Source organism: Eretmochelys imbricata, chromosome 15 (genome assembly GCF_965152235.1).
Source record: "Eretmochelys imbricata isolate rEreImb1 chromosome 15, rEreImb1.hap1, whole genome shotgun sequence".
NCBI lineage: Eukaryota > Metazoa > Chordata > Testudines > Cheloniidae > Eretmochelys > Eretmochelys imbricata.
Genome location: NC_135586.1, coordinates 4,932,410 through 5,075,674, shown reverse-complemented (window position 1 = coordinate 5,075,674; position 143,265 = coordinate 4,932,410). Strand labels below are relative to the sequence as shown.

The following is a 143,265-nucleotide window of genomic DNA, read 5'->3' as shown; positions in this document are numbered from 1 at the left end:
GGCTCTGCGCACACTCCTGGCACTGATCCGGTGGTAACCTGTGGGTTTTCTGCCTGCCATTATATTGCAGGGAGCTGTCAGTGCACCGGGTGTGCTGTGCCCCAGTTACAGAGAGCACCACAGAGAGGTGGGGGCAGCAGAAGAACCCGAGTAGAACGCTTTCTCTCTCGTGGCAGTAGGCAGGGTTGCACAGGGCATGCTCACTGCACTGTGGCCCCCCACGAGTGCCCAACAGTCATCAGCATCACGTGAAAAGCCAGGACATTCAATACAGGAAAGGTGCTACAGGATCTCTCTTCATACAGCATGGCAGGTGCACAGGGACTTTTAAAGGAGAGCCCTGGCCTGCTCCAGTGGGGTGCTGAATACCCTCAGATGCTGGTCCTAAATGTGAGTGGGGAAGATGACTGTGAAATGCCATGTGTACTTAAAGGACGTGCTCCCCAGGATCAGGCCCTGAGCGAGTGAACTGTGGGGCTCTGGCTGCCCCCACTGAGCCCAGACTGCCTTTCCCAGAGTTCACACCAGGGTTCCCAGGTACCTTCTAGGCTGGAAATACACTGCAGGGGCAGTTGGGTCAGTGAAGCTTTTCCTCTGCTGCCTTAGCTCACAGCAAGCCTTTGTTAACACCCCTTCCGTTTACAGCTCAGAGGGTCTGTCTGCCTATGAAATCCCCATTCGTCTCCAGGATTCCTCAGTGGGAAAACAGCTGTTTTAAAACCTTTATTCCCCCAAGAAACTAAGCCTGGAGAATACGTATTCATTGATGGAGGAGATGAGCAGCATTTTATTGCTCTGACCAGGAGGTAACATTCGTCAGCTCTTTATTTGACCCTTTATTGCTTTCAGGACAGTTTTTGTTACATAATTTATCAGGGAGATGGCATTTCAAAAGCCCCCCTCTTGGAACCTGTATCGTTTGGGCCATACTGGGATGGGATACCTAGACGTACAGAAGTTGTGATCGTAGGGTTCTGTGAGCCCCAGTGCTTTGGTGCTGCTCTCTGCCACGCTGGATTGTATCAGCACAGATGGTGTTGTGCCCCCGCTTGGTTTGGTGATGTTTTCTCACTCGGAGCGCTGGAAAAGGCTGTGCTAGAAAATGATTTAATTAGATCTGGTGAGACAAAGAGCTGCTGTGACCCTCGTGAGCTCTCTAGCTCGTGAGCAGTGTGTTCCAGGGCTGCTTACCAATAAGATGTGACACGCCAGCCCCGTCTTCAAACTCTGCCACGTCCTCCGTTAATTACCTCCATGCCGCTCTCTGCTGCTCTGAGCTGGCATCAACTTGGAGCCTCACGGGACCCTATGCAGGAGAAGATTGTAGGCCCAAGTGTGTGGGAGGCTGGGACAGAGGGACAGGGCAGCTTGCAATGGAACTGAGATCCCTTCCCCTTTTAGAACGTGACACGCGTCCTGCTCAGCAGGACCAGCCAGGATCTGCAGACAAGTTAGAGTGGAGACGGCTGTCTGGCATTCATCCTTTGCATGTGTTCCTCCAGCTGAAATAAGGGCCAGGTTCCTGTGCAATCCTGGTGTAACTGCATTGACTTCATGGATTTACACCAGGGATGACTTTGGCTTCTAGGCAAAAACTGCCCCTCCAGTAGCATCTAGTTACTGTGAACCCCACAAAAGCCATGGGCTGGAGCTACTGGCAGTGAAGGGATGAATGGGAAGTTGGAGCTCTGGGGAGCAGGGCCCAAGGAACGCTCTGGTCGGGTGTGCATTCCTCGCCGTGTTGCTGCTGCTATTTGCTGTACTTGTGTATGTGGTGGCAGCACCCGGTCTGAGTGGCAAAGCACAGGCAATCGCCCCTGCAAGCTGCCCCTGGCCGCATGTACGTGTGCTCCCGAGGGAGCCTGGGCAGACTCCCGCCGCCTGCATCGGTGTGTGCTGCTTCCCGAAGAGCCACTTCTCGCTTGCAGAAAGTGCTGAGATGGAAGCACGGTGCTTGGAGCCTAGGTGAAGGTGTGGGCTGTTGCTGGCTGGACTGGAGGAGGCTTGGGAGCGTGGATGGAGCCAGCATCCCTAATGAAGAGACTAGAGCTCGGAGCCAGCATGAACACAATGTGCCTGGCTCCTGTGCCAGCTCCTCATTCTGCCGTACAGTGGCTTCTTTTCAAGAGGTTGTGAGTACAGCACAAGCACGCTATCCACACTGCACAGCAGACCAAAGGGGGGAGGGGGAAGGAGTAGGCTTAATTAGGTGTGTACTCGCTTCCCCCTGGATTTGAAATGCTTTCTGCTGCTGTTGCTTTCACTAAGACATATCTCTGAGAGCCAGGAGCCAAACTCCTCCTTTGCTGTTTCTAAAGGAGTTGATTTATCCGGGAGGCACACCCTGCAGCAGGAATAGCCTGTGCCTCTCAGAGACGGTGCTGTAAGAAGCTGTGCGACCATACAGGGGCCTGTGAACGCTGGGAATTGCACGAAGGGCTTGAATGCACTTGAGATGCTGCAGCAGTGCTGGAGCATTTAGTGTAGACACAATCTCCATCGACAGGAGGGGTTCCCCGGTCTCCACCTTCCTGAGAGGCAGTAGCTATGTGGACAGAAGAATTCCCATTCCATCTACCTAGCGCTGCCTGCACCAGGGGTTAGCTCGGGGGTGGATTTTTTTTCCATGTCTGCATGAAAGGCTTTGAGTGTGGGTGTTTGGAGCTGCATTCTGGGGCCGCTGCTGTCTGGTGGGGTTTGAGTGTATGGGGTTCTGGGGCTTCTCCAGGACAGACACCAGTGAGTGTGGGGCAAAGTGGCCTGCATTCTGCCCTCTGCAAATCCCAGTCTCCCCCCTTCAATATTCACTGTTCCAGCTTTGGGAGGTACCAGCGGCCAAGGAGAGCCATGAAATGTTGGTCTGAAAAAATAAACAGTGTAAAGCAGGAAATGGCGAGTCTCAGAACATGTGTGTAAAAAAGTTGAGACTTAATACAGGCTCCCTCGCCACCCAGCTATGTCTGCAGTTGGGTCTTCTTATGTTTGCCTGAGTCCCCTGCACAAATTATATACCCCGAGCCCCTGGCTGACTGCTGCTCAACTCCAGTTCTGTGCTGGCCAGTGGAATGCCATAGATTTCAGTACGTTTACCCTGGCCTAAAGCTGGAATAGCAGTGGATGAATGGAATCCAGTGTGTACAACGGCCATGTTGTGTGTGCAGTCTGCTGTGATGATGGGCACTCTGTGTCTACCTTAGCCAGACACAGTGTACGTGGGCATTCTTCACATGCTCAGACTGTTCATATCTGCTCCATTGTTAGAAGGGCACCAAGAGCTGGGCCTCCTACATCCTATTCTTAGCTTTGCCATTGACTCGTTGTGACTGTGTCCTTCCCCCCCCCCCCCCTCCCGTGCCTTAGTTTTTCCATCTTTAATTTGGGGATAATGGTGCTGACCTGTCTCCCCAAAGGCTCTCTGATGGGTTTGGAAGTCATAGGGCGAAGGGGGTGGAGATGACAAAGTAGCCTCTACTACTTATTCATATCTTAGTATTGGTTATTCCAAAGGAGAAGCAGGCGTGTCTGTGCCTGGGGGCGGGAGGGTCCCTTCTTTAGCAGTGACATTCTAGTCCCAGGATTGGTGCTGTTTCAGCATCAGCTGTGTTCTGTTGCCTATGGTCTGTCCTTCTCAGAGCCCCAGGGCCTTACATTTCAGCTCTTGGGCTAAGCAAAAGTGTCACCAACTCTTGTGATATGGGATGGATTTCTTAAAGCCTGGGATGGATTTCTTAAAGCCTGAGCTCCTGGAGTCAGGGGATTTAGGTGGAAATCTCAGCTTCTATTAGAAAAAAAAATCAGTTTCTAGCCCTTGTGTTTTCTGAGAAAAGTGGGAAACGTGAGCCGAGTGTGAGTGAGAGGCTCAAGAACCAGAAGACAAATAGGGTGCCCTCAGATTTGATTTTTAAGTAGGTCTCATGGTGTTTTGGGGGCCTGGCTTGTGATTTTTGACAGTGTGGGGTTGGCTAAGCCAAAACCAGTGCTGGCCTTGTGCCAGGGAAATTAAATGGGATTTGGGTGGGGCGGGTGCTGAGCCAAAGCCCACTGGAACCAAAGGGGGGGTCTCCATCAGCTTCAGCGAGCGCTGTCTCAGGCCCCAAGGAGGATCTGGTAGGTGGCTTATTGCGGGGGTCACAGTGGAAGTACCTGCATGGGCCTGCTATAGGCCCCACTGGCCCTTGGGAGTTATGGTCTTGTTCACTCCAGCGAGGCTCGGATGGGATCTGGGGCCGTGCCAGAGATGGGGGCAGCGGCTCAGTAGCCTCCCTGCTTGGGGTGTCACGGAGACTCTCCATCTCTTGTGGTCCTGCTGCGCATGAGGCACATTTGTTGCCAGGTAGGTCACTGCCCCAGCCAGCATGTTCCTCCATTTCACTGTTAATTGAAGCAGAATTGCTTGGCAAACAGCCCAGAGTGGAAAAACCTGAGAAATGCCACAAACTTTGCTAATATTCCAACTGATCAGATACACTCACAAAACTCTGCTCCATTTTCTTTAATTCACATATTTCAGTGCAAGTTCACGACATTTCCTGGAATTTTCATCCCCCAGCTGCTCCTCCATCTAGTCCCCCCACCATCCCTCCGTCCCCGCCTGATGAAAGCTCAATAGTTTTTCCTTTCCTGAGACTAGCCTAGATGGATGTTTTAACCTCATTGCATCTTAACAATCACACTTTCCCTTTTACTCACATGCTGCTTCTCAAACTGGAAGCAAATGACTGTTTACACTTAATATTTAAAACTCATGTTTCCCTTGCTTCGCTGCATGGAAATTGCATTGAGAACACAGCAAGAATGTGGCCTTGAAGTAACTGATCAGTTATTATTGCTATTTATTACTTATATTGTGCCCTAGGTGTGTGTAGTGCTCTTACAGAAAGAAATCGGCCCTTTAAATTTGCACTTGAAAATCACTTTCCTGGCTCGTGGAATTGTCCCTTGTATTCTGCTCTGTGGGGGAAATTGGTTAGCTCCTTTTTTGGTAAGAACAAAGGTTTTTTTGAGAACCATCTGGCTGCTGATTTCTTCTCCTGAAGCTGTGCAGTTTGCTGGGAGTTCATTTGCGTCTTTAGCTACTAAAGAGAAAGTAAAAGTGACTGATTAGTCTGAGACTGGGAGCATTCACATCAAAGTGGCAGATTTTGTGAGCCCTGTTTGGGAAAGTGTTTAAAACTGGTGTGTTTTCATTAGATTTTGAAGACTGGGTAGATTTGGGCTCTCAGCACTGCTGCACAGCCCTGGACTCCGCAGCCTGGGTGTTATTGTCGGAGTGAATTGTGTAGCTGTTCACGGTGGTGTGTGCTTACTTGATTATTTTAAATATTGATTTTAATTGTGTGTCTTTCTCAGGGCTGGGAGAAATGATGAGACCTGCATACAACGCACCCTGTGCATAATTCAGCAATGTGTGTGTGGATCAGATGTGAGCTCAGCCTGATTTCAATGTGGCAGGGGATCTCTGGAGACCCTGAATTCAGCTCCCCACCCTTCTGTGCATCTAGGGGCCACTGCCAGGCTGCGGAGCAAGGTGTGAATTCAGCAGTCCAGTTTATGTGCCTCCTCAGACAAAAGGCAGCGCTGGAGACTGTAATAGGAAATATTGAGTTTAACGGGCTCTTTCTCTCTGCACATGTAAGTGATAGTCGAAAAGCTGCGGGGAACTTTATGCCTGGGATGTTTCCGTAGGCACCCAGCAGCTGAGAGGTTGCCTAGGGGTCTAGGAAGTTATAGTTTGGCTGTGGAGCACAAGTTGTGTCTCTCTGTAAGCGTCTCCTTCCCCATGCAAGCGCAGTTCGGTGACTAGTGTTTTCCATGCCAATACACATGCTGTTAGCTTTGGCTTTACACTAGAGGGCTGTCTGTGCCTTTCCCTTTGGAGGGAACACGTTAGTCTGTGCACTCCGGATGGGTATGTCTGCAGTCTCCAAACAATTTAATAGCAGCCATTTGGTCAGGTGGGGAATGGTCAGAAAGCTTTTATTTCCCACTCGTGGAGTCTACTTGTGCTGCATACAAACAGCTCATCGCATTGGAGCTGTTTGTATGAAACCCCAGGGAGACCTTCATTTCTGTCCATTGGATCCCATTCTCTCCTGACCCACTGAGAAGGGATGGCTGCAGCCCGCACCCCATTCAGAGGAGCCAGGGGGCCTCTGGGTCAGTTTGGCCTCCGTCTCTTGTGTTCCCTGGAGCTTGGTGCCAATCCTGGGAACTGGGGAGCTGCAGGGCCCTCTTCTGAGCTGGGCTGCTGCTTGCCTGTTGCTGGGCTGCATGTCCCTACCTGCTGTGGAATGGGGATCAGAGCACGGGAAGGTGGAGGGGCCTGTGTTCTGCCAATGGGCAGAGCCCTGGGGCACCAAGCCATGGAGAGCAGGGTGAGACGGAAGCTGCGGCTGGATAGCGGAGAGGAGAGGCTCCCTGCAGGGAGAACAGGCCTATCAAAAATCAGGGTGGGTGGTAGTGTCCTGTGTGGACTTGGGGCCTTCGCAAGCACAGGGGCTTACTCCTGAGACTGTGGGCACCGGGGAAGAATGGCCCTTGCTGGGGATGGGGTCTTTGTTTGAATAAGAGAGTGATGGGGCCTCAGAGAAGATAACAAACCTGCTATTGCTGCTCGCTAAGGGAGCTCTCCTGTAGCTGGCAGGGCAGAGGCTGGTGGCTTTGGAGCAGAAGGACACATGCTAGAGTCCGTGCGTGATTTATACTCATCATGTCTCTTGTCTGTCACACATAGCCCTACTACACAGGGATTATTCCCAGAGACAGTCCCCAGCCCGCCCCCCCTACAGCTGGCACGTCAGCTCTGCCTGCCCAGCCCCAGGCTGGAATTCATTTGCAAAATGCATTTGACAAATCCCAAATCGTGACTGGCTTGTCTGCGGGGCGTGTGCGCCCAGCAGCAAACCTGGCTGGGTATCGCTCTCTGAGTCCAGTCAGGGTGGTATCCTCTGCAGAGCATTACGCGGCACTAGATCCCCTATGCTCAGCAAGAAAGAAATGAGCATGTAGGACCTACACAAATAAGAAAGCAGCCTTTACCTGCACAGCCAGTACAAAGATGTGGCCACATCCCATGCAGCTGCTTAGCGGCTTTCCTCACTACTGTGCTCTGCAGGGAGGGATGGGCAGGAAAATGGGCTTTGGTGGCTCTGGGGCCCCTCCCCGGGGATGCTGTGGGTCAGCACCATGTTGCCTCAAATGTGCTGCCGGCCCAAGGAGCCTCTGCCTGGGATGTCTGGGGCTTTAATCATAGAATCATAGAATCTCAGGGCTGGAAGGGACCTCAGGAGGTCATCTAGTCCCACTCCCTGCTCAAAGCAGGACCAACCCCCAACTAAATCATCCCAGCCAGGGCTTTGTCAAGCCTGACCTTAAAAATATCTAAGGAAGGAGATATTCCAGTGTTTCACCACCCTCCTAGTGAAAAAGTTTTTCCTAATATCCAATACCTTGTACCACTGAAAATCCTGGGCAAGCCATAAAAGAACCAAAGAATTTCTCCTAGACTCCAGTCCAGGTTTAGAGTCTCTAGGCTGCAGAGGGCCACAAACCCGAATGAGGAGGGTAACGATTGATCGAGGCAGAGGGCCTTCCGAAGTCCCAGAGGTGTTTCCTCAATCTATTAACCGATTAACTGTCACTGTCTGGGAGAGGGCAGGTTTCCTGCAGCCCCAGGCTTTGAGATGCCAGGAAATGTGGAAGCATTATTGGAGGGCACACCCTTCCCTCCACCCAGGTGTGTAGCCCCGCAACACATGGCTCCAGCCACTTCTGGCACACTTGGAAGTGCACCTGTCAGTTCCTTGTCAGAGCCTGATTTAGCGAGAGCGATAACGTCTCCCCCTCCCCCTCTCTCAATTTGCAGCGAACATCTCCTGATGGGAGGGAGGAATTAATAACAGTAATTGCAGCACCTCGCAGTGCGGCGCACTCGTGCTAACCACACGAGCAATGATGGATTGTGGGAAACCGCTTGCAGGAACTGCTCTGGCACAAGGAAGTTGATGCGGAGATGGCCTATTAGCAGCCTCTCTCCATCCATCACTGCGGGTGGGCGCTTCGGGGAACACGGCACCTCTTTCTGCGGGGAGTCTTGGAAAGCCGCTTCGGCAGGCGGGTGTCCCTGGTAGCCTGCCAAGGCAGGGGGCAGCAGAAAGGTGCGCAGGGCAAGGAAGGGGAGCTGAGTGGGACCTATCCATGCTGTGAACCACCAGGCCGGGTGTTCTGCAGGAGCTTGGCTGTCTCCCAGCAGTGACTGGCACTGCCCTCCCGCTTCCCAGGGTGGGCTCTGCCCAGGCACTGGGCTTCTGAGGATTTGCTTCCAAAGAGCCCTGGAGAGTGTGTGTGTGTGTGGGGGGAGGGGCGGTGTTAGGTTCCCCTTCCCGCCCGCAGGCCAGAGGGAAGCTGGAGCTCTTGAGGGGCATTTCTGGGACTTGGGGAGTCTGTGGCCCTGCTATAGTATGGTGCTGCTCAGGCATTGCCTTGATCATTCAGCAACCCACCTGCAGGTGCCCAGGTGTTGCTCAGTTGCTGGGTCCTGGGTATTGACCTAGCTTCCTTCCCCATGCTCCGCCCAGCTGGGGAGCCCTGGCTCTGCGCCCCCTCCACCCCACCTGCCAATTGGTGGGAGCTGTGAATTGGAAGGTCTGTGGAGGATGCCATTTGCTGCAGGTTGATAATTTGTCACTCCCTGATTTCACATCTCGAACACGATCTACACTAAACCCTGTCACGATGGGTGATCTGGGAGCAGCCTGGACTCGCCTCTGTACTGACTCCCCACCCCGTCCCTCTGCCTCCCCATCTCTGCTGGGCCCCTTGCTCCCGTCTGGCCCTGTCACCAAATCCAGTGGCACTGAGGCCAATTCTGGCATAGGGCGGTGTTGTACTTAAAGCCCCAGCTCCTGGAGTCCTGAGGTTCTGGGAAGATCTCCACTTGCATTTCAAAATGCAAAGTACATTTCTGCCCTCCCAGCTGTGGAGAAGAGCTGGAAAATGTGGCCCCTGAAGGCTTAAAACCCAGAACGCAAATAAACAATATTGTCTTCTCTGTGTAAAGGTGTTTTAAAAAAATTTCACACTCATGATTTTTGACGCATTGGGGTTGATGCTGCTGCCATGTCCTTGACTGACTGAAACGCAAGGCCTGGAAATTAGGCAGAAATTATCTGAGCAGCGTCCCCAGCCCCACTTTGGTCCCCATCGTCCAGGGAATGCTGGCCCTGACAGAGCTCCTGTCCTGTATGGAGTGGAGCCGCTCCCCAAAACCTGGCCGCATGGGCTCTGGGTGGGTCACAGCTGACTGCCTGTGTGTGGTGGGAATGTGGCTGTCTGGGCTCTGGTGTCCCTGCTGGAGGAGTGGGGTTGTCTCTGAATGCAGCTTGTGCCTTTTGGATTTAACCCAGGGATCAGCATGGCCGGAGAGAGATATCTGCACCAGCTGCTGAATAAATGACGCCAATCCTGCCCCTTGGTAGCCACCCAGGAGCGACTGGCTTTGCATGGACAGGTTCTTCCAGGGTGAAATGCTTTTCTTCGGCTAGGATTTATTTTTGGCTTTCCCAGTGCTTGGCTAGTCTTATAGTTAATGCGGGGATTCTAGCCCGTCAGCTGGGAGCTCCTGCCATGCTGCTGGGAGGTGGCCATCTCCCAGAGCATTTGCTAGGTCGTGGCCCATGGATTTGTTTGCCATAATCGTCTGGGTGTGTGTAACCCATGTGTGCCTGGAGAGAGGCAGTGCCCTGCTGGTAGAAAGAGATGTCTGTGTCTGCTTTGTGAGGGGGAGGAGGAGAGAGCTCTTTGCACCACACACACCACAAAGATGGGGAATTTGCTCTCTCTTTGGAGACGGATCCAGCCAGATCTGCAGGAGAACAAGCTCTGTAGCGATTCAGGAGCAAATGCTGGGATAAGGACCAGCTAGGTGTCGTGCTGTGTGCGCGCAGCTTGGCCCGGTGCTCACTGCATGAGTGTGAGGCATGGAATGCAGCCAGAGTAGAGGCTCTCTCCTCTCCTAGGCCAATGCCATGTCCCTGGGAGGTGGTGTGTTTCCGATGTAAATGCCCTGGGATGGTGTCTGGGCAGCTCCCCCGCTGCATTCTCGTTGCTCGCGCCACTGGGCATCTCTGTGGGGAACGTTGTTGTTGTTCTGATGAATTTGGATCTCAGGGCTGGTCATAGGTGCAGCCTTGAGGCCACAGATCCAGAAATCTCTGGGAACATTCGGGATGGAGCTGTGCAAATTTCCCCACAGTGCAGCCCCAGTGCGCCTCCCCCCTGAGCATGAGGGAGCACATACCCTGTGGCAAGCAGCCCCAAGGGCCGTGTGGCCATGCACTGGCCTCCACTCCATGCCTGTGGGTGAGAGATGGAGTTTTGAAGCACATGCTGCTGTTTCAACACTAGCAGGTGGTGTGGTCTAGTGGGTAGAGCATGGGGGCTGGATGGCCTGGGTTCCAGGCCCAGCTCTGTCACTGACTTGCTGTCAGGCAGGTCATTTAGAGTCTGACAGGCAGAGGTTCTGAGAGCCTGCAGCTACCACTGAGTGGTGAGTGCTGAGCATCCCTGAAAAGGCAGGCCTGCAACCTCTGTTTCCCTGCTCTCTGTCTGTCAATGAGCTCATGTTACTCACCTGTCCATCTTCTGATTTAATGTGCATCAGGCCTCACCAGAGAGAGTGTGGGGGGCTGCTTACCCTAAACCTGCTATCTCCAGGTAGTAAAGATGAGACCTTACCAGAGACTGAGCATTGCAAAAACAGGAGCTGGAACAAATGGATTAATCAAAGACCCACAGGTCACCAGGCCCAGCTGGTCCAACTGAGCAGGCTGATGGGCCTTGAGAATGAGCAGCTAGAAAAAATATGCCATCTCTCCTTAAAATCAGCTGCTGTGCCAGAGGGCTGGAAGGCAGCGTGTGTTTGCCTGTCCTTTAAATGACAGGAACTAAGAGCAGCCCTGGGAATTAGGGCAGTGAGCTGGCTCTCTGCACTAGAGACACTGGGAAGCAATAATTAAAGACGGGTATACAAATACTGGAATGATCCTGCTGTGATGGGAGTTAATGGTTTCTGTAAAGGAAAACCAGGCATCTCCAGTCTGCAGAATTCTTTGAGTATGTCATCAAAAGCAGGGCCAGAGGAGGAGCGGGTGATGTTTGGACTTTCTGAAGGCTTTTGCCAAGGTCCCCAACAAGGGGTTGTTAAGGTCATAGTTTCTGATCCATGACAAAATGTTACCTCTCACTCTATCTGAGAGACAGAAAGCAGAGAGTAGGAATACCGAATTGTATATTCAATATGGCAGAACGTTAACATCGGGAGGCCTCAAGGATCTGTCCTGGGATTGGGGTTGATAATGGATTGATCGCTGATCTAGAAAGGGGTGTGAACTCTGAGGTGGCAAAACCCTGGTACACAGAACTCTGAGGTGGCAAAAAGCCTTTAGGTTAATCGAGAAGAGAGGAGGACTGTCAGAGGGAACTAAGCAAGGTTGGTAAATGGGCAACATAATGGCAGAGGAATTTCAGAGCTGATTGATGCAAAGCAGTGCGCACTGGATGGATTATTTTCATCTCTTTGTTCATATTGCTGGGTTTTAGATGGACTGTAACTCTGTGCCCTCCAAAGAAACCTCTGCTCATTGTGCACCAGCAGGCAGCATGTTAGTGGATCCAGAAAAGAACCCCGAGAAACCAGAATGCCTTCTTGTTCATTAATGGTACGCCATCCTTTGGGGGTATTTTGTGTACTTTTGGTCACCTGATCTCAAAATAGACACATCGCCCATCTTTGCTAAAATTATTCGAGTGAGGAAGAGAGTTCTCTGTGGAGAGACATCAGAAAACCTGGGACTGTTTGCTGCAGTAAGGCGATGAACAAGAGGGGACAGGAGGGCAGAGAATGCAATAATGAATGGCACAGAGAGGGTAGATCAGCCGCTTCCCCCAGTCAACACGGGGCATTCAGTGAAATCAAAAGGCAACACATTTAAAGCTGATAAAAAGTGATTACTTTAGGCGACACACAGCTAGCTTATGGAACTCATTGCCACAAGGTATCACTGAGGTCAAGAGCTCAGGGAGAATTGGAGGACTGAACACTTATATGACATGAGAACATCAACAGGTACCTTAGGTAGGAATAAAAATACCAAGGCTATAAACCCTGTGGCTTCAGGCATAGACCAGCCTATGGGCGAAGGGGTTAGGAGGGAATATCCTGCAAGGGCAGGTTGTTCCACAACGGGCCCCAGTGGCGTTTCTTGCCCCTTCCCCTGATGCATCCAGCCCTGGCCACTGTGAGAGATGGATACTGGACTAGAAGGTTACCAGTCTGGTCTGGCCTGGCACAGCCTGTGTTGGTCTCTGGCAGGCAGGGATGCTGGGGGGATGAATGGTTAGTATTTGCCCTGTTGTGCTCAGTAACCTTCGCTACCTTGGGGGCAATAGTTTATTCCCCTCCAAACTAGGGGCCACTGTGGAGATTCTGACAGGTGCCGCTGGACAGCGTGTGCTGCACGGGTGCTGCTCTCTCGAGCCATGGTGTAGCTTGTCAGGACGCTACATGGAAACATGCATGTTTAGCGTTGGGATTCGTTAGCGGCTTTGTTTGTGAGAAATGGGACTCGTGGGTGGGCACTGGAGGCCGTTAGCCAGGGTGCACAGTGGCTTTGGAGGAGGCGTCAGCCTAGCACACAGCCAAGTAGTGCCAGGTGGCGGTATGAATCCATGGTGCCTCCATGCAGTGTGGGACAGCATGGTCCCTGGCAAATGGGCACTGCCCACCAGTCTGGGAGCCAAGTGCTGGCCTGGCCCCGTGCTGCCTAGGCTCGCTGGCAGCAGTGGCCGGCGACAGACGTGAGGTGACGTGTGGAGTATGTTTCTCCAGCTGGGGTTGGCTCCGGAGTGATGCTGCCATTAGATAACTGGGGGGAGGGGAGCCATTGCCCGTAGTGGCACATTTCACAGCAGCGAGAGCTGCTCACAGTGCCTGGACTGGATGCAAGAAGCCTCTTTCTTTCCCTTTACAACAGCACCCTTCTTACAGGGCTTGATCCACCATCAGCTGGAGTCAGCGGGAGCCTTTCCTCTGGCTTTAATGGGCTTCGGGCCTGGCCTTTAAAGAGTTAACAGCAATAGTAGATTCGTAGGTATAAGGCCAGAAGGGACCACCATGACCCTCTCGACTGATCCCCTAGCTAGCCCAGCCCAGAAAGTAGCATGGGGGTTGGGTTCCGCCAGCTGCTCTCGTGTGTGCCACTCAGCGCTCAAGAGAGACCGTCCCATAACAAACCAGCATGTTCAGGACAGTGCTAATGACAGACCCTCCCATAACAAGCCAGAGTGCAGCTTGCCTTTATGAACATCCCTAAAAATAGCACACCTGGATGCCCATGTGATGCGCTTTAGTAGGAAAATAGATTCATTTCCCAGCTCCGTGGGGAGCGTTGTATACAGCAGAGAGTAAATAGTGGTGTTTTTTCAAGTGATAACTACTTTGGAGGTGCCCTTTCCAGTCATTTTCTTACACCCCCGTCTCCAGTAGGGCTGCGGAGGGCAGCACCCAGCCCTGATGATCTCTGGAGATGATCTCACCACATTGTATTTGCTTGGCTGCTAATTAAGAGACTGTTCAATCCCTGCTCTGTCCCCTGCAACTTCCTGTAAATGCAGATAAGAGCCATTACTAATCCATCACAAGGTGCATTAAAATCCCCTTAATTAATAAGTAGGAGACACTGAAATCTACAAGAGAGTGAGCAGCCGAGGGGAACGTGACATGGCTGGGCACTGAGATGCTCAAGCAACTGGCTGTGCTCCCTGCTGGGCCCAGGCACACCACAGAGGCGGCAGCGCCGCGAAGGGAACCTCGGCTTGACTCTGCTGGGGAAGCAGCTTGTCAAGGTTCCTTCCCCACTCTGAACTCTAGGGTACAGATGTGGGGACCTGCATGAAACCCCCTAAGCTTATTTTTACCAGCTTAGGTTAAAACTTCCCCAAGGTACAAACTATTTTACCTTTTGCCCTTGGACTTTACTGCTGCCACCACCAAGCGCCTAACAAATATATAACAGGGAAAGAGCCAGCTTGGAAACGTCTTTCCCCCCCAAATCCTCCCCAAACCCTTCACCCCCTTTCCTGGGGAAGGCTTGATAAAAATCCTCACCAATTTGCATAGGTGAACACAGACCCAAATTCTTGGATCTTAAGAACAATGAAAAAGCAATCGGGTTCTTAGAAGAAGAATTTTAATTGAAGAAAAAGTAAAGGAATCGCCTCTGTAAAATCAGGATGGTAAATACCTTACAGGGTAATCCGATTCAAAACATAGAGAGTCCCTCTAAGCAAAACCTTAAGTTACAAAAAGACACAAAAACAGGAATATACATTCCATTCAGCACAGCTTATTTTATCAGCCATTTAAAGAAAACAGAATCTAACAAATATCTAGCTAGATTACTTACTAAGTTCTAAGACTCCATTCCTGTTCTGTTCCTGGCAAAAGCATCACACAGACAGAGAGAACCTTTGTTTCTCCCCCACTCCAGCTTTGAAAGTATCTTGTCTCCTCATTGGTCATTTTGGTCAGGTGCCAGCGAGGTTATCCTAGCTTCTTAACCCTTTACAGGTGAAAGGGTTTTTCCTCTGGCCAGGAGGGATTTTAAAGGTGTTTACCCTTCCCTTTATATTTATGACACAGCTGCTCACGCAGCATGATATAAATGGCGAGTGTCAATGCCAGAGCCCTCTGATGTGCCCAGGGACCCTCTCCCCCTGGCTACCAGTCTGAGCCTAGCTGAGATGGCTGGAAGGATATGGGGGTTTTGAGCAGCTGCAAACCTGGCTAATGCATGGGGGTGGGAGGGGAGAGGTGGGATCTTCCAGGGAGGGGGCTTAGGGTATGCTCCTGGGGAAGGGAGTGGGAGGGGCTGCTGGGTTCCCGGGACAGGGCGTGAGAAGCACTTCCTTTTGATTCCTCAGCATTCATCCCAAATTGCCGGGAAATCACTGACCAAAGCTTGAGCTGCCTCTGGCTGCAAGGTCCCTGGATTGCAGCAGGTGTGTCCCTTCCCTGCATGCTGTACTGGCGATTCCCTGCCATCTTGGTGCTTCCACCAGTGTGAACCATTGTGACTGTGTCTAACCTGCACCCCCTGTGGAGGCAAACGTTGCTTCCATGCCGCCGCCGCCCCCCCGCCCGGTGCTCTCTGCAGGGCAGGCTGGGCTAGACGTGCCCATTTCCAAGGCACCCATGCAATAGCAGGCGCTGGGGACCTCTGCCAATGAAATAAAGTGACCCCATTTTACTGAGGCTGCCTCTCTTCATCTCTTGGTGACCTTGGGTCTCATGTCTCCTCAAGCCCCGTCTCCCAGGCACCACAGGGAGCTGTAGGACTGGCCAGCATGTGCCTTTGTGATGCCTCGAAGTCCCCTGCCCTCGGGGGCGGGTCTGGAAGTGGCTGACATGGTTTATAATTCTGCTTTTCTTGCAATGTGACACTGTGGCCCATTGTAAAACATGTCTTGTCCAGGCTGCCTCTCCTTCCCCTGCTTCCCTCCCAAATTTATGTCAGCTAATGGCCGAGAAGGGGATGTGCATGGCAAGCGGCCGGGTGCTCGACTCACAAATTGGCCCGGCTAAAGGAAAGCTCCACACAAACAGGCAAAATCTGCATACTCCTCAGATGTTATCTTAAAGACCTGTCAGGCCCAGACAGATGGTTTCTATAATAGACTCCATTCTTCACCTGCCTAGTGGCAGAAATACTGATCTGCCTGACGTGGGCTGTGCCAGCCAACAGTGCACAGTTGTCTGTAATAAATCCAAGTCCCTTGGTGTCCTTATCTTGGCTGTCACATCCTCCTCCCCTTCCTCCACCTCCCAGGTGCTGATCCCATTCCAAATCCCATTGTCAAGCTGTCCTGCAGTGGCTCAAGAGCACGGGTACCAACCTCAGGACAGAGTGTTAGGAACCAGTGCGCAGAACCCACATTGACTGTGAGTTCTGTACTTTGATTTCACCAACAAGTTATCAAGTGTGAACTCCTTGGGCCCCATAACAACCTAACCATGGAGTCACAGGCGGTCCTCCTTGGGCACTCCAGTCTCTTGTGCTACCTAGGGGAGCCTACCTTTGTGATAGCAGGTCCCTTCCACCAAGAATCACAACAATATTCAGGTTACTCCCAGTCCCAAAGACCAGTCACTTACCCTGGTCAATTGCACCTCAGCTCTCACACCAAAGACAATGCTTGTAGCCAATCCTGTAATAAAGTAGCTAAAGCTTTATTAATAGGAAAAGGAAACAAGAGAGTTATTTACAAGGTTAAAGCAGATAAACCTACACACACACGAGTTACAATCTTAAGTTTAAAAGCCTCTGTAATAAGTAAGCTCTGTATGTCCTTTAGGGCTAACCCAGGCCAAGCAGTGCGGATCTTTTGCTTATGCTTAGCAATCCTTGCCCCTTAGAGTCCAAACAGCATAAAAGAGACAGTTCCTCCTTGATAGGGCTTTTTATTCATTTCCCCCTTGTACTTGGAGTTGCAAATTCAGCTGTTGGGTGGAATTCCATTGCATGTCTCCTTTTTGTCGGGGGGCGGGAAGCAATCAACAGTCTTTTGTCCATTGATGTTCCACAATGGTTTGTCTGGTGTTTATGGGCCTTCTTTTGTTGGGCAGGGGATAACACCTCCAGCTGGAAACTAGTATTTCACCGTTGCTAATGCTTTTTCCCTGTCTGGTGATTTACAGTTAGAACAAACTTAAATATCACTGTATAACATGGGATACAGAGACTAATGCATGCAGCAATTTACAAGGCTTTCATAAAGTTTAAACATGAAACACGTGTTTATAACTCGAACCCCTATGTTAACAGCACTAACACCCAGGTGAGCCAGACTGGCTCCAGCTATCTATTTGTCCTTGTTCATTGGAGACCTAGGGGCCTTGGCATGAGCTGTCACCTGGTCCACCAGCATCACAGGCGCCACCCAGCCCCATCAGACAGAAGCCACAGGCTGAGTCCCGACAGCCTGGTGCTGTTACTCAGGACTCCATCTCTGTGGGAGTCAGTGGAGTTTTGCCTCAATCAGGACTTCACAGTTCGGCCTGATAATCTTTTGATCCTTCTCTCGCACCTCCCCCCCCCCCCCCCCCCAAGCCTGTGATTGAAAATCACGAATGAGCTGACAGCACCCGCCCCAGTACAGTAGATCATTCTGCAGACGGATGGTTGAGCAGTTTGCTGAAGGCCAAAGTTTTCCAGTTGGGCCCCACTTTCAGGTGACTCCATTTCTGGATGCCTGAGGGTCGCTAGCTGAGTCCCTAAAACTGGAGTCACCCAGATTTAGGATGGAATTGAAAATGTCAGCCTAAGCGACTTGCACAAGGTCCCAGAGAGAATCAGTGGCAGTGCTAGGAGATGAACCCAGGAGTCCTGGCCCTGGCTGTTTTGGGTGTGCTGCAGCCTGATTCTTTCTAAACTGAAACACAAGATGAAATGGATGGGAAGCTTTGGGAGGGGCTGGCTGGTTTCTACTTGTACCCTCCAGAAAGGAGACGAGCGACACCAGAGCAGTCTGTTTTGGGATCGGCATGGGCTGTTTTGCATCACAGCCATTGGCAGGGTCTGGATTGTTAAGCCTGTTTATTTAGATAGCTCTGCTGACCCTCAGCCCCTGAACCCTTGCTAAGGTGACTGTGCCTTGTGCTAATTGTGAGCATCCCCGCCCTAGCAGGAGCCCTCTAACTTTGGGCCCACAGATTCAGAGGCCCCAGAAGGCTCTTAAGAAGGCCCCCAACCCCCTGCCATGCACACAACTTACCTGAGCAGTGAGGCAGTGCAATGTATCCTGAAGCTGAGATCTGGGACTGAGGCTCAGCCAAATCACCCTGGTGCAGTCGTCTGTGATTTCCTCTTGTTTAGCTGATGACGGGGCTTGTCTCACAGTTAGTTACCTCTCACTTGATTGCTGCCTTGCAGCATGTCTCCTGGGGCCATCGCTCCTTGTTATGCATGCTGCGCCCCTTGCTGCGCACCTGGACAGCTGCTCTGCACAGCGGAGGCTGAATTACACTTCGAATTCCCTATTTGGAAAAGGCTGTGAAGTTCTTCATTCGCACCTGGCAGGGCATGGTGGGCAGACAGTGAGATGTGGAGTTGGCCTGTCATGGCCCCCTACTCAAAGGGCTAGAATGCACTGCATGTGTGTCTCCCTGGATCTGCAGAAAAAGACCTGGGGATGACAGTGGACGAGAAGCTGGATATGAGTCAGCAGTGTGCCCTTGTTGCCAAGAAGGCTAATGGCGTATTGAGCTGTATTAGTAGGAGCATTGCCAGCAGATCGAGGGAAGTGATTGTTCCCCTTTATTCAGCACTGGTGAGGACACATCTGGAGTATTGCATCCAGTTTTGGTCCCCCCACGACAGTGAGGATGTGAACAAATTGGAGAGAGTCCAGCGGAGGGCAACAAAAATGATTAGGGGGCTGGGGCACGTGACTTATGAGGAGAGGCTGAGGGAACTGGGGTTATTTAGTCTGCAGAAGAGACGAGTGAGGGGGGATTTGATAGCTGCTTTCAACTACCTAAAGGGGGTTCCAAAGAGGATGGAGCTTGGCTGTTCTCAGTGGTGGCAGATGACAGAACAAGGAGCAAAGGGGGAGGTCTAGGTTGGATATGAGGAAACACTCTTTCACTAGGAGGGTGGTGAAGCACTGGAATGGATCACCTAGGGAAGTGGTGGAATCTCCATCCTTAGAGGTTTTTAAGGCCCGGCTTGACAAAGCCTTGGCTGGGATGATTTACTTGGTGTCGGTCCTGCTTTTGAGCAGGGGATTGGACTAGATGACCTCCTGAGGTCTCTTCTAACCCTGATCTATGATTCTATGATCTCATGTAACTCCTCTCCAGGTGCTCTGAGCACAGCAGCCTCTCCACCCCCCCACCCCAAAGAGCATGCTGGCACTTCCGCAGGTCTTGATCCGTAACTGTGCACCCGAATCAGAGGGTGATTCCAGGGGCCGGGGCGATCTGCCTGCAAACCACCAGGGAAGGAAACCACGGTGATCAGCTTTCTCTGGCCCAGGTGTGTGCACAGGGTGAAGAGGGCTGGGCTTCTCTCCACTCTCCCTGGGACTGCTCCCAGGGGGCTGGGATCCTATGGATGGTGATAGTCAGCTGTGAAAACTTTCTCTCTGCTCCCAGCAATGGAACATCTCCCCAACAGGATGCCCTGCCATAGCTATGGGCATCCCCTGTGCATCGCATCCCTGTCCTTTGCAGATCCTGTGCTGGGAGTTCCTGCCAGGACTTGCTCCCGCGAGTTCTGGTCCAGCGCCGAAGTACTTGCTCTGACTTGGCTCAGCCCGGGCTCCCTCAGTGCCTTCGGTTTCCCCCATAGTGGATGATTTGCTAAGCGCTGGCAGGGGATCCGTGCTGTGTGACGTGGGAGGGAGCACAGGGTTGCAGGCTCTGCTTGGAGGTGCTGAGGCACCCTCCAGTCTTGGTGAGGTCTCAGGGAGTTGTCTCACTCCCCTGCTAAGTGTTGTTTGTTCCCAAAGCAGCTGACTGAGTGCATGTCAGCCATGAGAGCTTATTTTCTATCCCTGCACCTCCTCAGCATTGGCACCCCTCAGCTCCCAGTGCATGTGCTGCTGGGGACACCTCTCACCTGAGGGCTGCTCTGCTCTTCCCCTCCACCCCCGTGTCTGCATGGAAAGCAACAGCTGCCGGTGGTGAGGGGCTGGGGACCCGGGTGTGGTGCGAGGCAGGAACAGAGTTGCCTTCCTGACTGTGCTGCTACGCGGCAGTTTGGAGCAGAGGTTGATTGGCGTGAAAGGGGCTGTCCAGGCTCAGGGACAGGCTGCCACTGGCTGCAGCCTGCCCCTATTTGCAGCATCCCAGGGTGCTGGATGTGCATTAGTGATGCATTAATAGACCCATCACCCAGCTGGGTAAAGCCATGAACAGGTCCATGTGGGCTGGAAACCCAGTAGCAGTGAGCCCTGCCATCAGTGGCTGGTGGCACCCTGCAGGGGAGCGGTGCTGTCCGATAGCTGGGGCAGACGAGGTGCCAGAGGCAAAGGCACAGAACCCCTACAAGGACAGCCTTGCCCTCCCCTGGCTCCCCCAGAGTTGGCCGGGCAGGGAATGGGCCCTCCAGCCTACTCTGCAGAGGGACGCACCCTGGCATGATGCTGGAGGAAGGGGGTGTTTCCCCAAGGACATTCCACACAAAGGAATTGAAACAAGCAGGCTCCTGCAGAGCCCCTGGGCACCATGCCAGAGGGCACCATGCCCACCCAGGGGTGGCAGAGCGACACTGTCAGCCCTTGCCCAGCACCCCCTCAGTGCAGGAGGGAAACCTGCTCACTCACTGAAAGGAGGGTGGGGCTCTCCTCTGTGTGTGGGAGGAGCTGGATCTATGCAGGGCCAGAAGCTTTGCTCTGAATCACAGTGTACTCAAGCCTGCCCACTAGACACAATGCCTCAGCCCTCAGACTCCGGGGCCAGTCCAAGCAGCAGCCAAGGGATGGGCTCCCCTGAGCATGGCCAGGAATGGGTTAATACCTTCAGCTCTGGGTCCACTCCCCCAGGACAGTGCCTCCGCGAATCCCTGCCTAGTTACAAACATACCCAAAAGCCTTGGGTTTTTTTTTGTTTTTTTTACAAAAGTGTGTCCGGTTTTGGAAGCTGTCGAGCTCTGTCTCCCTTCCACCTGCCAGTCTCTTTATCATGCTGTATCATCTGGCTCTGTGAATGGTTTAGCTTTCAAGTGTTTGCATGATGAGGGTTAGTTCTATTTAAAATTTGCAGGCCCCATGCTATCCAGAAAGAGTTGGGGCTGCTTTCTGAGCAGCACCAGTGTTCACTATGAAAACTGACTGCAAAGAGTTACAAAGGGATCTCACAAACATGGGTGACTGGGCAACAAAATGGCAGATGACAGTGTTGATAAGTGCAAAGTAATGCACGTTGGAACACATAATCCCAACTATACGTACAAAATGATGAGGTCTAAACTAGCTGTTACCACTTAAGAAAGGGTCATTGTGGATAGTTCCCTGAAAATATCCGCTCAATGTGCAGTGGCAGTCAAAAAAGCGAACAGAATGTTAGGAACTATTAGGAAAGGGATAGATAATAAGACCGAAAATGCCACTGCATAAATCCATGGGACGCCCACACCTTGATTATTGCATGCAGTTCTGGTCACCCCATCTCAAAAAAGATATATTCTAACTGGAAAAGATACAGAGAAGGGCAATGCAAATGATGAGGGGGCTGGAACAGCTTCCATCCAAGGAGAGATTAAAAAGACTGGGACTGTTCATCTTAGAAGAGAGATGACGAGGGGGGGAAATGATTTAGGTCTATAAAACCATGACTGGGGTGGAGAAAGGAAATAGGGAAGTGTTGTTTACCCCTTCACATAACACAGGAACTAGGGGTCACCCAATGAAATTAGTAGGCAGCAGGTTTAAAACAAACATAAGGTAATACTTCTTCACACACTGCACAATCAGGCTGTGGAACTCATTGCCAGGGGTTGTTGGGAAGGCCAAAAGTATAACTGGGTTAAAAAAAGAACTAGACCAGTTCGTGGAGGATAGGTCCACCAATGGCTATTAGCCAAGATGGTCCGGGACACAACCCCATGCTCTGGGTGCCCCTAAACCTCTGATTGCCAGAAGTTGGGACTGGATGAAGGGATGGTCATTTGATAATTGCCCTGTTCTGTTCAATCACTCTGAAGTATCTGGCTTCAGCTGCTGTCGGAAGACAGGATACTGGGCTAGATGGACCATTGGTCTGACCCAGTATGGCCGTTCCTATGTTCTTATTATTCTCCTAATTCCACTACTGATTGTTGTTACTTATTGATTACACTTGGTTGAGTCTCCCCTGCCTTCTCCCAGCACCTCTGGAGGGCAGGCTAGTCTGTGCATGGGATTTGAATTTGCCAACTGAGTGGCTCTTAGCTGACCTCAGGTCCATATGACAGTCAGAACCAGTAAGGAGACCCAGGAAAACTTTGATGCAGATGGATGGCTGAAGCTGTTTGTGTAGATGCTGCTGTTGGGTCTGAGTGTGGCTGTCAGATTCCCTACCTACCCCCAACCCTGGGGACTGGGTCAGCTTAGGAACAAGAGCAACCTATGCAGCTGGGCCTGCCACACCAGTCAGGACAGCAAGAATAGTTAAGGAGAAACTCCTCCAGCACTAACCCTCCGAGATGCATAGATTTCTGAGGCTAGAAGGGACCATTGTGATTATCTAGTCTGACCTCGTGTATAACACAGGGCAGAGAACAGCCCCACAGTAATTCCTACCACCGAGCTTTTAGAAAAAACAACCAACTTGATTTAGAAACTGTCAGTGATGGAGAAGCCACCACAACCCTTGGTAAATTGTTCCAATGGTTAATTACTCTCATAGTTAAAAATTTATGTCTTATATCCTATCTGATTTTGTCTAGCTTCAACTTCCAGTCATTGGATCATGTTACACCTTTCTCAACTAGACTGAAATTAACAAATTAAATATTTGTTCCCCATGAAGGTACTTACAGACTCTGATCAAGTCACCCCTGAGCCTTCTCTTTGTTAAGCTAAATAGATTGAGCTCTTTGAGTTTATCACTAAAGGCAGGTTTTCTAATCCTTTAATCATTCTCCTGGCTCTTCTCTGAGCCCTCTCCAATATATCAACATCCTTCTTGAACTGTGGGCACTGGAACTGTATTCAAGCAATGGTCTCACCAGTGTAAATACAGAGGTAAAATAACCTCTTTACTCTGACTCAAGATTTCCCAGTTTATGCATCTCAGGATCACATTAGCTCTTTTGGTCAGAGTTACACGGAAAGCTCATGTTCAGCTTTCTACAATGGCCCCAGATCTTTTTCAGAGTCCACGCTTTCCGAGATTGAGTCCCCCATCCTGTAACTACAGCCTGCATTCTTTGCTCCTGGATGTATACATTTATCTGTATTAAACCACATATTGTTTGCTTGCACCCAGTTTATAATGCTATCTAGATCGCTCTGTATCAGTGACCTGTCCTCTTCACTGTTTACCACTGCCCCAATTTTTGCGTCATCTGCAAACTTTATTAAGGATAATTTTTCTGCTTTCCTCCAGGTCATTGATAAATATGTTAAATAGTATAGGGCCAAGAACCAATCCCTGCAGGACTCCAGTGGAAACAGACCCACTTGATGATGATTCCCTGTTTACAGTTCCATTTTGGGACCCATCTGTTAACCAGTTTTTAATCCACTTATTTGTGCCATGTTAATTTTATATCATTCTAGTTTTTTAATCAAAATGTCATGCAGCACCAAGTCAAATGCCTTACGGACGTCCAAGTATGTTAGGTCAATACTATTACCTTTATCGTCCGAACTTGTAATATCATCAAAATAAGACGTCATTAGTTTGACAGGATCTATTTTCCATAAACCCACATTGATTTTCATTAATTACATTACCCTCCTATAGTTCGTTATTTATCGAGTCTTGTATCATCTGCTCCTTATCCTGCCCTGGATCAATGTCAGGCTGACAGACCTATAATTACCCAGGTCATCTCATTTACTCTTTTTAAAAATTGGCACATTAGCTTTCATCCAGTCTTCTGGAACTTCCCCAGTGCTCCAAGTCTTATTGAAAATCAACATTAATGATCCAGCGAGTTCCTCACCCATCTCTTTTAAAACTCTTGGATGCAAAGTTATCAGAACCTGTTCATTTAAAAATTTTCTGTCTTTAGTAGCTTCTTTTAACATCCTCCAGAGATACTAATGGAATGGAAAGAATGTTATTGTCACCTTATTATGAGACTACATCATCTGTTTTTCCCCCAAATACAGTACGGAAATATTTTTTGAACACCTCTGCCTTTTCTGCATTATTATCCATAATTCTACCATTTCCATCTAGTAATGGACCAATACCATCATCAGGATTATTTTTGTTCCCAATATATTACAAAAATATTCTTCTTATTGTCCGTAACTCTACTGGATATAGATTTCTCCTTGTGTTCCTTGGCTTCCCTTATCAGTTTTCTACAATTCCTAACTTCTGATTTATATTCATTACTATCAACTTCCCTTTTCTTCCATTTGTTATATATTGTTTGCTTTTAGTTTTTTACAGTTGCCTTCACTTCCACTCTGAAGCAGTTTTTTTTTAAAAAAACCTTGCATTGTCTTCTTCCTCAGTTGTGGGATTGTGGCTTTTTGCACATCTAGTAAGGTGTTCTTAAATAATTCCCAGTTATCATTTTTTCTGATTATATTTTTTGTCCCAGCTGAGTTGGTTCATAATCTTTTTCAGCTTTGTGAAATTGGCCTTGTGTGTGTGTGTGTGTGTGTGTATATATGTATATAATGTTACTGGTCTGGACAGTATTCTGCTTGCACATTATAAGTGTGATCAAGTCATGATCCCTTGTACCTAAGCTACCATTCTCTTTTAATTCTCTGATCAGTTCCTTTTTACCTGTTAGGACAAGGTCTAATACAGAATTCCACAGTGTTGGCTGAACACTTTTTGAATTAAGAAATTGCCACCTGTAACGTTTAGAAATTCCAAGGTCATTTTAGTACTGGCAACCTTTGTGAGATGATGCACAAGCAAAGCACCAAGCAGCTAAGTCAAAAGGCTGCTTTGCAGTCTCTGGACCTGGAGACTGCAACATTTCTCGCATCCTACTGTGCGGATCTCCCAGTGCTTACTGGCTTATAGCACAATTGCAATGTGATTTGGGTGTAAGAGTGAATACATTAACCCTTTGGCCTCTTCTACCACTCAGGCATAAGTGAGGCAGGAATGACACATGCTTCCCGTATTTGATCGGGACGCATACAGACCCGGAGCTGGAGGGAATTACAAGGATGCGTAGAACTGAAACAGAATTTCCTTTCCTCCTAAGTGGAGGCATTCCTTTGAAAAGAGCTTCCCCCATGCTGTGCTTTGGTGCCTAACACCTGACCTACTATTTCCCGTTTCTGGTGCCAGCTGCATAGCAAAGTGCAAGAGCAAGATTTCAAATATTACAATTTGAGGACAAAATGGGCCTTTTCATAATTGCCTTGCTTGTCTGGAGAACCCCCCAGTGTAGTTACTAGGAATTCAATATTGAAATTACTAGTTCCTACCCTCGGTGGACTAATTTTGCGGGCAGCAGAAGAATGAGGGAGTTAATGCACACTCTAATGAACGTCAATCTTGTCTCATAATGAATAGGAATCACAGTTTGCTGCACATTGTAGGGAAATGAAAAGCAACCAAAGTTCAATTCACTTTTTTTTTCCGTTTGCAAGATAATACAGTGCCTGGCAGATGGGTACATTCATTTGTCAACGCTAAGGATTTTTATCTCGCACTGTACAAGTCAAAGTTTTCCTTCAGCTGAGCTTTGTTACGTTTTCTATACAAGCCAAGCGACAATGCAGTTTACAGAGCTGAATCCTTCTGACAGTAGTGTGCTTTCTCCCTCTTAGCAAACATCCAGACAATGCCAAGCAGAGATGACCAGTCCCTGCATGGTGTGTGGCTGCTGCTCACAGGCATGACTTTGCTTGCTGGATTTAGAGAGGTGTGTGTGTGTGTGTGTGGGGGGGGGGCTCTTTTGTGCAATAAAATTCCTCTGAGGAAACACAACCCCCCATCCTACCCCTACACACGAAGGTGGTGTCCTTGTCCATTTGACCTGCTATCTTCATTGTCGGCAAGGGTCCCCCACCACCATGTGATGCCAAAGTGTTTGTTTGCAGTGCGAACTTTACATCTGACTGAGGCTGGGCTACTGTTATCTTTCTCTGGGCACTAGCAAAAGAGGCTGGGTGGCTGCATGGAGGGACAAGGGGGTGGATCAGAGGAGGCCAGGCTGTCCCATTGCAAGGGAGGGACATCAGTAAGGAGTGGGAGGAGACACAGAGCTGACCTGCTTGTGTACTGGGCACTAGGGAAAGTAGGATGTTTAGACCCCCATCCAGATCTCCCTTCACCTATACTGGTTCCCCTCACCACATTCCTCTGCTTCCATCACTGAACTTCTCCATCCCTAAGTATGCATGATGTCCTCCTTCCATCTTCCCCCGGCCTGCCAGCAACCTCGATGTCAGGACTATGGTATTGAATGCCGGTCTGCTGGGTCCCTGAATGGCATCCCTAGTCTCTGCACCATGCCGTACGCTGAACCAGCACCCTGACCATCAGCCTCAGCGCTCACAGCCTAGGCTCTGACAGGCTGGATGGACAGAATTCTCATGGGACACGTGGGCTATATAAAGACCCCGACAGGAAGAGGAAGCTGTCTGAGCAACAGGACATTGCCTCTGGTTGCTGCCTAGCCCACCTTGCCTAGCCACCCTGGTGTAAACCTTACATTGCCCCCCTGCTGTGTCGCCTGACACTATGTCACTTGGACTTGCTTTGCTGACCTTGGCGCCCCATCTGCGCTCACCTCTCACACCCACCGACCTGACCCCTTGCATTGGGACTGTTGGCTTCTGACCCCTGTTCAAACTCTGATCATTGTTCTGGGCTGCATCTGATAGTGACTGACTTCCTGGATACCCACCGCCTCGCATGCTTGACCACTGCCCTGCCCCCACCTGCCTCAGCCATCAGACATGATGCACCTGCTGTTGGGGCAACTCCTCTTCCTCCTCACCAGCTGGAGGCTATTGCAGCCCGGGGACAGGATGCTGGGAGGTGAAGCCAAAGCCCAGCTGGCCAGGGCCTGCTGGTATCTGGCAGGCGCTGGGAGGGGCACGAGGGCACTGCAGGGTCCCAGGAGCAGCATGACTCAGAGGCTGTGCCAGTCTCTGACATGTTGGGCATGTGCACCATTCAGTGATGGGGGTGCTGGGTACAGCTGCCAGGACCTGTCACCGCATTTGTGCCCCTAGGAATCCAGCACTGCCCTGCTGACTGCTTCCAGGCAGCTTCAGCACCAGGGACAGCTCCAGCCCCTCATCTTGACCTTTTCCTGCAGTCTAATGAAGGGCACAGCAGCCCCTTGCCCGGGGCGCCAGGTGAGCCAGGCAGGGCTGTGGAGATTCTTGGGCTCCAGGGGCATGTGCCTCCTTGGGATTCCCACAACAAACCCCTGAATCGTGGCCCCACCCAGCTGAGGCACCACTGAACAGACCCTTAATGTGGAGGAGGGAGGGTGGGCCCATTTCTGTCTCCGAGCTCTGTGGGTCAGGAGTTGGCAGGATTGGCTGGGCCCGGAGCCCCGCGGAGAGTCTCTGGGGTGTTCAGAGTGTCTGCAGCATGTTCTCCACAGGGCTCGTCCTGGCTCTGTTCTCCTCAGAGCCTGCTCTTTGCTTGCTGTGCCTGGCAGCCCTACCAACTTCCTGCAGCTCTGGCACAGGCAGAACCTCCCTGGCCTTGGTCGGGTGGGCGGTGAACTCAGAGAGGGCCACAGGGTCAGGCCGTTTGGCGTCATGGCGGCTCTGGCTGCACGGGGTGAGAGCAGCCCCTGTGGGCCGTGCTTCTGCCCACTGCACGTGTTGGCACATCCGGCACTGCCTGTTCCTCTGGGCTCTGCCTTCCTGCTGTAGTGACAGGCTGCCTATGCCTGCCCAGCTGTGTGTGATGCAGTGCCCAAGCTCCACTGTGGGGTGAGGTGAGCACTTCTGCAAGAGAAGGCAGAGCTGAGGCCTTGGACCCAGGCCCCACTTATGAGCCCCCGAATGCACTTCTCTCCCACTGGCTGTGCTGGGAAACAAGGGATCTCAGCAGCTCCTGCTGCACCTCACAGAGCTTAGTCCTTCCCATGGGCCCTAGGGGTCAAACCCTGGGACCCACCTGCCCCTTCGTGTGGGCAAGTGTTATCCACTGAGTACAGGGGTCAGTGTCAAGCCCTTGCGCCGGCAGGGGTAAATGCCTGACGTTGCCTTTCAAAGAAAGATCCCCGGACCACTGCAGCCACTTGCTTCCTGCTGCCTGGGGGCCAGGGCCACTCCCCGACTACAGGGCAGCCCCTGACTTCTCCCAGTCCTTTCCTTGGAGGCTCTGCAAGTGAGGGGCAGGGGCATGGGGCACCCAAGGAAAGATTTTCAGTACAGTTTCTCTCCAGCGCAAATGAAAACTCCAGTCGAGCTGCAGCCGGCTTTCTGCCAGGGGAGTTTAAAGTTCCACTGTTTTTAAATATTTATTAACATGAAGATGTAGTTAGCACTTCAGCTGAGGGTAATACAGGAGAGGTCTCTTTGTTGGAATGGAAGTTAGTGATGCTGAAAAGCCATTAAGCCTTAAATATAAACTATATTTAGTGCTCAGTAGCAACCTTAAATGTCCCTTTGTTGGCTGCTTTGCTTCTGGAAGGCCGCACGTCTGGTTGGGGATTAGTCACTGCTATCACTTCCCTGCACGCGCTGGGCTACTTGCTAGCTTGGAGGTGGTGGTGAGCGGTTCCGAGGGAGGGGAAGCACAGTTCAATGATTGCATCTCCAGGGCTGATTATCCCCTCGCGCTGTGCGAGCGGCACGGCAGCTCTCAAACAGCTCTGCTGGGGGTGGCAGGGCCTGCACTGTGCTGGTCACATTGGAGGTGCCACTCGGATCAATCCCCAAATGGCCGGATGCTCCTGCATCTCCCTTCTGGCTGCTTCCTGGACCTTTCCCAGCTCACAGTCCTCCCCATTCTTCATTCCCAGGCTTGTGCACGTTAGGCTGCCCCAATCGTAGTCTCCAGGATCCAGGGCCTCTGGCACCCAGGATGGGCTGCGAAGCTGCTGGAGGTACTGAGATCCTGGGCTAAGGCAGGAGGATGCTAGTGAGGAGGGAAATCAAGGAAGGGACTTGACCCAATCACAGCCTGGCTTGGGTCAAGGTGTGGATCAAGATGCAGAAGATCCTTATGTTGTTTTCTGTGCTGGCTCCGCATTGCCTGGTTAGCTCGTGAGCCATCAGGGTGCCTAGTAGTGCGGCTCTGTCTGGAGCAGCTCCCTGCCCTGTCTCTCATGGGGTGGGAGCAGCACACACTGAATTCCTCAACGATTCCCCAAGCTGCCGGCTCGCCCTCAGGCCAGGCCGGGACAGCTCTGCCCCTCAGGCCCCATGGCTCCTGGGGAGCGGGGGCTTGGTCTCCTTGCTCTGTTTGATCCCTGACCTCTGCCAGGCTCCAGAGCCGGGGAGGCGGTGCTACCGGCCATGGCATAGTTTGTGCTATGAGACTGAGACCTAGTGATATGCTGCAGGCCCGTTGGTTTCTGGACCGGGTCATCCTGAATCTGAGATAGGACCTGGTATATGAATCTGAATCCCCCACCCCTGATCCTGGGCGGGACAGGAACCAATGCTGTGCCCACTCTAAGCTCCATATCCTGTGCCCCAGCCCACTGTTCCCATGTCTGTTTGAACCATTTGCCAAGGCCAACCTGGAATGCTGGGTAATAGTCACAGGGCCTGGGCCTGATCCTATTCTCCTGGCTCATCTGGCTCACACAGCAGCTGTGGGTGCATGGTGGGCATTGTTGGCTCAGCTCTTTGGCCTGTTCTGGATGGTCATAGCAACCCCCTGGCCTTAGTGCCAAGGACTGCAGCCCCTCCCCCAGCCCTTCCCTCTAGTCCCTCTGCCCATCCTGCCATGATGGCGCCACTGCTGAGAAAGGACGTGACAAAAGGGAGTCAATAGGGCTAGGAGGCCGTGTGCCCCTTGCCCCGCGTGCTCCTCACCCCCCCGATCACTCTGGGTGCAGCTTGCCGCTCTCCCTGCTCCGTGCAGGCCGTGGGGCACCCCCGGTGCTGCCCTGCGCCACAGCAAGGCCTCTGAGCGGTGCTACTACGTACACACCTGCGCCCGGCTCGCAGTGATGCCGTGCGCTGCCCTGCTGACTGGCTTAAAGAGGCTCGCGGGCTCCTGTGCTCAGGCTCGGCACCTTCCGCAGTGTCATCTCCGTGGAGCGTCACAAATCGCTGGGCCTGGGAGATCACAGGGCCCAGCTCCCTGATCAGTTGGCAGGCCCCGGGGGTTCTGGGTCAGGCCACAGCTCCCTCCACCCAGTGCACTGCGAGCAGCCAGGCGTTCTCTGGGGACACCGGGATTGGCTCTGGCTGGCCAAGCCGCAGGTGGCCTCCTCTCCACTGGTGAGGTTAATGCCAATGGGCGGGGCTGGGAGGCAGACCGGTCAAACAGGCTCAGAGCAGGCAGCATGCTGTGTTTGGAGCCAGACATTTTCTCTGGAAGCGCAGCTCCTTGCCCGCGTGCTCTGCTCGGGGCCGTGCTGCGCACTCGGCTGCGGGGATGGGATCCAGACCACAGTCAGTGGGACTTTATGTAGCAAACTTCCATCACGAAGGAGAGTTTATATTTCGCTTTAGCACCAGCGTGAATAAAGATTGCAAATCAACGTCCCTCTCTGGTTGCTGAGAGTGGATTCACGAGGCAGGCTATATGGATTTTGTAGGCAATTAAATTTTACATAATAGAGTAACTAGACTGTACAAATTTAAAGAGCACCTGGAATACTCAGGCATATTCTGAAAAATCTAATCTCGTATTTCAGCTCTGGCCCATTAATCTGTCATGTTCCTTTCCTGAATTTCCTCTTCTATCAGCGCTGCAGCAGACGCAGGCAATTGGCTGGTAAATGCACACTTTCTCTGCCACGCGAAGCCCCCAGCCAGAGCTCTGTTATGCACACCTGCTCTCCCCCGAGGCCTGCTCCCATCCCACCTGCTGCCGTGTGAGAGCCTTCTCCTCTGCAGCCCCTGGCAGATCCTGCGTTTTTCTCTCCTTCATTGAAAGATGAGGGAGAGTCACATCTCAGACCCCTTCTCCCTTGGCCTGCACCTCCTAACTTCTCCCTCTTACTTCTAATTCATTCTTGAACTTGACTCTGGCAGGCGTCTGGGGCTGCAGCCTGCGTGGGAGTTTTCCAGAGCTCTAAGCGGCTGGGGTGTCTGCTCAGGCCAGAGAGCAGCAGGCTGCTTCTGCCTCATTACTGGCCTCCTGGGGGCAGGAAGGTGCAGCCCAGAGGTGGTACTGCCTGGGGAGTAGCATGTGGGGTGTGGTTGGGTCCTGGGTGTAGATGGGAGGAGTGGGTGTGCGTCATCAAAGCAGAGATGGCAAAGGCCTATTGGATCCCATCCTGCCTTGCCATCCCTGCCGCTCGTGCTCCCTCATCCCACTCCCTGGTGCTCTGCCCCGGGGTAGTACAGTCCAGTTTGGCTCTGTGCACTCGGCTCTCTTTCCCCAGCCCTCCTCGGTGTACTTGGCCCAGGGAGTTGGAAGAAACTCCAGCTCATCTTTTCCAGAGCATGGCATTCGCGTATGTCAGTGCTCCCCAAGCCAGATACCCAGGCATGAGAGCTGCAGCGCAAATGGCCTTCTGCTGCAGAGAATCCGGCTTCTTTGCCTGGGCCTCTGTTCCCAGATTTGGGGCATGGAGGACTCTGATGTTAGCCATCGGCACGTTTAGATCCTGGGTAACGGGCCAGGGGTGGGTGGTTAATGTCAGGGGTCAGGAATCAGGGGCGAGGCTGTTTCTCTCTCGATGAGTGGACTGAGGGATTGTGATGCTTGGATCTGGGATGGCAGGGGTCCGGGGTTGGAGTCTGGGACAGGGATGCTTGCATCTTGGAATCTATTTTTTCTTTTGGTGAAAGAAGGGCTCAATTGGACCTTTAATTGGAAGCTCGTTGGGGCAGGGACTGTCTCTGCATTTGTCTGTAACAGCAGCTAGCATGGCGGAGCCAACACTGGCATCCCAGGGTGTGACTACAACACTAGTGATAATTAAAGTAGTACATCCTCTTTCAGGGTCTTGTGCAGCTCCCTCTGGAGCAGGGTATGGACTGGGAGTCCCTGCCCCATCTCTGCTCTGTATCCCCAGGCTCAGTGACAGTTGCACCTTGGCCCCCGCAGTCACCTATACCAGAAAGTTGGAGCCGTTTACAAACTGGTTTAGTGAAACAGTGCAAACCCTTGTGTAGACACACACGCTCTCTCTATGATGGGAGTGGTTTATCTTGCTTTAGGTGAAGTCGGTGAAGAATCAACTTAAGCCAAATTGCTATGAGCCACTGGGAAATCAGAGCCCTCCCCCCCACATGCTGGGGTTGCCTGGTTTAATGAAATCAGTTTAAAACACCCCTTCAGGACATGTGGATATTCCATCAATGGGGTTTGTTTGCTTAAAAGGCAGAAATTTAACTTTAGTGAACTTAAATTTCGTCCGCACAGTTTTGCATTAGTTCGGATTAACTGCCCAGCGTCCTGGGCAGATATCCCATGGTGCACTGTTCCACTGCTCTGCTCTGTGCTCTGTGTTTTGTCTTGGGCTGCATTGTGGGAAACCACCGGAAGCTACAGACATTTTGGGACTTGGGATGAAACGAACAAACTCCCACAATCGCTCTCCTGCCATTCCATTAATTTTGCCAGAGCCACTTCCAAACTGGCGTCAGGCAGCACGGAGGGCCCAGCGCTGAGCACTCTTATTGTGGCAGGGTGACACAGGTGCATTTGCAATCACGCTGGCGGCTCGGCTGTTTCATGGGGCAGTTGATGCTGCAGTGGCCCAGCTAATGGAGGAGGAGCAGGAGAATGAAATTAAGCAGTCTGGAGAGCTTGTACCTGGGGGCACCTGTACGAGGTAGAGTGCTGCACTAGCAGTGACTGGTGGGACGGGCTGGTGCTGCAGAATTGGAATGACCAGCAGAGGCAGCAGAATCTCGGGATGACAAAGATCTTTGCTAGGAATCTGCACAGAGCTCACCCCGGATCTGCAGTGGCATCACACCAACGTGTGAGCTCCCCACAGCATGAAGAAGCGGGGGGATGTGGAAGCTTGCCACCCCGATACCTGTCAGTAGCTTAGCTAGCCTGTTTGGAGCGGGAGATCGAGTGTCCAAGCTGTTGTCACGGAGGTGTGTGCTGCCAGGCAATGCATAGAAGGTTGACAGCTTTGCATGGACGGGGTTCCCCAATTGTATAGGGGCTGTTGCTAGGACACAGGTGCCTATCCTTCACCTCCCACACCAGGGTAAAGACTTTACCGACAGGAAGGGTATATCTCCATGGTGCTTGGAAGGCCTGATTGATCCCTGTGGAGGATTCACCACTGTAATGTGGGGTGATCTCATCAGGTCCACGGTGCCAGGGTATGTGAGCTCAGGCCTGTTTGCTGCAATGAGCCAGGGACCTCCTTAGATCACTGTGGACACTGATGGAGTTATGATTCCTCCTCTCATTCTGGGAGACCCAGCTGACCCTCTGCTTCCCTGGCTGAAGAACCCTTCCACTGGATGCTTGGACAGGAGCAAGGGTCGGTTTACCTCTGCCCTGAGTAGCTGCAGAACGTCAGTGGGGAATGATTTGGAAGGCTGAAAGGAAGGTGGCATTCTTGAATGAAAAGTCTGGCTGTTACCTATCATTGTGCATCGTGTGTTAAGTGCCTGCTGGATTTTGCACCACATCTGTGAGAGTGCAAGGGAGAAATCCTGGAGAATGGGTGGGGATAGAACCTGGAGAGACTTTCTCAAAATCATGGGCAACCAGGGAGGATGTCCCTGCAGCATAGCCCAGGTGGTCAAGGGAGTAGGGTCAGAGATGATCCTACTTTGATGCTGGGGTAGCTGTGGTGAATGAATGCTCTGTAAGCAGGGAAATGAATTTTAGTTGGCTTCCCATTTATGGGTTGAGCTATACCTTAATGAAGTTTGTCAGACAAGTGACAATACACAATGAACTAAAACCAGTTGAACAAGGAACCTAGTGCAAATTTATGAACATTGGGATTGAGGAGCACAGAGTCATGTATGTTGAGGCACTGGAAAGGGTTCTCCTGCTTCCTGTCCTGTGGAGTGGGAAGGACCTGTAATGCAGCTGATTGAAATGGGGGTCGCCCCAGCATGGTGTATTTTCCACACTTTGCAGGGCATTGGAATATTGGGGTGCAGAGCTTGACCTTTGCAGCAAAAGGTGCTTTAGTCCAGCCATTTGCTTCTGCAGTGTCTGCATCATGTCCCCATCCTGGGCCAGGCACTCCACTTCAATCTTTGGAGGCTGCTCCAGGAAACTTTCCCTCCATAGCTCTGCCTTCATGGCAAGCTAGTGGGGTGAACTGAATACATCGTGGAACAGATCTTCGCTAGCTTTTTTTCTTTTTTCTAAGATTTGACAGCATCTCTGCAGGTGCTATCTTCCCTTATCATTCAGCTACAGGTGCTAAGGGAAATCAGAAGAAGACACAAGTACCTATGGTCCCACTCCATGTAGTCCCCCGCCAACAGTGATCAAATGTTTCTTTTCCCACTGTTCTGCAATGCCATTCTTCGGTTCCCATTCTGTGGTTCCCTTCAAAATGCTAAGAGGTTTTTCCAAAATAATTCCCCATGCTATAAGCACCTTGTTCTTTATTGTGGGAGTTGAGTCATGTGTGGTGTGGGAAAGGGTTCTAGAGATATTGTAAAGGGGTCTTGTTTGGGAGTTGTTGGGTGGTCACTTTCTGCGCATAGGGATGCGGGCTGCCCTTACATGGATGATGTAATGCAGAGGCGAGTCACCAGGAGACAGAGAAGAGTCCTGTTCAAAAATGCAAATGGGCAAACTGGGAAGATCTTCAGGGCTGCAACTGACCCTGGCAGTTTTCCCCCCAGCTGGTGCAGGACTCTCCGAGTAGCCCCAAGAGAGCTGCTCTGCCTTGCAATCTTTACACCAAAACTGAGCACAGGCTTTGCCTTAAGTTCCCCTTTATGATTTCTACAGCTCAGCATAAACTGCCCTGCAAAATGAATTGCATTCTGCGGTAATGACTCTGTATCCAAACGCGGTCTGGTGCCTCCCAAGATCTCTGTGCTTTGACGTCTCTCTCTAGCCTGATTTGGAGCATTAACCTCATGAGCTGTAGATGTCTGTGAAAACTGAGTGCTCTTATCCACCGGGGTGCCAGGCCACCTCGGCTCATGCTGTCTGATTCTGGGGCAATGGGGAGGATGAGACCTGTGCAATGAACCCCATGGTGCCGGCATTCTGAGCCAAGTGCGGGTTGGGCCGTCCATGGTGGCCGGAGTGGGGAGGAAGGGGGCGTGTGGAACAGCTTGGTAAGGGCAGGAGGGGTCGGATGGGGAAAGGGGGGCTGGTGGTTCTGGGATTTGTGGAGTAGGAACCGCAGAGAAATAGAGGTGTGAAGTTTTCAGCCTATGTCACAGAGGCCACGTGCATCGTGCTGGGTGGGAGGCAGTTAAATGCCAAGGTGGTAGAGAGAGGGTCCTAGCACTGCCCAGCATGGTACTGACAGCCCTGGCCTGGAAATGGGAGATTAAATCCACCTGGACAGTTGTATTGTAACATAGCTTGTGATCCTGCTGGCACAGCTCCCCTCAGCATCAGCAGTGTAGGGCAGGGTGCTGGGGGAGCTCCCCTTCCCCATGGTGTCAGTCTCTCTGTCCACTTGTGGTTCGTGCATACTGTCCACGTTTGCCAAGTCAGACAGTTCCTGGCTGCCCTGATAATTCCCCTCACGGTTGGCCCCTACTGTGTGTGCAGGGTCAGGAGAGCAGTGGGTAGTTTATCGGGTGCCTGCCGTGTTCTCTGTGCTGCTACCACCCACAGCAATTTTGAGTTCATTGGTAGCATTGCTTGTAAAAGTGCAGCGCAATTCCTCAGAGCATGGGCAAGAAGCATGGGCATTGCCAGGATCTTAGTCTGGTTCCTTGTCTTCAGGTAACTTCATTGGAGCTCCTTTGCTTTGACGAGCATGGTGCCAGCTCCAGGAGTGCCCCTCACCTTTGTTTCCTCTGGCTGTGCCTTGTAGACATCTGTATTGCGGTGATCCTTCCAGGTGGGACAAGACAAGCATGTCTCCCAATCCAGGGCCTCTGCAGGGTCCCAGGCAGAGCCATGAGGGAGGGGCCACAAAAACTCACTCCTGTCTGGTATTGAAGGGGGCCATTCCTGGCTGGCTGCCTGTCGGCACTCAAGCTAAGAGTTTGACACAGAGGCCAGGGGACCCTGGAGCACACAGGTACCAGACTGGCAGATCCAGGTGGGGAGCAATGGAGTCAGGGGAGCAGTGGGGAGTAGTTTGGAATGGGTCCCCACAAACCTTAGAGTGAACAAACTCTCTACAAAGTGGAGTCACTCCTGTTCCAAGGGGGATTCTGTGCTGCGGCCTTTCTGCACAAATACATCACATGGAGAACAGGCTTGGTGTGGCACTTTAAGGCGAGCTTGCTACAGTCAGTGCATGTAATGTTGCCATGTAGACGAAGCCATACGTGGCATGGTCCCCATCTGTGAGTAGCTGGTCCTCTATGCCCCAGCCTGGCTACAAGGTAGCACCCACAGGCAGGGCTGCAGGCGTGAGCTGGTTCCTCCTGGTGCTCCCCCCACCCCCGAGCTCCTCAGACCCATGAGCATTCGTTGTCCTCCCCCGGCCACCTCCCAGTTTGCCAGGCCATAGGTCAGCCAGGGAAGGGTGACTGGAGAGTGCCTATGTGGCCCCGAGGGCTGGGAAGAGGCAGTCGCTGTCTCTGTGTGCGAGGTGAGCCCAGTACTGTCTGCCAGGCGGAGCATGGGGCTGGGGTGAGAGTGCCTCCCAGTGGCAGAGGAGAGGATGTCTCATGGGGTGAAGGGAATCTGCTGTTTGCGAATTCAGGCCGAGAACCCCCCAAGGACAAACAAGCCCCCTCCCTGCCCAGACCCCTGGTACCAGGCCAAGTGAGTGCTCACATACCATGGATCGCCCCGTGTTGGTACTTGGGAAACAGCAGAAATCCCCTGTGGGTGGTGATTGCCTGTCCTGCTGCGTGCACGTCATCTCCCTACCATCTCCCCAGGGCACAGGGCTGTGCACGCTGGGCATCTTGGGTAGAGATGCTTTCTACGTTAACATTTCATGACACCAGGACTGTACAGTCCCCCTGTTCTATCTCCCTGTCCCAGACACCCAGGTCTCTCTCCCTTTCTCTCTGCTTTTGGAAAGTGCCCATCACAGTGGTCTCATGGTGATACCAGCTCTAGTCAGTTCTGTCTAACGATGCTCTGCATTGTTCATTGAACATAACCAGCTGCTAGTGGCAGGGTTCTGATCACAAACACCCAGGATCGCAGGTCAGGAAGTGGGGCTCTGAATTAAGGACCGTGGGACTAGCCATGGGGTAGGGAATCCTAAGAGATCCTCACGCTGACTAGAGGAATCCTACATCAGCCTTCATAGAGTCCAAAGCCAGAAGGAATCATTGTGGTCATCTAGTCTGACCTCCTGTTGGATACAGCTCCAAAGAACTGCCCCAGAATAATACCCTTTGAACAAGAGCATGTCTTAAAAATAAATGTTGATCGAAAAATAGTCAGTGATGGAGAAGCCACCATGACCCTTGTAAATTGTGCCAATGGTTAATTACTCTCACCGTTAAAAATGTATGCCTTATTTCCAGTCTGGACTTATCTAACTTCAATTCCCAGCCATTGGATCATGTTCTACCTTCCTCTGCTAGACTGGAGAGCCCGATATTAAATATTTGTTCTCTGGGTAGGTACTTGCAGACTGTGATCAAGTCACCCTTTCACCTTGCTTAGCTTTGGGTTAGAGTTCTGCAAGCATTTGATCAATCTGTCATTCGTGCTGACTTTTAAGCTCGATATCTCATTTTGCTGGCACATGTGGAGTTGCCACTGCATATTTATCGTCCCCACTCAAGAAGGAGCTGAGCCTGCAGAGCCAATGGAGCCAATTCAAGCCCCATTGAGATGAAGCTGAGCTCAGAGAGCCCAGTGACAACACCGTGATATTTGGATTATCTGCATGCATAGCACAATCTTCTGTGAGTGGCACCTCATTCTGGAACTCACAGGGGCGGAACTTGGAAGAGTACCACCTCCTCCTTCCCCCCCCTCCACCCCGTCTCACCCCTGCACATGAACAAGGTGCTTATCTAGCAACTCTGAGATGGGTTCCCCATCGGCATTAAAGGGAGGGGGCTGCAATCCTCCCATATTGGCTGGAGATGAAGCTCATTGCCTGCTGCTGTCTGGATGTTTGCCATGAGTTGTGTCAGAGCTCTGAGGAAGGCAGCTTTGAATTTTAAGGATTGGAAGAGACCAGTCAGTTTGGAAGCGGAACAGCTGTGAGATGAGGATCCCCTGAGATCTTTGCTAACCACTGAGGGGCAATCCTGGTTTGGCCCTGCCCACTTTGTGCCCAAGGTGTCATACAGGGCTGCCCCCACGGCTGTTGTGCGTCGTCCTGTCCAACGGGTCTCACAGCTAATGTGTGCTGCCCTACAGCCTGCATTTCCCATTGCTTGTCCCTTTTCCCCTCGGAATACCCTGGACTGCTTCACTGCAGTATTTCTTTTTTACACCAATGCTGGAATGGGACAATGCACCATCCTACGAGCCCAGGCTGGAGGCATCAACTGGGAATAGCTATTGAAGTTAACCCTTTATAGTGTCTTTATTACCCCAATGTATATTGTTATGGGTTGGGCATAGCCCTTGCCCTTCATTTAAGATCGTTGTAAGAAAGAGGTAAGCTTTGTTATGGAACCAGGCTGCCCAAACAATAGACGCCTCCACGCCAGTTACAGGCACATGTCACTCCTCAAGACAAAGACACAAGCCAGGCACATGTGGGTTGTGAGGTTTAACTGGCTATTGTTTTGTGAAGGTTTGTGTGGCTGTGAAAGAGAAGCAGGCAAGCCAGACATGTGGAAAGAGAACAAGTCCTGTGTAGGAATGTGGTCCTGAGAAAAGGATAGGGAGAGCGCTTTTGGGCTGAGTGCTGACTGGAAAGTGGCTTGGAACTGTGAGCAAAGATGCTGTCTTGTTGGACTCCTGCTGTGTTCAGGGAAACAGGACTTCGTTTATTCTTTGTAAATAAAGAGGACTGCACCAAATACCTGACTCCATCATCAATTTCCCCTTTGAATGGCAATAACCCACAGTTCCCCAAATGTTTTGTGAACTGCTCAGATCCTAAAAAGGGTAACAGGATCATGCACACATTACTGGAGCAGACACGGCCGAAGTAGTTCTGAGATGCAGGATTCCCACAATGCTCTATCTCTTTCCTTTGACTCCCCTGGTGGGAGTCAGCCCAGCTCAGAGGATATGGCACAGGTTTACTGCAGGTGTGCTCCGTGGGAGGAGATCTGGTTACCCTCCAGTGATAGTGAATGGCAGGTTCCAGGAGACAGGGCAGGTGTGTCCTGATCCCCTCCCAATACTTCCAGCCACATGCTCTCCCATACTTCTCTCTGCTTCCTCACATGTTTCAAAACCTCCTCTCCTCCTTGGCTCAGCTGAGACCATCATAAAACTGACTCTGGGAGCTCATTTAAAATCCAGCTAGAGGGGAAATGGAAACAAATATTGACCTGTTTTTGTTTCCTTGTGTGAACAATCCAAGCTATTTCACTGATTTAAGCTCCCATCCTTGATTAGTGAAAAGATAGATTATTTTCACTTTGAATTGTTCAGAAACAAATAAAAGTCTGGGGTTTGGTAAGGTAATTTACTCCTTGCCGTTCTTGAAAGAATCAAACAATTGCAGAATCTGATACCTAACGCGAGCACTGCAGGTAGGGCTGTTGGTTTCTATGTGTGTATTTTTTGTTTGTGAGATGTGTTGGAGGGATCTACTTTTCAGAACAAAATGAACAAGAATTGAAAAGATTTTGAAAGCACTCTCTGGAGAGGTTTGAAAGTCTGAACATTTCTGAGATGTTTTAGAAATTCCGAGTTAACCCTGATCACTTTGTTTTTTAAAAAAAACAAACAAACCCAACAACCCAGCCCTGGCATTCTTTGTGAGGACTTCTAAAAGACTCCAGAATGCTCTGGCTGCTGAATAAATTATAAACACACTTCCTCTGGTAGGCCTGCCGTTCCAGGCAGCAGATCAAAAAGCAAATTAAATACTCTTTGGTGTAATTTCAGATGGAGCTAGTGGGTTCATTCGGAAGATTATGTATTCAAATTGTTTATCTTTTCTGTTAAGATACTGAGAGGGGAAAACGCTTTGGTTAAAAGTTTTGACTTGGGATGGGTTGAAAGGGGAAAGCCGAGGAAGAGACGGGAGCGCCTCAGCCCTTTGCACTGATCTCCCGGGACTTGTGTCGGGTTGTTCCTGTATTGTGCTCTGGCTGCAAAATGCCCAGGAGATGAAGTCTGCTCCACCCTAAGGCCATCGCTGCTTGGTAACAGGTTCTGGAGGTGAGCTCCCGAGGCGTGCTCCTTGCCGTGTGGCATGGGGCACATGGATATCCACTTACTTAAGGATATTTTACTCAGGCTGATCCAGTGTTTATAAGCTGCCCATCTAGGAGAGGGGGGACTGAGTATTTTGGACCAGGAGTGAGATCCTGACCCCAACTGATAATTTTGCCATCAACTTCAGTAGAGGCAGGATATCAGCTGCGAGTGCTCTGATGGTCATGGGTGCAAGTCTGTTGGCTCCCAATTCTGGGTCTGCAGTGCAGTGTGGCCTGATCCCAGCCCATGGAGATCAACGAGAAAACTCTCACTGACTCCACAGACCCCCATCAGACCCACAGTGGAGCTGCTGCACAGTCAGAGGAGCTGTTCTGAAGACTGAGGGCCCATGGCTCTGGATGGCTCAGCTGGAAACTAGGCTCCATGAGTGCTGGAACTACGGATGCTGGGGAGGTGGGGTGGGGGGGCTGTCACACCCCCCTGGCTTGAAGTGGTGTCCATCATGTCCAGGGTTTACAGCTTGGTTCAATGGATCTCAGCACCCCCTCTGTACAAATTGTTCTGGCTTCCCTCCCCCGCCCCCACATTGGGATCCCAAACTATCTGCCAGAAAGAAAGAAACTGAAGGGACATCATGGTGTCTGTGCCTGGCCCCTGAGCCCTGCAGCACTCCAGGAGAGCTGGGTGGGAACCCCCCATCCCCAGGAAGCCGATGGCCTCTCCCCTAAAATGGGTTCTCGTGTCATGAACTGTTTGAGCAAAATTCCCCATGTGGAATTTATGGCTCAGGGCTGCCCCACAATGAGCCGTAAAAGAGGAGTGCCCCTCCATTCCAGTCTGCAACCCCAGTGCCACGTACCTCATCCCACGCAGGGGAAGTGCAGGTAGGGTAACCAACTTTCTAATTGCTGACAAACAGACCCCTCTGCCCCACCTCCGCCCCCCAAGGCCCCACCCTTGCCCTGCCTCTTCCTCCAGGCCCCACACCCCACTCACTCATCTCCCTCCTCCCCCCATCACTTGCTGCTCTCCTTCCTCATCCTTCCTTGTAGCTAAATCCTCTTCACCTCCCCTGCCCCCACGCCCCGCGGGATCTGCTCTGGAGCTGACATGGCGTGGCTGCCTGCCCACTGAGACACAGGTAGGAGGTGACTTCAGCTGAGTGGGGGCTGGTGCGGTTTGATGACCCGTCGCCTCCCCACACCTGCCCGCGGTAACCGGACTTTTGGTGTCCGGTTAGTACATCGGACACTGTCAAGTCCCCTTTTCGACTGGACTTTCTGGTTGAAAACCAGGCACATGGCAACCGTAAGTGGGGCTAGCACAGGGGGAGCATGGAGCAGCGCAGAGGCCAGTGCAGGGAAGTGCAGGGCCAGTACACAGCCCAGTGCAGGAGGCACGTGGGGGTGAGTGCAGTGGCTAATGGAGGGGGCATGTGGGTTTAGTACAGGGCCCAGCGCAGGGAGTGTATGGGGCCCAGGGCAGGGAGTGTGTGGGCCTGGTGTTGGCCCTTGGTACTATGGTGAATTTCACCCTCTTGAGGAATTGCCAAGTGCACAGTAGCGGCCCTGTTTGCCTGAGATCTGCCACAGCACCGGCTTTTAAAGCGCTAGGGCTGACCGTTTAGGGCGCCCTGGAGAATGAGGGACACTGGAGAAAGCCAATCCTGAGCTGGCTCTGACTGGAGCCCGCTGTGCCACAGGCGCTGGAGAGGAAAGGTGGTTTTATTGGACTGGCTCTGCATTCGGTTGTGTAAGGCTATAAGAGCACTTGATGTTGTAGAACAATCCAAACTGCACTTTATCTCTCATTCCTCTGGCTTCCTGCCTGCAAATTGGCTGCGTGATGTGTCAGTTTCACCCAGCTTTGGTCCCGGACATGAGTTATCAACTTGAGTTCAAAAAATGCTTTAAGTATATTTGAAACATTTAAAAAATCCTCTTGAATCTCCACAGCGAGCGCCGATACCGGAGAACGGTCAGAAATATTATAAATTGATCAGTGCTTTGCCTGAAAAAGAAGATGACTCCTTAACATCATTAAGTGGTGACCTTTAAAACTCATATTCTCCCTGCCAGCCAGAAACGACAGCGGAATGGAGCAGAGACAGATGGCGGTGGTGGGGAACAAAATCAATTGTTTGCCGAGATGTATGTGTGTGTGTTTTCAGTGGTGCACAGGTCCCTGGGCCGCTGTTCGTTGCCTCTTGCAGCACATTTCTGTTTTACAGCAGAATAAACTCTGTTTGCTACCCAGGATGAAGTTTCAGTTGTATGTCATGTTTTACAAGGGGCTGACAGCCCCAGTGGCGGGGAGGGATGGTTCCCCAGCCCGAGCTCACGGCAGTGACTTTATTAGATTTTTCATGCAGAAACAGACGAGCAGGTTGTGTCCTGGTGGGTGTTCTGGTTGGGACGTTTGTCCAGTTGGTTTGCACCCTGCTTGCACCTTGCTGGGCCTCTCTGCTCTGTCTGGGTTATTGCCATGATGGGCACTAGGGGGCAGCACTAGACCTGGGGTCAGTGGTGCCAGCCCATGGCCCTAGAACCACAGCTGCTCAGGTGCTAACAGGCTGTGAATGGGCAAGGAGATGAGTCCGAGGTTCAGTCTCTCCATGGGTGGCCCTGGAATAACCATTTCCTCAGGGGAGGGGCTCGACTTGAGCCCTCGTGTGGGGTGGAGGCCCTGGTGGCGTCACCCTGACTCCAGTGGTGTCTGGCCTGTTGTTCTCCATGGTGTTCTGCTCCTGATCACGTGACTCTAAAGAGCCCCATTCCTTAACATGCGTGGGCATGTCAGCACCCGTCATGCCTCAGGCACCAGGGGACCCACTCAAACAGCACTGGCTTCCTGGGTTAAACCCTCAGGATCCCGGCCTGGCCGTGCATCCCATGGCTGGGCCCTCACGCTGCTGGCCCTCATCCCCTATCCCCTGCTCCAGCCATGCACTGCGCGAGCATGTACTCCCCAGGGAGGCTTTGAGCTCCTCCCCACTGTATTGATGTAGGGACCGCGCTAGTGCCCCCATGGGCTCTACGCCTGACTGATGCTTTGGGATGCAGCTGGTGGGGCGGGGGGCTCTGCACATTTGCCACCAGGGCTCTGGAAGTCCTTGCTCGCACCCCGGGACATGGCTGGCTCTCTTGTGCCTGGAAAGGGGAGACTTTCCCGGCGTGCTGTGAGCGCCTGGCTGGCTGAGGCAGTGGTATGGTCCATGTGGCGGAGGGGGGTGGGGTGGCTTGGCAGCGCTGCACACCTCAGAGGGTCTCCAGGGAGCTGTGCAGAGGAGGGAGGAAAGAGGCTGCATGAAGTCTGGGCTGGACTTGGCTGTCACCGGGGGGACTGGCAGGGGTCTTTGAGGGTGAGGTGCTGACATCGGGCCTGATTCTGATCTTCCCCATTAATTGCACAGGGGTTACTCATGATTTACATCAGCATCAGCTCAGAATCAGCCCCGCTGGACCAAACCCTGCTGCGTTACCCCCATTTCAAACCTGGAGGAGCTCAGGGATTTCGGTGGAGCACCTCCAGATTTACACAGAGGGCAGGGCTTGGTCTCTGCTTTGATTTCTGCCACCTCCAGCTGTAGGAATCGCTAGGGGCCATCTGGCTGGGGACCCCACCTCCATCTGGGGCTAGCAGATGCCCCACAATGCACTTGTGCAATTATGCATGGAGGGAGGGGTCACTTGGTGACCCTGCTTGTCTTGTACGTAAGGTCAGTGTGTAACTAGAGGCCCAAATTCTGATCTGAGCCTCCCTGGGGTAGACCTGATGTGGCTCCGTTTGGTCCGCAGCACATCTCCATGGAAAGGCTCAGGACTCAGTTTGCTGCTGTCTTGGCTGCGCTCCAAGGGCTGCGCTCTTTGTCCGCTCCAGCGCGCACCCTCCAAAGGGGAAAATGCTGTCAAGGAAGTGCAGGGAAGCAATGCATCTTCTTTACGACCTGCTTTATTTCTCCTTTGAACTTTCCAAGGCTGATGGAGAGGATCCCGTGTGCTGTGGTGCAAGAGACTGGCGCCACTGCAGAGGGAAATGTCACTTTGTCGTTGGTCCACTGGGCAGTCAATCATCCCTACCAAAGAGGAGGGAGCTGAGGCAGGGGAAGGAGTGTGGCTGCTTGGAGGAGAAGGGCTGGGAAAACCCCGGGACGGGGCAGCTGGGGGAAACAGGGGAACGGATGGGCATGTGCGCCAGAGCCTGGAGCTGCAGAATAAGCAGCACCCTAGATGCCCAGTTTGTCCAGTGGCCTGTGGGGCCATCTGGAGGGGTTCCAGACCCAGGCAGCTCCCTGCACTGAGAGATAGGAATGTGCCCGTAAGGTGGCCAGCTGGGAGCCCGCTGCCTGCTGCTCTTGCACTGCTGAGCTTGCGGGGAGTGCGCTGGCCAGCTGTGCTCGGGGTTAGGCACAGCCAGGAGCCCACGGCTGAGTGAGCTCACCACTGCGGGAGGAGACGATGAGAACGGGGTCTGGGAAGAGGCAGGGCTGCCCCACCATGAGCCGTAAAAGAGGAGTGCCCCTCCATTCCAGTCTGCAACCCCAGTGCCACGTACCTCATCCCACGCCCCCTGCCCACCTGCCTCCCACCCCACGCCAAGTCTCTCTCCTCTGGAGTAATCCTCAAAGCATGTAGTCCTTGCTCAGACTGATGGGTGTCACATTTCTGCCCCCACAGGACCAATCCCATGCTGCTGCTGCTCTGGCATCCCCAGGAGCCACCTGCTTTCCCAATGGCTGTGGCCAGTTCCGCTCTCTGCCCCCTGCCCCAGGATGATGGCACATCATGCCCAGCCCCTATCATTGCCTGCCAGCTGCTTTGCTGCCTGTTGCCCACTTGGCCTCTGGGTGGAGGGGCCTGAAGGCAGAGCGCTTGCATTGTAGCTACAGATCTGTGTCTGCTCCCAACTTGGACTGCCTTTGGCTGAGCTCAGGCAGCCCTTAAAGCAGACAGTTACCCTCATTTATAGTCCCCAGATTTATGGAAGCCGTATATCAAGAAGGAGAGTAATAGCTTTGGTGTAACCCCCCTCCCAGAAGGGTCCCCAGCCTGGGAGTGGGTTGGAGCAGACACGTCCACAGGATCCTTTCTGGGACAGAGCCTCCTTAACTCTCTAGCTTCAAAGCAGCCGTGCAGGGTTATGCTGGGTCTGTTGGGGGGGGGGGGATGGGATGCAGGGACAAGCGCTCACTCCACACACTGCACGGCAGGGGGATGGGTCTCCACAGCCTCACGCCTGGTCTGCAAGTCGACCCCAGCTGCAGTGCTCAGGGGTGTGAGAAATGCACGCCCCTGTGGATGGCGGTGAGCCAGCCGAACCCGCGGTGGAGACAGTGCTAGGCTGGCAGGAGAACTCGTCTGTCGACCGAGCTACCCCTCTCTGGGAGGTGGATTAACCACGGTGATGGGAGACCACCTACATAGTGTCTATGCTGAAAGTGTTCCATGGCACAGGTGTGCCATAGCAGCAGTTCTAGTGTAGACAGGACCTCAGTGTCTAGGCCAGGAGCAAAACGCTGGTGGGTTCTTCCAAGCTGCCCCAAGCTCTCCAAACCCCTCGGCTCCCCTGACCTCAGAAGAAGAGGCTCCCTCCGCTTCCATCCTGGGGACCTTCCAGTCCCAGCCAGAGCAGTTGTGGTTCACCCTAGCTGTGCTGCAACACATCTGCCACCCCTTTGGGTGCAGTCAGCACAATGGATTGTGTTATCGCTGCAGTTCTCATCCCCAGGGCTCCGGCCAGGCTGAGCCTTGGGATCAGAGTTGGGCCCATCATGGATTTGTAGGGCCGCTGGCAACTCTGCAAAATGACCAAGAATTGCTTTGGATTGAACAAAGCTTTAATTGGCCCAGAAATGAAACTTTCCCTTTGGATTGCAGGCAGTTTTAAACGTTTTAGAAATAGCATTCACGGACACTGGAAAGTGCTGAGGTGTTTGGCATTGGGAAGGGGAGAGGCTTGAGCTGGGAAACGTGGACAGGAGACATTATGATTGGTTGGATATTTCCATTTGTTTGTTTTGAGGTTTTTGTTGAAACAAATCAGAGAAACTGAGGCAGATTCACAGAGCCTCTCACCAGCTCTACATAGGCCTGGCTGGCCTGATTTCTCCCTGTCCCGGGGCCCAGCAGGCTGGGGGAACTGGTCTCTGAGCTTCCAGCTCTGTGCTTCCTAGTAATAATGGGCTCCGCTGGGCCCTGGGTGGCATGCCTGTGGCCCGGAAGCAGGAGGAAAGGCAGCTCCACCTACATCCCCCTGTCTCAGGAGCACTTAAAGAGCCGTGTGCGCATAAAGCGGCGAGGTGCTGGGCCAGAGCCGCCAGGGGTCTGCTCCCTCCAGCCACGTTCTCCTGTGTGTCTCCAGCTGCTCTCGCCCGGCCTGTGGGTGCTGGGACCCCGTTCTCTCCCCAGGAGGCTTTAACTCTGTGTCCCCCTCCATCCAGCTATGCTGAGGGGATGCTCTGCACAAACCCATTGTCCCAGCCGCACCCCGGGTTCTGCTCCTCCCCAATGTCCTGTAGGGCCACTCTGCTTGCGAGAGGGACCCAGAGCAGCTCTGCATGGGTCCTCTGCAGCGCCCCACCAGGAGCCCATCCAAGGCAGCGTCATGGCTGTCGCTGTTGTTCCCTCTGGTGTTTTCACTCTGGAGGGCCTAATTATTTTGTAGCTCAATGAGAACCCTCCGTGAGGCATGCACAAGAGTGCATGCCTCTGAGAGGATGTCAGCACCTGCACAGCCAGGTCAGGGGGGCCGCGTCAGGCCAGGCTTCATGGCACAGCTCTGTCATGCCTGCCTGGGGACTCAGAGATTCCTAGATTCCCAGGCCAGAAGGGGCCACTGTGATCAGCTAATCTGACATCCTGTATCACACGGGACTGAGAACTGCTCCCACATAATTCCTAGAGCAGAGCTTTTAGAACAACAACCAGTCTCGAGTTTAAAATGGTCAACAATACAGAATCCACTGTGACCCCTGGGAAATTGGTGCAATGGTTCATTTCCCTAACTTTTAAAAAATTGCGTCTTATTTCCAGTCTGAATTTAGCTAGGTGTATCTTCTAGCCATTGGACCGTTCTCTGCTAGACTGAAGAGCCAATTATCGAAGATTTGTTCCGTTATAAGTACTATTGACTGTAATCAAATAATTCCTTAACCTTCTCTGTGCAAAGCTAAATAGATTGAGTTCTTTGAGTCTGTCACTATAAGGCAGGTTTTCTAATCCTTTAATCATTCTCATGGCTCTTCTTTGAACCCTCTCCAGTTTATCAACATCCTTCTTGAATTGTGGGCACCAGAACTGGACACGGGTTTCCAGTGGCGGTCGCGCCAGGGCCAAATACAGAGGAAAAATAACCTCTCTGCTCCTCCTCGAAATTGCAGTTTATGCACCCAGAGATCGCATTGCCCCTTTTGGCCAGAGCGTCGCACCAGGAGCTCATATTCAGCTGAGTATCCACCATGACCCCAAACTTTTTCACAGTCACTGCCTCCCAGGACAGAATCCCCCATCCTGTGAGTGTGGCCTACAGTCTTTGTTCCTCAAGGTACACGTTTACATTTAGCCATATTAAAACATATATTGCTTGTTTGCATCCAGTTTACTAACCAATCTAGATTGCTCTGTCTCAGTGCTCTTCATTATTTACCATGGCCTCAAGTTCTGTGACATCTGCAAACTTGATCAGTGATGATTTTCATTTCCTTCCATGCCAGTGATAAAAATTGTAAATGGTGAAAGGTGGGACCTTACTAGAAATTCACTGGCATGATGACGATTCCCTGTTTACAATTGCATTTTGAGACTGATCAGTTAACCAGCTTTTAATCCATTTAGTTTGGCAGGGTGAATTTTCCATAAACCCATATTGATTGGCATTAATTACATTACCCTCCTTTAGTTCATTATTAATCAAGTCCTATATTGGGCACTCCATCTTGCTCAGGATCAATGTCAGACTGAAAGTAGATAATTACCCATGTCATCCTGGTTACCCTTTTAAAAACTGGCACATGATTAGCTTTCTTCCAGTCTCTGGAACTTCCCCAATTCTCCAAGACTTATCGCAAATCTGCATTAATGGTCCAGCAAGCTTTTCAGCCAGCTCTTTTAAAACTCTTGGATGCAAGTTATCTGGACCTGCTGATTTTAAATGTCCAGCTTTAGTAGCATCTGTTTAACATCTTCCTGAAATACTAGTGGAACAGAAAAAGTGTCATCATCATTGGATGGTATGACTACATATGATCTGGCTTTTTCCTTAATATGGAATAGAAATATTTATTGAACACCTCTGCCTTTTCTACACCATTGATAATTCTATCATTTCCATCTTCTTTATACACTTAAAAACTCCTTCTGCCCGACGCAAAGGGAGTGCCACTCCCTGGAAATGCTGCCGAATGGGGTAGCCACTGGCTGTCTGGCAGCTGCTCAGCACCCCCTGCTGTTTCATGGTGGATATGCCAGCCGTGTCTGGCCCAAGCTGGTGGTGCTCGCCTGTCATTCCCATCTGATGGCTCCATGGTGGCCTGTCTGGGATCAGGTGATGTTCTTAATCCAGTGCCTAGTCACAGCAACCCCACTGGCAGAGGTGCCAGGGATATACTGGGATTGAACCCACTCTGTGCCATCCAGGGGGCATTGGGCAGAGAGATGGGCCTGGGGGCAGAGGGTTCTGTTCCCCCGTCCATACCTCAGACTCCATTCTGTGGTGCTGATGGTAGTGGGCTGGGGGGAGTCTCCGTCACTGTCAGTTTTAAAATCAAGGGTGGATTTTTTTAAATCTGCTCTGGCTGAAAGGGAATTATTGGGAGGCTGCTCTGCCCTGTGTGATACAGGGAGGTCAGTCAGGATAGTCCAAAGGTCCCTTCTGACCTGGGAATCTGTCTGTGGGGGTTGCTCACGTTTGGAGCAGCTGCAGCACCCTGCAGCCTGACAGGCAGAACTGCTCCGATTGAGACTCCTGGAGCCAGCAGTCAGGACCCAATAAAGCAAAGTTGGGGAAAGAGACACTCTGGGAGTGAGCCAGGTGCTGAGGTGCTGAGCCACAGAGAGAGCCAGGCGCTGAGGGCGTCGTGCCACAGAGAGAGCCGGGCGCCGAGGGTGTCATGCCGCAGAGAGAGCTGGGCGCTGAGGGCATCGTGCTGCAGAGAGAGCCGGATGCCATGGAGAGCTGTGTAGCCGCAGCGGCGTGAGAGGTGGGAAGGGCTAGCCGCCAAGCATGTACCTAGGCTCTCAGATGGGATCGTAGTCACGCCGGCCAGCCCCTCCCGCCGCTGGTGTTGCCGTTGCTACAAACAGGTACGTTTAGCACCATTGCACGGTCTGGGCCAGCACGGGTACGTCCCCTCAGCTGCCATTATACCTCCTGCTCCAGCATCGATGGACCCTGAGTGGTGCTGTGCCCAGGCTCCTGACTCTGGGGGCCCTGCTCCCTGATGGCCCCCAGAGCCTAGAGGCAGGGCAGGCTGGAGCTCTGTGCATCTGGCAAGGGGAGGAGAGGACTATGGTGTTGGCTTGTGGTCGTGAGAGGAGCTGGCCCCTCCCCTCTTTTCGGGCTTATCTACACTACCTCTGAAGTCAATGTAACTGACTTCGCTCAGGGGGTGAAAAAAGACTTAAAGCACTGTCTACACTGCGCTTTGTGGGCGGGAGACGCTCTCCCTCTGACATCGCTTCCACCTCTCGTCGAGGTGGAGTGATGGCATCGGCTCCTATCGATGTCGTGCGGTGGTGAAGACAAGCCCTTTGTTCCAACATGTCTATAGCAGCCGGTGTTTTCCTGAATAAAGTCCAGGCTCGATGCTTTCTGCAGACTATCAGCTAGGGAGTGCCTTGGGTCCAGCTATTCCAGCCCGTAGAATCGGGCCAGACTGCATTGGGAGAAGAAGGGATGATTGTAATCGGACTGCGGTGGTTTTTAAGGTCCCACCCCTTGCCCCCACCAGGGCTCTGCTAGAACTCACTGAGTAGCTGGCACCATGGCTGGGAGATCTTCTTCTTCTTTAGCTGTTCGATTGCTTGAGCAGTTACAAAAATTTCTCTTTAAAAATTCATGTTGTTCTGTACCATGTTAAATATTTATTTTTGAGGAACAATGCGAGCCCCTCTCCCCCTGCCTTGCTATGATCCCTATTTTGCATATGAAGTAATTAATAATTAAGTAGCCATATTTTATTTTGACTAGCAGATCAGATGGAGCAGCCGGCTGGGTGCTGTGTTGAGCCATGAATTTCAGAGAAGGGAGGGTGCAGGAATTCACCTTCATCTCCAGACAGAGAGAGGGCTGTTGCCGATCTGTTACTGCAGCTTGCCGGATGGGATCAGGAAGGCAGCGCTCATGACCCACGTCACCCTGGGAAGAAGATCTCAGAGATTCCTAGATCCCAAGGCCAGCAGGGACCATTGTCATCATCTAGCCTGACCTCCAGTACAGCATAGGCCAGAGAACTGCCCCAAAATAATTCCTAGAGCAGATCATTTAGAAGAACACCCAATCTTGATTTAAAAATTGTCAGTGATGGAGAATCCACCACAACCCTAGGTAAATTGTTCCAGTGGTTAATTACCCTCACTGTTATTAATTTGCACCTTATTTCCAGTCTGAATTTGTCTAGTTTCAACTTCTAGCCACTGGATCATGTTCAGCCTTGCTCTGCTAGATTGAAGAACCCATTATTAAATATTTGTTCCCCATTTAGGTATTTATAGACTGTGGTCAAGTCACCCCTTAACCTTCTCTTTGTTAAGATAAATAGATTGAGCTCCGTGAGTCTGTCACTTTAAGGCAGCTTTTCTAATCCTTTAATCATTCTTGCGGCTCTTCTCTGAACCTCTCCAATTTATCAACATCCTTCTTGAATTGTGGGCATCAGAACTGGACGCAGTATTCCAGCAGTGGTCTCACCAGTGTCAAATACAGAGGTAAATTAACCTCTCTAGTCTGATTTGAGATTCCCCTGTTTATGCATCCCAGGATCACATCAGCTAGTTTGGTCCCAGCTCATGTTCAGCTGATTATCCACCCCCAAATCTTTCTGAGAGTCAGTGTTTCCCAGGGTAGAGTCCCCCAGCCCCTCAGAGTGGCCTACACTCTTTGTTCCTAGGTACAGTATATGCTTTTACATTTAGCCATATTATAACTCAGATTGTTGGCTTGCACTCAGTTCCCCAAGTGCTCCAGCTCACTCTGTATCAGTGACCTGTCCTCTTCACTATTTACCACTCCCCCCTCTCCGTTTTTGTGTCATCTGCAAACTGTGAGGATCCTTTCATGGCTTCCTCCCTATTTGTATCATCAAGGGGCACGGGTTTGCCCTACCATGGAACAGGCCACGAGACCCAGCCCCACCCCCAGAGAATCCCCAAGATCAGGGCAAGACCAGGACTATCTCTGTAGCCTCAGGCCATGTTATTCCTCTGCCTTATCAACTCTGCTGGGCTCGTGCTGAGGGGGGGAAAGAAGAGGCGACACTATCACTTGTCTAGGTACTGACACATAGAGAAGAGATCTGATGTGGGAGGGAGGGGGCTTGCAGCCTCACTGCCAAAGGCACAAAACGTTCCAATGGCTGAGAGTTAAAGTTAAACAAATTCAGGCTTGAAATAAGACACAATTTCCTAGCAGTGAGGGTGGTTAAACACTGGAACAGCTCACTGGGGAGGTGATGGACTCCATTGCTTGGAAGATTTAAAATGAGATTCAATATCTTTCTAAGAGATTACTTTCATCCAGCTTCAGGGAGTAATTCTATGGCCTGTGGGTGGGCTCGGGCTGGCTGGCTGAGTTTCCGTCTGGCCTTGGAGTCTGTGAATCCCCCTGTTCATCCCCTCCCTTCCTGAGCCATGGGGAGCATGGGAAGCTCTGCATTACCCTCAACATGCCCAGAACAATTGCAGCTCTGCATTAAGACAAGGGCTATAATCACTTCAAATCTCATGCTTCAGGTCTCCAACCAGTCGATTGCAGGGGTCAAGAAGAATTTTTCCCCTGAAGCATAATTGGCCAAATGTGGTCTGTATTTTGTTTTGCCTTCCCCAGAAACATCAGACATTGGGGACAAGTCATCAGGCGGGGTGGACAGATGCCGGGAGGTGATACAGAGACTCCCCTTTCTTAGATGCCTGGCTGGTGGGTCTAGCTCACCTGCTCAGGATCATACTGATCGCCAGCTATGGGGTCAGGAAGGAATCTTCCCCCAGGTCAGATTGGCAGGGACCTTGGGGGTGTTTCACCTTCCTCTGCAGCATGGAGCATGGATCACCTGCTGGGACCATCTGGGCATGTCTCACCTAGACAATTCCCTGCCTTCTGATAACATCTTGGTCTCTCCTGTTCACTGTCTGTGGCACATAACAGTTTAGTCTCCCGGGGACTGGCTAACCCAAGTTCTTGAGCTCAATGTAGGGGGATCTGGGTGAAATGCGATGGCCTGTGCTAGACTGGAGACCAGACAGGATGATCTAATGGCCCCTTCCAGCCTTTCCCCTCTGTGAAACTGTGTGAGGATGATGCACGTTCCCTCTCTGGTCCTGCCCAGCCAGTCCAGCCCTTTGCCTGGCTCTTCCTCACCTGCTGCTCCCAAGGCCAGTGGAGAGGCCTCGCATGGTTCAGGAGACTGTGATGGAGGGGGCTGACCCCACACTGCATGGAGGGAGATCCACCCATGCCTGATTTCTTCCCATCTTTAGAGGGGGGAGGGTTCAAAGGTGCCCATGCTCCTCCCATTCTGCCCCTTGAGAGGTAAGTGAGGGCGCTAGGTAGGGAGCGTGGACATATCATCTAGGCAATATTCAGTACGGTAGACATACATAAAAAGAAAAGGAGGACTTGTGGCACCTTAGAGACGAACAAATTTATTTGAGTATAAGCTTTCGTGAGCTACATGCATCCGATGAAGTGAGCTGTAGCTCATGAAAGCTTACGCTTAGATAAATTTGTTCATCTCTAAGGTGCCACAAGTACTCCTTTTCTTTTTGCGGATACAGAGTAACATGGCTGCTACTCTGAAACATGTCTAACATAGTAAGTTTAATACAATACAGGCTGTGAAACAAAACAAACACGCTGAAACGAGCCATTCTGACATTATGGAAATGAGTTAAAACAAATTGCTCTGAAATCTCCCCATCAAAAATGATGTCAAAATTGACACATTCTCATGAACCAATTTGGTTTCGACAGACCTGCATTTTCCAGTGGCAAACTGTTCCTTCCCAAATGAGCTTTACTTTTATGACTCGAATGACAGACTGAAGGCACTGTGGGAGATCGGTTACAGAGTCCCAGGAAATCTGTGTTGCCAAACTACTTCTAATTGACTGGGGTGAGGCATTGTCCTGGAGAGCGAGGATGCTCTGACGGATCTGTAGTAGAGGGTATGGTCACTGGCAGTGCCTGGAAATGGGGCGTGCTGTGTCTGGGGATAGGGTGTGAGGGGCACGCGGAGTGACTGGTACTTCTTATTTAACAGCTTCATTAGTGAGCTGGAGGAAGGAATAAACAACATGGTAATGAAATTCACAGATGGTGCTAAACTGGGAGGTGTTGCAAACAACAGGGAAAGTGGAGAAATAATTCAAAATGACTAGGAGAGTCTAGAAATTCATGCACAACACAATGGAGCGAGAGTCAGCTTACAAGCAAATGATACAAAACAAAGATGTTCAAGGACAGGGCCAGCCCTGGGTAGAGTAACGAAAGGACCGTAGTGAGACGGTACAACAGCAAATTAGAGCTGAGTTGGTGGTACAGTGTGGAAACTGGACAAGCCAACAGCATTTGGGATCCCTGCATCATGCAGCAGGGAAGGGCAGGCTGTGTCCGCGTGGCTTTGGGGTGACCGCACTTGGAATCTTGCGTTATTTCTGGGCATGTTGTTACCCAAAATACACTGAAAAACAAGAGGAAAATACTTGCAGCTCGCCCCAGCGATGGTTGGTGTGTGTGTAACATTCAAAGTCTCCAGCTGTTTGAAGGGTGTAGGTGGCAAAGAGCAGGGTGACAGGAGGTGCTGCTCAGGAAGAGCAGAACTTGGAATCCTAGGAGACTCCCTGGCAGGGGATGTGTCATCTGTTGAATTGTCTCCCCCGGAAGGGCTGGGACATCTAAACCCAGAGGTGACGGATAGTAGGGACTGTAGTGTAGGCCCAGTCCTGCCCTCCTGCCAGGCGATGGGCCGGGTCTCTCACAGAGATGGCCTCCTCCCAGAGGAGCTTTGTAAAACTGCCGATGAAACAACGCCTCCCACACTCCATCTGGGCCACGGGAGACTGAGCAGGGGAGCCCTTGGAGCAGCATGTCTCCAGTTACCCTGGGACCAGGTGACACATTCCCCGCCCCCCCGGCCAGGGCCAGGCACAATCAGGAGTCCCTCCATCCACCTGCCGCTGTGTCCTGGGAGAGGATGGTGGTCCATGCCCACTGTGGGACATTGCGGGCTCTCTGGGGTGAACTTCTGTCAGCTACCCCTGAATAGGGCCATCCCCTGCTCACCTCCCAGCTCTTGCCCTCCACTGTGATGGTCGTCAGCACTGCCACGACTCAGAACTGAGCCTGTTTTCCCACTGACCAGACTCCCCCAGCCCTCACTGACTCACAAGCAGGGGGTGCAGTGACTGGCAACGAAAGCAACTCCTGTGACGTCAGGCTGCAGGGTGGTCTGAGTGGGGGTAAGGCCTGTGGTGGGAGGATTGTTAATGCCTGTGAGGCTGCTGGGGAAGGGAAGCCTATGCAGAAGGTAGCTGCTCTCCCAGAGCGTGTCCCCTCAGGGTCTGGGTCGGCTGCGTGTCAGTTACTAGAGTTCAGTGTCAATATGCTGTAGTGGGGAACGCCTGGCTGGAGGCAGGCACCCCTGGGTGGGGTCTCTGCCCTGTGCTCTTCAGGGCTCAGACTGGAGGGTCACAATGGGCACTTCTGGGCTCCAAATGTGTGAAAGGGGTTGATTGTCCTTAGAGCCCCCAAAGAGTCTGTGGCCCATCTCTCTGAGAGGTCTCCTGCCTCTCTGCTTCTACGGCTCTGGGTCTCCTGCTCTGAACGGCCGGGGCTTGCCAGGACTGTGTCCTGGGAAAGGCTGTGGAAGCCCACGGACTGAGATATCCTGAACACTGCAAGGCTTTTCTACTTTGCTGGGCTGTTTGGTGGGTTGAGGGGCCTGGGGCTGTATCTGGAGGAGGACAGGACCTGTATCTCTATCACCCAGCTGGCAGATTGGCGTGTCTGTGGGCTGGGAAGATCTAGGCTAGGTTTAGACTGTCCCACAAGGGCCCAGTATATCAATTAGTCTAACAGGCCAGACAATTTTACCCACTTGCTCCTGTCCTGAGCTCTGTAACATGTGTTTGGCAAAAGCATCTTCCTGAAAGGCAGCCAGGCTTGAGTTGAAGACATAAAGAGAAGGACAATGGACCACTCCCTTGGTAGCTTGTTCCAATGTTAATCACCTGCACTATTAAACATGTGGGCCTGATTTCTAATTGGAATTTGTCTAGCTTCAGCTTTCAGACATCGGTTCTTGTTCTGCCTGCTCTGATGGATGGAAGAACCTGGTATTTTCTCCCCACTCAGATGCACTATACATTGTAATCAAGTCACCTCTTGATATTCTCTTGGATCAGATTATCAGGTGGCTCTCCTTTTTTCCAGCTCTTAGATCAGTTTCTGGCTCTTCTCAGCCCCTTCTCCACTGCAAACGGTGGATGGATTCAAATTATTCCCTGAGGTGCAGTAATGTGCAAACCCTGGGCGGTGGCAGCAAATGCCTCCCTGGGCTTGGGCATGGCAGGGTGGGCATGAGGGCAGTAACGATTCTTTACTAACTGGCTTATTGCTGTCCCTCAGCCAGGCCAGTGGGACTTCAGCTGTGACGCTTTCTGGCCATTGCATTTCGTAATAAGCAATTACTGGTTGAAGCCCTGCCCTGGCAGAACTGTGGGGCCGGGACACAGGGAGAGATGGGATTCGCTGTCTTGTGAAATGGAAAATGGATTTCTTTTCAGCTGAAGCTGGCTGGCCCAGTGCCAGAGAGCAGCCGCCTCCCCCCCAAACCTCCCCCACCATGCACACGGCGGCTGTGAGACGTGACTCACTCTCTTTCTTTTCTCAGTGGTTCAGTGCAGAGAATGGCTTTGCTGAGAGATGAGCTGGGGCGAGGAGCCGGGTTTATGGAGTCGGGAATGCAGTGTGAAATGGAATTGGGGTGGGGCGGGCTTTGTTCCAGCCACATTCCCTTGCCCCTCTCCCTGTGAGGCTGGCAGCCCATGCCCACAGCTCTGCAGATTTCCAGCCACTGCTACTGTCCCCGCTCAGCCACCCAGGGCCCTTGGTGAATTGATACTTGACGAGGATGATGACACTTAGCGCAGCTCCCGCATCTGCCACTTCACACACCATCACTCAGGCAGGCACTGATTTGCAGCTGAGGGACAGAGATTATGTGACTTGCCCAAGGCCTTAGAGTGCACCAATGGCAAAGGCAGAACTAGAACCCCTTCTGCCTCCCATGAGTGAGTCCTGATGGCCGTACGCCCTAGAGATACACAGACCCCAAATTCACTCCATACCCCACTGCAAGTGGGTCTGGCCTGTTCTCAGGTGACTGAGCGAGAAGCCGGTGGAGGTTTCCTTTGGGGGAAAGAAGGGTTGTATTTTACAGTTGCAGTGACTTTAGACCCTGGTGGCATTCCGGGTTTGTGTATTGCAACACAAACACCCGCCATCAGGGAAGGGAACCTTGTCAGAAATGTCCCATTTGCACCGATTTCTTGGCGCACACATCTTGAGCTGTCTCCAGCCCTTCCTGGAGCCTGCTGACCGAGGGCACACACAGAGTGATCTCTGCAGGTCAGCAAGGAGCACATCAGAATCCAGCGCTCTTCCTGAATGTGCAGAGCACCAAATCCTGCTCTTACAGCCAGCTGCAGAAAAGACACTAGTGGGATCATATGGACTGGAGTCCTGGGTGGAATCATGGGCATGGGGTGACCCTGATTTGGCCTGATCGTCTCAGACTGCCATGTATTTTAGACCACTGTATTGTTGGACAAATCAGATCCCAAGGGGAATGCTGATCACTGTTTGGTCTGGGAGCTGAGCCTTCTGACCCCCCCGTCATAGAGCGTGAGGCTGTGATCTTGGGCTGCGGGTCAATATTTGGCCTGGAGTCCTGGCAGGAAAAGCCAGCTTGGTAGGAGGAAGCTGTGGGGCTGAGTCAGGGGCTGGCATTTGTCTCTCAGGCAGTGCAGTGCCCCAGCATGATGTTGGAGGAGCTTTGCTGCTAGACGTCGTCATGTTTACAGGATGCATGCAGTTAAAAATGCAACATGCTCTTGCTGGAAGGTTGCAACCTAACCCTCCTTTGTTTGTTACAGTCCAGAACGATGACACACAGGAACCGCAAACCAGAGAGAGACAGAGCAGGCTGCTCCCTCAGACAGCGAGGCCCAGCCCACCCCTCCTTACTCTAGGCTGTCTGCCTGCTGCTGGCCTGGCAGGTCCAGATCACACACTTCCCTACAGAGCCCCGCAGCCTGCAGACAGGACATGGAAGAATCCCTGAAATTTTAAGTGACAGCCTACAATTTTACATGTGTTTTCAGTACAGCATAGAGATAGAATCATAGGACTGGAGGGGACCTCCAGAGGTCTTCTAGTCCAGTCCACTGCACGCATGGTAGGACTGAGTATTATCTAGATCATCCCTGTTTCTCACCACCCTTGTGTCATGGCCTAGATAAAAGCCTGGTCCCTGGGAAATCAGCTTCCTAGAAATAAGCAATGGAAGGGACCTACTTAGTCACCTAATCTGTCCCCGGCCAAGACAGGGCAGATGTCACTGAAAATTAGAGACCAAGAAATAACCCTAAATAGCATCCGTGGAATGGCTGTTGTATGGTACTGGGGGCACGTATGGGGTCTGAGTGCAGCTGGCTCTGTGGGATGGATCCAGAAATGGGAAGAGTGTCAGTGTGACTGGGTCTATCGGGTGGTACCGGAGGTGGAGAGAGTGTGGCTGGCTCTGGGCTGTGGTGCCCCAGGGAGGGTGTGTCAGCGTGACTGGCTCAGTGGGAGGGTACCGGGGGTGGAAGTGTCAGTGTGACTGGCTCGGTGGGATGGTAGCAGGGGTGGGGACTGGCTCGGTGGGAGGGTACCGGGGGTGGAAGTGTCAGTGTGACTGGCTCGGTGGGATGGTGGTGAGGGTGGGGACTGGCTCGGTGGGATGGTAGCAGGGGTGGGGACTGGCTCGGTGGGAGGGTACCGGGGGTGGAAGTGTCAGCGTGACTGGCTCGGTGGGATTGTGGTGAGGGTGGGGACTGGCTCGGTGGGATGGTAGCAGGGGTGGGGACTGGCTCGGTGGGATGGTGGTGAGGGTGGGGACTGGCTCGGTGGGAGGGTACCGGGGGTGGAAGTGTCAGCGTGACTGGCTCGGTGGGAGGGTACCGGGGGTGGAAGTGTCAGCGTGACTGGCTCAGTGGGATGGTAGCAGGGGTGGGGACTGGCTCGGTGGGAGGGTACCGGGGGTGGAAGTGTCAGCGTGACTGGCTCGGTGGGATTGTGGTGAGGGTGGGGACTGGCTCGGTGGGATGGTAGCAGGGGTGGGGACTGGCTCGGTGGGATGGTGGTGAGGGTGGGGACTGGCTCGGTGGGAGGGTACCGGGGGTGGAAGTGTCAGCGTGACTGGCTCGGTGGGAGGGTACCGGGGGTGGAAGTGTCAGCGTGACTGGCTCAGTGGGATGGTAGCAGGGGTGGGGACTGGCTCGGTGGGAGGGTACCGGGGGTGGAAGTGTCAGTGTGACTGGCTCAGTGGGATGGTAGCAGGGGTGGGGACTGGCTCGGTGGGAGGGTACCGGGGGTGGAAGTGTCAGCGTGACTGGCTCAGTGGGATGGTAGCAGGGGTGGGGACTGGCTCGGTGGGAGGGTACCGGGGGTGGAAGTGTCAGTGTGACTGGCTCAGTGGGATGGTAGCAGGGGTGGGGACTGGCTCGGTGGGAGGGTACCGGGGGTGGAAGTGTCAGCGTGACTGGCTCGGTGGGAGGGTACCGGGGGTGGAAGTGTCAGCGTGACTGGCTCAGTGGGATGGTAGCAGGGGTGGGGACTGGCTCGGTGGGAGGGTACCGGGGGTGGAAGTGTCAGTGTGACTGGCTCGGTGGGATGGTGGTGAGGGTGGGGACTGGCTCGGTGGGATGGTAGCAGGGGTGGGGACTGGCTCGGTGGGAGGGTACCGGGGGTGGAAGTGTCAGCGTGACTGGCTCGGTGGGATTGTGGTGAGGGTGGGGACTGGCTCGGTGGGATGGTAGCAGGGGTGGGGACTGGCTCGGTGGGATGGTGGTGAGGGTGGGGACTGGCTCGGTGGGAGGGTACCGGGGGTGGAAGTGTCAGCGTGACTGGCTCGGTGGGAGGGTACCGGGGGTGGAAGTGTCAGCGTGACTGGCTCAGTGGGATGGTAGCAGGGGTGGGGACTGGCTCGGTGGGAGGGTACCGGGGGTGGAAGTGTCAGTGTGACTGGCTCAGTGGGATGGTAGCAGGGGTGGGGACTGGCTCGGTGGGAGGGTACCGGGGGTGGAAGTGTCAGCGTGACTGGCTCGGTGGGATGGTAGCAGGGTTGGGGACTGGCTCGGTGGGAGGGTACCGGGGGTGGAAGTGTCAGTGTGACTGGCTCAGTGGGATGGTAGCAGGGGTGGGGACTGGCTGGGTGGGAGGGTACCGGGGGTGGAAGTGTCAGCGTGACTGGCTCGGTGGGATGGTGGTGAGGGTGGGGACTGGCTGGGTGGGAGGGTACCGGGGGTGGAAGTGTCAGCGTGACTGGCTCGGTGGGATGGTAGCAGGGGTGGGGACTGGCTCGGTGGGAGGGTACCGGGGGTGGAAGTGTCAGCGTGACTGGCTCGGTGGGATGGTAGCAGGGGTGGGGACTGGCTTGGTGGGAGGGTACCGGGGGTGGAAGTGTCAGTGTGACTGGCTCGGTGGCATGGTAGCAGGGGTGGGGACTGGCGGGTGGGAGGGTACCGGGGGTGGAAGTGTCAGTGTGACTGGCTCAGTGGGATGGTAGCAGGGGTGGGGACTGGCTCAGTGGGAGGGTACCGGGGGTGGAAGTGTCAGTGTGACTGGCTCGGTGGGATGGTAGCAGGGGTGGCGACTGGCTGGGTGGGATGGTAGCAGGGGTGGGGACTGGCGGGTGGGAGGGTACCGGGGGTGGAAGTGTCAGTGTGACTGGCTCAGTGGGATGGTAGCAGGGGTGGGGACTGGCTCAGTGGGAGGGTACCGGGGGTGGAAGTGTCAGTGTGACTGGCTCGGCGGGATGGTGGTGAGGGTGGGGACTGGCTCGGTGGGAGGGTACCGGGGGTGGAAGTGTCAGTGTGACTGGCTCGGTGGGATGGTAGCAGGGGTGGGGACTGGCTGGGTGGGAGGGTACCGGGGGTGGAAGTGTCAGCGTGACTGGCTCGGTGGGATGGTGGTGAGGGTGGGGACTGGCTGGGTGGGAGGGTACCGGGGGTGGAAGTGTCAGCGTGACTGGCTCGGTGGGATGGTAGCAGGGGTGGGGACTGGCTCGGTGGGAGGGTACCGGGGGTGGAAGTGTCAGCGTGACTGGCTCGGTGGGATGGTAGCAAGGGTGGGGACTGGCTTGGTGGGAGGGTACCGGGGGTGGAAGTGTCAGTGTGACTGGCTCGGTCACATACACTCAGTATGACACTGGCTCTGCAGTGGTAGCGGGGCCATGTGGCTGGCCCCTCAGGGGCAGCGGGGGTGGTGGGGTGTGGTGCTTTGTGCTGGGCACTATCAGGCTATGGGGGTTATTTGATTGGGGTGTGGGGGATTCCCTGACCATAGAAAAGGGACAGAATCAGGGTGTTTCCCCAGCAGAGTCCATCCCTCCCCCTCTTAGCCCTGCTCACGCTGCCTGTGCTGCTACCGCTGGAGGATATGCGTAACGGCTCATATGGGCATGGCTCTGCCACAGCACTACAGAGGAATCTGCTGCTCTGATTGTCACCCGGCAACAACCCCGAGAGGCTGATTGTGCACAGGGACCATGCGAGGGCACAGCCAGGTCCCCCCGCTGGCAAGGACAGCTGGGGAGAGGCAGATTGCAGCCTTGGAAGCTCTGGAACCCGCCCTGGCAGGAATGGGAGCCCCACCTACACCAAACAGGGACAGCATGGAGTGCTAGGCTGCTGACCACCAGGCGTGTGGGTCCGGGGAGGGGCTGCACTGATGCCATGCAGGAGGGCTGAGTGATTTGAGTTTTATAGACTCAGAGGTGTCCGTAGCCCTGAGGTACCTGCCTGCAAATGGGAGCCCAAGGGTAAATAAGCAGAACAACTGGTCCTCCTTACATGTCTCTGTGTCATCTGTGTGCGCGTGTGGACGGTGTGGGCATACAGTGTGTGTGTGTGTAACAGGCGTGCGTGCGCTGCTGCCCTGCACGCTCTCTCTCAGCGCTGCCGACCAGGCTGTCTTGCGGAAAGTGCCCTGGTTCCGCTGACCATTGCACCCTTTGTTCCCGGAGTCCACTGAGTTCTGCAGGTTTCGCAGAAATTCTCCATTTCGCTGCAAAAACGATGGCAGAGTGAAAACTCAGCATTTTCCCAGCACTCCGGTGGGGAACTGGGAATGGACCAGGAGCCTTTCTAACAGAGGTCAGCAACTCTCCACGCCTCTGGTTGTGTGGGGGGCCGGGCTCCCTGTGGAAGGCTTCCTGGGCTGCTTGGCTGATGTCCGGCTTCCATACGCGGAGCAGGATCCGGCTCAGCGGGCAGGCTGGCTCTGTCGTTAGCAGGCTGCTGGGAGGCTGAGCCTGGGCTGGGGGGCAGGAGACCCTGGCACGGCTACGGAGAAGGTTCTGACGGCCTGGCCAGCGCTGATGCTGCCAAAGCCTTTCTGGAGGGAGGCGGGGGGGCAACACTGAGATGTGAATGTTAGCGTTACGTCACAGGCAGGGGATCTGAGGGCAGTGCGGGGGGCGGCGGTGTTGTTAATAAGTAATAGCCACAGAAAAGTGTGAACTGAGGCAGCCGTGAAGGCTGCGGTCTAAGCCTATGTGCGAGGACCAAGCGAGGAGCGGACATTCTCCTGGGGTATTGGCAGGGCGTGAAGTTTGCAGCCGAGCACTCGCACGAGTATAGATGAGAAGGGGATTTGGGATCCAGGGGTGCAATCCTAGCTAACAGCCAATCCAGTTGCATAGCCCTGTCCTGCTGCGTTGGTAAGTTGCACAATCCCTCCAATCAGGGAACAGACCATGTGAATGTGAATCTTGGCCACTGATTTGCTTGTTCGTTGAAGAAATGCCTAGCCATGCCTGCCAGCAAATGCCCTAGAGATGGCAAGGCACCACGATCCCGTAACAATGGGGGCAGAGAAAGGCCATTGACAGACTCTCGGGCGCAGGACAGCGCTTGCAACCCAGATCCAGATGCAGGCACCAGAGCCAGTTATTTCGGCTCCAGATTATGGTGGAGACCCCTGGCAAAGGAATGGAAAATGCTGGTCACGGCTGCACCTCACTCTGTCCCGGGGTGGGGAGAAAAGGTGGGCAGGACAGGTGAGAGGAAGGCAGGGACCCTCGCAGGATTCCCGGTATGGCGAGCAGTGAGGCGGGCTGTTGCAGTGGTGGCCTCCAGTGACCCTAGGGACAGGTCAGAGCTGCAGGAGGCTGGGGGCTGGCCATGCAGAGCTGTGAGTTGAGGTAACATGCCCCTATCTCCCAGCAGCCCCATTCTGGATCGGGGCATTCTACCTGTGTAGCGTACAGACTGAGAGCGCCAGCCCTCCCCTGCCCTGCGCCCCAGAGAGGGCTGCTGTGGGGAGCAATGAATACAGCCCCAGGACTACCCTCAGCAGCAATGGGTGTGCTTCCCCCCGCCTCTCTCCTGGCTTCATTCCCCTTCTCTCCGGCTCCTTCTCCTGCAGCCTCTGGCCCTGCTCCTCTTCTTTCCCTCACTGAGCAGGTTTCTCTCCACTCTTCATCAGATCCACTTCGTGGCCTGCTGCCCACCCATTGCCCTCTGGGATCCAGCCCCCCCATCTCTCTCCCCCACCTGGGGAAAGGACTACAGGGTTGACCTGGGGCCCCTCCTCCCCATACCTAGTGTTTCCTGTTGTGCCCGTTCCTTGCAGCAGGGCGGGGTGACAGTGCCCTCTGGCCTACCCAGGGCAGGCCAGGCTGGGGCTCCAGGGGCACCAAGAGAGGGGGATGTATCCCTAGCAGAGAGGTGTGGCCTGGCCTGGCACGGGCAGGGCTAGGGCTGGGTGCCAGTGAGCGAGAATGACCCTGCCTTCATGTCTTAGGTGGCCTGTTGGACTCTCCGGGGCCTGCGGGCAGGATTTGGCTCTTGGGAAGGCCCTGGTCACACGGTCCTGGGGGCGAGATGATGAAATGGAACGTGGGCAGTTTGAGCAGCTGTCTAGGATCCCCCTTTAGATGGCAGCCCCTGCTGCAGGGCCCCAGAGATGGATCTGACACATGCACTGGATTCAGGTGTGTCAGAACTGCCTGATATTCCAACCTGATCACGTGCGTGCGAAGAGAAGGAACTTAATGGGAGCTGGGATCCGTGCGTGCCAAATGAGGGGCATTCCCTGAGCCCCGCAGCTGGACAGAGAGGCCGGGCACTGCCCATGTGAGCCCCTCGACATCATGCCAGCATCTGCAGAAGGATGAGAGAAGCAGGGGGATCTGATTAGACCCTGCTCAGCAGATCTGGGAACAGGAGTGACACTGGAGAAATGGCTTATTCCCAGAACTGTTGGGGCTAATGTGCCCACGTGGGACAGGGGGACACAGGCTGAAATCTGCCAGATCCAGGCACTGGGTGCCATGCAGGTCTGCACCTGGCACCGTCTCCAGTGACCTTTCCCAGGTGCCCATTTTCCTGATTGGCTACCTGGTGTCTATGCCTAAGTTCCACACCCTGGCTGGCCAGTTGGCACCATTGGACGGCGGGATGGGGGATAGACTCACAGGAGAGTTCACTTTTGGTCGGTGCTGCACAGGTACCCTGTGGGCATCAGGGGACGCCGTGCCCATGGCATGGATCTGATCTGGAGGTGTCAGGGGCCCCAGGCTTATGGAAGGAGAGCTTAACTCACCAAAGCGCCATGTCGTGGCATCTTGGCCTCACCTCCCACTATCCACCCCCCATGATGCCAGTCTGCCCCACTGCAGGTGCCCACCGAATGGATCAACTTCCCAGTGGCTGGATAGGGAGCAGGGGGAGGCCATGCTGCTGGTCTGGCCCCAGTGACCCTGCAGCCGTCACTGAGCAGGTCTGACATGTGGTCAAGCAGCTGCCAGGGACTCCAGTCTCATTCCTTGGGGATTGTTTCCTCTGTGAGGGGTCTTGGCAGAGATGGGAGAAAGGGAGCCACCATTAGCCAAGCCCAGCGAAGGGGACAGTGCTGGGAGGGTCGTGGCACCCTTGGCGGACAGATGTGCTGCGGTGCTGCTGGTTCCCATTGAACAATAGAACATAGCGAATGTTTCCTTGTGACTGATGGGAAAGCCCACCCACCCTGTGCGAAGGGAAAGAGACACTCTGGGGGGTGTCGACAGGAGCCAGGATGGCACCGACTCAGCAATCTCCCCATTTCCTCGGAGGGGAGGCCAAGCCTCAGGGACTCTGCCCAGAAGCTGGAATCAACCTTGGCCTGTAGGGGGCGTGAGTGACCTGGCCCAGAGCGCAGGCACTAAAATCCCTACTGTGGCACTAGCAGCCAGGGGCACAGAGCCAGAGCCGTGGGGTGTCAGGTCCCCACAATGTACAGCATGCTCCATGGGCAACCCTCACCCAGCACAGACACCAGCTCTGCCAGGGCCAGGCCACACTGTGCTACTTGCCCTTCCTGCTGCTCTCTGGGTAGTCCAGGGAGAGAGGCAAGGCCTTGTGCTGGCTGGTTTGCAAAGGGGGCTTGGTTTGGTGAATACTGCAGGACTGATGGACTTCATGAAGAGCAGACAGGGCCCCGGCACAGACCCCAGGAGCCACATCCTCAGTGCACCTCAGGGGGTGGAACATCCAGTATTACAGGTCCTTGGGCACCATTTAGAGCAGCCTTGGGGCTGCTCTAGGTTGTGGTGGCTGCCCATGGCCCTTGAAGGACTGTTCCAGCTGCTGGGGGTTGCTGAAGTATAGGGATGCTCTGTCACAGCTATGATCCTTGCCCTGGCCCCACAACACCACAAGATAGGTGTGAGTCAGGGGGGTATACGGAGCTACGGTACCAGCTGAATGCTCTGGGGTTTCCTTTGTGCAGCAGGACTCCTCTGGGGCCAGAGAAACTGCCTAGGGTTGGTTGCAACGTCCCAGCAGCCCAAAGCAGCTATAAGAGGGCTAACAATCTGGCCCTGAATCTGAAGGCTCCCCTGCTCCGTGTTCCGAGTGCAGCAACCCCTCCAGGAGGTGAAAGGGCCCTGCTCTCTGGGCAGATGCAGGTGAATTACAGAGGGCTGGTGGCACTCATGCCAGCCACCACGCGTGGGGAACGTCCACTTGCTCACCACCCAAGGGCACAGCACAGTGTGTGCTTACCCCGTGGCAGTGCATCCAGGAGCTGTCAGCTCCTCTGAGGCTCCAGGATGCTTCTGGTGCTTTCTTGGTCTGACTTTTCTTGGTCCCACTGGCCTTTCGCAGCACTGGTGGCCTTTAAGGGGTCCAGATACCTGGGGCTGGATCTTCGTCAGAATCTCGTGAGACCTGGAAGACTCTGGGAGTTGCCCACGCTGTGGGAGGTTTGCATGGGCCATGGTCTGATCTTGGTGACAGTGGGGTCCATGCAGAGTCACCCCATTCACGAGAGGCACTGCAGATTTACTTCAGGGTAGATCAGGGGTGGGCAAACTACGGCCCAGGGGCTGGATCTGGCCCATTAGGGCTTTGGATTGGGCCCGTGGGATTACCTCCTGTGGTGCCGCAGGCCCCGCGCCACAGTCAGAAGCGGCTGGCACCACGTCCCTGGGGCTGCGGCAGGAGGGGGGGCAGAGGGCTCCGTGCATTGCTTTGCCTCCAGGCACCAGCCCCTGCAGCTCCCATTGGCTGGGAACGGGGAACCGCAGCCAATGGGAGCTTCGGGGGAGGTACCTGGACTTGCGGCAAAGGCAGCGCGCGGAACCCTGTGCCCTCCCCAACCAGGGGCTGCGGAGGGACGTGGGGCCAGCCGCTTCCCGGAGCAGCGTGGCTTGGCGTGGGGCCAGGGCAGGCAGGCAGGGAGCCTATCCTGGCCGTGGAGCGCGCCGCTGCCACCCTGGAGCCGCATTAGGTAAGTGGCGCCGGGCCAGAGCCCGAACCCCTCCTACCTCCTGCCCCCCAACTCCCTGCCCTAAGCCCCCTGCCTGCAGCTCGCACCCCTCCTACACCCCAACTCCCTGCCCTGAGCCCCCTGCTGTACCCTGCACCCCCGTGCACCTCAATCCCCTGCCCTGAGCCTCCTGCTGCACCCCACACCCCTCCTGCACCCCAGCCCTCTGCCCTGAGCTCCCTCCCGCAGTCTGCACCCCTCCTGCAACCCTGCCCTGAGCCCCCTCCTGCAGTCCGCACCCCTCCTGCATCCCAACCCCCTTCCCTGAGCCCTTTCATACACTCTACACCCCTCCTCTGCCCCAATCCCTTGCCCTGAGCCCGTTCCTGCACACCGCACCCCCTCCCACACCCCAACCCCCTGCCCCGGCCCTGCATACAATTTCCCCTCCCAGATGTGGCCCTTGGCCCAAAAAGTTTGCCCACCCCTGAGATAGATGGTCCCAGTGGACAGTTGGCATGCAGTGTTAATGGAAAATGCTCCCCATGGGCCGCAGGCCAGTGGGATAGAGAGGTATGGAAGAGAAGGGTACAGCATAGGGGCAAGCCCTACAGACGAGGATGGAACAGAGCTGTACACTGTAAAGGTGTATGGAGTAGAGGCAGGCACAGCAGGAGTCTGTGGTCTAGGGTAGCAGTTTCCAAATTTTATTGGTTCACATTGTAGCTTCTTTAAAAAAATGGATGTTTGACATACCACATGCAGATTTCTTCTTTTTGTGCACATTTAATTTTCAGCTTTAGTACGATTAACTCAAGTATTTCCAGGCTCTGCAGTAAAATAAGTGCCCAAGAAGGCCTATAATGTTGGAGTCCAGCAGCCTTTACAAACGGTGCAGGGTTATGGGCAGCGCATCAGAAAGACGCACAAGGAAGTTGCCATTGCGCTGATTTTTCTTTCGTGTCACTCGGCCGAGGAGGAGCAACTGAAGACAGCATAAATGGCGTGATGTGTCTTGGTGAACTGCAGCCAGCGGCTTGGCTGTCTAACGTGTCTAATATAAGTTTGACGTTCCTGCTAATTTGCATCTAGAGTGTTGGTGAACATGAGCCGAAGCTCGGTCTGCTGCCCTTGTATGTAACGTAAATCAAGGCAATACCCGACTTGGTGAGTGGCTCCCTGAGACAACAAAAGCGAGTGCTGTCCATGGGCAGTGTGTGTGTGTGTGTGTGTAAGTAAAAGGGTAAAAGGTCAGGGGGGTCTGGGTGGGGTGAAAGGAGAGGGGCTCTGGGGTGTGTGTGAAATGATGGGGGGCTCTGGGGTGTGTGTAAAAGGACGGGGGCTCTGGGGTGTGTGTGAAAGGACGGGATTTGATCTTAATCTGATGAGGTTCAATAAGGACAAGTGCAGGGTCCTGCACTTAGGACGGAAGAATCCAATGCACCGCTACAGACTAGGGACCGAATGGCTAGGCAGCAGTTCTGCGGAAAAGGACCTAGGGGTGACAGTGGACGAGAAGCTGGATATGAGTCAGCAGTGTGCCCTTGTTGCCAAGAAGGCCAATGGCATTTTGGGATGTATACGTAGGGGCATAGCGAGCAGATCGAGGGACGTGATCGTCCCCCTCTATTCGACATTGGTGAGGCCTCATCTGGAGTACTGTGTCCAGTTTTGGGCCCCACACTACAAGAAGGATGTGGATAAATTGGAGAGAGTCCAGCGAAGGGCAACAAAAATGATTAGGGGTCTAGAACACATGACTTATGAGGAGAGGCTGAGGGAGCTGGGATTGTTTAGCCTGCAGAAGAGAAGAATGAGGGGGGATTTGATAGCTGCTTTCAACTACCTGAAAGGGGGTTCCAAAGAGGATGGCTCTAGACTGTTCTCAATGGTAGCAGATGACAGAACGAGGAGTAATGGCCTCAAGTTGCAGTGGGGGAGGTTTAGATTGGATATTAGGAAAAACTTTTTCACTAAGAGGGTGGTGAAACACTGGAATGCGTTGCCTAGGGAGGTGGTGGAATCTCCTTCCTTGGAAGTTTTTAAGGTCAGGCTTGACAAAGCCCTGGCTGGGATGATTTAACTGGGAATTGGTCCTGCTTCGAGCAGGGGGCTGGACTAGATGACCTTCAGGGGTCCCTTCCAACCCTGATATTCTATGATTCTATGATTCTATGATTTGGGGGAGATGGTGAAAAGACGGGGGGCTCTGGGTGTGTGTGTGAACAGACGGGAGGTTCGGGGGGTGTAAGAGTCTGGGAGGCTCAGAGGCCAGCAGAGAGAAGTGGGGAGTCTCGTTGGAAATGCTGCGGGTTTATGGGGGCACCAGGCAGCTTCAGCTCCAGCCCCTGGGTGCCTGCCATGCAGGGCAAACTTCCCAGGTGCTCCCCCTGCTGGGAGGAGAATCAAACTGCAGCCAGCTGGTGGTTCTGTGGCTGAGGACCCAGGAGCTCTTCCTAGTCCTGTGACCTGGCTTTTATCCCCTAGACCCAACCACTCCCCCACCCTGCAGCTTGCCAGTGGGGACAGGAAGTAGCTTGTGGCAGAGTCCTGCAGGGGCCAGGCTGCAGCTGCTGCAGGGCAGGGCGTGCAGAGGGAGCTCTTGTTCAGCAGCAGCTTCCCGAGGGGGTCTTTGATGTCAGTTTCCCCACGGCGCAGGTTTTGCAGCCGCTCAGAATGGCCCTGTATGCTGGCGAGTGATATGAAACTTCCCGAGTTCCCCTCAGGAGCTTGATGTGTGTGGCTCAGTGCAGGCAGGAGGCCAGGCCTGGGATGGCAGAACACATGTCTGCACAGAACACCATGCGTCACGAAATGGAGTGGCCAGGCTGGCGTGGTCGGCCAGTGTTATCCGCCATTTTGGCTGAAGGCAGCTTCTTGAGTCTTTCCCAGAATCCCTCAGGGCATGTGACCCTCTTGGAAACAGAGCCGGGGTTCTAGAGTTTGCAGCCTCTCATTTCCAACAAACTCACCCCAAATGACACCAGGTGCCGCAGTTTGGGAACCCCTGCCCTAGTGTCTTCTGACCTGGGCCACAGCAGGAAGTGCACCCAGTTCTATGCTCCTGGTGCATAACTGTCCATTGACTCCTGAAATGTGCATCATGGCAACCGTGACCTGCCTTAGTTACACTAGATTTGGGTCCCGTTGTGCTGGGCACTGTACAGGGAGCTCACAGTGTGACGAGACAAGAGAGAGGAGGCAGGAAATTCTGTTCTCCCCACTGCACAGATGGGGACTGGAGCCCAGAGAGGTTCATGACTTGCACCAATTCACATACCCAGACTATGGGGGAGCAGGAAATGGTGTGTTACAGGCTAGGGCCCTCCCCACTGGACTGCACTTCCTCCATGACAGACGTCTCTCCATTGCTCACACTGATTGGAGGGGCATGGGACCTCCTCCCTGGAGGAGGCCAATGCACCCTTAGCTACCTCTGAAGTATCCTGTCATAAGGAGTGGTGAGACGATGTCTCCTCTGAATGCCCGCTCAACCCGCAGCTGCTAGGGCAGTCGGAGAACCTGGCAGAAGCTGCATCACAGGCAGAAGGGAGCAATGGTAGAGTCTGTGTTTTGGAAGAAACTTGGGCCTTGCAGAGATGCTCCCAAGGCCTAGAGCCCAGGCCAAGGCCAGCTGGAGCAACTGCTGTTGGGAACATGGCCCTGGCCCCACAGAGCTGCACGCCTCGGCCTGGCAACAATGAGTGTGGCAACAGCCAACTTGTAGGCTCCTAAAAAATTCCAGGAACACAATGATTCCCAGAGCCGTAGTCAGGCACCCGGGCTCCCTGTACACAACAGCCGTCACGTTAGGCAGGGGCTGCATAAGCTAGCTAATGGGAGATGGGTTGGCTTAACCCCTGCCTCTCTGAGGGAGATACGGGCCTGGATCTGGCCTGCAGGGGGTCCGTGAATGGGAACCCCTCTCCTGGAGTCGGGTGGCTTAGGTGCCTAAACTGGTTCTGATTGGAATGAGTGAAGGGTCTGTCTTGCGCTACACAGAGCCTCTGGTGGTGGTGCCCAGCATATACCGTTTAGCCCAGTGGTCTGAGCACTGTCCTGGGATGTGGGAGACCCAGGTTCAGTTACCTCCTCTCTGCTTCAGGGGAGAAAACCACTGCGCTAAAAGTTATAAGGCGGGCATCACCACCGACTCCTCTGCCCAGAACTGAGTGGGCACGCACACACACAGGCTTTGCAGGCGAGATGGGTGTTCTGCCACCTGTCTTGCCCCAGCTCATGGATCACTCTGGGGCTGGGGGACCCAGGCTTGTGGACTCAGTGTTTCTGGGTTTACAATGGCTCTTACAGCCATGCTAATGCATCCACACGGCACTATGCAGACCTTTTGACTCGGGGCTGCAGCTTGACTCGTGTCCAGACTGTGAAATGACAGGGCTTGTACCCAAGTCTCTGCAGGACTCAGGCTCTGACCCTCCCCACAGCAAGGACCTATGTCCTGAGTCCTTGCTGGCCCAAGTCAGGCTGATCTGTGTGTGGCCAGAAGGCAGGCTTGGGTTCAAACCCAAGTCGGAGTCCGGGCTTCGTGTGCTGTGTAGACATTCCCAAAGTGACTTGCCCAAGGTCATGCAGGGAGCCTGTGTCACAGCAGGGAACAGAACCCGGGACTCTGGCTTGCACAAACCAATGAGCATCCTGCCTCCCTTGGCATATTGTTTTTCCATGTGGTGCTCCCCCCACAGCTCCCTCTCCCCTCCCTCCCTGGTGTTTCCACAGGGGTGGGGTGGGGTTGGCTAAAAGCAGAGTGTTCCCTGGCAGTCGCTGGCCCACAGCTCTCCGCAGCCACGGTTCTCCCCGTGGGAAAGGCCCCTCTTTAAATAGCAGTGCGAGTGCTTCTCTGGTTGTCGAGTGTTTCTGGGAGGAGCTGCACCAGGGCTTTTAGCGCTTGACCTTTCCCGCTCGGCTGCAGTTTCTGAGAATGTAGAGTGCCTTTGGCTGCTGGGCTGGCCTCACACGGCGTGTTCTCCCTGGGAGAGTCCGGGTGCTGTGTGAGGCCTCGCTGTACAAAACAGATGCCATCACGCTGTAAACACGCTCCTGACTGCGGTAGAGAGCTGAGGCCGGCCGTGCTCCCATCAGCTGGGCCCTGTGCCCAGCCACTGCACAAGGCAGGCCCAGTCTGGGTATGGGCAGGGAGAGGGCAATGGACAGGAAGGGACAGGAAGAAGGGCAAGGCCAGGAGGCCAGAGCTTGGTCTTGTTACTGGGGTCACCCAGCTCTGCCGGGGTTATGTTCTGTCCCCACATCTGGCCTCAGAGTGAAAACCACTGAATCCTGGTAACACTACAGCAAAATGTACCACGCTGGCTTAGAGCGGGTGGGCGTGTCTCTCCAGCACCTGCCCATGGCAAATGTACCACGCTGGGTTAGAGCACATGGGGGTGTTCCTCTAGTCCCTGCCCATGGCAAGGATAGGAAATTACTACTTGCCCAAGGCAAGTAGGATTTTTCTGGAGCTGAAGTGGCTGAGCTTGTGCTGGAGGTCACTGCTCCGGCCCCCTGTCTGTGTCTCTGAGGGCCGTGGTTCATTGCATAAATGTTTCCTATGGGTTATTATAAACCCCCACCAAAACTCCTGCCACAGTCAGTGTTTATAGGCATTGGCATTCGTTTCTGGGGAGGGCTGGCAAGCACTGGAGATCCACCCACAATGCACCGGGGGGAGCCTCACTGGAGATCCACTCACAATGCACTGTGGGAGTTTTCCTATTATAGTATTTGTATTCCAGTTGTGCTGGGTGCTGCGCACACACACACACACACACACACACACACACCCACCCCCCCAGCAGGCCGTGCTGGGCCATCGCAGCCATTGCTCCCTGCTGGCAGCGATGCAGCTTGCTGTGTGCTGGCAGAGTCTGTGTTTGGAGAGAAAGTTGGCGCCTGCAGACAAGCACCCAGAGCCTTCTTCTGCCCTTGGAATCTATGAATTGGACAAAGCAGAATCCCTGCCCACGTTGCCCTACTGGCCAGCTCCCTCCTCCCCTTAACCAGACTCCATCACTTCCTGCCATCTCCTCTCCGTGCCAGGCACCCGCTGTCCCGTTGAGCCCTTATGTGGTGCCACAGCCATCCAAACCGGTGAGAAACGGTTGCAGTGTGGAACCCCGGCCTTGCGCTGTGTGCCATGCTGCGACGCACAGGGTACCGTTACATCTCGCTTTAAAGTCTGTGCGAAAGGGTGTTTTCTCCCTGGGGGAAGGAAGTAAACTTGTTTCTCAAAACCGGAACGAGCTCTGCCCCCACAGCCATAAACACCACTGTCCACAAGTGCACAGCCGGGCTAGAACCCAGGCCCTGCAGAGCCCCAGCACAGACCTCTGCTAGTTAATTTACTGGGACACTTGCTCTGCTTTGTGTGATGCAGCCATTAGAAGAGGAGGGCTTAGCACAGAGTTTGACCGTGGGTTACATATAGGGTGACCAGATAGCAACTGTGAAAAAACAGGATGGGGATGGGGGGGTAATAGGCACCAATATAAGAAAAAGTCCCCAAAAATGGGACTGTCCCTTCAGAAACGGGACGGCTGGTCACCCTAGTTACATAACTAGTTGCTAGACAGCACTATCCTGTTGGTGAGCAGAAATCCCGGGCTCTATCCCTGGCTCTAGAAGAGAAACATGGTGTAGTGGTTAAAGAGGGACTAACCAAAGCACATATATTTGGCACATTCAGTCTGAAAGGCATTTGTGTGTAGCACTGCTGTATTGGAGAGAGGAGTTTTAGTCCCATTGCTGGCTGCTGTGACCTCCTATAAACTCTCCTTTAACTCTCCATATGAAGGCTGCTAGTTGGTTGCCTTCTTCAGGGTATGTCTACACTATGAAATTAGGTCGAATTTATAGAAGTCGGTTTTTTAGAAATCAGTTTTATATATTCGAGTGTGTGTGTCCCCACAGAAAATGCTCTAAGTGCATTAAGTGCATTAACTCGGCGGGGCGCGTCCGCCGTACCGAGGCTAGCGTCGACTTCTGGAGCGTTGCACTGTGGGTAGCTATCCCACAGTTCCTGCAGTCTCCGCTGTCCATTTGAATTCTGGGTAGAAATCCCAATGCCTGATGGGGCTAAAACATTGTCCCGGGTGGTTCTGGGTACATGTCGTCAGGCCCCCCTTCCCTCCCTCCCTCCCTCCCTCCCTCCGTGAAAGCAGCAGCAGACAATCGTTTCATGCCTTTTTTCTTGAGTTACCTGTGCAGACGCCATACCATGGCAAGCATGGAGCCTGCTCAGCTAACCGCCACCGTATGTCTCCTGGGTGCTGGCAGACGTGGTACTGCATTGCTACACAGCAGCGGCAACCCATTGTCTTGTGGCAGCAGACGGTACAATTAGGAGCACAATAAACACCACATGCATTATCCAGCAGTATATGCAGCACCAGAACCTGGCAGAGCGATACCGGGCGTTGAGGCGACGTCAGCGCGGTCACGTGAGTGATCAGGACATGGACACAGATTTCTCTGAAAGCATGGGCCCTGCCAATGCATGCATCATGGTGCTAATGGGGCAGGTTCATGCTGTGGAATGCCGATTCTGGGCTCGGGAAACAAGCACAGACTGGTGGGACCGCATAGTGTTGCAGGTCTGGGACGATTCCCAGTGGCTGCGAAACTTACGCATGCGTAAGGGCACTTTCATGGAACTTTGTGACTTGCTTTCCCCTGCCCTGAAGTGCATGAATACCAAGATGAGAGCAGCCCTCACAGTTGAGAAGCGAGTGGTGATAGCCCTGTGGAAGCTTGCAACGCCAGACAGCTACCGGTCAGTTGGGAATCAATTTGGAGTGGGCAAATCTACTGTGGGGGCTGCTGTGATGCAGGTAGCCCATGCAATCAAAGATCTGCTGATATCAAGGGTAGTGACCCTGGGAAATGTGCAGGTCATAGTGGATGGCTTTGCTGCAATGGGATTCCCTAACTGTGGTGGGGCCATAGATGGAAGCCATATCCCTATCTTGGCACCGGAGCACCAAGCTGGCGAGTACATAAACCGCAAGGGGTACTTTTCAATAGTGCTGCAAGCTCTGGTGGATCACAAGGGACATTTCACCAACATCAACGTGGGATGGCCGGGAAAGGTACATGACGCTCGCACCTTCAGGAACTCTGGTCTGTTTCAAAAGCTGCAGGAAGGGACTTTATTCCCATACCAGAAAATAACTGTTGGGGATGTTGAAATGCCTATATGTATCCTTGGGGACCCAGCCTACCCCTTAATGCCATGGTTCATGAAGCTGTACACAGGCAGCCTGGACAGTAGTCAGGAGCTGTTCAACTACAGGCTGAGCAAGTGCAGAATGGTGGTAGAATGTGCATTTGGACGTTTAAAGGCGCGCTGGCGCAGTTTACTGACTCGCTTAGACCTCAGCGAAATCAATATTCCCACTGTTATTACTGCTTGCTGTGCACTCCACAATATCTGTGAGAGTAAGGGGGAGATGTTTATGGTGGGGTGGGAGGTTGAGGCAAATCCCCTGGCTGCTGGTTACGCGCAGCCAGACACCAGGGTGGTTAGAAGAGCACAGGAGGGCGCGGTACGCATCAGAGAAGCTTTGAAAACCAGTTTCATGACTGGCCAGGCTACGGTGTGAAAGTTCTGTTTGTTTCTCCTTGATGAAACCCCCCGCCCCTTGGTTCACTCTACTTCCCTGTAAGCTAACCACCCTCCCCTTCTCCCTTCGATCACCGCTTGCAGAGGCAATAAAGTCATTGTTGCTTTACATTCATGCATTCTTTATTCATTCATCACACAAATAGGGGGATGACTACCAAGGTAGCCCAGGAGGGGTGGTGGAGGAGGGAAGGAAAATGCCACACAGCACTTTAAAAGTTTACAACTTTAAAATTTATTGAATGCCAGCCTTCTGTTTTTTGGGCAATCCTCTGTGGCGGAGTGGCTGGTTGGCCGGAGGCCCCCCACCGCGTTCTTGGGCGTCTGGGTGTGGAGGCTATGGAACTCGGGGAGGAGGGTGGTTGGTTACACAGGGGCTGTAGTGGCAGTCTGTGCTCCAGCTGCCTTTGCTGCAGCTCAACCATACACTGGAGCATACTGGTTTGATCCTCCAGCAGCCTCAGTATTGACTCCTGCCTCCTCTCATCACGCTGCCGGCACATTTGAGCTTCAGCCCTGTCTTCAGCCCGCCACTTACTCTCTTCAGCCTGCCACCTCTCCTCCCGGTCATTTTGTGCTTTCCTGCACTCTGACATGATTTGCCTCCATGCATTTGTCTGTGCTCTGTCAGTGTGGGAGGACAGCATGAACTCAGAGAACATTTAATCACGAGTGCGTTTTTTTTTCTTTCTAATTTTCACTAGCCTATGGGAAGGAGAAGATCCTGTGATCATTGAAACACATGCAGCTGGTGGAGAAAAAAAAAGGGACAGCGGTATTTAAAAAGACACATTTTATAAAACAGTGGCTACACTCTTTCAGGGTAACATTGCTGTTAACATTACATACATAGCAGATGTGCTTTTGTTACAAGGTCACATTTTGCCTCCCTCCACCGCGTGGCCAACCCCTCAACCCTCCCCCCTCCCCGTGGCTAACAGCGGGGAACATTTCTGTTCAGCCACAGGCAAACAGCCCAGCAGGAACGGGCACCTCGGAGTGTCCCCTGAAGAAAAGCCCCCTATTTCAACCAGGTGACCATGAATGATATCTCACTCTCCTGAGGATAACACAGAGAGATAAAGAACGGATGTTGTCTGAACGCCAGCAAACATACACTGTAATGCTGTGTTGTACAATGATTCCCGAGTACGTGTTACTGGGCTGGAGTGGTAAAGTGTCCTACCATGAAGGACGCTATAAGGCTGCCCTCCCCAGAAACCTTTTGGAAAGGCTTTGGGAATACATCCAGGAGAGCTGCGAATGCCAGGGGAAATAAATCCTTTCACATGCTTGCTTTTAAACCATGTATGGTATTTTAAAAGGTACACTCACCGGAGGTCCCTTCTCCGCCTGCCGGGTCCAGTAGGCAGCCTTGGGGGGGTTCGGGGGGTACTGGCTCCAGGTCCAGGGTGAGAAACAGTTCCTGGCTGTCGGGAAAACCAGTTTCTCCGCTTGCTTGCTGTGAGCTATCTACAACCTCATCATCATCATCATCTTCTTCATCCCCAAAACCTGCTTCTGTGTTGCCTCCATCTCCATTGAAGGAGTCAAACAACACGGCTTGGGTAGTGGTGGCTGAACCCCCTAAAATGGCATGCAGCTCATCATAGAAGTGGCATGTTTGGGGCTCTGACCTGGAGCGGCCGTTCTCCTCTCTGGTTTTCTGGTAGGCTTGCCTCAGCTCATTAAGTTTCACGTGGCACTGCTTTGGGTCCTTGTTATGGCCTCTGTCCTTCATGCCCTGGGAGATTTTGACAAAGGTTTTGGCATTTCGAAAACTGGAACAGAGTTCTGATAGCACGGATTCCTCTCCCCATACAGCGATCAGATCCCGTACCTCCTGTTCGGTCCATGCTGGAGCTCTTTTGCGATTCTGGGACTCCATGATGGTCACCTCTGCTGATGAGCTCTGCATGGTCACCTGCAGCTTGCCACGCTGGCCAAACAGGAAATGAGATTCAAAAGTTCGCGGTTCTTTTCCTGTCTACCTGGCCAGTGCATCTGAGTTGAGAGTGCTGTCCAGAGCGGTCACAATGGAGCACTCTGGTATAGCTCCCAGAGGCCAATACCGTCGAATTGTGTCCACAGTACCCCAAATTCGACCCGGCAAGGCTGATTTAAGCGCTAATCCACTTGTCAGGGGTGGAGTAAGGAAATCGATTTTAAGAGCCCTTCCCTTGCTGGAAGTAGCTCACGAAAGCTTATGCTCAAATAAATTTGTTAGTCTCTAAGGTGCCACAAGTCCTCCTTTTCTTTTGGCTGGCTGGGTGTTCATAAAAGGGAGCTAGCTCCTCCCCCGCCCCTCCATTTATCACAGTTTCTAAGTCATTTAGATGCTTTTCACAATCCCAAATTTAGGAGCCTACATCTGGGTGGATGAGCCTAGCTTTAGGCTGCAATTGTTGAACGCTTTGGGTTGTGTGTTAAAGAAGTTCACAACAACTTTGCTAATGTGTTGAAAACCTGGTTCACTTCTCATTGTTATCGCGGAATTGATTTTGGTTTGACGTGACAAAGATTTTATGCCACCGGGAGAGAAAATTTTGAATCAAAATATAACGGGAGTCCCTGATGCTGAACCCTGTGGCTGTTCATGTGAGTGACGCTGCAGAGCGGCTTAAAGGTCTGCAGAATTCGGGCCTTTGTTTGCTGGATGTGGTGATTTTTGCAGTGTTGTAAAATTCCAATAAGACGCCATCACAGGAGTGACAGTTGAAAAAAGCACAACATGCCACGCCCCCGGCATTTATAGTTCACTTCACTGAATAATATAAATTGACATCAGTTCACATGAGCTCATCTATTGGATGAACTTTAGAAGTCAGCTGCCCAAGCCTGACACCCGGGGTTTGAAATTAGAGTTTCCCTTCTCCTAGGGGAGCTGTCTGCTGAGGATTTAGTTGGGGATTGGTCCTGCTTTGAGCAGGGGGTTGGGCTAGATGACCTCCTGAGGTCCCTTCCAACCCTGATATTCTATGATTCTATGATTCTACTGAACCCCACCTGAAAGACTTATTTTAAGATGGTCTTTATTCAACTCCTCATCCTCATCATAGGGACCATGTGGCATTTTTAGAAGTAGCTGCAGCACCAGCCATGCCACCACGCCCTGATAAGAGATGCCACCAGGGGTCCATGATTGCTTATTGGATATTCACAGCTCTCCAGCATCTGCAGGATGTTCACCATTCTGTCACCTGGGGACACCTGGGGAAAAGGGCAAATATAGTGCCCGTCTATAAAAAGGGAAATAAGGACAACCCGGGGAATTACAGATCAGTCAGCTTAACTTCTGTACCCGGAAAGAAAATGGAACAAATAATGAAGCAATAAACTTTCAAACATCTAGAAGATAATCATCAGCATGGATTTGTCAAGAACAAATCTTGTCAAACCAACCTGATAGCTTTCTTTGACAGGGTCAGAAGACTTGTGGATTGGGGGAAACGGTAGATGTGGTATATCTTGACTTTAGTGAGGCTTTTGATACTGTCTTGCATGACCTTCTCATAAACAAGCTAGGGAAATGCAACCTAGATGGAGCTACTATAAGGCGGGTTCAAAACTGGTTGGAAAACGATTCCCAGAGAGTAGTTATCAGTGGTTCACAGTCATGCTGGAAGGGCATAACGAGTGGGGTCCTGCAGGGATTGGTTCTGGGTCTGGTTCTGTTCAATACTGTATCTTCATCAATGATTTAGATAATGGCATATAGAAAGGACACTTATAAAGTTTGCAAATGATACCAAGCTGGGAGGAGTTGCAAGTGCTTTGGAGGATAGGATTATAATTCAAAATTATCTGGACAAACTGGAGAAATAGTCTGAAATAAATAGGGTGAAATTCAATAAGGACAAATGCAAAGTACTCCATTTAGGAAGGAACAATCAGTTGCACACATACAAAATGGGAAATGATTGCCTCGGAAGGAGTACTGTGGAAAGGGATCTGAGGGTCATAGTGGATCACAAGCTAAATATGAGTCAACAGTGTAATGTTGCAAAAAAAGCGAACATCATTCTGGGATGTATTAGCATGAGTGTTGTTAGCAAGACACAAGAAGAAATTCTTCCGCTCTACTCTGCACTGATTTGGCCTCAACTGGAGTATTGTGTCCAGTTCTGGGTGCCACGTTTCTGGAGATATTTGGATAAATTGGAGAAAGTGCAGAGAAGAGCAACAAAAATGATTAAAGGTCTAGAAAACATGACCTATGAGGAAAGATTGAAAAAATTGGGTTTGTTTAATCTGGAGAAGAGAAGACTGAGAGGGGACATGATAACAGTTTTCAAGTACATAAAAGGTTGTTACAAGGAGGAGGGAGAAGAATTATTCTTCTTAACCTCTGAGGATAGGAGAAGAAGCAATGGGCTTAAATTGAAGCTAGGACGCTTTAGGTTGAACATTAGGAAAAACTTCCTGTCCGAGTGGTTAAGCACTGGAATAAATTGCCTAGGGAGGTTATGAAATCTCCATCACTGGAGGTTTTTATGAGCAGGTTGGGATGGTCTAGATAATACTTAGTCCTGCCAGGAGTGCAGAGGACTGGACTAGATGACCTCTTGAGGTCCCTTCCAGGCCTATGATTCTATGGCATGCCTTAAGGGAGCTGTTCATTCCTTCACTGCGTCAGCCGTTGCTGACCATGGTGCCCTCCTGTTTGATACCTAGCATTAGACCAAAGCTGCGTGGTGCAAATGGCAGGAGCTGACCCCAATTCTCTGTGATAAAAAGGATGCTAATCAAGTTAAGAGGGAGAGTGTATAAAACTATCATTCGATTCATCCTGACGCATGGAACAGAGATGTGACCAGCCACAGGAAAGGAAATCCGTGCACGCCCCACCACGGACATGAAGGTGTGCAGATGCTCAGATGGTTGGGCATGCTGTGACAGGAAAGGAAATGGGGTTGTGAGGGGCCTGATGCCCCTTGCCCCAGCTGAAGACAAGTTGAGGGAGCCTCGGCTCTGCTGGTATGGAAATGTCCAGCGGAGACCTGCGTGTTCTCTTGGGAGGATGGCCCTTGCAATGGTTGTGAAGGGAAGATGATCAAGGGAAGGCCAAACACCACCTTGGACCGGATATCAGTGGACCTGCTGGCCTTGGGATCTAGGAATCCATGAAAAACCCAGACCAGCCCCAGGACATGGTTTCCGATGGCATCAGATGGGATGGTCCCTCAGAACGCGCTCCATCTCCTTCAGTCCTAGTGCAGCCCATGTCCCCCACTATTCCAGCCATGGGCTCCCCGCCACAGCTCTGCTGGCACCCCTCAAACCTGACCCACAGCCCCCTCCTACTCTTCCAGCCCTGAGCTCTGCTGATTTTTCTCCCTCCTGACCCCCCCAAGCCCCCCGCCCCGCTCTTCCAGTCTTGAGCTCCCCCCTCACAGCTCTGTCAAAGCCCTCAATCCTGCCCCAGCTATTCCAAGTTGGGGCAACCCCCCAGCTCAACTAATACCTATCCTGCAGGTCCCCCTCCGATTCCAAGTCGAGGGACGCAAGTACTGAGCACATGCAGCTCGCTCTGGAACAGGCTCTGCACGGTGCTCTGCAGGAGGCACCCACAGCCCTTGGGAAAAGCCCAAACTTGTCCCTTGGCAGAGATGGGGCAGAGGTTTCCCCCTGGGGCTGCACAGGCCGAGCTTGGCGGGTGTGTGAGCAGGTGGGAGGGGCCAGCACTGGAAACAGCTGTATGTGCCATTGCCTAGAGATGCCAGGGCATTGCAGACACCTTCTTGGAAGAGCCTGGAGCCTGTCCGTGTGGCAGATTTAGATGCTTGCGTGGGTGAGGGATGCTGCTTGGCAGTGGAGGCAGGAGCAGGGAAAGCAGCAAATCACTGAGCTGCGCTTGGCGAAAGGTCATCAGGGAGGATTTACAGCCAGGCACTGTGCCATGGGGGCTCATCAGCATTCTTGGTCAGCGCTAGGTGCAGGGCAGGAGTGGGATGCCCAGGCTCCCTGCTGTGTGTGTGCAGGTTTGGACTTCAGCGTAGAGCAGTCTCTACCATCTCTCCTCTGGATACCCATGTGACACACCATGCACAGGCAGAGGGCCCTGGGGAATGTCCCTGGGTTTACTAGGGACTGGGGCAGAGCCTCCATGCAGGGCCCAGACTCCCTGGGGATGGGCGTCTGGCACAGTCCAACAGTCACCGGGGGCGAGCACGGTGGGACAGCTGTGAGGAACCTCCCTCTGGCCGAGTGACTCAGAGCTGCTTGCGGGCGTTGCTCTGTGTGGATGGGCAGCCTCTGCCGGGAGGATGGGGGCCCTGTGGTGAGCCCCATGGGGAGGACTGGACTGCTACTCGCTGCTCTCATACACTAACTCTGCGTGTGCGTGGATGTGAGGGTGTGCAGGATATGGGGCTGTGTGTGTGTGTGTGTGTGTGCACGTGCTTGCCACAAACTCCCCCAAGATGAAGAGGGCCATGGGCATCAGCACCCTGGCAGGGCTGGATCCTGCTCCCATTGACTCCCGCTTAGCTGGAAGTCTCCATCGCTGAGAACCCTGCCCAGGAGGTGCCCCTGGGGCTTTGCACTGAGGGGTGCTTGGCAGAAGAACTGGTTCTTTCCATTCTGGCAGTTTTAGGGCTGGATGCTGTGGGGCATGGAGCTTGCCCCACTCCCCTGGATTCCAGTGGGAGTTTGGGGGTGAGCAGTCCCTAGCCGGAGGAATAGCCTGCCCCCTGGGAAGAGGACATTTCTCTCTTATGTTACATAATGAATGCTGGACAATGCATTCTGCATCATACATACCCACCCTAAGAGCTGCCCGCTTGGCACCAAGTACCATCCTAGGACGACAGTGGCTTTGTGCCACATGCTGACTTCCCAGCAGCCTAGTTTCACGCACACGTTCAGCGTAGGACGATGGGAGCGTACTCACGCACACGTGCAGCGTAAGACGATGGGAGCGTACTCACGCACACGTGCAGCGTAAGACGATGGGAGCGTACTCACGCACACGTGCAGCGCAGCACGATGGGAGCGTACTCACGCACACGTGCAGCGTAAGACGATGGGAGCGTACTCACACACACGTGCAGCGTAGGACGATGGGAGCGTATTCACGCACACGTGCAGCGTAAGACGATGGGAGCGGAGTCACGCACACGTGCAGCGTAAGACGATGGGAGCGGAGTCACGCACACGTGCAGCGTAGGACGATGGGAGCGTACTCACGCACACGTGCAGCGTAGGACGATGGGAGCGGAGTCACGCACACGTGCAGTGTAGGACGATGGGAGCGTACTCACGCACACGTGCAGCGTAAGACGATGGGAGCGTACTCACGCACACGTGCAGCGTAAGACGATGGGAGCGTACTCACGCACACGTGCAGCGTAAGACGATGGGAGCGTATTCACGCACACGTGCAGCGTAGGACGGTGGGAGCGGAGTCACGCACACGTGCAGCGTAAGACGATGGGAGCGGAGTCACGCACACGTGCAGCGTAGGACGATGGGAGCGTACTCACGCACATGTGCAACGTAGGACGATGGGAGCGTAGTCACGCACACGTGCAGCGTAGGACGATGGGAGCGTAGTCACGCACACGTGCAACGTAGGACGATGGGAGCGTACTCACGCACACGTGCAGCATAGGGCGATGGGAGCGTATTCACGCACACGTGCAGCGTAAGACGATGGGAGCGTACTCACGCACACGTGCAGCATAGGGCGATGGGAGCGTATTCACGCACACGTGCAGCGTAAGACGATGGGAGCGTACTCACGCACACGTGCAGTGTAAGACGATGGGAGCGTACTCACGCACACGTGCAGCGTAAGACGATGGGAGCGTACTCACGCACACGTGCAGCGTAAGACGATGGGAGCGTAGTCACGCACACGTGCAGCGTAGGACGATGGGAGCGTACTCACGCACACGTGCAGCGTAAGACGATGGGAGCGTACTCACGCACACGTGCAGCGTAGGACAATGGGAGCGTACTCACGCACACGTGCAGCATAGGGCGATGGGAGCGTATTCACGCACACGTGCAGCGTAAGACGATGGGAGCGTACTCACGCACACGTGCAGTGTAAGACGATGGGAGCGTACTCACGCACACGTGCAGCGTAAGACGATGGGAGCGTACTCACGCACACGTGCAGCGTAAGACGATGGGAGCGTACTCACGCACACGTGCAGCGTAAGACGATGGGAGCGTACTCACGCACACGTGCAGCGTAAGACGATGGGAGCGTAGTCACGCACACGTGCAGCGTAGGACGATGGGAGCGTACTCACGCACACGTGCAGCGTAAGACGATGGGAGCGTACTCACGCACACGTGCAGCGTAAGACGATGGGAGCGGAGTCACGCACACGTGCAGCCTAGGACAATGGCAGCGTACTCACGCACACGTGCAACGTAGGACGATGGGAGCGTAGTCACGCACACGTGCAGCGTAAGACGATGGGAGCGTACTCACGCACACGTGCAGCGTAAGACGATGGGAGCGTAGTCACGCACACGTGCAGTGTAGGACGATGGGAGCGGAGTCACGCACACGTGCAGCGTAGGACGATGGGAGCGGAGTCACGCACACGTGCAGCGTAAGACGATGGGAGCGGAGTCACGCACACGTGCAGCGTAAGACGATGGGAGCGTACTCATGCACACGTGCAGCGTAGGAAGATGGGAGCGTACTCACGCACACGTGCAACGTAAGACGATGGGAGCGGAGTCACGCACACGTGCAGCGTAAGACGATGGGAGCGTACTCATGCACACGTGCAGCGTAAGACGATGGGAGCGTACTCATGCACACGTGCAGCGTAGGAAGATGGGAGCGTACTCACGCACACGTGCAACGTAAGACGATGGGAGCGGAGTCACGCACACGTGCAGCGTAAGACGATGGGAGCGTACTCATGCACACGTGCAGCGTAAGACGATGGGAGCGTACTCACGCACACATGCAGCGTAAGACGATGGGAGCGTAGTCACGCACACGTGCAGCGTAAGACGATGGGAGCGTACTCACGCACACGTGCAGCGTAGGACGATGGGAGCGTAGTCACGCACACATGCAGCGTAGGACGATGGGAGCGTACTCACGCACACGTGCAGCGTAAGACGATGGGAGCGTACTCACGCACACGTGCAGCATAGGACGATGGGAGCGTACTCACGCACACGTGCAGCGTAAGACGATGGGAGCGTACTCATGCACACGTGCAGTGTAAGACGATGGGAGCGTACTCACGCACACGTGCAGCGTAAGACGATGGGAGCGTACTCACGCACACGTGCAGCGTAGGACGATGGGAGCGGAGTCACGCACACGTGCAGCGTAAGACGATGGGAGCGTACTCATGCACACGTGCAGCGTAGGACGATGGGAGCGTACTCACGCACACGTGCAGCGTAAGATGATGGGAGCGTACTCACGCACACGTGCAGCGTGGGACGATGGGAGCGTACTCACGCACACGTGCAACGTAGGACGATGGGAGCGTAGTCACGCACACGTGCAGCGTAAGACGATGGGAGCGTACTCACGCACACGTGCAGCGTAAGATGATGGGAGCGTACTCACGCACACGTGCAGCGTAGGACGATGGGAGCGGAGTCACGCACACGTGCAGCGTAAGACGATGGGAGCGTACTCATGCACACGTGCAGCGTAAGACGATGGGAGCGTACTCATGCACACGTGCAGTGTAAGACGATGGGAGCGTACTCACGCACACGTGCAGCGTAAGACGATGGGAGCGTACTCACGCACACGTGCAGCGTAGGACGATGGGAGCGGAGTCACGCACACGTGCAGCGTAAGACGATGGGAGCGTACTCATGCACACGTGCAGCGTAGGACGATGGGAGCGTACTCACGCACACGTGCAGCGTAAGATGATGGGAGCGTACTCACGCACACGTGCAGCGTGGGACGATGGGAGCGTACTCACGCACACGTGCAACGTAGGACGATGGGAGCGTAGTCACGCACACGTGCAGCGTAAGACGATGGGAGCGTACTCACGCACACGTGCAGCGTAAGATGATGGGAGCGTACTCACGCACACGTGCAGCGTAGGACGATGGGAGCGGAGTCACGCACACGTGCAGCGTAAGACGATGGGAGCGTACTCATGCACACGTGCAGCGTAGGACGATGGGAGCGTACTCACGCACACGTGCAGCGTAAGATGATGGGAGCGTACTCACGCACACGTGCAGCGTGGGACGATGGGAGCGTACTCACGCACACGTGCAACGTAGGACGATGGGAGCGTAGTCACGCACACGTGCAGCGTAAGACGATGGGAGCGTAGTCACGCACACGTGCAGCGTAAGACGATGGGAGCGTACTCACGCACACGTGCAGCGTAAGACGATGGGAGCGTACTCACGCACACGTGCAGCGTAGGACGATGGGAGCGTACTCACGCACATGTGCAGCGTAGGACGATGGGAGCGTATTCACACACACGTGCAGCGTAAGACGATGGGAGCGTATTCACGCACACGTGCAGCGTAAGACGATGGGAGCGTATTCACGCACACGTGCAGCGTAAGACGATGGGAGGGTACTCATGCTAATAAGGGACAGCAGCAGCACTCTCTACTTTGCGTTTGTTAAGAAGTTTGTTTCCGTCCATGATCCCAAAATGAAATTAAAAGGCTCTGTTTACCTTGCTGAATTATCGTCTGCTCCAGCAGGTAAAGCAGTTCGGCAGAGAATTAATGGACCCGGGCACAGATTGGTGTTGAAAATATTTGCATATTTTCCCACCAGAGGATTTGTCTGAAATGAGCTGGAATCTTGGGCTTTTGTGTTTAAATAAAATATCATCCCAAGTTTAAACCAGCCACCCACGCTGCTGAAACACGGTGGACCCAAAAGGAGAGATTTCACATTTGAAATAGCAGAGTTTCATGGTTTTCTGCAGTAGATTCAACAGTAATTTTACAGCAGCGTGGCATTTGGATGTTGCTTAAAGATTCAGGACATGGAATGGGTTAGAATGGCAAATCAGACCTAAAGTGAAAGAAAGGTGATCCCGTGTGTTCTGGGGTCTGGATTCCTGCCCAGGATTTGGGAATGTATCTCTCCCCATTCCCCCACTCCCCCAAGGCATCAAATTGTGTTCTGCAGTGTAACTCAGTGCAGAATTGAGCCCCCCATATCTACCTCTGAGTACTGAAAGTGACTCTGGCACTTCTAAAATTTGTAGCCCACGAAAAGGAAGATATAATCTAAAGTAATGTAGCAAAACCAGCCTTTGCATCTCAAAATTACTGTTTCGGACTGCCCAAATGCAGCTTGAAAACAACTAGTGTCTGCTCCAGTCGATGATTCACGTGCCTATTTGCAAACAATTCAAATGCAGTAAATTGAGAGGAAACAGAAATCAGGCTCCTAAGTGAAGCTGCATAAATCCAGTAAATGATTGATGAGAAAAGCCTTTTTTAAAGGCATGCCACTTTCTGTCTCCAGTGCTGAGACAGAGAATAATGGAGCCTTCACTTATTTGGGCCAGGCAGAATGGGGAGAGTTGGCAGTGACCTCTGATCTCTGCTCAAGGTCACAGTCACAGCTTGTTCTCCTCACTGAGATGTTACCGGGATGAGATGTCCTAAAAGAGAGATGTTAACCCTGGAGCTGATGAGCATCAGAAAGCAAGGGACACAGAAAAGGCCTGGAACACAGCACTGGGCTCTTAGAACCACTGCCGGAGCCAAAAGAATGTGACTCGCCAGGAAGAAAGTGCACTTTGCAAAGAAGGCCCCATCCTGCAAGAGGCTCAGCGCTCCAAGCTCCCAGGCAGTCCTGCACACTACATAGGATCAGGGCCACGGGCCAAATCCATCAGGAGCGGTGCACTTGCACTTCTTATTGACTTCTAGGGCAAAGCAGAGGTGAGTGTTTGACCTGACGTATACAGGTGCAAGGTGTGGAACGGCCATAGTGACCAAAAGAGACAGCTGGGTGTGTCACATGAAGGGACGTGTCCCCTTGTCCAGGGCCAGGGCAGCATTGCCCTCTTGTCTCCAGACAGAAACCCTGGGACCTCCTTGCTCTGAGAAGACCCCACGGAGCAGGGAGCACAGTCCATTCTGCATGGACAACAATACACAAGGGCCTCATTGTGATGGGCTGAAACACTCCAGCCCATCAGAGCCACTGGTCACCAGGGACGTGTCTCCATGAGCCACTTTCATCCATGGATTGGATAGGTACCCCATCACTTGGTGTCTTTCCGTTGTCCACAAGCTTGGAGCGAGCTCTACCCCAAGTGCTGAGTGGGATGCAGGACTGCCGGGGCGGGGTCTCTGCTGATGCTCAGGACCTGCAAGGGGACGTGCTCCTGACCCTTGACACCCTGCTGCTGAGTGTGGCAGAAATGGACAGACGGACACGTGGCTATTTTTCCTCCTCAGTCTCTCAGGGATAAAGGAGTCAGAGATGTGGATTCGGCCCCTTGCTGCTCCTCACTGGCCTTTGCTTCACGGCTGTGATGTTCACAGTGATTTTGGCTTGGGCTTCAGGAGACTTGGCTTCCTCGGCTGCTTGAAGACCTTTGCTGGGCCTGTCCAAGGGGAGGAGTAGCGGGGAGGGGAGTGGGGAGGCCCCTGCTCGGCATGTGCCTGTGAGGCTGACAGGCAGCTCCAGGAACAGTCTCGCCATTTTGTCGGGTTTGCTCTCTTGCAGGGCTCGCAGAATTACTCAGCGAAGAGACATTTGTCAATTTGCATAATTAAAGCGCTGCAAACTCATCCGGGTTCACAGCTCCCTGCTCCAGCTCCCCCTGGACACGTCGCTTCTCACCCACAAATAATTTATCAGCAGCACCATTTCAAACTGGCCCTGGGTCTGTTGTGTTTGGGCTAGATTTCCATTTGCCTTGCACAAACGGCATGCCTTGAGGGCAACAGGGGATGGCTCTGTTTTCTACGGACCCTCCTTTCACTCTGTTCTGGCATGTAAGAGCTAAGGGGCTGCTGCTTGAAATGGCCAGGCTGCGCATTGAGAACAAGCCAAAGGCAGCACATATATCTGTAGAACTCCCTGCCACAGGAGGGTGGGTAACTTCATGCCCCCTTTTGTAGCTGGGCTGTCTCCTGCCTGCAGGTGTTGGCTGCAGGAGTGTCTCAGTGTGTCTCTGGCATGGGGCAGCCCCTTCTGCTGGAAATGGCCCATCTTGATTATCACTACAAAAGGTCCCCCCCCACCCCACTCTCCTGCTGGTAATAGCTCACCTTGCCTGATCACTCTCATTACAGTGTGTATGGTAAAGGCTCGTTCACCTGCACATCTACCAATGTGATCTATGCCATCATGTGCCAGCAATGCCCCTCTGCCATGTACATTGGCCAAACTGGACAGTTTCTACGTAAAAGAATAAATGGACACAAATCAGATGTCAAGAATTATAACATTCAAAAACCAGTCGGAGAACACTTCAATCTCTTTGGTCACTTGATTACAGACCTAAAAGTGGCAATTCTTCAACAAAAAAACTTCAAAAACAGACTCCAAGGAGAGACTGCTGAATTGGAATTAATTTGCAAACTGGATACAATTAACTTAGGCTTGAATAGAGACTGGGAGTGGATGGGTCATTACACAAAGTCAAACTATTTCCCCATGTTTATTTCTCCCCCCAACACACACACTGTTCCTCAGATATTCTTGTTAACTGCTGGAAATGGCCCATCTTGATTATCACTACAAAAGGTTTCCCACTCCCCACCCCCACCCCACTCTCCTGCTGGTAATAGCTCACCTTACCTGATCACTCTCGTTACAGTGTGTATGGTAACACCCATTGTTTCATGTTCTCTGTGTATATAAATCTCCCCACTGTATTTTCCACTGCATGCATCTGATGAAGTGAGCTGTAGCTCATGAAAGCGTATGCTCAAATAAATTTGTTAGTCTCTAAGGTGCCACAAGTCCTCCTTTTCTTTCTGCAGGCCAGGAACGTGACTTCAGCAAGGACTCAGTCTGGGGCTCTGCAACTGGCAGCTTCTCCCAGTCTCTTCCAGAGGACTTGCTCGTATCATGGGTTTCAGAGAATAGCCTGTGCCCAGCAGCACAGGGCCGCTTGGACACATCCATTTCCCCCCCGCCCAAGTAAGGATGTTTAGAGCCCTGTCCAAGCGACAAGGGGCACTGCAGTTACTGGCCACGCTCCTTCCTGGGCTCACTGGCTGGAGTGGTGACTGCACAGGGAGGTGGCGTATTAATCCTGGGCTGGACTTCTGTAGGGATGGGGTACTTCCCCTCGGTGCCATGAGGATTAGTGTCCCTGTGGAGCCCTGCTCCACACTGCACAGTTCAAGGGATCAGCCCTGCATGCGGGCAGCTCAGAGCTGCACTGCCCAGGGAGTGCCCCAGGACGGGCACTCCCTGAGCTGCCAGCATATAGTGAGTGTGCTGGGCCATGCACGGAGGAGATTAACTCTGTTCTTGATCCTGGGGGGTAGCTTGTGTCTCCAGGAGCTCTGTGGTTCAGGGGCACAGAGTCTGCAGCTGGAACTGTACTCTGAGGGGTGTGCCAAGGGGAAAGGACCCTCTGCATACATTCAGGAGCTGGCACAATCTGCTCACTGAGAGCTCTGCCTCGCTCCCTGCCCCCAGACAAAAGAGACAGCCCCAAGCACTCCTCTCCCACGCTTGCTGTGATGGGACTGGGCTCAACCTCCACACAGGAGAGCCCTGGGCCCAGTTGCAGGAGCAGTGCCCTGGTCATGATCTCAGCTCCACCTAGGGGCAGTGTGCTGGGCAGGGGACATTTTGGGCTCCTCTTGCATCAGATGCTCCTTGATCCTGGGGTGAGCGCACATCAAAACCAGCACTTGCCAGGAGCCTGATGTTCCTACCCATGGGACATAGATAACAATGATGGGGAAAGGGTGGTAGGTATGTAGGTAGGTAGGTAGGTAGGTATATAGATTGGATTGGATTGGATTAGATGATGGGTGTGTATGGGGTTGGATGGATGGATACACAGAGGGGTGTTTATGGGCGTGGATAGACAGATGGATATATAAATAGCTGGGTGTGTATGAGGTTGGATGGATAATAGATAGGGGATGTGCATGAGGATGGATAGACAGATAGAGGGGTGTGTATGGGGATAGATAGATAAACAGAGGGATGGTGGTGGATAGATAGATGGGTGTGGATGGGGATGGATAGATAGATTAGGTAGATGGGTGTGTATGATGGGTAGATGGATAGAGGTGTGTGTATAGGGGTGAATAGATGATAGATAGATAGAGGGGTGTGCATGAGGATGGATAGATAGATAAACAGAGGGGTGTGTGTAGGGGTGGATAGATAGATTAGATAGATGGGTGTGTATGGTGGGTAGATGGATAGAGGTGTGTGTATAGGGGTGAATAGATGATACATAGAAGGGTGTGTATGGGGATGGATAGATAGATAAACCAGAGTGTTGTGTATAGGTGTGGGTGGATAGATGGTAGATAGATGGGTGGGGATGGGGATGGATAGATAGATAAACAGAGGGGTGTGTTTGGGAATAGATGATAGATATTTCTCAGGTATCGCATCCCTTGCAGTTGCACAGTATCTGTTGATAAAATCCCATCTCAGAGAAATACAAACCTTTGTACTGCAAATGCCCTTCAGATTGGCTCTTGTAGGTTCCCTTTTTTTAAATTCATTTTATATTTTCCAAAGCGTGTTTGTTTGCCTTCCCAGCGCAGACCCACAGCCAGCCCCTCTCTGACAAGCAGGGAAAGTAACGCTTCTAATTTCTCCTTTGCAAACCTTTTAAAACCCCCGCAAATTCAGAACATTGCAAGCACTTGCATAATCCCGAGGCAGCTAATGATTTACCTGCTGTCTGAATCTTCAGAGGCAGAGCTGCTGTACAACAGCCCAGGCAGACTCCATGATTTCATGCTACACTGGATGGTTTTAGTGACTACAGGCAGATCCAGCTGGTTCCTGATATTTGTCTGTGAAGCACAAAGCAGGGTTGCAAGGATGGGTTGAAGAGAAAAGGATTAAAAGAACAATAATGGGCCAGATCCCCAGCTACTGTGAATGGATGTACTTCCATAGAAGCCAAAGGGCTATGCTGCTTTACACCAGGCAGGGATCTGGCCCAGTATGTATGGGTTGGCTAAGCAGTGACTCGGGGGAATACCCCAAGGAGGGTCGGGGATGGCGTCGGGTGGGACATGATAGCATTATTGCCCTGAACGGTAGAATGTCCTCGACCCCTGTCAGTCTGGCATGTTTCAGCAACTTTTTAAAAGTGCCTAGATTTGTTTGTGCCTAGTCTCTGGGGTTCGCAACCTTTTCAGTAACGCTTCCCTCCAGAGCTGGGAATAAAGCCCTGGATTCCTGATTCCCAGGTTCTCCTTCCATTGACAAATAGTCATGGAGGCCACTGACAAAGTGTGTTGCAGACATACACGCTTCCACTCACGCAGGTGGCTGATCCACACACAGGATAACAGCTTTGTGCTGGTAGTAGGGGCTCCTTTAGTTCCCATGGTAGAAGCCTTCTCTGTGACTAGAAAGGCCCTGTAGGTAGATCCTGCTGATAGCTAGGGTGGGGGTCCATGTGGTGCCGCATGATGGGATGTCTGCTTTAAACAAAAATAGGAAATTTCATGCAACAGTTAGAAACAAGTTGCAGTTGGCACTAGGGTGCCAACTGTCTAATTGCACAGACCCAAACACCCTTGCCCCACCCTTGCCCCGCCCCTGCCTCACCCCTTCTCTGAGATCCCACCCCTGCTCACTCCATCCCCCTCCCTCTGTCTCTCACTGTCCTCCAGCCTCACTCAAATTCACTGGGCTGGGGCAGGGGGTTGGGGTGCAGGTGGGGCTGCAGGCTCTGGGCTGGGGTGTGGGGCCGAGGGGTTCGGAGTGTAGGAGGGGGCGCCGGGCTGAGCCCTGGCTGGAATGATTTAGTTGGGGTTGGTCCTGTTTTGAACTGGGGGTTGGACTAGATGACCTCCTGAGGTCTCTTCCAACCCTGATATTCTATGATTCTAGATAATACTTAGTCCTGCCTTGAGTACAGAGGACTGGACTAGATACCTCTTGAGGTCCCTTCCAGTTCTATGACGCTATGATTCTATGTTGGTCAAGACAGTATCGTAGTGTACATGCCTTAAGTCTGCACAGCCACTGTGGTTCTGGTGCTTGCTAACAGAGGCTGGGCTTTGCAACCTAAATGGCAGCTGTTTTGTGTCGAATGGAAGCCCCGTTTATTCCTGTGAGCCCTGTGCTCACACCCAGAGGCGCGAACGCCGTGCTCATCCGAAGGTGCGATCTCACAGGCGGGCGTGAAACCCACACGTGTGGTTCCCATCTCACATCCCCTTTAGTTGAATCAGTGGGTGTGAGAGGTGGTGCAATGCTGTTGGGGGCTGGCTGTTGTGAAAGCCCCTCTGCTAAGTCTTTTCACAATAGGATGGCAGTGCGAATGTTCATCTGGTTTTGAAGAGCCTGCTGCTGCTGATGTATTATTTATACAGCAGGAAATTAGACTCTGAGGAATGAAGTATTCTTCATATAAGCTTTTGCTAATTCTGTCAATTAAGGATGCACAGGCTGTTGGGTCCCTGGTTGGGGAGAGCTGCAGAGGCAGAGCAAGTAGCCTCTGGCCATTGCTCTGATGTGTGACGTAGATGGTCACCTCCCGGAGCAGCACGACAGCCATTTCAGCACGAGCAAAAGGATCCGGGTCCCTGAATGCAGCCAGTCTGGTCAGGCCCTGAAGTCTTTGCCCACAGAAGCTCTTGGTGACATCAGTGGGAGGGGCTCAGATGTGAGATCAAGGCCACAAAGAGAGACGGAAGGAAGGATGTTCTGCACTGGAAGAGAAATATTAAACCCAGAATGTGCCGCTTCCCATTGTTACATTTTGCAATGAAATCTGGTGCATTTCATTATTAGCAAATGGCTGCCAAAGCCAGGAGACTATTGTTATGAGCTGGGGTTGTTTACTCCCTAATTAATGTTGTAATTCTTCATGTGTTCCCAGTGCAGTTCTTGAGCAAATGAGATGGAATGTAATTAATACAAGAAGCAACTTTCCCTCTTCACTGTCTTTCTCAAATAACTGTAATGGGAAAGTGTCTTCACCGGCCATGAAATGGGGTGAAAAGGGACATTTTAACACAACCGTTAAATGGGGCTTTCTCAGAGCTGTGAAATGGGGTGTTCTCACATGGCTGTGAATCAGGGTTTTCTAAGAACCATGAAATGGGGAATTCTCAGAATTGTGTAATGGGTTGTTCCCAGAACCCTGCAATGGATCCTGATCAGAGCCATGAAAGGGGGGTTCTCAGAGCTCTGAAATGGGGGGTTCTCATGCAGCTGTGTTTCAGGGGTGTTCTCAGAGCTGTGAAACGGGGCATTCTCACTGAGCCGTGAAATACCGTGTTTCCACAGAACCAGGAATTACTGCGTTCTTCTCGAGCTGTGAAATCTGTTTTTGGCGAGTTGTGTGGAGTACATTCACACATAGCTGTGAAACAGCAGTGGAAGTTGGACAGGAAGGGGGTTAGATGATGCAGTTGCCAAAGATGCACAAGGCTTTTGTAGATTCAAGAAGAAATATGATAGATACAGGAAGAGCTGAGCACCATTCCCACCCACAGCAGCATTCACTTTGAGTTACACTTGCCTACGTGTTGTGGGAGAGGTGAGCCTGCACATGTACATTTCCCAAAGGGGTCCCTTGATTTTTTCCTGTCTCCTAAGATCTGAATATACTGACTTCTAACCTCCCAGAGCATCCACTCTGAGGACAGACTAAGGGACATAGGCTTGGTGCTGAGGCACAGAATTTTTCCTAAATAACAAAGGGATTAGTCCCCACCGTGAGTGCAGTGATGGAGGTAAGCTCAGACAGAGGTAAGCTCCTTGGATGCATGATCCCCTGCGAGGCAGAGCGGTCTGTAACCCATTTTTAGGCTGTTTCCAAGTCCTTCTGATTAGGGTGGCCCAAACCTCTTCATTGCTAGCACAGGTCCATTTTGCTGATGCCTCTGGTGCCAACACAATGGAGGCTGGAGTGGAAAATACCCTCATCCTACTTCTGTGGAGTTCATTCTGGTGACCTGCCATAAGTAATACTAACTCTTGGCACTTCCATCAGGCGTTATCATCCCTGGATGTCTCGAGGAGCAGGCCAGGGCATTATCCCCATTGCGTCACAGATGGGGATCAAGGCCCAGGGAAGCGACTTGACTGAGGTCACCCGGCAGGTTCAGTCAGGTGGCTAATGGCTAGTTGTGTGAATGACCCACTCTGCTATGCTGCCTCCACAGAACAGAACTGCTCCGCGATTCCCACCTTGGTGCAACGTTCGTTAGCCCCATTAGCTGTGCTGCTGCATTTGAGGGCAAAGGTCTCTGACCATCCCTGGGTGTGAATGTGGCAACCAAAGAGTGCGGTGCCCTTGCTGATCAACATCCAAATAATCCAACAGCTCCATTCAATGCTGGGCTTGTGCTTCCAGTGCAGCGAGGTTACCGCACAAAGCTAGGAGCTGGTTAGATCCCAAGGAAGGCGCTTTGCAGAGAGTGACCTGTGGTGGTTAAACAAGACTGTTCTCATCAGAGCTGCTGCCCTCAGACATGGCCTCCATTCTTCCCGTTTGCAGTGAGAGAAGCTGCCTGTGCGTCTCTGCCTCACATCGCTCCCGTTATTTCAGATCCAGCCCCAAACTGCAGGGACTTGGTTGCCAGTCTAGATGTTGTCCATAGAGGATCTGATTCCCTGCACAAGCTGACCACTGTGTCTTAGGCCATGTCCACACTCAAAAGGGTTCACTGGCACAGATGTACCAGTAGAAATATCATAGAATAGAATAGAATATTAGGATCGGAAGAGACCTCAGGAGGTCACCTAGTCCAACCTCCTGCTCAAAGCAGGACCAACCCCAACTATATCCTGGCAGACTCCTTAGTGGAGCTGTGGCTTATCCTGGCAAGAGTTCTCTTCCCTGTATAATTTAAACATGTTCCCCAAATGGAGTAAGTTATCCTGGCAAAAGGCCTGTTTTGCCTGTCGAACTGCATCTACACTAGGGCTTTTGCTGGCATAGCTATGTCGGTCACAGAGGTGTGTGTGTGAATTGTCTGACACAGGTTTACGGGTACGAGTTTCTCGTATAGACCAGGCCTTGGAAGCAGCTCTTCATTACGGGTGGAATCCTCTCCTGCAGCGTGCCAGCACCAGGCTGAAGTGCCACTCAAATCCCACTCAAACCATAGGCCTTGTGCTGACTCTCTGCACAGGGTAAATGTCCCCCTCTAGCCTTGGGGTTCTCTCCCCTCTCAGCAGCCTGGCTGGCAGCCCCTGAAGTTGGCAGCAGCTGAAGCTGTCTAGAGGCCTGTGTGAAGTGAGTTGTGGATCTCAGGACAGGACATGGGTGTCCATCTGGGCAGAGAAGCCAAAAAGCGAGTGAGCCATGGAGCCCAAGCTGTCTCCTTCCCCCCTGAAATGGGTTTCCTAGGTCAGAGTGGGCAGAAGGAGCTGGGTGGGGAAGTTTGCCCTGTATCTGCTGATGCAGCATCTCCTCTGTGGTAGTCAAGGTCCCTGAGGCCCTCGGTCTAGCTCCTTCAATCAACACTCTGTTTGCTCAAACTGGTTTGGAGAGGCAATCAGGAGCTGGCAGGATGTGGCAGGGAGCGGGGCATCGCTGAGATCAGTCTAGCTGCCCATCAAATAACGGCCCCCAGACAGTTGACAGCAAACGCTAGTACCAAGTGCACTGGGCGGGGGTCCCTGGCTCCCCTCTCTACGGCACGAGGACCTGCTCCCGCATGCTCATCCCTCTTCAGCCCAAACTATTGGTTATTTCATGCTTCCCCGGGAGTGCTCAGGCCTTTGACGGCTCCTTGATGAAGATGCTGAGTGCCAGGCGTGCCCGCCCACCCACTGCTGCATTTTGCCAAGGAAGCCAGCTGCGCTTGGCTGCAATCCCTGAGCCTCCCTGCTCTGTGCTGGAGTTTGCAAACCTGCCCTGTCTTTCACTGGCAGCTGTGGATGCTGTTGCAATGCCAAAGGCTTTTTGGGCTTCTTTTGACACAGCCAAAGGGCCGCCTGGCACTGGGCTGGGGGTGGGAAGTGATGCTTCCTCTTTTCTGCATAGCTGCATGTTATGGCTATTGCCATGGACTGGAATGGAAAGGCAGAGGAATAGCAGCAGGCTACCAGCCTCTAATATTTATGGGAAACTGGGAACTCCTGGAGGGAAGGTGCCCAATCCAGCTTGACGCTGCCATGTATCAATGGAGGTGAGTCACTCTGGTTAACGCTGGGGTCAGCAAGAGCAGAATCCAGCCCCAGAGTGCAGCTTGATCATTCTGCGGCTCTGATTTCATTGCGTAACTAGGCCTGGCGACTGGCATTCTGTCTCTGTATTCCCCAATGAGCTCCGCTCACTGGATCCACCCCTCACTTCTGCGCCGGTCCCTCCTCTGTTGCTCGGTGTTGCCAGCCCTCAGGATTTTATTGAGAGTCACCTGATATTTGGTCTTTTTGTTGAAGCCCCAGCTCCAGGAGTCATGGGATTTTGAGTCAGTTTTTAGAACCTCGTGGTTGTAGGGAAAGCTGGGATAATTGGCCCCAAAGATTCACACGCCAAAAGTTATAAAAAAAAAAGGGACGCTCATGATTTTGGGGGCCTGACCGCTGGCCCCTGGGAGTTGGTAATAGTACAGCGGCCTGTGTTGTCGGAACTGGAAGTGGGAGTTCTCCTCCCCTATGTGCATGTCTGGGCTTCTTGTAGCTGCTGGCAGTGCCGTCCGTGCTTGAGCCTCATACACTGGTAGCCAGCTGTGGCACTTGCTGTCCTGCTGCACAGAGCAAAGCTGGGGTATGCCCAGCTGGCAGAGAGGTGCAGGGAGCGGTTGGTCTGCAGTACCCAGCACTGCCCTCTGCGGGACAGAATAGGTCAGAGTGGCCCATATGTAGCGCTGCTGACAGATTGTTTTATCTTGTGCATAGAACCTGAATCCTGCTGGTAGCCAATAGTTCTCCTTTAACTCCCTGGGCACCGATGATCCTGGGTTCTCTTCTTTATGCGGTAAATCTGCAGTTTCACTGGTGGCCGAGACCTGCAGCAGCTTCCCGTCCACTTCAAAATCCAGGACTAAATCTCCTTCCAGGAGCCAAATTCTGCTTTCACGTACTCCAGCTTTACACTGTGTAACTGGCCCTGACTCTGACAGATGCTCCATGCACAAGGCAGTTGGTGCAGCTCCAGCTGCTGCTCAGTGCTCCAGAATCTGAGCTTTCATTAAAACATTATGTTCCTGGCCCTTCTACTCCTGAGCCCAGGGTAGCTGATGTAGTGATGGCTTTAGAGACAGATAGTCTGAAACAATAGCTCTAGCAGTGGAAACTGCCCCATTCTTGAAAACCAGTATTAACTCTGAAACCTAATAACAGCAATATATCTGTGTTAACAGTTTCACTGCTGATTGGTTTAGCAGAAACACCAAGCTATTCTGCTTGTCCCCCAATCCCAAACTGCCTCCCATGCCTCTCCATGTGCCAGAAGCCCCAGCTGCTCCCTCCACTGGCTGCCAAAACCTAGATATTTCCCCCTGACAATATCCACAATGCATCCGTCAGAGCACCGTCCCCCGGTGGTGCTGGAACAATTTGTATAGTGGGGGGGTGCTGAGAGCCATTGAACCAAACTGTAAACCCTGGATATGATGGAAACCACTTCCAGCCAGGGGGTGTGGCAATCCCCCCAGCACCCTTAGTTCCAGCCCCTCTGCTGTCCCCTGGGCTGTATGATATCTGTCCCTGCACCATTGGATGCAGTACTCTTGGCCATAGCTAGAAGTGCTGTCCCTTCCAGCACATCTCTGCCTGCTGGAGCTCAGGACTTGCTAATTACAGGCTGCACCTTCTGAACCCACCACAACTCAGCCCTGATTGTCTGAATAGGCTGACCCTGAGAACAGTCCAGCTGCCCCATAGCACACATGGCCAGAGAGCAGCACGTCCTCCCTCCCTTAACAGCATCACACTTCCCCAGCCCCTTGAACCACACCTGAAACCTACCAGCTGATAAACAGTGACCGAATCAGCTCTGGTCTGCAACGACTCCAGCTCATTTATTGAGTGAGGGAGTGAAAGGCAGCTGGCAGGCTCTCCCTGGCAGCCTCTTCCTGCTTTGAAGAAGCTCATGAATTATAAACCGTACAGGGCATTAGGCTTCTGTCTGCCCTTCATGCCTATGGAGAGATAAAGGGTTTCTTTTCAGCACTAGTGAATGCCATGCCTGAGCCCCTCCATCTGAAAACGCTGGGTTTGCTATGGGAACCGGGCCTCCCAATCCGACGGTTCTCCAGTCCTCGGCTTGAGAAGAGTGAGTGGCAAAGATTTCTGAGCTGGATACAATGAATCTGAGAGCGACAGACAGGGACTGGTGCGAACCCAGAGTCACGTCTCTGACTTCATTGGAGTCATTCTTGATTTATATGCGGGAACTGAGAGCAGAATTGGTAGAGACACAGAAAAAGAAGAGCAGAGAAGCAGAAACTCTGTTTTTCTTTTCTTTTCTTTTCTTTTCTTTTCTTTTCTTTTCTTTTCTTTTCGTTCCCCCGTCCCTCCCAGCCCTCCAGATAGAACTGTTTGGTGACACATGTCATAATGTTTCCAGGGAGGCTGTACATTCTTGTAACAAAAATAACTCTGCAGACAGTCGCTGCTGTTAGAAGTTTCCTTTTGCTTTTTTGCTGAACGATCTGGCTGGTTCCTACATGGGATACTCATCCAAACTGCCTGTGTCCCACCACTCGCCAAAACGGTAAAGACAGCAAGCTCACTGAACCCACTACAGACTATTTATTAATGCATTTATTTATCTCCCAGGAGCCCCAGTACCGGACCAGGACCCCATTGTGTCAGGCGCTGTACAAACACAGAACAAAATGCTGGTCTCTGCCCCAGAAACAGACACTCTGGGAACTGACACAATCAGTGGCTGAACTCGCCAAATGGAATCGAATGGAAGTGTCTTGTAAATGACATGCTATCTCCATCCCAAAAGGCCCAGGGGTGGAGAGGCCTTGGACGACCCAATGTCAGTGACTATTTCTTTGCCCCTCCTCCTGGATGAGATTTAGTGGCACATCTGACCGTGGGAAGACCAGTATTCCTGGCCTTGCGTTCCCTGCAAAGCCCTGGATCACAGCTGGTTCAGCCTCCCCCCCCCCCGGCCCCCGCCCCTGCCCTATCCCTACTGTAATCAAATTTGGCCTTTTTATAATGTCATTGTTTCTGTAATGGCAAGAAAAGGCAGTTTCCTTCTGATGGACTTGGAGTCAGGGAACTTCTGATTCGAGTGGTTTAGGCTGGAGCGTGCTGGCGGGGACAGCATACGAGAAGGCTCCTGAGCTGCAGAAGCTGCTCTTCAACCTCACAGCTTCGGTTGTGCCTAGAATCACAAATGCTGTAATTAGTTCCTCCCTGCAATGAGCTGGGGAATAGCCGCTGTTCATGGCGTTTTCTTTTGTGAAGGGGAAGCCTAGCCAGTGGGCAGGCAGCTTGTTATATTCCAGAGTATCCGCGGAGGAGGCTGCGGAGAAGTGGGGGTTGCATAACCCACTCACAGTCAGCTCATTGAATCTGAAACCTGGGCTGCCATAAGCCTATTTGTGCCACATTATCATTCATGGCTCACAAATGCTGGGGTAGCCGGAGTGTGGCTGGGACGCACGGTCAGGAACTGCAGGGTCTGAGTCGTGAGCAGAACTGGGGCGAATGGAGAGCAGCAGGTCTTTTCTGGACAAAAGGAAATTGGAAAAGAAGGTGGCAGTTAACACGCGTCGGGTTGTCCAATGAAGGCCGTGTGAGTGACACAGGTAGTGCCGTCACTCAGGTGGCCATGGCTTGGCTGAAGAGGATTTGGGCACTAAAGTGTGAACAGTTTTGTGCTGCTCTCTTGCAGTCAGAGGCAGGCTCCCTGCCTGCCCCCCTTCTCTCTCTTCCAGATCTCTGGTCACCAGGAACCTGAGCACCTGACCGACTCCCCTGTGCTGAAGAGCTGGGCTACTACTCCATTGCAAAGTTGGGCCCTGGAACCAGAGCAGCTACATGACTTATCCAAGGAGCCACTGGAAGAGCAGGGACTTGACCCCAGCTCTCCTGAGTCCCAGCCTAGTGCTCTGACGGTTAAACGATCCTTCCTCACTTCTAAGGTCGCCACTGGAATTGGTGGTCTGGGTGTGTGTGCATAGTCCTGTGTGCAATTCCTGTGCTATAGGCCCCTGTGTCACTGACACGCACTGTGGACAAGCCACAGGCACTGGGATGTGCTTTGCCAAACGACTTTAGATAAAAAGTTCTGTAGAAACCTGGGCTCATTCACACCCTCTGGAAAGCGCCGAGTCCAGGGCTACATCGTTCAGCCATGCGGGGCTGCTCTAGAGGAAAGCACGAGCAGCTGTAATCTACCCTTCCCTGGCTGGTGCAGCCAGAGACGCTAGCCCAGCAGAGGAGGAGAGGGGAAGTGCATGTGTTAATCAGCTCTGGGGGCTGTGTGCTGGCTGGTTTTTCCCTGCTAGCTGTTCCTGTTGGAGGGAAGGAGTTGAGCTGGGAGCTATGGCTTTTGCAGTTGGGTTTGCAGGGGGACTGGTGTGACGTGGCAGCCGAGTGACGATGAGGAACAGCAGCAGGCCAGGAGGGCACAGGCGTCTCCGTCACGTGCCCGGCAGGAAGCGAGGTGTTGCACGGTGAGCTGGGATGGGGGAAGCCATTGGGGACTTGCCCACGCAGATTACGCAGCTTTGGCTTCCTGCCTTCGCTTCGGAGAGAATGAGCAGTGCAGCAGAAATCTGCAGAGACTGCGGGGCATGAGCTTAACGGGCGTGTGATCAGACCCGGTGCTTGCTGGTGCGGCCAGCCCTGCTAAATGCAGGGCCATCACAAGCTTTGAAGCAAGGCCTTTGCAGGAGGGAGAGACGACAGGCTAATGCAATTCATGGTGAGCGGTGGGGGGACCCCTCTAGACATGGCTTAGAGCCTCTGGCCAGAATGTCTCAATCACCCCTTCCTCTAGGCTCCCCACTTCTCCTCCCCAAGCCATTCGGGCACCAGCCTCTTATCTCCCCTTGAAAGATAACGCTGGGGTTCTGCTGCTTTGAATGGTCACCTGGAGTCTGGGGTCCTCATTCCCATTGGGCAGGAGACTGAGATTCAGGACCCACAAATTGTAAAGGGGCGATCCCTGGTGGGAGCTGAGACAGCCACGAGCTGGAGGCTGGGCCCGTTTCCTGACATGCTGGCATCCTCTCAGCCCCTAGCTGCATGTTGGTGCTGCGTGACAGGCGGAGTTGTTTTCAGAGTCGCTCCACTTTAGGAGGCAGCTCTGTGATGAAGCCGAGCCCCCATCTGCTCTCCTGAAACCGAGATCTGCCAGCACTGGACATGGAAAGGTGAGTGCGGGAGCCACAGCCCAGCAGCTATGGCCCTCCCTGGGATATGGGAGACCCAGAACTGAATCCTTACTCAGCCCCAGGCCTGAAACCCAGATGTCCCCTCTGCCAGGCAACTGTCCAAGTCCTCTGTCCAGGCAACTGGCCATTCTGGTACGGGCATCGCTCTCAGTCCCCCACTGGAGCTGTTCCACTTTGTCTAAGTAGTGAATATTCATTGGGAGAGATTGACTGCATAGGCTGGAGTGCTAGAGCAGGGCCTCAGACTTGGGTCTCCTGTATCTCCAGGGGGTGCTCCAATCACCAGGCTATTTGGGGGCAGAAGGGGGTATCTTGCCAGTATTTTTGCCAGCAAGTTAAAGAAGTATGGATTGGGTGAATGGACTAGAAGGTGGATAGAAAGCTGGCTAGATTGTCGGGCTCAACAGATAGTGATCAACAATTCACTGTCTAGTTGGCAGCCAGTATCAACGGAGTGCCCCAGGGGTCAGTTCTGGGGCTGGTTTTGTTCAATATCTTCATTAATGATCTGGATGATGGGATGGATTGCACCCTCAGCAAGTACGAAGATGACACTAAGCTGGGGGGAGAGGTAGATGTGATGGAGGGTAGGGATAGGGTCCAGAGTGACCTAGACAAATTGGAGGATGGGCCAAAAGAAATCTGATGAGGTTCAACAAGGACAAGTACAGAGTCCTGCACTTAGGAAGGAAGAATCCCATGCACTGCTACAGGCTGGTGACCGACTGGCTAAGCAGCAGTTCTGCAGAAAAGGACCTGGGGAGTACAGTGGACGAGAAGCTGGATATGAGTCAGCAGTGTGCCCTCGTTGCCAAGAAGGCCAACGACATATTGGGCTGTATTAGTAGGAGCATTGCCAGCAGATCAAGGGAAGTGATTATTCCCCTCTATTTGGCACTGGTGAGGCCATATCTGGAGTATTGTGTCCAGTTTTGGTCCCCCCACTGTAGAAGGGATGTGGACAAATTCGAGAGAGTCTAGTGGAGGGCAACAAAAATGATTAGGGGGCTGGGGCACATGACTTACGAGGAAAGGCTGAGGGAACTGGGGTTATTTAGTCTGCAGAAGAGACGAGTGAGGGGGGATTTGATAGCAGCCTTCAACTACCAGAAGGGGGGTTTCAAAGAGGATGGAGCTCGGCTGTTCTCAGTGGTAGCAGATGACAGAACAAGAAGCAATGGTTGCAGTGGGGGAGGTCTAGGTTGGATATTAGGAAACACTATTTCACTAGGAGGGTGGCAAAGCACTGGAATGGGTTACCTAGGGAGGTGGTTGAATCTCCATCCTTAGACGTCTTTAAGGCCCGGCTTGACAAAGCCCTGGCTGGGATGATTTAGTTGGCGTTGGTCCTGCTTTGAGCAGGGGATTGGACTAGATGACCTCCTGAGGTCTCTTCCAACCCTAGTCTTCTATGATTCTATGATCTTGCTCTCTCTTGTTCTGACCAGAAATCCCATCCTGGACCTGAGAAACTTGCCCAGGAAACTTTCATTAAAACCAACGCTTTCCCACATCAAGTTTGATGAATGGGCATTTTCAGTCTAGTGGCTGGAGCTGGCACTGCCCGCTGAGCACAGGGTGGGGTGCCCATTGACTGGGGGCAGGTCTGCGCTGAAGCTGGAGGGGTCATTCCCAGCCCGGGGGAGATGGACACGAACTAGCTTTGATGGAGCTAGTGTGCTAAAAATACCACAGTAGCTGCAGCAGCAAGGATGGGAACTCAGGCTAGCTGCTGAATACCATCCCATGTGAGACCCTAGGTGCTCTAACCACCAGGCTGTATGGAGAGGGGGTTTCTACACGGTGGCTAGCCCCTCCCATTGACACAGCCACACTGCTGTGTAGCTCAATCAGAGCTAGCACAGGTACGTCTATCCCAGCCGGCTACAGTGCGGCTACACATGCAACCGCAGTGTAGAAGTACACATCAAAGGTGTTAGGGTGTGGGGACTGGGCTGTCTGTCTCCAGGGGTTAGGTTCTCCCTTCAGAGGGTTTACCATTCCTTTCAGCCTTTGCAACGAGCTTCGTAACCAGCCTCTCACTCATTCGCCTAGAGGAGCAGGGGGTTCCCAGGCTAGTCCAACTCAAGCTGCTCCATTTCCAGATAACTACAGGGAGCTCCAGGAAGGGCAGAAAGTTCCTTAGCAAGCATCTGTGACAATGCCAGGCCCTGGTTTACAGTTATCTCCCTGTGGGTTTGTCCAAATGATCCATTCAGAGGGGAGCAATGGGGGGCGGAGTATGAAACCATGTGGGAACTTGGGAACTCTGATGTTTGGTTTCTCTTTTTGGCAGAGAGAGATTTTCCCTTGTCCCCGCAAATTAGAAATAACCCAGAATTTAACTGAAAACAAAATCTTTGTTGCCTTCCACTGGGACTCGGTATATATGCAGCCTGGCCATTCCTGGCTGCTGAGTCCATGTTCTGATCTATAAACTAGGGACGATCGAACCTATTAAGATGATAGATGAGCAAACCCTCAGTGACCAAGGGGAATATGCTGTCTACATGGAGCTGACGGGGATAAACACCAGGGAGTGATAAGAATTACTTGGGGTTAAGCTAGATGCTATGAATGGCACAAGGTGATAAAACAAGAAATCATGGGACGTGGGGGAACCAAGGGACAGTAGAATAAAATGAAAGGACCCTTCCCGACAGTGAGTTGCATTAGACCGCCAGACGGTTCTATTGACACAGTAGACAATGCCATGTAAAGACCCATCCTTCACTGGCTGTGGATGGTCTAATGGACTGTGCTACCTCTAAAGTCCATGGTGCTAGGGAAAGTTAGAATAACCCTCCTCCCCCAGAGTTTTTATACCTGTTGGGATCCTGTTCCAGACTTGTCTGAGCCTCTTGAGGCTGGAGATTGGGCTTTTTTGTGAGATTCCCAGTGCTTCCTGCTTCTGCTGGCATGGAGATGCAGTAGGAGAGGCCTTTCTTGTTGAGGTGCTTCCAGTTCTGGGAGCCAGGCAGTGCAAAGGCCGAGAGAAATGGGGAAATAATCCTGGAAAATGTGAATCAGGTTTGTGAAACCTCAGGAGAGGTTTGTCCCCCCGTTTGGCAGGAGCTTTGTGACGTGGGGGGTTCACTTTATCCAAATCTCATTCCTAGTAAACCTGCATTGCCAATCAGAATTGGGAGATTGGTTTAAAAAACTCATTAGATTAAAAAAAAATCTTGGATTCTTTTTGTTTGTTTTCTGATTTCTGAGCCTTTAGGCTCATGGTTTCAAGCTTTTCGTTGCAACCTAGATTGCTAGAGACTGACTTTAAAAACAGTGAAAGCTGAGTTAAATAAATCACTCCAGGAGCTGGGGCTTTAAGAAGAGCACCAAATATTGTGAGACTTGCAATGAAATCATGAGCGATGGCAACACGGATACAGAGCCAGGCCTCAGAAGCTTACCCTGCTTTGTCAGAGACTCGTTGCCTGTCATGAGCTAAACCCGTGGAAAGAGAGAGGTGATCCGAGTGGCCCACACTGAAAGTTAAGGCAACACATTTGTCACTGGACTGATCCACTGATTCCAATATTCTGCAGTGGTGGTGAGTGACAGTTCTGTAATCTCACTCTGGGAAGTCACTGCACAGGTCATATTCTGTCAAGGCGAATGTGGGTGATGTTTTGACTTTCTGGTTCTAGCTTCTTCTAGTTTAAAAGCATTTCAGAGTTATCTTCTCATGTGCTTTCTTGGTAATGCTAGTGTCAGGGGGGTCAGTATAAAACCTCAGTTCTCCCTTTAAATATTTCCTCTGTGAGCAAAAAGAATGATACAGATTCCAAAGCAGTGCTGGGATGTTTGCAGGGCACAGGGCCTATGGGACGAGGGCACACAGGTCTGCAGGGCAGAAGAAGGTGCAATAGCATTAAGGCTTCCCAGGTTTTCCTCTCACCCAGAAGAGCAGGGGGAGTTACTCTGTTCCCCAAGAAATAGCTGCATTTTTCCAGGCAAAATCAACTTGGCTTTTCCTCCCACATTCCTGACCTCTACAGCCCCTTTAACGTTGTTCCTCTGTCCATTGAAACTGACACGGCTACTTGAATGAACGTGCTTTTCTTCTCTCCTCCTGATCGTTGATGATGGTGTCTAATAAGTCTGGCTCTCACATTCATCCCAGCAGCTCCTGACAACACAACCCCCTCCACTTACCGCATCTCCCGTTAGCATTGTGCTTTAGTTCACATTATCCAGCCATATTTCTGTCCACATGACAGCGGTTCCAGCCAACCTCGTCTGAATTCATGCATCGAGTACAATTTCAGGAGACACTGGATTGAATGTTTTAATAAAATCGAATCTAATCCATCTATCATCTTTTAACATAGCCATTGCCACTGTGTCTGAGTAGAAATGGATTTGTGTAGCACAAACATTCAGTCTGAAAGGCAGGATTTTCCTCTTTTTCCTTGTGAGGATCAGGGGCTGGGTGTGAGGCAAAGGGTTTTTGTGCATTTGAGGATTTGGAGTGGTTCTCTGGAGACCATTTGTCTGGGATCACTTGTTCTTTAGAAGCAGCATAAGCCCAGCCAGTCGCCTCACCCTCAAACAATTCACCCATTCCCCTATTTGTTTAAGACTCCAGTCCCAAATTTCCCTTACTTTTAGCCCCCTCAATGCACTACTTTTCTCTTCCTCCTTTGCGTTTGTCTCTCTTCTGCCTGGCACTGGCCTCTTCTCTTCCCCACTTTCTGTCCAATGTGGGTGTGAGAGCTATCTCCCTGGTAGTCCATGCCACCTTAGATTTCTTCTCCATCATTGACTTTCCTGAGCTTGTGATTAGAGCAGAGGACCGAACAGCAGGAGAATGGCTGTAATTCTTAGCTGTGCCACAGATTTCCTGTGTGAGCTTAGGAGAGTCTCTTCGATTGCTCTGTGCCTCAGTTTACCCATCTGTATCCTAGAAATAATGTTATTTTCCTCTCTTAATTAATTCATGAGACCCTGAGGTGGAAGGTGCTAGACAAGGATATAGCGCATCCTTGCTCACAACTCCTTGTAAAACCTCCCTTTTCGCCTTTGCCTCTAGCCTGTTAACGTCCTTCTCCGGCTTCTGTGACTGGTCATTAACTTGGTAAACGCTAGGAACTCTCCAAGCTCAGCTGTGTTGTGTGACTGACCTAGTGCAGGGTGGGACCTTCGGAGAGACAAATCTGGAACTGCCCCTTGCGAGAAAGTTCTAGTGGGCACTAGCCTGTCCTAGAAATGCTGCGAGAGTCTCCCTACAGTCTGCAGCATTTTAGTTGTCCCTACAGAACCCCTTGGAGTTCATTCAAGGAAGAGGAGGATGGGTCCACTTGCCCTGAAATGACCCATACTCCTCTTCCTTCTCTAGAGAGCATGCCTCTAACCCCCAATTGCCTGCACCCAGTACAGAGCCCCTGGGATCACTGGCAGTGCCCTCCCTAAGCCCACAGTGGGCAGGTGGGGAACTCCAGGCTTCCTGGCCTGCTGCTGCATACCACCTGCCCTTGCTGCTTCCAGGGCACAGCACTTAGGGAGGAGGTGTTTATAAGAAGAAGTGGGGCCAGTTGGGCTTTACTGCACACAGTGATCTTGAACTGGACCAGTAGCCAGCAACGCCTCTAGTCTATCCACAGCGAATCTCCCCACAGGGACCTTCCACATCCAGGATTAGCCAGCCCCTGGATGATAGTCTCTGGGGACCAGCTAGTATCACAAGGGCTCAGAGACAGGCCCTCCCTTCAGCAGGATTTAAAGCCATTAGGAGAGAGGAGAAAGCAATAGCTGTTGGATTTTAACATGAGCTAATGTCGAGCTATGCATTTGGGAGCTGAGATCTCCTAAGGTGACCTCTGGGCTGCTGGGTAACAGAGCTGGAAGGTTCTGATAATGAAAGGCATTTCTGAGAGCAGCATCCTGAGGATGGGAGGGGGGGTGCATTGTGCTGGCTCAGCAGTGGAGGCCATCAGGATTCTAGGCTGCATCAAAAGCGTTCTAGAAACAAAAGCAGGTGTTTTCCCAATGCACAGGCCATGAAGTGCCCCCAGCAAGAGCGCTCTTTTGCACTGCCTTAGAGAGAAGATTGCTCCAGGCGTGAGCACCAAACCTCCCTAGAGATGTGCAAATTCTGGGGAAAGTCCAGAACAACCGACGGAAGCAAAGGAGGGCATTCTGAGAATGGGCTGTAGCAGTGGGAGGAGAAAAGGTCATTTCTTGGAGGTTATTGCAGCATATACATGCCTAAAAGGGGCTCGTACAGACGTGGGTGGGAATCTGTTGACACTGAGGGTGTGTCTGCACTCCAAGCTGAAGGAGTAATTCCCAGTCTGAAGAGACATACCCATGCTAGCTCTGATTGAACTCCTGCTAATCCTATTCTGAATCCTGCTGTGCTCAGTGATGTCTTGGGGCAGTGAGTTACACAGGTTAATTAGGTGTTTGGTAATAAAATGTCCTTTTTGTAATCTGAAAAATGTTACCTTGTTTGAGTCTTTCAATTACTTGATTTTTACTAGCACTAAAATGGCAAGGGGCACTTACTCTTCCTGCAAGTGCTGATTCTGCCTCCTAAAATCCCAGCAATAGGGAACACTTAAACAGCGTGACTTCCCTGTGCATTTTCCAAAAGGCAAGAGCAACATGAAAGTTTCCCTTAATAGCATGGAGGGTTTCTGCTGCACTGGAAATGCCATGTGAGGACTGGCAAAGCAACCACGGGGCACACAGCTTAATGGGTTGCTGCCAGCTCGGGACCAGGAAGTGAATTTTGTTTTCAGCAAACAGCTCTCAATAGTTTGGTTCTTTTCATGAAATAATCAGATCCAACAGGGGGTGAATTCCTGGCAAATTGGTGCCACCCACAAGTGATGCCTTCAACCATCATGAAAAGGCAGCAACATGGCAACAATATGCCCTCCGACTTGGATGACCTTTAACCAATGACACTTTGGATCAGTAACTAATCTCTGTTGTTCTAAAAGAGAGATAATAGCCTTCGGGCATCAGGAACCAGCTCCTAGAGAAAGCACAAGGAACCTCTGGAGGAGTCAATGCTAAGAAAATGTTTACTCCTCTGTGAAACCGGCCAGAGCACTAGAGCAAGCTGCCAAAGGACAATATGGATCCTGTCCCTGCAGATGTCCCCGTCTGCCACTAGACACCATCAATCCAGAATGGTTTATAGGTAATGACTTGAGCCCTGCCAAGGCTCTGTCTCATCTGCTCCTCCTCCCAGGAGCTCAGTGCAAGATATTTTAAAAACCTGGCCAAAGAGCTCTCCAAATGTTGATTCTAATTGTTAATAAATCCTAGAAAACTGGAGATATTCCAGAGGACTAGGTGAAAGCCAAGGTCATGCCACCATTTAAAAATAGCAAGTGGACTGACCCAGGTAATTATCTGCTAGTTAGCCTGACATCAATCCTGAGCAAAACAAAAATACCAGAAGGGCTTAACAAATACAAACTAAAGGATGGAATTATAGCAAATACCAGTCAGCATAGTTTCATGGAAAATAGGTCTCAAACAAACCTGAGATTTTTCTTTGATGAGGTTAAAGATGCTTTATTTGTTATTTTCTATTGAGATTGCCCCTACAAGTCCAGGACCCTACTGCAGGAGTGATGGAAGCTCCCTAAAAGTGTTGGGGGGCCACCAGTGCCAAATCATGGCCCTGTCCCTCCCCACAATGCCCCTTCCCCTGAGGACTTGCCCTCATGCCGCCCCCTCTCCACAAGCCCCTGCCCTCATGCTGTCCCTTCCCCCAAACCCCCTCCCCTATGCAGCCCCTTTTCCCCAAACCCCTACCCTTGCGCCACCTATTCCCCCTGAGAACCTCCCCCTCACACTGCCTCTTCCCCCTAAAACCCTGCCCCTGCATTTGCTCCTCTCCACCCCCTCCCCCCATTGCTTGCCCTTATGGCTGGTAAAAAGTGATGGGGCCATGGCCCCCTGGTCCCCTCGTTCCAGTGCCTCTAGCACTATGTGCTGTTCAAACACAGAACAAAATGATGGTCCCTGCTATATTTGTGTATTTGTAATATATTGAGATTTCTGTAAGGTGTTTCACTTAGTGCAGCATGACACTTGATTAAAAATTAGCACTATACAAAATCCATGTAGCTAAATGAATTAAAAACTGGCTAACTGAGATCTCAAAGCATAATTGTTTATGAGGAATCATCACCGAGTCAGGGGTTTCTAGTGAGGTCCCACAGGATCGGTTCTCAACCCAACATTATTCCATATTCTATGAACAGTCTGGAAGCCAATATAAACCCATTGCTGGTAATGTCTGCAGATGACACAAAGATTGTTGATACATAATGGAGACAGGTCACCAATACAGAGCAATCTGTTAAACTGGTGACAATCAAACAACCTGCATTTTAATACAGCGAAATGCCAGGTCATCCACCTTGGAACAAAGAATATAGGCCACACTTAGAAGCTGGGGAACTATATTGTGGAAAACAGTGACTCTGAAAAGGACTTAGGGGCCACAGTGAATAACCAAATGAACATGAGCTCTCAGTGCCATGCTGTGGCAAAAAGGATGAACATGATCCTTGGATGTGTAAACAGGGGAATCTAAGGTATGAAGAGGGAGGTGATTTTAATCCTGATTAGAGAGCTAGAAGGCTCTAATCTAGTAGACAAAATCCTAACAAAATCCAAATACTGGAAGTTGAACCTAGATTTATTCAAACAGGAAATACGGTGCAAATTTGTAACAATGAGGGTAAGTAACTGGTGGAACAGATTATCAAGGGATATGGTAAGCATTCCATCAACTGGAGTGAGTCTTTTAATCAAGACTGGTATACTTCCAAGAGATATGCTGCAGCTCAAGCAGAAATTACAGACTTGGTGCATGAATCACTGGGTGATATAGAATCATAGAATATCAGGGTTGGAAGAGACCACAGGAGGTCATCTAGTCCAACCCCCTGCTCAAAGCAGGACCAACAACAACTAAAATCTTCCCAGCCAGGGCTATATCAAGCCGGGCCTTAAAAACCTTTAAGGATGGAGATTCTACCACCTCCCTAGGTAACCCATTCCAGTGCTTCACCACCCTCCTAGTGAAATAGTGTTTCCTAATATCCAACCTAGATCTTCCCCACTGCAACTTGAGACCACTGCTTCTTGTTCTGTCATCTGCCACCACTGAGAACAGCCAAGCTCCATTCTCTTTGGAACACCCCCCTTCAGGTAGTTGAAGGCTGCTATCAAATCCCCCCTCACGCTTCTCTGCTGCAGACTAAATAACTCCAGTTCCCTCAGTCTCTCCTCGTAACTCATGTACCCTAGCCCCCTAATTATGTCCATTGCCCTCCGCTGGACTCTTTCCAATTTGTCCACATCCCTTCTGTACTGCGGGGCCCAAAACTGGATACAATACTCCAGGTGTGGCCTCACCAGTGCCAAATAGAGGGGAATAATCACTTCCCTTGATCTGCTGGCAATGCTCCTACTAGTACAGCCCAATATGCCGTTGGCCTTCTTGGCAACGAGGGCACACTGCTGACTCATATCCAGCTTCTAGTCTACTTAATCCCCAGGTCCTTTTCTGCAAAACTGCTGCTTTGCCAATTGGTCCCCAGCCCGTAGCAGTGCATGGGATTCTTCCTTCCTAAGTGCAGGGCTCTGCACTTGTCCTTGTTGAACCTCATCAGATTTCTTTTGGCCCAATCCTCTAATTTGTGTAGGTCACTCTGGACCCTATCCCTACCCTCCATCGTATCTTCCTCTCACCCCTGCTTAGTGTCATTTGTGAACTTGCTGAGGGTGCAATTAATCCCATCATCCAGATCATTAATAAAGATGTTGAATAAAACCGGCCCCAGGACCGACCCCTGGAGCACTCTGCTTGATACTAGCTGCCAACTAGACATCGAGCCGTTGATCACTACCCATTGAGCCCAACAATCTAGCCAGCTTTCTATCCACCTTCTAGTCCATTCATCCAATCCATACTTTTTTAACTTGGTGGCAAGAATACTGTGGGAGACCATGTCAAAAGGGGAGGGATAACTCAGTGCTTTGAGCATTGGCCTGCTAAACCCAGGGTTGTGAGTTCAATTCTTGAGGGGGCCATTTAGGGATCTGGGGCAAAAATTGGGGATTGGTCCTGCTTTGAGCAGGGGGTTGGACTAGATGACCTCCTGAGGTCCCTTCCAACCCTGATATTCTATGAAAAGCATATTCTTTGCCCTGTGTTATATAGGTCAGATTAGATGATCATAATGGTCTCTTCTGGCCTTAAAATATAGGACTCAATTAATTGTTCCTTCCATAAAGTATATTCTGCAGGGCTTCATCAGTCTAGAGCCTTGTATCGGCTGGGGATTGGAAGCTTTTCCCCAGTGCTATCTTGCTGGTTTCCATGCGAGCAGGAAGGTGTATTATTAGCATCCCATTGTATTCATGTTTAGTTTGGCTTCACAGAGTCTGCACATCTTAGGGAAATACGTTTACAGAGTTGTGGATGTCTCGTTTCATATCTGGCGAGAGAGGATGAGGGAGCTGCATAGCACAGTCAAGTGTGTCGAATGCTGAAATTGCATAGGAGACAATGCTGACATCCGATAAGGGGCAGCAGCATTCAGATTTACACGCGTATTAGCACTCAGCCTGGTTTTTAGCTGGGAATAAGAGAACATACCCTGCGCATCATGGAATGTATACTGGGGAGCTGGGGAATGAACAGCTGTGAGGGCACAGGGAGCGATGGCAGGGCATTGTGGGAAAAACGATGATGGGGAAGACACAGGCTTACTGGGGAAGGAAACTGCTGGGCTGATTTCCTTCTCCTTGGGATTCTCTCTGGTGGATGGGGCTGGATTCTCTGGTGGATGGTGAAACCAGGAGTGCTTTGAGAGATATCCTGTGACTCCACCTTCCCCTAGCTCACAAATCATGAGTCAGACCCCCCCACCAGCCCCAAATCATGAAATTACCAAAAAATCCTGTTGTAGTTGGTCTTTTGACTTGTTAATGCCCCTCTATCCTCTGCCAGTGCACATGCGAGAGCGTCAGGCTGAAAAGTCAACCTTGAATGCACACAGCCTCTCTCCCTGACTGCTTGGATGGAGACTCCAGTTAGCCTCCTGCTTGCCCCTGAGAAAGGGCAGCCGCTATCCATTTCCTCGTACTGGCCTGATTCTCGCCTCTCCTCGTCTATTTCCTGTGACAAAAGAAGGGCTGGATGGTAGTTTGAGAATCACTGACCTAATTAATGCATCATGAGTCACACTTGCACACAGAACTTCTATTCCTGTTACGGGTGGGTGTGTTACTGATACTTTAAACTTGCATCAGTCATTCAGATAAGCGATGTCACCATAAAAACTATATGGGATGGTTTAACCTTTTAAGCAACACTTCCTTGACTCCCCCCCCCCCGCCCTTCTTTATCTCAGACTGAGCAGCATGCCCCCACCCCACTCCTTGCCTGCCTCCCCCTGCTCTGGGCCTCCCTCCACTCCCCCTCCCCTGTCGTGCCTCCCGGCCTTCCTCCACTTGCTTCCCCTCTCCTCTCCTACGTCCCACACTCCGAACCCCCTCCCTCCCCCTGCCCTCCACTCTCCTGAGACCCCCTAAATCTGCCTCCTTTTGCTCCCCCAGTTTCCTACTCCCCCAACTCTCCAATCCCTGTTGCAGTGTCTCTGCTGCCCCACAGTCCCTGTGTCCTGCCCAGCCCCTGACCCATAAACTGGCAGCCATGTTGCCTGTGGCCCTGGCTTCAGTCTCACTGAGAACGGTGGCGGGCGTCGGCCAACTTTATTAAGGGCAGCCTCCCTTCCCCGTGCAGATAGATTGTAGGGAAATGGCCACCATCTGCCGGCTTCAGCTCCATTGAAGAGCTGGTGGCCATTTTATAAGGGACAATTTGCGAGTTGGCACCTTTCATCATGTTTTCATGAGACAGGGAAACGCCTCCCCGAAATCACAAGCATTGCGATGGAACCACCAGAGTTGGCCACGCTGCTCGTACCACGGCTCCACCATCTCCCAGAGCTTGGCTTTGCCACCTGGGCCTAGGGTGAGCAGCTCTTTCCCGCCTGCCCGTCGTGTGCTTGCCCTTGCTGCCCTGGGTTACTAGGCAAGTGAGCCACCTCCAGCCCCATAGGTTGGTGCTGCAGCCTGTCCAGCTTTAGATGCACTTTTACAAACCAGGGTGCTGAGGTCAGATATATTTGTGGCTCCCTTCCCAGGGGCGCCATTTAGTGGGGGCAAGAGTAGGGCTCCTGCCGACCCACCCCCCAAGTTTCATTCAGGATCTCTGCTGGGGTGCATGTCCTAACCCTAACCACAGGCAGAGCTCTTAACTGCCCTGCAGCCTGAGTAGTAGAAGGTGAGTTCATCAGAGGAGAGCTGCTGGTCCCAGCTTGTGCAGAGGCAGGGTGATTCAGATAAGAAAGGGCTGGTAATTAAATTAAGGATCTGGAAGTCCTTAGATGAGCCTGTAAAACAGGAATCCCTCTGTGGGGACAGAGAGGGGGGAATGTTGACAAAAGAAGCAGGGGACTCAGAAGAAATACAGCCAAGCCGTCTGAGCCAAAGTTACACTCAAAGAAGAGGGAGATGGGAGGGGTCCTGGAAGGCAGATATAATAGGTCAGGGGAGTCTCTGCCTCCCCCGGTGCTGCCGTGGCTGCTGGACCTCCGGTTGTGGGGTTTGGTGGTGACGTTTTTGCTTTATTATGCCCCATGCAGGTTGTGGGGCGGCTGAGGATGGACATACCACCTCCTCAGCCACCCCAGAACCTGCACGCGGCATATCAAAAGTGTCTTCTAACAGATGCTTTTCCCCGGGTGGGTTGGGTCCGGGGAGGGGAGGGGAGGCACGGTGAGGCTTCGGCCAGCCCGGGGCTCCTCCATCCGAGGGGGTGGGGGGCACTCCGGGCTGCTGGTGGGGGGTTGCTCCATGCTGCAGTTAGTCTGGGGTTCCTCCAGGCAGGTGGGTGGGGGTGGGGGAGGTTTGGGCTTCGGCAGGCCCTGGGCTCCTGCAGCCGAGGGGTGGGGGCACTCCGGGCTTCTCTGGGCAGGGAGGACTTGTGGCTCTGGCTGTGGGGGAGGCAGGGGACCTTGGGGCTCCGGCCATGGGGAGGATGCGGGTGGAAGGGGCACAGCCAGGGGCTAGCCTCCCCAAAGGTGGGCTCCACTTGCCGCCCATGGGAGGAGGACAGGTGAAAAGAAGGAGACAAAGCCAGGGGAAGGGCTAGCGGTGGTACAGAGAAGTTCCCACTCTACCTGTGGTACTTATGTGACCCCATCACGCTAGTATCTGAGCAACTCACAGTGTCTAACCGATTTCTGCTCGCAGCCCCTCTGAGGAAGAGCAGGGCTGTTATCCCCATTGTACAGATGGGACACTGAGGCACACAAAGACTAAAGGCCAGATTTTCAAAGGTATTCTGAAGTACTTCAAGGAGAGGAAAGTGATCAGGAACAGTCAGCATGGATTCACCAAGGGCAAGTCATGCCTGACCAACCTGATTGCCTTCTATGATGAGATCACTGGCTCTGTGGATGAGGGGAAAGCGGTGGACGTGTTGTTCCTTGACTTTAGCAAAGCTTTTGATACAGTCTCCCACAGCATTCTTGCCAGCAAGTTAAAGAAGTATGGGCTGGATGAATGGACTATAAGGTGGATAGAAAGCTGGCTAGATTGTTGGGCTCAGCAGGTAGTGATCAATGGCTCCATATCTAGTTGACAGCCTGTATCAAGCGGAGTGCCCCAAGGATCGGTCCTGAGGCTGGTTTTGTTCAATATCTTCATTAATGATCTGGAGGATGGCGTGGATTGCACCCTCAGCAAGTTTGCAGATGACACTAAACTAGGAGGAGAGGTAGATACGCTGGAGGGTAGGGATAGGATACAGAGGGCCCTAGACAAATTAGAGGATTGGGCCAAAAGAAATCTGATGAGGTTCAACAAGGGACAAGTGCAGAGTCCTGCACTTAGGACAGAAGAATCCCATGCACCGCTACAGACTAGGGACTGAATGGCTCGGCAGCAGTTCTGCAGAAAAGGACCTTGGAGTTACAGTGGACGGGAAGGTGGATATGAGTCAACAGTGTGCCCTTGTTGCCAAGAAGGCTAACAGCATTTTGGGCTGTGTAAGTAGGAGCATTGCCAGCAGATCGAAGGACGTGATCATTCCCCTCTATTCGGCATTGGTGAGGCCTCATCTGGAGTACTGTGTCCAGTTTTGGGCCCCACACTACAAGAAGGATGTGGAAAAATTGGAAAGAGTCCAGCGGAGGGCAACAAAAATGAGGGCTGGAGCACATGACTTATGAGAAGAGGCTGAGGGAACTGGGATTATTTAGTCTGCAGAAGAAAAGAATGAGGGGGGATTTGATAGCTGCTTTCAGCTACCTGAAAGTGGGTTCCCAAAAGGATGGATCTAGACTATTCTTAGTGGTAGCAGATGACAGAACAAGGAGTAATGTTCTCAAGTTGCAGTGGGGGAGATTTAGGTTGGATATTAGGAAAAACTTTTTCACTAGGAGGGTGGTGAAGCACTGGAATGGGTTACCTAGGGAGGTGGTGGAATCTCCTTCCTTAGAGGTTTTTAAGGTCAGGCTTGACAAAGCCCTGGCTGGGATGATTTAGTTGGGGATTGGTCCTGCTTTGAGCAGGGGGTTGGACTAGATGACCTCCTGAGGTCCCTTGCAACCCTAGTGGGATTTTCAAACGTGCCCAGAAGGTCAGGTGCTTTGTAAACCCCACTAGATGCCTAGTTGCATCTTTGGGTGCCTTTAAAAACCTCTGTCCCTATGATAAGGTACCAGCCGTCAGACAGCAAGTCCATGGAGGTCATAGAACCCAGGTCTCTAAGGGGTCAAATGTAATTTTAGAAACAACTCGAGATTGCCCACACAAACCAGCAAATATATTTCCATTGTTAACAATAAAAATGTATCGATGGGCAGAGTAAGAAAAATGCTGCTTGAGAAGTCAGAGTTTGAGTTAAGGGATATTTACTCTGTATAGTTTAGCGAGTGATGTGGACAAATTGTGTTTTAATGGTTATAAAGCCTTAACTCTGTGAATCTCAACGTCCATGGTCATTAAATAATTTCCGTCTGACCCCCCCATCATTTCCCACGAGTGTGAAAATCTAAATAGATAAAAATAAAAGAAAATGCTTAAAACTCATAATTTTGCTCAACTGTGAAAATGTCAGTCTTCAGGAATGGAAAAAAAATTGTTTAAAAATAAACATTGACGTTATCTGTCAAAATTATACAAAATTAAAAAATGGAGTTCTGCCAAGCCCAGTAATAGGAGACATGCAGTGTGATCTGCGTCTGCAAGAAGCGGCTCTGGCCATTGGAAACGTGCCTGTTTTCAGACTCAGTCCCCCCAGAGTGATGCTAGGTGGTTCTTGTGCTTCAGGGGCTGCAGTGGGGGTTCAGCTGGTGGGACTCATCACTCCGGGGCCGTGCTGAGCCAGTGAGCATCCTGGAGCACGGGGCGACTGCGCTGCGGGAAGGGCCAGGATCCTAGCTTCTTGTGATAATTCAGGATAATCCACTGTGTTGTATGCAAGAGCAAAGGACCTGTTAACTCTCATATCTGGGCCAGATCCCAGCTCAGTGATTCCATTCTATCTTCCTATGCTCCACCTGCAGTGTCATGGAAACATTAATCTTCATGGGAGACTCCTTGCTGGGCCATGTTGTTGATGCGGGATCACTGCTGGGTTCCAGAAGTGGCTGATTTGGGATATGTATCCCTAGGGATTCTAGAATTGTGGATTCAGGCTGTAGAGCACTTTGTATGAGAGTGTTTTGGAGGAGATGATTATTGTTAACTGTCATTGTCTTGGCACAGGGCAAACACGGTGCTTCTCTAGGGTAGTGGAGTTTCTCCCACTCCCTGCACTACTTTAGATACTGGTCATTCAGGACCTAAACAGTTTGTTTCTATGCAGGACAGTGACAAACTGTAGCAGTGACCTCACACTGAAGGCCTGAATGAGAGCTCTAGGACACTCCAGGCAGAATGATACGGCATGAGCTCCTGGAGGTATTGTGCTACCACAGCACTATGTTGCCTACTTGCTTTTGCTAAGCACAAGGACGTACTGAGCCCTGTGAGGGGGATGTAAGAAAGGAGAGAGGCTTCTGGCTCCCTTTTCTCCCAATTGCACAACCATGCGCGAGGCCCAGTTTTGTAATGACCCTTTAACTCTTAAAGCTAAATAGGGTGGTTCGTGCCACTGAGAGCTATTGTTTCAGGCTGTCTCCAGACTCAGGAAAATGTTACTGCATTGATCACATTTTAAGGTTTTCTGTGCAGCTGAGATCTGGGAACATTTTTGTGTGAAGGAAAGCTGAGATTCTGGAACATGATTCTTTGGGAAGAAGAGGTGGTTTTCTACAGCAAATTCCATAGCCACAGAATGTGGCTTTCTCATTCCCTGCCCAGAATAGGGAAATATGAGCTGAACTGGTGGTGGTGGTGTTGTTATCCTCATAGGGGGGAGCTGAGCCCTAGTGACATTAAGTTGCCTGACACTTTTCATAATGGAAAGATTCCTTCAACCTTTTCTTAGAGAAGCTTTCACTTTTCCATGGTTTGCAGAAGGCTTTTGAAATTTGTCAGGGGAAAAGCCCTCAGGCTAGAGAACGGCCTTTTTTGATCCCCATAAAATTCCTTTCAGATTTACTGAAATATCAGCTGTTAAAAAATCGCCATTTCCTTAGGGAAATGCTTACAGCCTACCAACATAATAACTAAACAAAAGCATTCCAAGTCTGGGCTGCCACTACTGTCAAAGTACTAGGAACTCCTGAGGGTCGCTGGAGTAGTTAGGGGGAAATAGAGCCAGCCTGGGTAACTCCTAGCAGAACTAACACATGGCCCCAGCAAGCTGTGATTCCCCTCTGAGATAACAGCTGTTTACTACTATTAGCTAATCACTTAGCTCAAGTTGTAGTAGTCTATGTTGAAGGTTTCGGGTTCAAACCCTGCTAACATTTCATGATGGGGGGTAGAAGTAAGAAATTTTGCTTTAAAGAATCAATTTAAACCTTGTTTTGTATTTTTACAGTTAATTATCTTAAGGAAAGGTTGATTCGTATTGCTGGTATAATTTGATACTTCTTTTTGCTAACCGTTTATTTAAGCAATTACATTGCTTAACATACATTTATTCAGATTCTTCATTTTTACGTTGTTATTATGTTGGAAAGTGGGGAATGTTGCATTTCTTATTTACAAGGTGATGATTAATGCTTTACTTTGATTTGTGTCCAGCTGCATTTGGATGGAATTTGGAATTCAATTAAAAATGCACAAACACAGCATTTTAAAATTGTTTTTATTAGCTAAATAAATCTACCTTAAATGTGCTGGATACATAAAAAAAGAAAGTTTATCAAAACATGTTTTGCATTGAAACCTAACTGATATATGAAACACAGGAAATGTGATCTGTAGTTAGTGCATTGAACTGATTGTTTCTGGTCACCATGTGTCCGTTGAAATTGTAGAACTAGTGAATTTCATGCTGTCACACTTAGATTTTATTTATAGACTGGAAGAGGCAAACAAGCTTTCCTAACTCTCAATCAGTTTCTTAACTTTGAATGAACTAGTCATTGAATTGAACTAACTGAATAAACTGAAATGGAGAAAATATTCCCTCTACACCTGCAGAAGAAGCTACTGCTGTTGAACGCTGGTTTATCCCTTCAACATACTCTTAGCCAGCAACTTCCACCAGTTCAGTGCTTTGACTTTATTTAAAACTTTGGCAGCAAACGTATGCCGCTTGAATATTATTATTCTTCATTTAATTTAAATTATTTTAACGTTTATGGTAAGTTTAAGTCCTCATGTATGTTGTCATAATTTTAATTTTATTTAAATAGGTTTATTTTAAAAGAAAAAATGTATTTAATTTAAATTTTAAACAATCTAACTTAAATAAAACAACAGATTTTGAATTTATTTTTTTTAAATCATTGATTTTTATCCACCCTGGTTGCACACCATAGAACTTGTGTTTACCTTTTTTCCTTAAAAATACCCCCCCTAAGATATTAAATACCAAATATAAAACTTAAAAGAATGTTATTGAGGTTGCAAAGTTGAGCACTCAAAAGGAAGGAAATGCCAGCTTTACAGTTGCCTATTCGTCTTGCGCATATACATTGTGGACCAATCTTTAATTACATGATCATCTATTATTTTTTCCACAGGATCACGCCTCATTCAGTGCACAAGGTAGATGTACAAGGAGACAGAATTAAGGTTGCGCTGATGGACTGGCATTTCCTAACGTTTCAGTGCTTGACTTTGCAAACCAAATAACATTCTTTTAACATAGTTTTCAAGTATGTCTTCTTTATTAATGTATATTATGGTACCACCAAGGTCCCATTACTAGATTCTAAGGTCAGCGGGGACCACTGTGATTATCTAGTCTGACCTCCTAGATCATGCAGGCCAGAGACTTACCCCAAAATAATTCCTAGAGCACAGCTTTTAGAAACACTTCCCATCTTGATTTAAAAATTGTTAGCAATGGGGAATCCACCACAACCCTTGGCAAATTAAATTGCTCCAGTTGTTAATTACTCTCTCAGTTAAAAATGTACATCTTATTTTCAGTCTGACTTTCTCTAACTTTAGCTTCCAGCCACTGGATTGGGTTAGAGCTCATTATTAAATATTTGTTCCCCATGTAGATACTTATAGGCTGCAATCAGGCCACCCCTCTTTGTTAAGCTAAATTGTACCGGCTCTCTACACACATGCAGCCCTGAAGGTTGATAGAGACGGAGCTCAAAGGGTTGGCTCAGCATGTAGCACTTAAGTGTGTAGCTAATATGGGGTTATAAGTACCCTGGACACAAATTGGATCTGTTCTCTTCCCACCAGCTGGGGGTGCATGGTTCCCATTAGCACTCATGGGGGATGCTTCTCCCCCATGGGGGTGTGGTAATAAGGTTGATTCTCCCCGAATGCTCCTATCAGGTTATATGGTACTGTTCCCCACTCCATGTGGATGTAATTTCTGGGCAGTGTAATTACTGGCATGAGACTAGCCCCCCCCCCCCCCCCAACTTGTACCTCATTAACCTACCAGCACATATTCAACCTAAAACACATAATCCCTGCTCCCCTCAAAATCCTTCTGCCTCAGTCAAAAATAGGGGATAAACTGACATTAGTTTGCAAAATGGGCTTAAAAGCCATAGGGTGAATTTCAAACAATAGCAATTTACAGCTGGGAATTAAGTCACTCTCCTCACGCCATATGCTATAAACAAAAGTAAAGTGCTGTTTGCATCAGCAAAAGGTTTTGTATTATAAAGTAGCCCCTTTATGTCCACCCAGGAGTGAATTCAAATGATTATTGACCCTCCGCTATAGTAAAGCTGCATTATAATATCTCCAAATCAATAGAGACAAGAGGAAAGCAGGAGGGAAAGGTTCTGGCTTTGCAAACTACAGAAAATTGCATTTTGGTTTGGCATCTTAGAAAGTTTGCAAAGTGTCTATTAGAGGCCCCAGGAGCCTTTTCTTTCTAATTGCTGTGTTTGACAATGCAATCGCACCTGGGACTAGCAGAAAGGCAGCTAATGGACCCACTTTAATTGCTTCCCAGTTCCATGAGTCATAACACTTGTAAGAAGACAAAGGGGAAGTGCTGCAGTTTGACTGGAGGAGGTTTCTGGCTTTAAAGAAAGCTCAGGAGGAACAAATGCAAAACTCCAAGCCAAGCTCTTGGAAGGAGTGAAGGTGCCAGGTGCTGAGTTTTCTTTTTATCTTTTGCTTTTGACTGGAACTGTGTTTTAAACCAGTAAAATTTTAATCATGATCTGGAAGGGAGAAGGGAATAGTCTCTCCTGCAGCTGGAAATCAATCTCACCCTGAGGGTCTTTACCTCCACAGGGATGGGTGGCGATTGAAACAGCGGTAGAGGTGGTGTGCCTGGTCTGGGAGTGGGGCTTTGGCTGGGGCTCTGTGTTGAAGTGCAGTGGTTGATCCTTCTGTAGCAGCTGGGGAGCATGCTGGGTGTGTGGAGGAGTCTGCTGTCTCCTTTCTCCCAATCTGTGGGACAGAATCCAGGGCCATTAGACTGGACGGATATGGGGCCCTGTGGTGAACTGGAACCCACAGCTGGGCTTGCAATGCAGAAATCTGGGAAAACGAGTTCTAAATGTGCCAGTCAGGCACCGCCGTAGCTGGGCCCCTGCTCTTCCTCCCCAGGCCCATCCCTTTGGTTACCTGCCTTCTCTTGTTCAGGTGGCAACATCAGGGGCCATGCCCCACCAGTGACCTCTCAGCTGGGTGCTGGCAGGGTCCACCCTGTGGACTCCGACTCCCAGAGTGGTGTAGCCGGCAGTGTCCTGCAGGGTTGCGGGCCCTCTGCATACAGAGAAGGGAATGGGCTGGTTAACAGACACACAGCCAAGGCCTTGCTCCGGTCTGGGGCATGGGCAGGTGTCTGGTTTTCAATCAGAAAGTCCTATTGAAAAGGGGACTTGACCGTATTCAGTCAGATCTACTGACCGGATACCCAAAGTCCAGTTAGCATAGGTGGGGGAGATGGGGAGGTGCCGAGCCGTCACCTGTGCCAGCCCCTACTCAACTGGGGCTGCCTTCTACCTGTGTCAGGCCGAGGAGTGGGGAAAGAGCAGCGACCAAATGCAGGAAGGGGAGAAGAGGAGCAAATTGGGTTGTGGCCTCAGGAGAAGAGGCAGGGCAGGGGCGGGTCCTTGGGGGAAGGGGTGGGGCTGCGGGGGAGGTTCTGGCACTCCTGCTGGAGTATCCGGTTTTTAAATATTACAAAGTTGGCAACCCTATGAGCAGGCTATGACACCAGGCCTCCTTTTAACTCACAGAAGTAAAATCCCCCAAGCACTTGTTCTCTCAGCAACTAACATCACCTAAGGGGCTCAATCCTAAGGGATTCTGAGCACCAACCACTCCCATTGGGGCTTCCAAGAGTTGCAGATGCTCAGCCCTTCCCATGATTGGGCCCCTTTATTCAGGCTCAATTAACCTTGTTCATAGGTTTGAGAGGTTGCAGGCCACTGTCCTGGCTGGTATATGTGACATCCCTGCTGTATCTGTGCTTTGTTCGTACAGGCTGAGCTTTGAAGCTCTGATTCTTTCCTCTCTGCTTTTGCTCGGGGTAATCAGAGGCAGCAGGGTGTGAATGGTGATGGACAGAATACAACATGCTGTCCAGGCCACAAAGACACGGCTGTTGTTCCCCCAGGCTGGGTCTCCATTATCTGTCAGCTCCCAAGGTGGGGAAACTAGAAAGCAGGGCAAGGAGGAGATGAGAGAAAAAGAAGGAGGAGAGGAAGATGGAGGGAGGGACAGGGAGGGAAAGAAGGAAAGGCAGATGGCGGAGGCCGTACATATATACAAATGGAAACACATGCACACACACTGTCCACCTACGCACACACCCCTAGTACACACCCACACACACTGTCTGAAACAGCTCTTAAAATCCCCCCCAAATCCTCCCCATTCCCTCCTTTCTCAGCCTCTTCGGAAGTGCTACCATCCTGCCTGTTACTCAGGCTGGTAGCCTGGGTGTCATCTTCGACACCGACCTCTGTCTAGCGCCTCCCATCCAGGATGTGTCTAAATCTTGCCCGTTCTTGCTGCAGAACAGCTGTGAGATTCTGTCCATCCCCACTGCTAAAATCCTCATCCAAACACTCGTCATCTCACCCCTCCATTACTGCACCGTCCTCCTCTCTGTTCTCGACCAATGCCGTCTTGCCTGACTCACGCCCATTCAGGACATTGCTGCGGTCTCCTAGTTTATTGCTTTGGCCGTGTCAGCTCCCTCCTCTCTGTTGCATCAAATATATGCTGTCTATCTCTACTTTGATTGCCCTTCACAGCCTATCCCCACCTCCCTGTCATCTATCGTTCGCTGTCCAGATGTTGACTCCCACCTCCAAACAGTCAGAGATGTTAGTCTCCATCACCCACTTGCTGCATTTTCAAAGAAGCATCTACATGCTTTCTCTCCGGCGGCCACTCATGTTTGGGAGGAGCTCCCCACAAAGATCCCCAAAGCTACCTCACTGTCCCTCCTTAACACTTGCTTTTGCTGTGATGCCTGCAACAGACTTGTCAAAGGTTAGGCCCCTGGTGTGCAGAGACCACTGCCCATCATGCTGAGCAATTTCCATTGTTTCCTTGTGTTCCCCTGTCTGTTTGTATCCACCTCTTGTTTTAGCCCTGGTCTACACTAGGACTTTAGGTTGAATTTAGCAGCGTTAAATCGATGTAAACCTGCACCCATCCACACGATGAAGCCCTTTATTTCGACTTAAAGGGCTCTTAAAATCGATTTCCGTATTCCACCCCTGACAAGTGGATTAGCGCTTAAATCGGCCTTGCCGGGTCGAATTTGGGGTACTGTGGACACAATTTGACGGTATTGGCCTCCGGGAGCTATCCCAGAGTGCTCCATTGTGACCGCTCTGGACAGCACTCTCAACTCAGATGCACTGGCCAGGTAGACAGGAAAAGAACTGCGAACTTTTGAATCTCATTTCCTGTTTGGCCAGCATGGCAAGCTGCAGGTGACCATGCAGAGCTCATCAGCAGAGGTGACCATGATGGAGTCCCAGAATCGCAAAAGAGCTCCAGCATGGACCGAACGGGAGGTACGGGATCTGATCGCTGTATGGGGAGAGGAATCCGTGCTACCAGTTTTCGAAATGCCAAAACCTTTGTCAAAATCTCCCAGGGCATGAAGGACAGAGGCCATAACAGGGATCCGAAGCAGTGCCGTGTGAAACTTAAGGAGCTGAGGCAAGCCTATCAGAAAACCAGAGGGGTGAACGGCCACTCCAGGTCAGAGCCCCAAACATGCCACTTCTATGATGAGCTGCATGCCATTTTAGGGGGTTCAGCCACCACTACCCCAGCCGTGATGTTTGACTCCTTCAATGGAGATGGAGGCAAAATGGAAGCAGGTTTTGGGGACGAAGATGATGAGGCTGTAGATAGCTCACAGCAAGCAAGTGGAGAAACCGGTTTTCCCGACAGCCAGGAACTGTTTCTCACCCTGGACCCGGAGCCAGTACCCCCCAAACCCACCCAAGGCTGCCTCCTTTACCCGGCAGGCGGAGAAGGGACCTCCAGTGAGTGTACCTTTTAAAAGCATGGTTTAAAAGCAAGCATGTGAAAAGATGAATTTGCCCTGGCATTCGCGGCTCTCCTGGATGTACTCCCAAAGCCTTTGAAAAAGGTTTCTGGGGAGGGCAGCCTTATAGCGTCCTTCATGGTAGGACACTTTACCACTCCAGGCCAGTAATACGTACTCGGGAATCATTGAACAACAAAGCATTGCAGTGTATGTTTGCTGGCATTCAAACAACATCTGTTCTTTATCTCTCTGTGTTATCCTCAGGAGAGTGAGATATCATTCATGGTCTCCTGGTTGAAATAGGGTGCTTTTCTTCAGGGGACATTCAGAGGAGCCCGTTCCTGCTGAGCTGTTTGCTTGCGGCTGAACAGAAATGTTCCCCGCTGTTAGCCACAGGGAGGGGTGAGGGTTGAGGGGGTAGCCACGTGGTGGGGGGAGGCAAAATGCGACCTGGTAACGAAAGCACTCGTGCTATGTATGTAATGTTAACAGCAAGGTTTACCCTGAAAGACTGTAGCCACTGTTTCATAAAATGTGTCTTTTTAAATACCGCTGTCCCTTTTTTTTTTTTCTTCACCAGCTGCATGTGTTTCAATGATCACAGGATCTTCTCCTTCCCAGAGGCTAGTGAAGCTTAGAAAGAAAAAAAAAACGCACTCGTGATGAAATGTTCTCTGAGCTCATGCTGTCCTCCCACACTGACAGAGCACAGATGAATGCGTGGAGGCAAATAATGTCAGAGTGCAGGAAAGCACAAAATGACCGGGAGGAGAGGTGGCGGGCTGAAGAGAGTAAGTGGCGGGCTGAAGACAGGGCTGAAGCTCAAATGTGCTGGCAGCGTGATGAGAGGAGGCAGGATTCAATGCTGAGGCTGCTGGAGGATCAAACCAGTATGCTCTAGTGTATGGCTGAGCTGCAGCAAAGGCAGCTGGAGCACAGACTGCCACTACAGCCCCTGTGTAACCAACCGCCCTCCTCCCCAAGTTCCATAGCCTCCTCACCCAGACGCCCAAGAACACGGTGGGGGGGCCTCCGGCCAAGCAGCCACTCCACCACAGAGGATTGCCCCAAAAAAAAGAAGGCTGGCATTCAATAAATTTTAGAGTTGTAAACTTTTAAAGTGCTGTGTGGCATTTTCCTTCCCTCCTCCACCACCCCTCCTGGGCTTCCTTGGTAGTCGTCTCCCTATTTGTGTGATGAATGAATAAAGAATGCATGAATGTGAAGCAACAATGACTTTATTGCCTCTGCAAGCGGTGATCGAAGGGAGGAGGGGAGGGTGGTTAGCTTGCAGGAAGTAGAGTGAACCAAGGGGCGGGGGGTTTCATCAAGGAGAAACAAACAGAACTTTCACACCATAGCCTGGCCAGTCATGAAACTGGTTTTCAAAGCTTCTCTGATGCGTACCGCGCCCTCCTGTGCTCTTCTAACCGCCCTGGTGTTTGGCTGCGCGTAACCAGCAGCCAGGTGATTTGCCTCAACCTCCCACCCCACCATAAATGTCTCCCCCTTACTCTCACAGATTTTGTGGAGCACACAGCAAGCAGTAATAACAGTGGGAATATTGGTTTAGCTGAGGTCTAAGCGAGTCAGTAAACTGCGCCAGCGCGCCTTTAAACGTCCAAATGCACATTCTACCACCATTCTGCACTTGCTCAGCCTGTAGTTGAACAGCTCCTGACTACTGTCCAGGCTGCCTGTGTGCAGCCTCATGAGCAATGGCATTAAGGGGTAGGCTGGGTCCCCAAGGATACATATAGGCATTTCAACGTCCCCAACAGTTATTTTCTGGTCTGGGAATAAAGTCCCTTCCTGCAGCTTTTGAAACAGATCAGAGTTCCTGAAGATGCAAGCATCATGTACCTTTCCTGGCCATCCCACATTGATGTTGGTGAAACGTCCCTTGCGATCCACCAGAGCTTGCAGCACAATTGAAAAGTACCCCTTGCGGTTTATGTACTCGCCGGCTTGGTGCTCCTGTGCCAAAATAGGAATATGGCTTCCGTCTATGGCCCCACCACAGTTAGGGAATCCCATTGCAGCAAAGCCATCCACTATGATCTGCACATTTCCCAGGGTCACTACCCTTGATATCAGCAGATCTTTGATTGCATGGGCTACCTGCATCACAGCAGCCCCCACAGTAGATTTGCCCACTCCAAATTGATTCCCAACTGACCGGTAGCTATCTGGCGTTGCAAGCTTCCACAGGGCTATCGCCACTTGCTTCTCAACTGTAAGGTCTGCTCTGATCTTGGTATTCATGCGCTTCAGGGCAGGAGAAAACAAGTCACAAAGTTCCATGAAAGTGCCGTTACGCATGTGAAAGTTTCGCAGCCACTGGAAATCATCCCAGACCTGCAACACTATGCGGTCCCACCAGTCTGTGCTTGTTTCCCGAGCCCAGAATCGGCATTCCACAGCATGAACCTGCCCCATTAGCACCATGATGCATGCATTGGCAGGGCCCATGCTTTCAGAGAAATCTGTGTCCATGTCCTGATCACTCACGCGACCGCACTGACGTCGCCTCCTCGCCCGGTATCGCTCTGCCAGGTTCTGGTGCTGCATATACTGCTGGATAATGCGTGTGGTGTTTAATGTGCTCCTAATTGCCAAAGTGAGTTGAGCGGCCTCCATGCTTGCCTTGGTATGGCGTTAGCACAGAAAAAAGGCGCGGAATGATTGTCTGCCGTTGCTCTGACGGAGGGAGGGGCGACTGATGACATGGCTTACAGGGTTGGCTTCAGGGAGCTAAAATCAACAAAGGGGGTGGCTTTACATCAAGGAGTATTTCAGGCAGGACTTTACGGAGGGTTCCAATAAGAAATGGTGTACCTAAGTTATTGTTCTTATTGGAACAAGGAGGTTAGTCTGGCCTCTGATTGATACATGGCTAGATTTACCTCGCTGCACCTTCCCTGTGAGTGACTGCAGTGTGACCTAGAGGAATGAGTCCCCTAGACGGGGGAAGGGGGGGAAACAAATGAGTACAAAACAAATCTGGTCTATTTCTTGTTTTGATCCACTCCATCTATCTTTTACATCTTTGGCTGGCAGCAGACGGTGCAGAAGGACTGCATGCTATCCACATCTCATGGCTGCCCGGCAGAAGATGATGCAATAGGACTGCTAGCAATCCGTATCGCCTGCCTGCTCACCATAAGACAGTTCAATAGGACTGACTGCAGGACTAAAGAGAATGACCTGGTCAAGTCACTCCAAATTTAGTCCCTGCACCCATGTCTGCCCAGGCGCTCCCGGCCGACGTGGCCAGGAGCACCTCAGACATGACGATGATGGCTACCAGTCGTACTGTACCGTCTGCTGCCACAAGGCAAGGGGTTGATGCTGCTGTGTAGCAATGCAGTACCGCATCTGCCAGCACCCAGGAGACATAGGGTGACGGTTACCTGAGCAGGCTCCATGCTTGCCGTGGTATGGCGTCTGCACAGGTAACTCAGGAAAAAAGGCGCGAAACGATTGTCTGCCCTTGCTTTCACGGAGGGAGGGAGGGAGGGAATGGGGGCCTGACAATATGTACCCAGAATCACCCGCGACAATGTTTTTTGCCCCACCAGGCATTGGGATCTCAACCCAGAATTCCAGTGGGCAGCGGAGACTGCGGGAACTGTGGGATAGCTACCCACAGTGCAATGCTCCAGAAGTCGACTCTAGCCTCGGTACTGTGGAAGCACTCCGCCGAGTTAATGCACTTAGAGCATTTTCTGTGGGGACACACACACTCGAATATATAAAACCAATTTCTAAAAAACCGACTTCTATAAATTCGACCTAATTCCGTAGTGTAGACATACCCTTAGACTGTTAGCTCCTTGGGGCAGCGACTGTCTCTATTCTGTTTGTACAGTGCCCGACACGGTGGGGCCTAGGTCATGACTGTGCTCCTAGGGGCTACCTCAGTACAAATACTACTGCTACTCCTAAACATAGCACACTTGCCAACACACACTCACAAACATGCCCACCTACACACACATGCACACTGACAAATGCACATACACAAACGCTCTATCCTACACACAGAAACACACACATACCTCTTACATACTATCATGCACAGGTACACTCAGAAACACACACCCCACATGACACACACCTGGAAACACACTAGCCTACACACTTGCACACAGCTGCATTGTCCGGCCCCAGCTTTCAAAAATAATGAGTCAGGTTCCAAAAATCATAAGATTTAAAACTAAATAATCCCCGTTCTGTCGATTTGCCTTCTGAGCATCCAGGGGCCATGTTTCCCCAGTGTTCTTCTCAGCCAAAAGGGCTAGAAACTTTTTTTTTAAACTTACTTTTTTTTAGTGGAAACACAAGATCTCACCTCAGTCCAAGAGCTGAGGCTTTAAGGAAGAAATCAAATATTGCGAGGCGTGTGATCAGATCACAAAAGGTGGCAGAGACAAACATCCACACGCTTCCTACACATGTCGTCCACCCACAATCACACACAAATCCCCACACACCTACTACCCACACACAATCAAAAACACGCACATGTCTTTTAAACAGATCCCGGCTCCATGTTCCAGCTCCCAGTCAAAGTCCCGCCTATAGGCTGGGACACTGGGAGGGGGCTGTTTTTTCCAGAGGAAATGCCATGGCAGCGGGGGCAGAGGGGACGACATGCAGAGACAAAGGCGCATCTTAGGGGAGCTCCTGGTCTTCCTGGGGTGGATCGTCCCTGGGACCTGGGCTGGGGTGGCAAGTGCAGTGCACGTTCAAGGACTGACATAGCTGCTGTGCCCTCAGAATGGGGGCTGGGAGGAGAGCGAGTGCCCCTGCCCCACTGAACCAGGGTTGCCAGCCCTCCAGGACTGTCCTGGAGTCTCCAGGAATTAAAGCTGAATCTTTAATTAAAGATGATGTCATGTGACAAAGCCTCCAGGAATACGGCCAACCAAAATTGGCAGCCCTACGCTGAACTCTTCCATTGCTGGGGGCTGCAGCACTGGCGTGGACCTCAGCAGCCTATCCTGGGTCCCTCTCTGATGGCTGGGGAAGACGGTCAGGCTCCTGGTGACCGGCGCAGCTAAGTGTCAATGAGCCCTGTGAGCACAGGGCCCAGCCCAACAAAGGGAAACAAATTGGAAGCGAGAAAAGGCTTGGGAGACCATTGACAGGAGCTGTCTGTGGTGAAATGAGCTTATCTGAGCCACTTGCTAGCACCGAGCTCACTAATTAAAAGCCAGAGCAGCAGAGAATTACTTCCCGTCTGCTGCTTCTCTAGCAGCCAGGAATCAGAGTCACTGACAGGCTGCCAGCAGCAGAAGCAAGACCTGTCACCTTCCTTCTGCTCCTGTGGGCTGGGAAGAAACACTGCCACGCCTCTGGCTCCGTAGGCCAAGAGATTGGGGCTAGGCCGGGGCAGACAGCCAGCAGCTGTGTCCACCACCAGGGACCTGCGGGGCCCTCACTGCACAACGGTACAAAACACCTGAATGGACAGTACTGAAAGCAGGTGATATAGCTCTGAGGATGGGGATGGGGATGCGGGGGGGTGGGGCATATATTGACATGACATCCCGATCCCTTGTGCGCAGGAGGAGGGGTATATTCACAAGCATTCCCAGCCCGTCCCCTGTCTAAAATCTGCCGTCTGCATTGGTTACGTTGTGCCTCCCTCCCATACTGGCAGGGCACCTGTGATGCATCCAGGGAGACGTTCGATTTGCTCCCAGGTAGGTTTTAGGCCCTGCACTATTGTAAATGCCGGTGAGGAAGAGCTGGAAGCAGCCCTGATTTCCCAGGCAATACGTATAGCTGGATGCTGTGTTACAATGGAGCGGATGCTGTTGTGGTGCTGACTGAATTCCACCAATCGAGCGCCATCCCTGACCCCCTGATGCTATGAATCACGATGCTGAAGAAACCTCCAGAAAAACATATGTCCTTTCCTGCAATTTTTCTTTCTTAGCGGGAGAGGAATTGTGCTGGCCAGAGAGATGCCAGGATTGTTTTAATTTCCCAGGAGGCTCCTCCTGGTGTGACACCTCCCCAGCAGGAGACTTCAGTTGCTTTGTGTTACTTTACTCCATACAATGGGAAAGGATGTGTCAAAACATGACAAGCCAGCCAGAATGTGTCATAATACTGAGCTCAACATGCAACCTTCCAGGGAGGCACAGCAGATAATAATATCAGACTCATATTATCCCAATGTGCTGGGTCGGTGTCATCTCCCAAGTGAAATATGATGTATAGGAATCTCATGTCTGTGTGGGAATATTGGATCAGCTACCGATTTATTAGCTGTGCCGAGTGAATTCTTATGACAGGAGTAAAGCATGTGTCTTGGTTTCCAGCCTTTTATCACGTGAAAGAGACTCTTCCCCCTCAGCCACTTTGATACCTTTGTCGTTGCTTCAGTAAACAGTTTGGTGGAATTTCCATATGATTTATGCTCTTATCATCTGAGTTTGAAGTTGCTACTTAGACTCAGAGGTGAGGAGATTGCATTAGATACAGTATCAGCTTTCAGGCTTGCCTGTGAAATGCATTCCGCCATTCGAGAGCGGTGTTTTGATTCCACTGCACATATGTTGGCTGGAACTACCAGGACTCTCTCTGTGTCTTGCTAATTTGTCCAGTTTTGTGTCAGTGTCTTGGTCTGCCCAGCTCTCTGATCTCTACTCTCAAGCTACTACTTTAAATTTAGCTATAAAGAGGCATTAAAATGCATGACCAACATTTCCGGTTTCTTCACAAAGACCAAACCTGCCCTAGAAACGAACATAGAAAGATGCTCTTTGTCCCTTCGCTCCAGATGCTGTGATGAGCTGGAAAGGAGACACGTGACACAGAAAGGAACACGATCACGTGGCCCGAATGGCACGGGGCATTTCACAAAGGGGCATGTGCTGCTTTCAGATCATGGCTCAGCAGATTAGTTAGAGGGACCACCCTCATTCCATGGCAGCGAATTACTAGGAGGGCCCTGTTAAAAATGCCTTCCCCGGTTCCTCAGGCTAGTCTCAGCCTGTAGTTCGCGCTAGTGTAATGGGCCCAGAGTAAGATGCATCTTTTGCTGTGAGTGGTGGGGCACTTCAATGTCTCCCTGTGGGTTTCTGGGTTACGGAGAGAGGAGAACTCACTGGATCTGTTGCCTGTAGTGTGCCTCGTTTCACTACCAGGCATGCACCCGGTACCAGGTTTACAATGGCGCCATGGTGCCGGCCCCACACTCAGAAAGGGCCCTGGTGCCGGACCATGGCACTGCCCCTTCCCCCCTCCACTTGTGCTCTGCCCTAAGGCCCTGCCCCCACTTGGCCCCTTCCCCCTGAGGCCCTGCCCATCTCTTGTTCCTCTCCACCCTCTCACCCCCTGCTTGCTCCTCTCTGCTCCCTCCCTCTGTGCAAGTGGCAAGGCAGGGCCTTGTGGGGAAGATGCCAAGCAGGAGACAGGCTTTGGGGGGGGGCAAGGGAGGGGCCACGGTCCAGGTGCCAGGGCCCATGAAAGATTAATCTGATCATGCATGCACCTCAAAAGTCACCCAGCTTGCATTGTGAGTTTTTTGCTAATGCGTATTTGGGGCTGGGCCCTGTGAGAGCTGACTGCTCTCAGCTCTCACCAGTTTCAGTGAGAGTTGAAAGCACACAAGCCCAGATCCTCAAAGGTATTGAGGCATGTAACTCCCATTTGAGGGTCTGGGCCCCAGCACCTTGTGGGGCTGGGCTCTGGGAAGGAGTGGGGCTGAGATTCAGCATGCAAATGTGTTGCCATTTCACACTCATTGCATGCAAAGCACAAATGAAAGATTCTCCTGTGATGGGTTTCAGAGTAACAGCCGTGTTAGTCTGTATTCGCAAAAAGAAAAGGAGTACTTGTGGCACCTTAGAGACTAACCAATTTATTTGAGCATAAGCTTTCGTCCAATGAAGTGAGCTGTAGCTCACAAAAGCTTATGCTCAAATAAATTGGTTAGTCTCTAAGGTGCCACAAGTACTCCTTTTCTCCTGTGATGCAAACTCTCAGGGGTCCTTGAATCTGGCTGGACACAACCTCCCCCCAGCACAGTGTCACCCTCTGGCAAAAATAAGCCATACCCCACTGCTCTTTCAGAGGTACTCCATGGACTTTCTTGGAGAAAAGGGAAGGCCAAGGTATGAGATCACACAGCACTTGGCTGCAAAATGGTCAGTATTAGAAGAGGCAGAAATGAAGCCCAATGCCCTAGTGTCTCTCTATAAACATGCTTGGCTTGTCAGTTCTTCTGAGAGTCGGATGCAATCATTTCCTGCAGAACAAAGGGGTTAGTGCAGAGAGACAGCTGATGGAAAGGCACAAGAAGAGATGCTAGTTCACATTTCTGTACGTTCATGTACCTGCTTGGGGGGCTGGGGGAGGGCTGGGATAGCAGAGGGTGCAGCATGGCTTGTGGTGTGCCAGACTAAGAGGAACTAAAAGGGTAACACCGGCACAATGCAACCCATGCCTGCCTACTGCACCCTCTGCCATCCCAGCCCTGGGCCACTCTTGAGCAGAGGGCTTGTCTTCATGTACAGCAATGCAGCCAGCATAGTGCTATCCCACCAATATAACACTGTCTACACGGGAGTTAGGTTAGTGTAACTACATCACTCAGGGGTGTGGATTTGTCACCCCCTTGAGCGTCGTCGTTATACCGATATAGGGCTGTAGCGTAGACCTGGTCCTAGTGTTGAATAGTGCTTAATGGGGCGGTGATTCTGCCATGGAAAGAAATGCCCCAAGGGAGTAAGGCTATTTACTACTTTGGGGTAGGGACTGTCTCTGTGTTAGGACATTTATCCAGAACCTCCCTCCACTTCCTGATCGTCACAACACACAATGCAATACCACACTATGCAGAAATGATATGAACACTAATTTCCACTTGTGGCCTAACTCTGAGGCCTCCCAAATGTGAAAGACTGATGCAGTATTCAGACTCTCTCTCCACGCGTACATTGATTTTAACTATTGTGTTGAGTGGCAGAAGAGTTTTAATTCTTTATTGTAATTGTTTGGCTGCCTGGCACACGCTGCTTGCGAATACCACGTGGTTAATGCAATGCACTTGCAAAGGTGAATTTCAGCCTAATACATGAGTTGCAGAGAAAAATGCTCTCCTGTAACTGACTCTAATTTACTTTCTATTTTTGTTGTCCTTTAGGAAGCAAACTGCTGATTTTGGTGCTTTGCTTGAACATCCAGTTGGAAGTGGAATCTTGCCCTGGGGCGTGTGTATGCTACAGTGAACCCAAGATCACAATAAGCTGTCAGCAGCAGGGACTGACAGTAATCCCCACTGAGATCCCCATTCAGACCCAACGCATCTTCCTGCACAACAACAAGATAACCCTGGTGAGGTCCACCAGCTTCAGTTCCTGCCGCAACATGACTATCCTTTGGATCCATTCCAACAACATCAGCCTCATCGAGTCCAGGTCATTTTATGGGCTTGACAAACTGGAGGAATTAGACCTCAGTGACAATGTGAACTTGAAGTTCATCAATCCCACCACTTTCCAGGGTCTCATTCACCTTCACACCTTACACCTGGATCGCTGTGGGCTACTGGAGCTATCCACAGGGCTTTTCCGAGGGTTGTTCTCCTTGCAGCATCTCTACCTTCAGGATAATAACCTGCAGAACCTGCTGGATGACACTTTCCTAGATCTTGCAAATCTCACCTATCTGTTTTTGCATGGTAATAAAATTAAGAGCTTATCAGAGAATGTCTTTCGTGGGCTGATCAACCTGGATCGGCTCCTGTTGCACCAGAACAGAGTCAGCCTGGTTCACCGCAGGTCTTTTCATGACCTTGGGAAAGTGATGACCTTGTATCTGTTCAATAACAACTTGACGGTGCTCTCTGGAGAAACAATGGCTCCCTTAGTGTCCCTCCAGTACCTTCGTTTAAATGGCAACCAGTGGATCTGTGACTGTCAGGCTCAGTCCCTCTGGAATTGGTTTAAACAGTTTAAAGGATCTTCATCAGAGCTGGAGTGCCATCTGCCCGCTAACTTGGCAGGGAGAGACCTCAAAAGACTGCAGAGCAGCGACCTGGAAGGATGTGTCGACTCTTCCAATCAGATAAGAACAAGTGTTTTTAGTACTAAGACCAGATCTGGCAAACTGCCAACCACCGACTCCCCACTAAATTCCCGGGATGGCTCCCAGAAGTGCTGCCAACCGGAAACTGATAAATCCTTTATTTATGAAGCCAAGGGTAAGGCAGGTCCATCTTCACACAGCAGCCGGCCGTCCCCCAACAACCCTTTCAAAGATAAGGAGAACATGTCCAAAATCAAGTACATCGAAACGGACCCTTCCAAAAATGGGAGCAACAAGCAGATAAACGACTCCCCTTTTGGGACCTTCCCCAGCGTTGTAGACCCTCCATTGACCAAGTTGAAACCAGAATTCCTAGCTCCCATTCAACCCTCCACAGTCCCAACCAAAAAGAGGCAGGGGTGCTCTAAAAAAAACAAGTCGAAGGCCCAGTGCCGCCTCACCCAGCAAGGAAACAGCTCCACATTACATTCAAGCCTGAGTCTTTTGCTTCCCCTCTTGGTGTGGAGCTTACTGTTGCTCTGCTAAAAGCAACTCTTTCCCTTGGTCAATGACACATTAACACCAGAATTTTGCTGACCTCCATAAATGTTGCAAGAGTGAAGCAAACTGCTATACACCCCGAGAAAGCTTTGTTACACAAAAGTTAACTGGATGCCTTTATAAAAAAAAAAAAAAAAAGACAAAACCAAGATGTACATAATTTATTTGTCCTGAAACCTGTGAGTTATTATACCTTTGGTCTTTGAAACTGCACTTACTCACATAGCAGCTTTTGCTAAAGCAGATGGTAAAGAAATATAATTTACACACACACATACACACACACACACAAAACAAAACAAAACAAAACAAAAGAGTATGTAAGAAAATGCTCCTGAAAGAATGTTTAAAATTTGTTTGTAACTTGAACTCATACTGAACGGCGTTGCAAGTTCCCATTTGCAGAGGTGATGCATTTGATGCTACTTTACTCCTATGTTTATGAATATTGCAGTTTTACTGTGTTCATTTCCGTCATGCCATGTTTATGGGCAGCATTTGTTGAAGAATGCTGCCTTTTCCTTCACTGAGATTGCAGTATATATAGATATGCATTTTATTTTACTTGTGTACAAGTATACAAAAAATATAAAATAAAGATTTCTTTTTCCTAAGCTGTCGTCATCCACAAGAGGTGAAGCATGCTGGTTAACTGAAAAGCTTGGAAAATAAAAGGGGCTCAGATCTTCCCATTTAACTCTCAGGCCTGGGAGGTAGCATCCAATATCTAATGTGAAGTCAATAAATGAGATGTACTTTGCACCATTATGCAGTCTTTAATTGGCATCAACAAAGGATTTCCTTGAATTAAACATGCTGAGCTAATGCTCCAGCTTCCCTTCCCACCTGTCCTACAGCTTCCCCCAACATCTCATGCATATTTCAAGATGCTCAGAATAGCTGAAAATATTAACCCAGCCCCCTCCAAGCCAAATGTTCCAAACTCTTTGGTGTAGGAATGGTGACTAAGCAATCCTGAGTGCTCACAGGAGTCACAAGGTGCATTTTTCTTTAGGCCTGTACAAATTACTGAATCCAACCCTGTGATTAAGGAATCTGCCTGCTAATACTCGGGAAGTGTTTCCAGAGCAATGCTGTGTTCACATTTGGGTGTGTCAACCAGGAAACATAGCCCCAGACAGGCTGTTGCTAGGCAATAAACATGGCCTTGTGGCCAAGCAATGGCTAGGTATCAAGGAGATCTGGGTGGCCTGCCCAGGAGGTCTGGTGGAATTCACTTCATTAACCCTGCAGCTCACTTTCCCATCTGTACAATGGGGATAATGCACCCTTGTGTTATGAAGATAAATACATTGCTGTCTGTGAGGTGCTCAGATACCATGGTGATGGGCCCATAAAGTACCTTGGATAGAAATCCGTATGTTTCTTTTGTATTAAAAACAGACCTGTCTCTTGTATCCCAGGTTATTCCAGAGCTGTGGGGGAAATCATTAGAAGATGGATTGCTTTTCCCCATAAAGTGGCTAGGTTTCCTCTGTGATCTGTAACTTCCTCAGTGAGAGGGTGAAGTCATTTGTATATTTGCACCTAAGCCTGATTTGTAACATGCAGGTGGCACGTAATGACTTGACCTTTGCCTCTTTATTCTGTGCGAGTCATAGGGCCTTCACCACTGCCTTCCATTTTTGGCAGTCCCTTGCTGCAGTCTTAGCTTCTTCCCATGTAATTCTGATAGCTTTCAGTTCTGCTTTGGTTATGTGTTTTCCATCATCTTTGGTCTGCCCCACTGCCCTTGTCCTGGAGATTACAGGCCTAGGCCTGCTGAGAAAACCAAAAGCAAAAGGAATCAACGCACCAGAACCACCCATAACATTTTTCTGGGCTTGACAGAGAAGAGGTCTGACACTTCACATACCTTGGCAGCACCGTAAGCAAAGCAGGTGGGACAGGCAAAGACACGAAAGCCAGACTAGCGAAAGCCAGACATGCCTTTGTAACCCTAAAGCCGAGCCGGAGTAACAGAAACCTGGCCCTCCGAAGTAAACTTTGAATATTTAACACCATTGTAAAATCTGTCTTACCATATGGTACCGAAACTTGGAGACTTATTAAAATCTTACTAACTAAACTTCAAATTTTTAGAAGCAGCTCCCTTAGACAAATCCTCAACATCAGAGGTCCAGAAAAAATTCACAGATGAAGAGCTATGGAGGAGGATGAAATGGAAATGGATAGGACAGAAAATTATGGAATGAAACTGAAGCTAGCTAGCTGACACATGGAGGAAAGAACCAAATACTATAACAAGACAGGTACTGGCATGCAAAACTTTGGTCTAATTCTGGCTCAGATACCATGGCAATGGGTTGGGTTTGGTGCAGGGCTGGCTGGCTGGGTGGCATTGGTGGTCTGTGATATACAGGAGATCAGGTTCGATGACAGGGTGGTCCCTTCTGACCTTAAAATCTATTACTCCATTGTTAGACTCTGAGCAGGTGGGTTTCACAGACAAATATTTGCCATAGTAGAGCAAAAATGTCTGCACTGATGCACCAACGACATCCAAGTTTAAAACACACTCCACTCTGGATCCACATCTAAACCTCTTGAGTGGCCTGTGTCTCTGAACTGGGCCAAAACTGAATCCCACATCTGACCCCCCTGAATGTCAAGGTCATGCCAATCCAGCCCCGATCCCTGGCACACCCCAAGAGGCAGAAGCCCTAAGCCTGGCACCTCCTGTGGGGCTGAAGCCCTGGGGCTCCAGGAAATATTCGGTGAGAATTTAAGCCCTGTCTATGGCCTGCAGTGGAGTGGGCTGAGAGAAGCTTTGGGAGAACAATGCTGAAAAGGGGGGAAAAATATGTGGTGGTGGCGGGGAGAGGTACCCAGATACCACAGTGATGGGCACAGCGTTATAGATTAGCATAGATATTCCAAAGTTGTTTCGATTCTGGGTAAGCAAGTTTAAGTTAAGGATCAAGACCCCATTATCCAATGCATAGTCACCAAATGCTGCTATAACCCTCCCATCCTAGCACATGGGTTTGGGTCAGGGCCCTGCTTTGCTTCCTGGGGCTTGGAGTGATTGTGCTCAGTTTCTGTCACTCGTTGCTGTAGTCTCCTTTCTGCACCTGGGTCTCACCTCGCCTGGGAGGGCCAAGGGGCAGATGGTGGGACAGGGATGGGACTAGAGCAGGGGTGGGGGGAGATAGCCAGGAAGGCAGGGGGTGGCGGAGGATAGGGGAGGAGAAGGGGCAGGAGGTGCTTTCGCTGTGTATTGGTGATGTTGATATATAACAGCAGCTGGCCCATCCTTAATGCCTCTCATCCGAGGATCTCAAAGCCCTCCACAAAGATGCACCAATAAACCCTGTCAACCCCATAGGCAGGGCAGAATTTCTAACCCCAGTTTACAGCATCACAGCGGCTAGGTGAGTTGCTTAAGTTCACATGGGGAATCAGTGGCAGAGTTAGGACCAGCACCCTGCCCCTCACTTCCTCACCTGACAGCCACTGTTGTCAGGGGCTCCTGGTCTGGCCTTGGGTTGCCCCGCAGTTGGGTTCTTGTGACAGGCTTGAGAAGGGTGGCAGGGTGACACAACAGTGTATTTAAATTCCAAAATATAACCAGCCTCCCCTTAAGCCCGTAGGATCCTGCATGCGGCATTCCCAGCCAGCGCAGCATCTGTCCTCAGTTGGAGGCCCTAGGCCCACCATGGCACAGGGCCCCCAGGTCTCCAACACCATAGCCCTCCTTGCCTTGGAGTGGCAGGGGCAGCAACATGGAGGGCAGGAATGCAGTTGTGGCGCTATGTAGCTCGTGATTTTATGGCCTGCCTGGAGATCATGGAATTAGCCCAATGCTGGGACTTTCCAAACGAGGTGTGTAGGGGGGATGGCAGCAGGGATTCCTGCTTCAGCCGCCTGCTGGTGGACAAATCCTGGCATTGGGCTGCTCCAGCTGCTCACGGGCGCTAGCGTCTCATCTGGCTGGCCAGTGGGGAGAAGGGGGCAGAGCTCACAACATGCAGCATTTAGGCTCCCCTCTCCGGCCTGCCCCACAGTGACCCCCGGCAGCTATGTGTGCTACTGGTTTGGACGCATGGTGTCTAAAGCCAGCCTTTCATGTCCTGATCCTGTAAGGTTTGCAGTGCCCTGAGCACCCAGTGACGTCACTGGCTGCTCAGCGCATCACAGGATCAGGCCCTTCAATCACAGAGGCCCAGTGGCATTATGGCCCTGAAAGCAAGGACAAGGGACGCAGCACAACTCTTGGAAAAAACCACGGGCAAGAAGAGAGTGTAATGATGGGTAGGGCCTGTCACCAGAGCAGTGAAGTGTGACTTTGCTGAAGCTGGACTCCTAGGGTTGCCAACTTTCTAATCGCACAAAATCGAACACCCTAGCCCCGCCCCTTCCCCAAGGCCCCGCCCCCACTCACTACATTCCCCTCCTTCGGTGGATCACTCTCCCCCACCCTCACTCACTTTCACTGGGCTGGGGAAGGGGCTTAGGGTGCAGGAGGGAGTGAGGGCTCTAACTGTGGGTGCAGGGTGGGAATCTGGGAGCTGCGGTGGGTCACCAGAGGGGCGAATTTAAATCAGCTTTATTAACCTTGTGGACACTCTCATTCATGGGCGTCATGTAAAACTCCCTTTTTGGTAGGCTAGCCCCCTCCCAGCCCCGTCCCTTCCACTCGAGGCCCCACCGTTACCCTGCTACTTCCATCCCCCCTTGCCGGCTGGAGCCCCAACCCCTCTGCCCCCACGATGGCCGGAGGAGCCCTGGCAGAACTGCCCCACCCCAACCCCCGGTCCAGGGTGGCCCAAGCACCGCCCTGACCCCTAGTCTGGGTCACTCCCTCCCTTATAACTTTTAGCCCAGTGGTTAGGGCACTCACCTGCCATCTGAGAGACCCCCTCCCCCTTTCATATCCCCACTCTGCCTTAGAAGGAGAGGAATTTGAGAAGGGCTCTGCTACCTCTCAAATGAGGGTTCTAACTCCTAGGCTCTGGGGTATTCTTGTGGGTCCCCCTCGGTCTCTCCTGATGAAGCTGACCCACTGTGGCTGAATAATGAAAGAGTCATTGGAGCAGGAGACGGGATTCGGGTCTGGCACATCCGTGGGGAGTGCACAAACCACCAGGGTATAGATTTGCGCTCTCTCTCCCCACCAGGGACCAGATTAAAGAGTCAGTTGGGCCAGTATTTAGAGCACCCACCTAAAAGGTGGCAGGTCCCTCTTTCAATTCCTTCTCTGGAAGAGTGGGGACTTGAACCAGCGTTCTCTCCCAGCCTAGGCGAGTGCCCTGACCAGTAAGCTAAATGTTACAACAGAGACTCTTCCTTACCCCCAGGCTTCTTGCAAACAACGCCTTAGGCACCCAACCCCAGAGAGGCTTCATGGCTGTGAATTGCTGGCAGAGGTCAGTGCCTATGTCTGTCAGAAGGACAGGATTTAACACACATCCCTGTCACGGGATCTCCCTTGGGCTACTCCCCACCTGGCCTGCTGGCTTTTGTGGATCGCGCTCTGTGGTGTCTCTGTCTCCCCATTCATTGCACAGGGCGTCAGGGATGTCAGCATGTTACCTGATGCTGAGCATTGCCACACCCTTGGCTTAGATCCCAGTAGTCCCCACAGCAATCAGATTCACAAACACTACTGCGCAGAGTTCCCCTTTATGATCTCGGCGGCAGGACAGGGCTCTTCCTGTGCACATGGCTGTAGCATCCCGAGGGGACCTAGTTCTTCCTTTCTTTCTTGATCCCATTCATGGACCCACCTTCCTTCTTGAATTCCAGCACACATGCCCTTCCTCTTGGCTAACAGGATTTCATTCACAGGCTCCCCTTATTGCATGGACCGGCACTCTGGTTTGGCTAACGTCAGAGGCCCAGATGAGCAGGGGGTTGCTTGTCAGGCCTCATGGGAGTCCCCTGTTAATAGAAAGAAAAGGAGGACTTGTGGCACCTTAGAGACTAACCAATTTATTTGAGCATAAGCTTTCGTGAGCTACAGCTCACTTCATCGGATGCATACCGTGGAAACTGCAGAAGACATTATATACACAGAGACCATGAAACAATACCTCCTCCCATCCCACTTTCCTGCTGGTAATAGCTTATCTAAAGTGATCACTCTCCTTACAATGTGTATGATAATCAAGTTGGGCCATTTCCAGCCCAAATCCAGGTTTTCTCACCCTCCGCCCCCCCGCCACAAACTCACTCTCCTGCTGGTAATAGCTTATCCAAACTGACCACTCTCCTTACAATGTGTATGAAAATCAAGGTGGGCCATTTCCAGCATGCATCCAATGAAGTGAGCTGTAGCTCATGAAAGCTTATGCTCAAATAAATTGGTTAGTCTCTAAGGTGCCACAAGTACTCCTTTCCTTTTTGCGAATACAGACTAACACGGCTGTTACTCTGAACCCTGTTAATAGAGACAGCCTGGGATCTCAGGGAGGAGACTGCCAGACTATGTTTAGTCCTTTTCTTCACCTTGAAATGTGAATGGATCCAACTCAATATCCTCCACTGTGTGCTGAGCTGAAGGGGACAGGCCATTCGGTTGCCCCCCAAAACACATGGATGTCTTGTGGAAACCCACATGCTACCTGTGGGGTGCAAGCTAAAGATGGCCCTCCCTGAGCAGGGCCATCGTCCGCAGCACACTGCTGTGCCTGCTGGGGTGAGCACAGTGCACAGGACTTACTGACCTCACAGACGGTGGTGCCATGGGCCTGCTCTAAAGTCCAATAGCTGGGCTGGGACAAAGCTGGCAGCTGCTGCACATTGAGGCTGCTGCTGCATCAGACATGCACCTGCCTTTGCTGCAGCTGCTGCTCCAAGGGGAACTCAGCTAAAGGCCCATGGGGAGGCAGCTCCAGCTGCTTGTGAGAGGTTGGAAAGAAAGCAGAGCCCAGCTGCTTTGGTTGCACTGAGTGGAAATCCTGTAGCTGCTGCAACCTCCTCTCTCAGCCTGTACAGCCCCAGCTCTGAATGGGAAAGGCAGCTCTCTCCCACGGCTCCTCCCCAGAGCCAGGTGACACCCACAGCCCTGTCAGACCCCCGCACACATCAGTAGCACAGCCAAGCCCAAGTGCTCCAGATTCTTATGTCAGGCCCCAAAATACTGTGAGTAGTTCTGGCTGAACAATGGCCTTTTCAGGGTGCTGCCAATTCTGAAACACACATAAAATTGTCTTGGGTCGAACCAAATAAGTTGACCAAACATCAAGTTGGGGCAAAATGAAACTTTTTGCTTTGCCGCAGCTTGACATTTTCTTTTTGATTCTGGTGCTTTCAGAAAAGCAAAGGTCTAGCTTCCCAAAACACAGGGGGTGAAGAACTTCCACAGCACTTTCCTGCCCGTGGTCAGGGTACTCTCCAGGGAGGTGAGAGACCAGGCGCAGTGCGCCCACCCCGCATAGAGAGTTGAAGCTAAGTCTTCCACACTGTAGGAAAATGCCTAATGCACAGGGCTACGGGCTATTCTCGGGCGCTCTCTCATCTTGAAGCTGTTCTCTTTTGTACAAATAATTTGCTAGTCTTTGGAGCAGGGACTCGAACTCAGGTCTCCCAGCACTAAGGGGAGTGCCCGGCCCACCAGGCTGTAGGGTCATTCCTACGTACTCTCCCTGCCCAGGGATTATTCATTGTCATCACGAATGACTGTGAATTGCTGCTGTGGATGACAGTGGGTAGTTGGCACGGGGAAGGGGCAGGAGTGAGGCAGAATGGTGGGGACGGGAAGGCAGAAGCCATGTCCCTGTCCCTTACAAGGTGGGAGGTGAGAGGCTGCCGCTGGGTTCCTTGTGCTCCTCTATCCCCACACCCATCCTGTGAGAATGGTGTTGGCTCCGGAGAAGAGGGGGGAGGGCTCTGCCTGCTTCTTGCAGAAAGTCTGATTGGCTGCTCTTCTCCAGGAGGCGGGGCAGTGTGGAAGACAGCCAATCCGAGTGGGATTCCCCCAGGCAGAGCTGAAAGCTGTGAGCAGGCTGAAGGTTTTTGGGCTCGTGGCCAGGTAGCTCCAGGCCCTGCAGAAATCAAGGGACTGGTGAG

The 143,265-nt window shown here is 51.8% G+C and overlaps 1 protein-coding gene across 1 annotated transcript; it reads left to right on the top strand.

Annotated features, from left to right (window-relative positions):
* Positions 1-27,468: 27,468 nt before the first annotated feature.
* RTN4R (reticulon 4 receptor) lies at positions 27,469-135,216 on the top strand. Its single transcript, XM_077835340.1, has 2 exons — positions 27,469-27,490; positions 133,787-135,216. Exons 1-2 carry the CDS (start codon positions 27,469-27,471, stop codon positions 135,214-135,216), a joined length of 1,452 nt encoding a protein of 483 aa, XP_077691466.1.
* Positions 135,217-143,265: the final 8,049 nt, after the last annotated feature.

Bases quoted from the DNA above. Each gene is read 5' to 3' on its own strand.
- RTN4R (XM_077835340.1), top strand. From the start codon at position 27,469: ATGGCGGCTCTGGCTGCACGGG. The intron at 27,491-133,786 runs GTGAGAGCAGCC...GTTGTCCTTTAG, and splicing joins GGCGGCTCTGGCTGCACGGG to GAAGCAAACTGCTGATTTTG.